General features: G+C 46.7%; 2 protein-coding genes and 1 long non-coding RNA gene across 5 annotated transcripts; 1 reads left to right on the top strand and 2 right to left on the bottom strand.

The window, feature by feature from the left end:
* Positions 1–4,517: 4,517 nt before the first annotated feature.
* On the bottom strand, positions 4,518–5,423 carry LOC306669840 (ret finger protein-like 4B; the record flags this gene model as incomplete). Its single annotated transcript, XM_079153982.1, has 1 exon — positions 4,518–5,423. The coding sequence occupies one exon, from the start codon at positions 5,421–5,423 to the stop codon at positions 4,518–4,520; it is 906 nt and encodes a 301-aa protein (XP_079010108.1).
* Positions 5,424–26,326: 20,903 nt separating this feature from the next.
* On the bottom strand, positions 26,327–124,230 carry SEL1L3 (SEL1L family member 3). The gene is made up of 24 exons (XM_079153795.1): positions 123,528–124,230; positions 110,499–111,069; positions 100,696–100,822; positions 99,012–99,133; positions 98,259–98,374; positions 95,354–95,412; positions 88,282–88,414; positions 86,396–86,528; positions 84,763–84,903; positions 72,845–73,056; positions 70,956–71,135; positions 62,874–62,993; positions 61,007–61,147; positions 56,741–56,803; positions 53,598–53,774; positions 51,238–51,365; positions 48,510–48,593; positions 41,236–41,326; positions 41,021–41,105; positions 39,787–39,896; positions 35,754–35,881; positions 35,052–35,154; positions 34,900–34,972; positions 26,327–27,461 (listed from the first exon to the last, which is right to left on the bottom strand). The coding sequence occupies exons 1-24, from the start codon at positions 123,690–123,692 to the stop codon at positions 27,322–27,324; spliced, it is 3,402 nt and encodes a 1,133-aa protein (XP_079009921.1). The 5' UTR covers positions 123,693–124,230; the 3' UTR covers positions 26,327–27,321.
* Positions 120,271–127,451, top strand: LOC306669683. Of its 3 annotated transcripts, none has more exons than XR_013766199.1 (3): positions 120,271–123,530; positions 125,220–125,263; positions 125,700–127,451. It is a non-coding gene; the product is annotated as an uncharacterized lncRNA (long non-coding RNA). The 3 variants fall into 3 exon arrangements; XR_013766200.1 differs by lacking the exon at positions 120,271–123,530 and adding an exon at positions 124,277–124,622; XR_013766201.1 differs by lacking the exon at positions 120,271–123,530 and adding an exon at positions 124,277–124,940.
* Positions 127,452–144,179: the final 16,728 nt, after the last annotated feature.

Here is a 144,179-nt window from a genome sequence, read left to right as displayed (position 1 = left end):
TTGGAACTCTGTTCCTGCATTTTAAAAGCAGAAAAAAATAATCCCCACTTCACAGGGTTGCTGTGAGCCTTAAGTAGGACTTAAAAGTACACGTTCCTATTTGTGTCACAGATTACATGGTCTTTAGGTGTCTATCCCCCTGCTGACTTCTCTCCAGAGGTCCCCTGGTGGGGGAGTGTGTGGTGTTTCAGGATCTTTTAAAAAACATTCTGCAAAGGCAGACTAATGAGGCTTCCACCCCAGCTCTGATGTCTACCAATTAGATGCCCTTGGGCAAGATCAATATCTTCTCGGTGCCTCCGTTTCTTCATCTATAAAATGGGAATGGTAATAAGACCACTTAGTAGAAGAGTTTTGAGTTAGAACACGCACAATCCTTAGATTAGTGCCTGGCTCTAAAAGTGGTAGCCATTTATACCAGTCTCCTCCTCCATGAAAATGGAATTCAATATCTAAAATAATCAAACTATAAATTCACCTAATTTTAAAATTATTTTGGAAGAACTAGGCAACAAGTAGGATGAATTTGGAGGAGAACAAAGAAGTGCAATTTGCCTTGCCAGACAAATATATCAAAATGCCATCAGAGCAGAGAAGACCTAGGAAAGCAGAGATAGCCCAAGCCACAAAATAAAATACAAGTATGACCATTTAGATGAGAAAAACTACCATGAGCATAGGTAAAAGACCAAGGAACCATCTGGGAAAAAATGAACACTTCACATTACAGACAGATCTAGTTTCATTAATAAACAACTTTTGCAAATTAATGAAGTACCAATAATTGGTGATGTGAACAAGCAGACCTCAGAGAAGTATGCACAAGTGGTCTTAAAAATCTAAGTTAGATTTTTGTGGCTTAAGTTCAGCTTCACTAATAGTAACAGAAACTCAAATTAAAACCACACTGAGATTCCATTTTCCACCTATGAGTTTATAAAAATCCAGAAGTTTGATTGATGGCAGTGTCCATGGTAAAGGAAATAAACTCATGGTCAAAAACAAGGTTACTTAGTTTGTAATAGCATAAGGTGGGAATCTGCAAAATATTTACCAGCAAGGAAGTGGTTAAATATGAATTACAGTACTTTTATATTATGGAGTATTATGGAGCTGTTGAAAAAACACAAAAACTCAAGTTTGATGTGGACTAATCTCCAGGATACATAGTAAAGGAGAAAAAAACCCTCGAGATACGTACAGTGTTTACAGTATGCTAATAGTTTGGTTAGAAAAGTAAAACTATTTATTTATATTTTCCTTCTGTGTGCATAAGAAAATTCTTGAAGGATACTAAGATAGGTACAGTGTTTAGAGCTGACATTTGGGTTTAAAAGTAAAAACGTTTATTTATATTTTGTGTCTTATGATAAAATAATTATCTATGAATAAGATAATTCTGGAAGGATACCAAGGGCACCTGGGTGACTGTTGGGCACTTGGTGTGTGCTCTTTTGTACCTCCTGAATTTTGAGCTATATGCATATATTGTCTTTCAAAGGAAAGGAGTAATATACTTAAACTTAGCAAATTGCATTGAAATTAAAAATTTCAATACCATAAAAGAAGTTATTAAAAAGGTAAGAAGATTAATAACATACTGGGAGAATATATTTCCAACACATATAACTGAGAAAAGATGAGCACCCAGGGTTCCAAATCAATAAGAAAAACAACCTGATATGAAAATGGACAGAAAATACCATGAAAGCACTCTGAGAAGAAGAAACCTGTGTGGCCAATGAACATAAGACACGCTGCTGCTTCTAACAACAGGGAACTGCAGGTTAGAGTGAGCTGCCATTTACTGCCATCAGATTAGAAAATAGTTAAAATTCTGACAATCCCAGGCTGCTGAGGAGGTAGTAGAACACCCGAACGCTGCTGCGGGGAGTGTGAGTGGCTTTCACCACATAAGGTGGAAAATACACATGCCCTCTGACAGTCCCTGAGTGTTTTGGAATATTCTAGGAAACTTCTAGAACATGTGCATGAAGAGACCTACAGAAAATACCCACTGACATATAACGAAAGACAATAGGAGAATGGATAAATCATGGTATTTAATCACACTGAATTAGAAACACTGAATTCAAATAATGGTGACCTCTGGGTAGGGAGGGAGGGTGACAGGATTAGGAAGGAATTATGGGATATTTTTGGTTCACAATTTTTTTTTAAGTACTCATTGGAAAAAAAAAAGAAAAAAAGCCCCCTTTTTTTTCAAAACTGGTTGATAGGAACCCTAGTATTTTCTATACTTTTTAATGTTTGAAGTAGTTTATTAAAATTAAATGATTGCAGTAGGGATTTAACATAGAAAACTGAAGAGCACAGATTATTTTTCCAGGGTTTCCTTCCCAGCTCCGCCATCTGTAAGCGCTGTGACCCAGGCGGGTCACAAAATCTCTTTAAGATGGATTTTCCTCAGATGCAAATGGCAATAATTCTACAGTAGTATCTAGAAGATAAATTAAGATGAAGAACAAAGAATTTACGAATGAATGATCCTGTGTGTAGGAAGTGAGGGGCAAGTATCTCCTAGCATTGGCCTCATCTCTGCCTGACTAGAGGAACTTTCCTGAATTAACTCCCAGATCTTGACTGTCTAGGTGAGATTTGGTCTCTGGTTTGCATGAAGAGTAACTGAAAATAATATAATAATATTAAATAATATTAAAATAATATAATTCATCCTCCTTTCTTTCTTCCCTCCCACCCTCTTTTCTTTTTCTTTTCTTTTCTTTTCTTTTTCTTTTCCTTTCCCTTCCTTCCTTCCTTTTTTCCTTTTCTTTCTTTCTTTCTTTCTTTCTTTCTTTCTTTCTTTCTTTCTTTCTTTCTTTCTTCCTTTCTTCCTTCCTTCCTTCCTTCCTTCCTTCCTTCCTTCCTTCCTTCCTTCCTTCCTTCCTTCCTTCCTTCCTTTCTTTCTTTCTTTCTTTCTCTCTCTCCCTCCTTTCTCTCTCTCTCTCTCTCTCTCTCTCTCTCTCTCTTTCTTTCTTTCCTTCTTTTTCTTTCTTGTCTGCTCTTAATAAACTGGAAAGAAACTGCTAGTCCAGTCTTCAAGGATACAGTGCTGACGAATCTAGCGTACCTGCTGATAGAAGATGCACCAACATAATGGAGAGCTGTCATATTCTCCCAGCACTGTGGGGCCACAGTTACGTACTCAGCTCTTTGGGACTTGTTTTCGTGGAATCTGCCAGGATACCCACAGTGGTGCATACCACAGGTTTTTTGGTAGGAAGATAGGAGAAAATGCACCAACCAGTCCTACAATTATGGGCTGGGGGTAGAGCTCAGTGGTACAGCACATACACTTTGCTTGTGTGAGGTTCTAGTTTTGATTGATCTTCAGGATTGCAAGAAAGAGAGAGAAAAAAAAATACCATTGCCATTACAATTACTCACTGTGCGCCTTCTCTCTGCCAGCACTGTACAGTGCGAGGGTGACCCAGAAGTGCCCTTGCTGAAATAACTCAGAAATTCTACTGAGAACGCACAGCAAACACCAAAGAACTAAGACCTGAATAATGTGGCAAAAGTATGTGACTAATTGCTTCATTGAGCAGTAAAGACAACAAGCCAGAGGAATTCCCAGGAGGGGGGCCTCAGTGGAAGCAACTCTGGCTTTGGTATCAGACAATGGAAGCGTTAAACCAGCCTCTCTCATCTCCACGGGAGGTGTGGCCAGTGACTTGACTTGGCTGCATTCTTGTGCTTTGGCCAAGGGACCTTTAGTGGAAGTGACAGGAACAAAGTCTTCAAATGTGTGACAGAGTTGTGCCTTTGATCCCTTTGGCCATGAGACTGTTTTTTTTTTTTTTTTTTTTTTTTTTTTTTTTTTTTAACACGAATGACCTTTATTCCAAATTCCAATTGAGTTTTCCTTCTCTGAACCCTCTTGAATTCTGTCTTCACTGTCCATGATCCTACTGGCATTCTTTCTGAGTTCCCACCAGGTTTGGCCATTAATCTCTGCTTACAACTGTCTAAAGCATTTTCAGCTTGCACTGCTACACATCTCAATATTCTTCTCATCAATTCCAAAATGCTTCAAAAACTTATGAACCACATGGTCAGGTGAGTTGCAATGACCCCACTTCTCAGTACCAATTTCTGTTTTAGTCAGCTACTTCACCACTGTGACAAAAAGACGCAACCAGAACAATTGTAGAGGAGGAAAAGTTTATTTGAGGGCTCATAGTTTCAGAGGGCTCAGTCCATAGGCAGCTGGCTCCATTCCTTGGGACTCAAGGTGAGGCAGAACATCATGGCAGAAGTGTGTGGTAGAGGGAAGCAGCTTACACGATGATCAAGAAGCAGAGAGAGGGGCTGGAGTTGTGGCATAGTGGTAGACCACTTGCCTGACATGAGTGAGGCCCTGGGTTCAATCCTCAACACTGCATATGAATAAATAATTAAAACAAAAGATCCATTGACAAGTAAAAAATATTTTAAGAAAAGAAAAAGCAGAGAGAGCAACAAAATTATTTTTTAAACTACCAAATCTTGGCACTTTAGTAAATTGTCTCTTCCTTGGTCATTCTGACCTTTCTGAAGTCCAAGGTCTCATTCACCTCAGAAAGCTTCAGGGAAGTGTGAATTTCTTGCGGGCAGATGCTCAAGGGGGCCCCACTATTCCCTTCTTCTGGTGACTCAGGATAAAAGAATGGACGCAAATGCTCCCAAACAGAGAAGATGAAAGAGCCAGGTATACAGATGAGGGCACCATTTTTAACATCAAAAAACTTGATTTCTCCCATCTCCATATCCAGTAAAATTCCCACATGGCAAAGGCCAGGACTTGCAGGAATTCTTTCCTGGGTGGAACTGACATGAATTTCTCCTGCCTTCAAGCTAATGATCCAGAAACCATGCTCAGGCAATAAATCCATGGTCCTCTTTCTTTCCACCAATTCATTGCAGACACCCAGGGTCCACTCCTTCCCTTCTCCCACTTTAACTTCCCAGTAATGGCGACCAGAGGAGAAGCAGGGGGAGCCCAGGACACAAGCCAGGCTAGTGAATCTCCTGGGATCTTCCACCAGGTTATGGCAGATCTTCCCACAATGGACAGTCTTTAGATCACTGGAGAGCACAAGGAGAGAGTGGGCAGTGGCAGAATCGAAGGTCACATCCACCCAGAACCTCAGGATCTCAGTGCTCCAACACAGACTTTGCTCCAGGAATGAGCTATGCTGCTTGAGCAGAAGTGTCAGTGCTCCAACATGCAGTTCTTCCATGACAGGTGTCTTGTTTTCTCTTCGACACAAGGGGCAGGTCAGTACCAAATCTCCCCTAATTGTCAGCCAATCTCGAATGCAGTCAAAGCAGAAAATATGTGAACAGGACAGAAAAATGGGATTGAAGATCAATTCCAGGCAAACTGGACAGATTATCTCAACTTCCAAACTTTCAGCCATGGTCCAAGCGTCATTCTTTAACAGCGAATTCAGTCCAATGACCTTTTATTATCTTCTGGAAGCAACTGGAAGTCTTTTGTACAAAATCTGCTCTTCAGTACTCAGGTTGTGATATGTGTAAACCTTGTCTGGAGACTTCCAGGTGAGGTACTCTCTGTTCTGACCCAGGCTTCATCTTGGCAGAGTGGAGCTGAACTGGGTCCTTGATAGAATCTAGGTAGGAATGCAGTCTCCACTCTAATCAGTATTCTTTTGTGGGTTACCTAGACATGGAGATTTTCAGCAGAGGTCTTGAACATCTCCCTAACCACAGTGCCACTTCTCCTAGCCTAAACACCTCTCTGAAGTCGAGATTGTTGAGAAAGAAAAAACTTCTCTACCTTTTGGGATTCATTCCTGGAGGTCTGCAGATTAAAGGTAACAAAAGAGATGAGTAGAAGAAAAGGCACATAATTTTTATCCACATGTTACATGCATAGGAGTTTATTGGAAAAAAAAAAGTGAAACCTCAGTGCTTAGATTTGGGGCCTTATGTACCCTCTTAACAAAGGAAAGGGGGCTGGGGCTTTGAGGAAGGCTGAATCATGGGGAAGAGACTGGGACCTCAACAGGGTAAGGTTTGTCCAGAGCGACTAGGAGCTGACTTTCCATCTCTGGTCCTAAGAGTCTCCTCTTTCTGGTATGGGAGAGGTTGACCGGTTCTCCAAGGAAATTTATGCCCTGCTTTTAGGCAGAAAAATGGAAGGGAGAGTCCTCTTCTGCACCCGCTGATTCTCAGAAATTCTTACACCAAGGTGGCACATTTTTATCTGACATATTTAAGATAAGCATGCCCCAGTTGCCCATTGATCTCAGAAGAATAAAAGACAGAGCTTGGCTGGACCCCCGGTGGCCTGGAACAGAGCCTCGCAGAGTGGCACCTGGCTCAGCTGAACCACAACCCACCTGCAGGTGCCTGGGTGAGAAACGCAGGCCTCTAGCTACGTGCCTCTGAGATTTGGTGGTTGCTTGTTACTTGGTATTGTTGTACCAAAAGTTCATTCATCTGTAAAATGGGGATGTGTATCTCTCTTAACTTATGGGAAATAAGTAAAATATAAACCTAATAATGTCTCAGATTGCAACACTGTGAGAATACCACCTTGGTTACGATAATACTGCCACATGATTGGCAGAGGTCATGAGGTAGGCTAGAAAGAATAAAAAATACAAAGGAGACATAAAGGACACAACAATAAGATTTTAATTCAGAAGTCCCACCTGATTTTCCAGGTCTGTCACTTCCTACACCAGTCTTTCTCCCAGGCCTCTTACTCCCAAATTCCTGGGAAATCTGTAAATCTACCTGTTCACTGTCAATTAAATAAATAGATTAAGTCAAAAGAGATATGATATCTTGAGATAATTTAGGTGACTTTCCAGTATTATCTATTGATCAGATAATGAAGACCAGGTCAGTCTGAAGATCTGGAGATTGGCCAGCCCACCAGAAACCACCTTGAGATCACCAGACTAGTATAGTTCCCACATACCTTCCCATACCCACCCCTCACCAAGTTCCCTTAGAGGAAGAGCTGGGAACCCCCAAACTGTCTCTTAACTCTTGAAATGGCCCCATCCTCCCTTGAATACATATCCCTTGCTTTATTCAAAAAAGGTGTCTCTCTTGAGATGTTCCCATTCTCCCGTGAATGTGGACCTTCTTTCCTAAATAAACTTCTATCTACACTTCTGACTGGAAATTTCTATACCAAGAATCTGCTGGTCCTGACTCAAGCTCCCTTGTCTTTCTGAGAACTTCTCAGACGCTTCTTTGGAGATACCTCTTCTCCAAGGACAATTCTCCTAGTCATGAGGAAATTCCTTCCCAGAAGGAGGGTCCATAAATAGTTCCAATATTGCTCAGTATTATGGGGTGTCTCCCATTGCCATCACCAGCTGCTGGACCTCACAACTCCTGAGGTAGCTCTCAAAATTTGGGGTCAGTACATTTTGATGGATTTGGGCTGGTCATCTGGGGACACTACCATGAAGAGTTATCAACCAACAGCAGATGACATCAGCTTCATGATGCAGGAGAGCTCCACCCATTTGTTTACTTAATAGCTACCACATACCTATTATTGCCAAGCAGAGGATACAGTGTCAACCAAGCCAGGTCCTGGACTTAAGGATAATTCCTTTAATAAGGAGAATGTGGAATAAAAATATTATCTTCCTTATTTTTACTCAATAGTGAATTCCACAGCCTGGTCAGGCCCCCTAGAATCAGCTGGTTCAGCTCTTTCAGTTTTGAAACATTTCTAGAATGGTGGGTTTAAGGGAAGATCCACTGATAGCAACAATAGTACACTCAGGCCAGTTCCCTACAAGCCCTCAGGGCTGGAGGGCTCAGCTTGGTGCCAGTGCCCTCGGATCCCTTTTCCTCCCCAGCCTCTGCAGGTCCTTCCCCAGAAGTGGCCCTCAAGTCTGTCAGGCCTGTCTGGGAATGTTGAGTCCCAGCCATGAACAGTGGCTGAGATGAGATGTTTTGATGAGATGTTTTCATCTGAGATGTTTTCCCAGAGGATTTTCTAGTCTCAGGGCAAATCCTTTTGCAAATAGCTTCTGGGAAGTGGGGTACCCTGGGTGCTCCCAGTGCACAGATGGGGTCTTGCTAGGACTCCTGCTTACAGAAGTAAGTGTGGGCAGTCCCTGGAGGGTGGAGCGCAGCAGCCCAGCAGTGTCCACTCTCTTCCGCTCCCCGAGGGAAAGAAAACAAGTGTGTATTGGAGCATTTGGATTGAAAAAGGGAAGAGCCAGAAGTCTCTGTGCCCATCTGGAGGGGGCCAAGCCCAGCTCTGGCACTTCAGGCCTCGGAGTGGTGAGCAGGGACAGGAAGTGCGCCGGGTGCTGCCTCGGGAGCTGCACGATCCTGGCACGGGCGATTTCTTCAAATGTTAACTGACTTTCATTTAAAACAGTTATTGATCCCTGTGAGCTTTCCATTGCTGCATTTCCACTTGGGGCTAAAGCAGGACCCTCATATACACTAATCAGGTGGGAAGCCACTTCTGTCACCCAGGCTTGTCCCCACTGAGATTGCCGGTGGTCCTGCCCAGACTGCTGTGTTCCTCTTCAAAGTCTCAAGCCTCGCAGTCCACAGGCTGTTGGTGGCAGATGGAGGTCAGCTGCAGGAGCCGGCTTCCCAAACCAGCCCTCACGTCCACGTCACACTGGCCCGCAGGTGCCAGCAGAGCCTGGTGAGCATCCCACGACAGGCCGTTGGAATCAGAGGTCGGTGCCGAAAGGGACAAGTCAAAATAGCCCCAGAGAGGGCGGGGCCTCGCTGGCCAGCACCCTCCTTGTTCTGTGGCCTCCCAGAAGGATGTTCATCCCTTTTGGTTGAACAGCTTAGCTATGGAGGTGGTGCAAAGTGTGAGCCAGGCCAGTGGCTGAAGATCAATCTACTGCATCTTCATGGAATGAAGAGAAGCTGGAAAGCAGAGCTCTCCAGACAGGGGCCAGCAAGCTCTGGTCTGAGTCCCTGGTTTCCTCATGTCGCCGTACGTGGAGGGGAATGAACTTTGTGTTTCGAGTGCCTCAGACTCAGCCCCTGAAGAATGGTTTTTGGCTTCTCTGGGTGATTTGTTGAGGCTGTCTGAGATTCCAGGTGGCCACGTTCGGCCTCTTGACCCCCAGGGAGACCAACCAACATTCCGGTGGTCACGTTCTCTAGCTTTTCCTTTGCGTTTCCAGAACACAAATCCAGGCCTGTGGAGAGACTGCCTTTTGTGAGCTCATGCATGGCTGAGTTCCAGGTTGTTCTAACCCACTGGGCCACAAGTGGTCCCCTTGTTGACAGGAGTCTTCTGCCCCACTATCTCCCCCATGGTTCCCTGAAATACCATGTGCCCACCCTCACCTCCATGTCCTTGCTCAGACAGCCCTCCCCATCTGACGAGTCCTCTGGCCCAAATCCTGCCATCTGTCAAGACAGCGCCTACCTCTGTTGCTGTCTTGCACTTAAGGACCACCTCTCATGGCCGTTCATTGGCTGCCTTGAAATATGTGTGTGTTATCATGATAGTGGGATTGCAGCTCTATTAGCACGGCACTCAGCTGTGCCTTTGGAATGCATTTTCTTTCTTTCTTTCTTTTTTTTTCTTTGCGGTACTGGGGATTGAACCCAGGGGTGACCTACCACTGAAATATCCCCCCAACCTTTTTTTAAAAATTTTGTTCTTATTAGTTATACATGCCAGTAGAATGTATTTTGACACATTGTACATAACTGGTTCATAACTTCTCATTCTTCTGGTTGTACATGATGTACAATCACACCACTCATGTAGTCACAGTTGCACAAAGGGTAATAATGAATGATTCATTCTACTGTCCTTTCTACCCCCATTACTCCTTCCTGCTTTTCACTCCCCTCTGCCTAATCCAAAGAACCTCTATTCTTCCCTAGCTGCATCCCGCACCCCCTTCTTGTGAATTAGCATCCACATATCAGAGAAAACATTCAGCCTTTGGTTTTTTGAGATTGGCTTATTTTGATGAGCATGATATTCTCCATTTCCATCCATTTACTGGAAAATGACATAATTTCATTCTTCTTTAAGACTGAGTAATATTCCATTGTGTATATATACTGCATTTTCTTTATCTATTCATCTGTTGAGGGGCACCTAGGTTGGTTTCATAATTAAGCTATTTTTGAATTGAGCTGCTATAATATTGATGTGGCTGTGTCACTATATTATGTTGATTTTAAGTCCTCTGGGTATAAATGGAGGAGTGGGATAACTGGGTCAAATGGAGGTTCCATTCCAAGTGTTCTGAGGAATCTCCACACTGCTTTTCATAGTGGATGCACCAGTTTGCGGTCCCACCAGCAATGGATGAATGTGCTTTCTCCCCACATCCTCACTGACACTTATTATCACTAGGATTCTTGATAAGTGCCATTCTGACAGTGACCAACACACAGGCAGGGAGCATGTCACCTGGAGAGGAGGGCGGCCTTGCGTCCACACACACAGGAAGCCAAGGACCACTGGCCACACCCAGAGCCCAGGAGTACAGGCAACAGCCCCTCAAGCCTTGAGAGGGAAGCCACCTGCCACGCGCTGATGTCAGACAAAGGGCCTCCAGAACCCCGGAGGGCAGCGTGTGGTTTCCAGCCTCCCAGTTTGGGACGCCTCATGGACATCCTCCATCAGCAGGGACGCTGCCTGTCTCCTCACCCCAGCCCCTCCCTCTCCGAGGTGCTCCAACACCGCTGGCCCTTGGGCCCCTTCCAGGACTCCACTTGAGTCCCTGCCTTAAGGGCTTCCTGCTCACCCTGCCTTTTCCTGTGGGGACCGCCCCCTGCCTGGCCGCAGGACCCTTCCCTACTGAGATGCTCCTGCGGGATGGGAAGTGTTGAACACATGCACTCTACGGCCGCTCTGTTCTTCTGGCAAATAAGCCATTTCGTCTGCTATAAAAGCAACACCTAAAATCTCAAGAAATACTAGAAAAAGGCAAACCTACTGCAGGCCCATCCCCCAGGAGCACCTGTCCCCCCTACAGCTGCCTGGGCTTGTCCTCGTCACCACACTCTTTCAGATGACCTGTTGCTCTGCTTAAGGTCAGAAGCTGTCTGAAACTGGGAACTTCACCCTGTCAGAAGCATCCTTGGCCTCAGAATTCGTAAGGAGAAGCCCGTGAACATCTGGGCACATCTGGAAAACACAAAACCCTTAAGAAACCGACAGACTCATTGAGGCTGGGGCAGGAGAACGGGACTGAAGACAACGACCAAGTCACGGAGAAGCAAGGTGATTTAGGGAAATGCAGCCGAAACCTCAGTGAGATAGGCTCACGCCCATTAGGGTGGCTGCTATCCAGAATCAAAACAAACAAGCAGAAAACAGCGTGTTGTGAGGTGTGAGAAATGGAGAGCATTGTGCACCGGGGTAGGAACACAGCACGGTGCGACTATTGTGGAAAACGGTGTGGTGACGCCTCAAAAGATGAGCACAGAATCACCGTGTGATCAGGAATCCACTCATGGGCATATTCCGAAAATACTGAAAGCAGGGTCTCAGATATTTGCACCCTCACACTTGAGGTAGCGTCATCCCTAATAGTGGAAAGAAATCCGAGTTTCGTGGATGCTGAATGGATAACCAGAATGTGGTGCACCTGTGCATAAAGGGAGCAGCACACAACCCTTCGTAAGGCAGGCTCTCCCGACACCTGCTAGAACCAGGATGAACCTGAGGACGAAGTGCTACGTGAAATAAGCTACTCACAAAGACAAATTCTGGATGACTCCACTTATGTGAGGCCCCGAGAGGAGCTTAATCCACAGGGGCAGAAGATTCAGGTTGTTTCACGGGTACAAAGTTTTAGACTTGCAAGAGGAAGAGATCTGGAGATCGGGTTACAATCATGTGAATGTACTTCACCACTGAGCTGTACACTTAAAAATGGCTCAGATGGCAAATTGTATGTTATGTATATTTGCCACAATTATATTTTATATTTAAAAAAACCCAAAAAACCGAAGGAACACAGATACGATATAAATCTGGGAAGCACATGGCCACCATGGGGCTGGCGTGGTTAGAGACCACAGCAGCAGTGTCATATGGGACAACCTGGGTTTGTCCCTTATGCACACTCTGGGGGAGGTGTGTCCAGAAGAAGAGAGGTTTAAATGAGGTGGGCCCCCAGCCCCCACCCAGCAAGCCTATCCCTTCACAGTTTAAGACCTGGTCCAGCATAGAGATGTCCTGTTTTAAATCGAGGGATAAATGAATGGCTTTTTGTCAGTTATCACTTTTCCTTTAGCACTGCATCGTTTGAATGGGTAATACATGCATAGTATCCAAAATTCAAAAGGCACAAAGAAGTATATGGTGTAAGTTTCCTTCTTACTTGGTCCCCGCCGCCAGCTTCCTCTCAGGCAGCTCTTGTCCTCTAGAGGAAGGTGGATTTACACACACGCCTTTCTGTGCTCCAAATGGTCTATGCCCCTTGTCCTGGCTCCCGATTCACCTCTGAAGATACAATCACGGGGCGGTACACAGCAGCAGAGGCGATGGCCTCCTCCCTCCTCCACCTCCTGCTCCTCCTTCTGCCTCTCTTCCCCTTTAGAGAAATACACTTATTACTCAAGGAAGGAGCACATAGATTTGGCCTAATTCCTTCCCAATTGCCAGCTTTTAAGTTGCCACCACGTCCCCTCTGCTATGTTGTGACTGTGTCCCCAAAGTCTATGTGTTGGGAACTTCATCTGTGAATTCCTGTGCTGATGTTATTTGGAAGTGAGACTTTCAGGAGGTGGCAATGGCTGGGTGATCAGGAACTGATGAGGTCGTCAGGGCGGGGCCCGTGATGGCTTAGTGGCCTTGTCAGAGGAGGGGGACCTGAGCGGGCAGCTTCCCCGTCTCTCCTCACGTGGTGCCACTCACAGCGAGAAGGCCCTCACCAGGTGCCCCCCCTGCACCTTGGCTTCCCAGTCCCCAGAAGTGTGAGCTAAGGAAATCTGTGTCCTTTATAGGTGACCAAGTCTGTGGCATTCAGTTACAGCAGCAGACAGTAGACTGACACACATTCCCTTGTATAATTAAAAATATTTCAGACAAAACTTAGGACATGAGTATAATCGGGGTCCGTAAACCCACAGCTCAGGTACAATGACAGCAGATTCTGTAGACTTATCTTTATCTACTTAGAACTACCTGGTTTTTGTTCTGGGCTGACCTGTTTTTCCACCCTTTGGAACATCAAGGTTATTATACAGTTGGTGAGAAAGAGCAATTCATCAGGAACCAGCTCTGCCATCCCAGAAGCCCAGGAGGAAGGCCAGGGAGGCGCAGGGCAGGGGGAAGCGTCCCAGGAGCAGAGCCTCTGAATCAGCGGCAGGTAGGTGCCCAGGGGAATCTGGTGGGTGCAGACGCGCTCTTGGCTGGAATCCGCGTGGGGCGGCCGGGCCGTTGACGCACCTCATGGCTGAAGTTCTTTGAGTTCATTCCTGACTGGAGACCACTCCACGAGGTCAGGATGCTCGGAGCTCGGGGACTTCTGACTGTCCGTTGGTCTGTCCATCCCACCAGGGCACGTCCCCTGGAGCCACTCGGTGTGGGAACCTAGGGCGTCTGTGGCCTCCTTGCACAGGTGCCACTCTTCTGGTGGAGGCGGGCAGGCGGACGCAGGGCACACAGCAGCAGAGTTCTCGAAGGCAGGTGGTGATCCTCCTGGTGACCCCCTCCAGCCCCTGCAGCTGTCAGTGGATCGGCCTGAGGAGGGACCCTGGGAGGACGAGCTGGGGCCTTCTGCCACCCCTGCTGAGGATCATGCAGGGGCTGGGCCCGGGGTGCTCGGGCCTGTGGGGCACAGGGTCTCCCCTGGGGCTGGGCTGGGAGGGGCTGTGTCCACATGGCGGAAGCGCCCAAGGGATGGCTGGCACCTGGCCTCCGCAGGCTGTGCTGCTCACAGGGCGCGGGAAGGGCAGGCTCGCTGGCACACTTGCTGGGGCGGATGCCGGGGGCATCCGTGGGGCATACAGGCCTCGCCTGGAGCCCGAAGCCCACCCCTGGGGTCCCTGGTGCTGGAGGACGCGATAGATCGCCATGGCCTCATCGAATTTCCCCTTGCCCAGGGACACCCAGGCATTACAGGGGTCAAAACCCACGTGAACATGATGGTCATGATGGCGGGGTTGGGGTGTTTAAGGTGTGGCCTGCTGCCAGGACCGGGTGGAGGCTGCTGGCCCTGGTCAGCCCCGATGGCCCATCACCTGCTCGAGGGTGGGCCTCTGCGGGGTCCAGCGTCAGCATCTGCTGGATGAGGCTGTGGGTGTCCCGGAGAGCAGCACGGGGAGCTACAGGTGGCCTGCGCGGTCAGCTTCAGCGGGCGCTGTTGGGCGCGGGCCTGGCTGGGCGTCTCCCCGTGAGCAGGACAGAGCGTGCGACACCCAGGCTCTGGACGTGCTGGGGCCCCTCGAATTCTTGCCGCTGCACGATCTCGGGGTGCAGTACAGGAGCGAGCCCGGGAGGTGTAGAGCTTCTGCCCGGGCCTGAGGGTGACGCTCAGAACAAAGTCCCTGAGTCTGAGGCTGCGGCCCGGCATCCAGCACCACGTTGTCATGCTTCAGGTCCAGGTGCGCGATGCCCCTGCCGTGGCTGCGGCGCAGGGCACCCGATCTGCTCCAAGGCCTGCCGCCTTCTCCTCCCTCAGGCCGGGCCCACAGGATGTGACTCCCCAGCTCCCCGCTCTGCGTGCTCCACGACCATGTAGATGTCTGTGGTTCTCCATGACCTGGAAGAGCTGGATCACCTTTGGGTGCTCCAGGGCCACCAACCTGTGTGGCTCCCACTGGATTGGCTCGTTCCCCTCTGTCTTGGGGATGACTTTCACCGCCACCACTGCCCCGGTGAGGAGATGGCGGGCCAGGACCCCCTGGCTGAAGCCCCCCTGCCCAAGCCCCCTCACCACCTGGTAGTGGTTGGTGAGGGCCGGCTGGTAGCAGGAGCTGGGCCCCTGGGGCTCCACACCATGCGCACTCCTCTGACTGCAAAGCATCCTAAAGTCGGAACATCAAGGAAGGAGGCTCGCTAAAATTGAATAACAAACCCAACAAAACACCAAAACCAAGAAACAAAAAAGACAAAGCAAACAAACAAACAAACCAAAGCCCAAATCAAAAAACCAACAGCAAAACACCCCAAACACCATCCACCAACCTCCAACCACCAGCCACCAACCACCAACCACCAACCACCAACCACCAGCCACCAACCACCAGCCACCAACCACCAGCCACCAACCACCAGGCGCTCTAACTATCTGGGAGTCCGACAGGTCACCACCAAGAGCTTCCTGTACTTATGGACAAAGAGCCCAACTGCAGCCACCCGCTTATATGGCTTCCATAATTTAGCTATTGTGAATTGAGCTACCACAAACATTGATGTGGCCGCATCACTGTACTATGCTGATTTTAAGTCCTTTGGGTATAAACGAAGGAGTAGGGTAGTTTGGTGGTCAAATGGAGGTTCCATTCCTAGTTTTCTGAGGAATCTGCATACTGCTTTTCATAGTGGTTGCACCAACTGGCAGTCCCACCAGCAATGTGTGAGTGTGCCTTTTCCCCACATCCTCACCAACATTCATTGTTTGTGTTCTAGATAACTGCCATCTGACTGTAGTTAGATGGAATCTCAGAGTAATTTTGATGTGCATTTCTCTAGTCGCTAGAGATGATGAACATTTTTTCACAAGTTTGTTGATCGAGTGTATTTCTTCTTCTGTGAAGTATCTGTTCAGTTCTTTAGCCCACTTATTGATTGGTTTGTTTTTCGATGTTAAGTGTTTTGAATTCTTTATATATCCTGGATATTAATGCTCTACCTGAGGTGCATGTGGTGAAGATTTTCTCCCAATCTGTAGGCTCTCTCTTCACATGATTGATTTTTTTTTGTTGTTGTGAAGAAGCTTTTTAGTTTGATTCCATCCCATTTATTGATTCTTGATTTTACTTCTTGTGCTTTAGGAATCTTGTTAATGAAGTCAGGTCCTAAACTGACATGATGAGTATTTGAGCCTGTTTTTTCTTTTATTGGGTCTCTGTTCCAGTGGGTAAATCTTTGATCCACTTTGAGTTTAGTGTAGGGTGAGATATAGGGCTTTAATTTCACTTTGCTATATATGGGTTTCCAGTTTTCCTAGCACCATTTGTTGATGAGGCTATGTTTTTCCAATAAATGTTTTTGCACCTTCATTTAGCATGAGACAACTGTATTTAGGTGGGTTTGTCTTTGTGGCTTCTATTCTGCACCATTGGTCTACATGTCTCTTTTGTTACTAAGGCTCTGCAGTACAGTTTAAGGTCTGGTCTTGTGATGCGTCCTGCTTCACTCTTCTTGCTAAGGATTGCTTTGGCTATTCTGAGTCTCTTATTTTTACAAATGAATTTCATGATTGCTTTTTCTAGTTCTATGAAGAATGTCATTGGGATTTTAAGAGGAATGGCATTAAATCTGTATAATGCTTTTGGTAGTAAGGCCATTTTGACAATGTTAATTCCGTCTATTCAAGAGCATGGGAGATTTCCCCATTTTCTAAGGTCTCCTTTAATTTCTTTCTTTAGCATTCTGTAGTTTTCATTGTAGAGCTCTTTCACTTCTTTTGTTAGATTGAATCCCAAGCATTTTATTTTTCTGAGGTTTTTGCAAATGGAGTGGTTTTTCCTAATAACTCTTTCAGTGGATTCATCACTGATATATAGGAATGCCTTTGATTTATTGTGGCTCTTTTTTCACTTTTAAATTTGAGATGGAGTCTTGTTATGTTGCTGAGGCTGGTCTTGAACTTGCCATCCTCCTGCCTCACTTTCTCTAGTGCACCACCAACCTCAGCTAGGCTTCAACTTTTTTAGAAAAAATAAGAAAAAAATATTTTTTTAGAAAAAATAAGAATGCAACTATAAACCCAAAATATCAAGCCGACTGCAACACAGGAACTGGCCAGCTAGCTCCCTGCCTGGCATCTGTGCCATTAGTTCTCCCAGAGTTGAAGCTGGGATTGCAGGTGTGTGCCCGTGTGCTCAGCTGGCCGTGTATTTATTTTGTCTGCAATCCAGCTTTTCTTTTAAGCCTGGGTTCCCTGGGTATCTGTGGGTTGGGTTGGGGGGAGTGCATTTGAGAGTCAGTTTGTTTCAATGCAATAAACCAATTCATTGCTTTTGTGTGATGCTTCTTCCCTATGAAAATGCCTGTTCTCTCAGAATCCTTCACCACACCTCCCAGCTCCAGATACAGCTAATTATGAATTTGGAGATTAAATTTCCAGTACATGGACATGTTTAACCCAGGCCTCTGCAGGAAAATCAGCCAGTCTGGCAACTTCCAATGAAGAGGACAGATATCTTTATGCCCAGGACTTCTCTGCATTTAAGTTCAAGCATCAGTCTTCCTGGGATCTGGGAATGGGGAGAAGGTATCAAGAGGATATTTTAAAATACAAACAGTTGGGCTCAGTGGCCCATGCCTGTAATCCCAGCAACCATGGAGGCTGAGGCAGGAGGATCACAAGTTTAGAGGCCAGCCTCAGCAACTTAACAAGAACTTGTCTCAAAAGGACATACAGGATGTTGGACATACAGGATGTAATAAACAAGCCCTGACATCTACTTTAGTGCTCTAAATTCTTTTTCCATTCTTCCCCTGGCCCATCCTGTAGGCTGGAAGGAGTGGGCTCTTCTGCTTCCCCTATTTTACTCTCTGAGCCACAGTTCCAGCTGTTGGAAATGGATGGTCCCAGCTCTGCCCACTGTAGAGCAGCCTGTGATCTGATCCTCCACTCTGTTCCTTGTTGGAAAGCCACTCCCTCCAGCCGACTGGTGGCAAGCTCTGGATTCTGCTGCTGAAGTCCAGTGTCTGCTCTCTCAGGCTCTCTGGTTATACCTCCAGGGCTTTCCCCCTGAGGGAGAAGGTTGGACAGGGATGTGAATTTGAAGGAAAATCAAAATACACCACTTTCCTGTTTGCAAATCTCACCCCTCATTTTATCTTGTTCAACATTGTGCTTTTGTGTAACTTTCTGTTTGTTGGTCTTGTCAAGTGACTAGAATGTCATTTTATCTGCCATGGAGTTTTATAAACCATTATATTCAGAGTAAACTCACATAAGAATATTAAATTCAAATGACCTGCTATCTTCACTGAGGTACAATCGACCTCTATGAAGTGCGTGTGCTTAAAGAGCACGATTTGATGGGGTTCTGACACATGTGGACACCACTGAGGCCCTGGGTCGCTACTGGAGTCTAAAAGCATCCTCTCCCTGCCTCCCCGCCCCACGTTTAATCCGCCCCAGGCACTCGCCGCCAGCTTTCTGTTGCTGTAGACTGGTTTGCGTTTTCTCTTACTTAAATGGGTTCATTGGACATGTGTTCTTCTCTTGTCTGCATCCTTCACTTGCTGTAATTACGCATCCATGTTATGTGTTGTCTTGGTCCATTTTCTTTCTATACTTTTTCTCCTTCCTTTCCCCTTCCTCCCTCCCTCCCTCCCTTCTTTCTTTCTATATTGGGACTAAAACCTGGAGAGCTGCACATGCCAGACAAGTGCTCTGCCATCGAGCCATATCCCCAGCCATGTATCATTCTGTTTTCTGCTGATGCAACAAAATACCTGAGGCTGGATACTTTACAGAAAAGAGGCTGATTTAGCTCATAGTTCTGGAGCTAAACCAGCATTGGCTTGGCTCTGGTGAGGGCTCATCACAGTGGCAGGAGTGCTTGGGAGAGTAGCTAGCGGGGTGAAAAGATATTCACAAGTGGGGCCAGACTCCCTTAGAACAACCTCTTCTGGCAAAAACTAATCCAGTCTGGCAAGACCTACATGAATCTCCTCTGAAGGCAGAGCCCCATGACCTAATCACCTTCTGTTTACACCAACTAACGCTACCACACTGGAGACCATGCCTTCAGCAAGTGAACCTCTGGGGACAAACTGCATCCAAACCACAGCACACGCGTATCAATAGTTAATTCCTTTTCACTGCTTAGTAGCATTCCATTGCATCATTTGTAATTTATGTGTGCAGCTCTTTGTTAATGAACATTTGCATTGTTTCCAGTTTGAACTTTTTACAAAGAACGCTGCTATGAACATAGGTGTACAGGTGGACGTATATTTTCATTGAAGATCTTTCTTATTTCCTGATATCTTGTAAATATTTTTACTTAACATTTTACATTTTAATAATTTATTGCTAACATATCGATCAAAACATGTTAACTTTGGAAATTGCAACCTTAATAAGCTCGTTTAATTTTTTATGGTATTTAAAAAATATTCCTTAGGATTTAAATTAAAAAAAAAATTTACACAGGACTTCCAGTACAATACAGAGTAAAACTGGTGAAAGTAGACATCCTTGCTTTATTCTGCTATGTTTGAATCCTCAATGTCCCTGTGAAGACCGAGTATTGTAGTCTTGATCACCAGTCTCTGGCTCTTTGGGAAATGGAGGAACCATCAGGAGATGGGGCTCAGTGGAAGGAAGCTAGGTCACTGGGAGCATGCACTTGAAGGGCATAATGGGACACTGGCCCATTTCTCTCTCTCTCCCTCTGCTTTCCAGCCACCATGAGGTAGACAGGCCTTCTCCACCAAGGGTGCCCTCCATGATGAGTGTGCCACCACAGGTCCAACAGCAACAGGGCCACCTGACCATGAACTGAAGCCTTTGAAACTGTGAGCCCAAATGAACTTTTGCTCCATGTAAATTGATTTCCTCAGGTATTTTCTCACAGTAATGTAAAACTGACTAACACATTTCTAAATCCTAGGGGGAAACCATTCGGTCTTTCGTCATCAAGTATAATGTAGCCACAGGTTTAGTTGTAGCCTTTATTAGACTGAGAACATTCTCTTCTCTTCTTTATTGTATGTTTTTATCACAAAAGAATAATGGATTTTGTCAAAGGCTTTTTCTGCACTTATTGAGATGACCACGTTTTATCCTTTTTTGACTGTTAATATGATGATATATATTAACTAACTTCAAATGTTAAATAACTTTACATTCCTGAGGTAAACTCTTCTTGATTACAATGTTTCATCTTTTTAGTTAATTGCTTGTCTCAATTTTCTAATATTTAGTTAAGGATTTTTGTGTCTATGAGGATTATTGATCTAAGTTGAGATTCCTTTTCATGTAATATTTTGTTCAATTTTGATAATTAGGTAGTTCTGGCCTTATAATTCATAAGTATTTTCTTCTATTTTTCTGAAAGTTAGTAATACGTTTTCCTGAAATGTTTGATAGAATTCAATTCTGAAACTATCTGGTCTTATAATTTTCTTTTTAGTAAAGGTTTTTAATTATGAATCCAATTTCCTTAAACCTATAGACTTTTCAGATTATCTGTTCTTAACTTTAGCAATTTCATGTGTTTCAAGGAATTTTCCATTTTATTTAATTTGTCAAAATTATTGGCATCAAGTTTCCATAATGTTCTTTTATTACTCTTTTAATGTCTGTAAGATTTGTAACAATGTCTTCCTTTTATTCCTGCTATTAGTAATTTTGTGTCTTTTCTACTAAGGATTTTATCAATTTTGATTTTTCCCTCCAAAGAACCAATTTTTGGTTTCATTGATTTTCTGTTGTTTTCTGGTTGTAATTTCACTGATTTCTTCTCTTTATTATTTCTTTTCTCTTGCTTTGCTTCAGGTGTAGTTTGACCTTTTTACTTATGGCATGTAAGACCACTGATTAGAGATCTGCCTAATTTTGTTGTAAACATTCATGTTATAAAGTCTGACAAATGTTGATATGTTGTTTTTATTATCATGTAGTTAAAAATATTTTTTCTTTTCCTGTGTGATTTCTTCTTTGTTCAACGGATTATTTAGCCATGAGTTATTTGTTTACTAGCTATTATAGTGGTTTTAGTATTGTTGATTTCTAATTGATTTTCATTGTTGTCAGATAATATATTCTGTAAGATTTCTGTATTTTGAAACATAATGAGATTTGCTTTATGGCTCAGGATATGGTCTACCTTGGTGGACATCCTTGTTCCTCTAAAAAGTGTGTTTATTTTATAATTTTGGGGCACAGTATTTCATAAATGTTAATTTGGTTAAGGGGGTTGATTGTGTCATACAGATTTTCTGTGTACTTACCAATTTTAGTTAGTTCTATTACTGAGAGAAATGTGTTAAAGCCTCCAACTTTCCTGCGGATTTATCTCTTTGTTCTAATTTGTGTCGGGTTTTGCTTCAAGCATTTTTCACACTGTCTATACATTATCTTCCTCACCTACTGATCTTCATGTCTCTTATTGATAAAGTCACTCTAACTTTCTTATTCACTGTGCCTTTTAGTAATCTGTTACTCTTAGACAACTATATTACCTGCTCAGGCTATAAGAGCAAACTTCCAAAGACCTGGTTTCCAAAACAACAGGAATGTCTTTCTCACAGTTGCGGAGGCTGGGAGGTCCCAGGTCAAGGTGCTGGTAAGCGGGTGTTATTCTAAAGTTCCGTCTCTGGGACTGTAGGTGGCTGCCATCTTGTGAGCTTGTGTGGCCTCGGGTGTCTCTTCTTCTAGGGCCACTGACCTCCTCATGAGGCTCCACCCTCCTGACCTCATCTAACCCTAGTTACCTCCCAGAGGCCCTGCTTCTAAGTCACATCGCATTGGAGGTTAGAGTGGCAATAGACGGATGGGGTGGGGAGACCTAAACATCTAGTCCATTGCAAAAATACTATATATCTTTAAAGGCTCATTTTTGGATTTTCCTAATTACCAAATCCAGGTAAGTTTATTGAATCTGATCTTTTCTCACCAGATTGTGCTCTGCTGGTTCATCAGGCACAATCTTCTGACATGAGAGCTTTGCATTCTATAAAGAATGTTTCAGCAGCTCAATGAAGGGAAATGAGGGCTTCCTCACTCTGCTGAAGTCATGGTGGAAGTCCAAAAGCAAGAGAGTCTGCGGTCCACTCTCTGTCCTTGCTTCCGGGGACAATCGGGGTGTCTGATGGTGCCTGATATGGAATGAAAAGACTTGGCTTCTCTGTCTTCCTCGTGTGTCTGTCTCCTTTGGTGCCCTGACCTTTGTGACCACAAGCAGACATGTTGATCATTTTGTCCAAAACTGTAATGTAGGGTAAGTCTGACCTAACTTGCCAGGTCTCTCCCTCTTTACGGCTCAAAGCACCTGCCAGACATCATGACCAGAAACACCGTCCACAACAGGAATGACAAGAGCTGGCCCTTGAGTTCCTGCAAAAGACGTGAATCTTCCTCCCCTTTGTTAGTCTCTCCCTCTCCCACGTTATTCTCGTCCTCTCTCTGTGACCCTTCACACTTCTGGACCTGAGCTGATTTGTGAGCAAAGCTCTCTCTTCTCCACTCTTTAGTCCCCAAAAAACCTTTTTTCTCCCCAACATTCGTCTCTCAGATATTGGATTTTTTATGCAATGAACCTCCAAACCTGGGTTCGGTGACACCCTGATTGCTGACTAACTCTCTCATGTATTTGACGTGCGATTCAGGGCTGGGGTTCTTAACCAGGGCAGTTCCGCTTCCCCCAGCCCCACTCCAGGGGACGTTTGGCAATGCCTGCAGATCTTTCTGGTTGTCACAATTGAAGGGGCACTACTGGTGTTTAGTAGAGAGGGGCCCCGGGTGTTGCTAAAGGTCCCATGATGCTCTACAACTAACCTTGTAGTTCTACCATCACAGTGAAGTTTTAATTCCGTAGGCCTTTATATCTATAAACAGAGATAGAATTTCAATCTTAATTTTCAAAATATAATTGGCCAATTTGCTCACTATCCACTAAATATTCTTTTTTTTTTTTTTTTTTTTTTGTGGTGCTGGGGATTTGAACCCAGGGCCTTGTGCTTGCAAGGCAAGCGCTCAACCAACTGAGCTATATCCCCGGCCCCCTAAATATTCTATTCTTACCCCAATTAACTTGTGATTCCACTTTATTGTGTACCAAATCTCCATCTCCTCCTAGGTTCTCTATTCTTCTCCATTAATCTTTGTCAATTCTTTCATTACCATCCACTGTTTCTGTTACCATGACTTTGTACTATAACAATATGTGGTAGGTCAATTCTTTACTCATTTGCCCTCAAACTTTACATAGCTATCCATGGACTTCTATGGTTTCATACAAATTCAAAAATCACTTTGTCAGTTCCTCAGAACTTTGGTTGGGATATCCCTAAGTTTATGGGTAAATTCTGAGGAAAATGAACAGATTTGTATGTTATTTTTCTATCTATGAACATGGTATACTATTTTATATATATCCTCTATGTACTGTAATAGAATTTTAAGATTTTCTTGCTAAAGCTCTGAGTTCATTGTTTAATTACTAGACACTTTATAATTGTCTATTATAAACAAAGTCTTATTTACATTTAATATTGCATTTTATAATTAAGCTATTGCTGGTGTAGGAAAACACTATTGTTTATTTTATTTATTTATTTATTTATTTATTTTCATTTTGTGGTAGTGGGAACTGCTTTACCACTGAGTACCTCTCTAGTCCTTTTGTACTTTGAGACAGTGTCATGCTAAATTCCTTAAGCAGGCTTCAAACTTATGATCCTCCTGTTTCATTCTCCCAAGTCACTGGAATTTCAGATGTGCACACTGTACCTTGGGATTGATTGTTTTAAACAGATGTTTTTAGTCCTGAAACTTTGTTGAAAACTTTGTCAAGACTCAAAATGACCCACAGTTTGGCATCTTCCTCTACCAAAGAGTAGAAGGGAAGATTACCAGTTCTCTAGCTTGCAGAGGATTGGCAGTGATTAAGCAATAGTTGAATCTGGAGATCTCTCTGAGCTTGCTGAAATGAAGTCATTAAGAATGAAGAGAAGGAAGTCCAAAGCATAGATTGTAAACTTAAATGCTTGCATAAGGGGAAGTGATCTAGGTGGAAAGCAACAGAGAGTGGTGGGGACTGGGGCAAGTCAGAAAGCACAGGCTCCATCCAAAAGGGAAAGATCTGTTCAGCCTCACCCAATTCTTGCAAAAGCCCATGTTTTTCACATATTTACTTTTTTTTTTTTTTGTACCAGGGATTGAACCCAAGGGCACTCAACCACTGAGCCACATCACCAGCCCTATTTTGTATTTTATTTAGAGACAGGGTCTCACTGAGTTGCTTAGTGCCTCACCATTGCTGAGGTTGGCTTTGAACTTGAGATCCTTCTGCCTCAGCCTCCTGAGTTGCCAGGATTACATCTTCACATTTTTAAGGAGAATCTCCTTATGAATTTTAAGATGTTGGCAACTACCTAAAACTTCAAAAAATTTCATTTGGGCCAAAACAATCACATCTATGGGTTAGGTTCACAATAGACTGGCCCTCTGGTTTAAGCGTGTACCGAGTGGAGGGACGATAGGGAAGTCACTGAATGTCACCTGTGTACCTGGCCTTTCCACCCCTCTTTCCTTTCCACCTACTTCATGTTGTGTTTTCTGTGCAGGTTTTTATTCCAGCCAGTTGGCACATCAGCTTTGTGGGAACTGAGTCTAGAACTTTAGGAGAGAGGAGGAGAAGGTATAAGTTAGACACAGGAAATACAATCTTGAGAGGTCCTCAGAGAATGGAAGTGTAAGATGGGGCCTGAATTGAGAATTAGTCCTCCAGCTTCACCTGAGGTGGTTTTGCTCTGGAGCTATGCCAGCATTTCCCAGCCTCGGGTGGAGATGACCAGTGCTTGGTCAGCTGGAGCAGGCCAGCCTGGCTCCCCTGAGTCCTCCCTCTGAACTGGAACCATCCTCTCCTGTTGTTTTAGGCTAATAACAGTCTGCATTGTGTCTCCCTCAAAATGCGCATGTCAGAGGCCTAACCCCCAGTTCCTTAGAATGTGACCATACTGGAGATAGAGTCTTTAAAGAGGTGATTAAGGTAAAATGTTGCTCTAACCCAACAGAACCGCTGTCCTTAGAAGAGATTCAGCCCCAGACACAGAGGGAAGACCACATGAAGACACTGGAAGACCATCTGCAAGCCGGAGAGAGGACTTAGAAAGAACCAATGCTGCCAACACCTGGATCTTGGACTTCTGGCCTCCAGAACTGTGAGAAAACAAATGTCTATTGTTGAAGCCACTCAGGAAGTAGCAGTTTATTCTGGAAGCCCTACCAAACAAATACACTTGGATTTCTTAGACACCGAAGTACAGAGCTGGATTTGAGGTCTATGGGAAAATCCTGTAAGTAAGGAGGGTAGAACTGGGCACAGAGAGAAGCTGGATTCAATAAGGTAGCGCTCTGGAGTTGTTCCCAATTGAGGAAAGGGGACCGTTTTCCTATATGAGTCGTTCTCATGAAGGGAGAGGGTATGATTTTACTCCTAATGTCTGCAGGCATTCTTGGCTGTCACAGCTGGGGAAGGGGGAAGGAGTGAGGGGACTGAGAAGTATGTGCTACTGGCATCCAGTGGGTTAAGGACAGGATGCTGTTGAACACCCTACAAAGCCACTACAACCCAGAGCCACTCATCTCAAATGTCAATAGTGCTGAGACGAAAAACTCCACCTCCATCAGCAGGCCATTGGCCACGGGCTGCTGTGGCAAGGGCCTAACCTTGCCGGGTCCCACAGCTCAAGGAGATGCCCAGTGAGGGGTGTAGCTGTGAGCTGTCAGCAACCTAGGTTCCTGGCTAGGAATGGTGTCTTTGCCTCGAAGAGAGGATCTGAGCAAACCAGAGTCCACTGTCTGGCCCCTAAGATTTCTTTCTCTAACAAATATAATAACCAAACATGTTTGGGGTACTCTCCCTGGGGCTTTACATACATGATCTCTTAAGCCGCAGGAGAAGCCCAAGGACCCAGAGAGTAATCATTGCCCAAGGTTACTGAGCCAGAAAGATTCAGAACCAGAATTTGCACCCAAGACAGCTAGACTCCAAAGTCTAGCTCTTTCGCAAATTGGGCAGGCAACCTTTGTAAAATGAGCAACAAACAGTGCAGAGAGGGCCCACGGCAGGACCTAGCATTAACAAAAAGCCCAGCCTCAGAGCAGCCAGAGGCCCCCAAACAATGTGTGACACTGTGTAAACATCACGGGGCCAGACCCTGAGCTCAGGGTTCCTGGAAAGGCGTTTCCTGCCACCTTTATATCCACAAATGTTAATGGGTTACCAGAAATAATCTCTCTCATGAGGAAGACTTTTTCTTTCTTTCTTTCTTTCCTTCTTTCTTTCTTTCTTTCTTTCTTTCTTTCTTTCTTTCTTTCTTTCTTTCTTTCTTTCTTTCTTTCTTTCTTCTCCTCCTCCTCCTCCTCCTCCTCCTCCTCCTCCTGTTTTTCCTACTTAAGGAAAATGCACTTTGATAACCACAGAAACTATAAAAAAAGGCACTTTCCAGTAGTTGATTGTATAAAAATAATTTTATTTACTACTGTAAATAAAGTAGTGCAAAGAGTAGTTTGAATCCACAATATTGCATTACTGATTTATTTACTACCTTAGCAGCATACAGTACAACGACACTCTGCTCTTCCTTGCCCTCTTACACACACACACACACACACACACACACACACGCACACAACACCCCTATACAGACTCAGGCAGGCATCAGGGTGGGGATGAGACTATGAGCTAAAGGCTTGGTTTCTGCATATTCCATTGCGGCCAGTCTATTCTAATGGGTAATTCATGGAGAAGACTACACTTAAATACTAAGAATCTTCTGGATGTTATTTTATGGATTGCAACTGAAACATAAAAGATATCCAACAGTGTCATCAAATGATTTGGAAGCACTATGACCCTAGAAAAATTCAAGGAGAAAAATGTAAACCAATTTACAAAGCCATTATCTTCTCTGCACTTCCAGCCATAAACTACTTCTTTCAAGCAGCCTTATAACCGCCAGGTTTTGGAAGTCAAAGATTAAATTGGGTTTTGAGGCACAGGCTCTGGCATACATGGGCACTGAAACATTATCTACCTTCGTGGAAGAGTCAGTTTTCTGTTCTCTGATAAAAGGGAATGAACAAAGAACTGAGACTCTTTCTAAAATGCCTCTCTGTGTAAGAATCCAGATGTGTCACCAGCAAGACTGAGACTCCCAAACACACAATCCACGAGAACAGAAGTTTGTGAAGTCCAGTGAACTTCCCCAGATGGCCCTCTGATCAAGATGTTTCTTGGATTTTTGTGAGAATTTTTGGTATAACCACTGTCTGCTCTGGGTACTTCCTTATAATTTGAGTTTTAAGAAATAACACCAAGTGCAAAATCTGCATACAGTGGACAAGATTTTTAAGGTGTTTATCAGGGTAATGCTCTGGCCCTAGCCTCCCAAACCCAGATGTTGAAAGGATCATTGCTCAACTGGAGAGACCTGGAGTGCATGGTTCACCCACGTGGCTCTGGGTTATTAGTGACTGGGGACTGGTCCTGGTCAGAGGTGTCTGCAGCCGAAGTCACAGCTGGAGTTGCAGAGGATGAGGTGGGGCCTGGGGGGGCCCGAGCTGGTGCCGGAGGGGAACCACTGGCTGTAGAGACACATGCACGACAGGGCTGAATATTCAAAACAGAGCTTTTGGGACACCCAACCACACCCAGACTCTAGGCAGCTTGGAGAGATGCTTCTAGCCCCGGGCCCCTGATACCAAGTAGAAGGCAAACTTTGGAGTCATTATCTAGGTTTTTAGGACTTTGGTATCCTCCTCTATAAAATGATAAGTTGGAATGGATGTGCAAAGATCTTTGATAGTTCTGATGGCCTGGGATTCTAAGTAAGGTATTGCATTTATGCCAGAAGTTACAGGCAAAATCCCTTCTGATCTATGTTTCGTGGGCTGTGACCATATCCCCCGCCATGACGCTGATGCAGCACAGGTCATAAACCATAGCAAGCAATTAGAAAGGAGTGTTGTTTTACTCACATTCTTATTCCATGTGGATGGTGTGTCAAACTGAAAGCACTTTATTTAAATACATGAGTATAAAGCTTTGGGTGCATAAGGACTGGGTTTAGTGGCTTAGTAGTCTGCCGATCCTAAGGAGGCTGGGCCTCTACCAGTCCTAGAGAAGCTTATGGTTTTATACTTGATGTCAGCAGTTTCTGAATGGGAGTGATTCTGCCCCCTGAGAACAGCTGACAATGTCTGGAGCCATTTTTGGTTGTCATATCCCTGGGGTGGGGTGATGTGGCTAGCAGATAGTGAATAGAGGCCATCCAACACAAATGTCAATAGTGCTGGGGCCGATAAACCCTGCCTTAGGTAAGTGCTGAGCCTCAGAAGAGCCCCAGTTAAGACTGGGCCCTGGGGCTTGTCTGCTTTGCCCTTTAACGGCTGTGTGATCTTGGACAAGTTACCCATCCTCCACTGCCTCCCCAAAATGGAGAAAATAAGAGTACCCCTACCTCCTGGAGTCCTTATAAGGGTTGAATGAGTCAACGCTGACAGCGTGCTTAGAACAGTGTCTGGCATGTTAGCTACTATGACCAGGATCTGGCTCACTGGGCCAATGTATTAAGATTTAGGGGTTTCAGGTGCATGGCTTCCAGGACTGAGAAGAGTTGGTGCATTTGTTTCTAGGATGCCTACACTTTTTTCTTTGAGACCTCAGTAGCCTGAGATAAGAGCACACAACAGTTTGCCTTTAAGCAGAGACATTAATTAAGTGCAGCAATATTTTTTAGTCTTGTGAAGTTTTTAGTAAGTAGGAACACTTGTAAATGTTCCCAAATGTCCACCCTGAAATGTATAGATTTTAAAAAAGATGCCACCACATACTGACAATCTGACTTCTAGATAAAACCCTTCAAGAATTCCACACCCAAGTAGCTACAGTCATCTCCCGAGGCTATTCCAGGCCCTGGCTCTGTACAGGACTTCTGTAGGGGCTTCTCCCTGGCTCCCCTCCCAATACCTACAGAATCTGTGAATCCAGAGATGTCCTGAAAGAATACGACAGTAGCAGGGGACCCCAGGGTGTTGTAAAATGTGGTGACATTTCTAGTCATTAAAGCCTTCACTCTGGCTGGTGTGTAGTGACTGATCTGGTGATGAGGTACAAAGATCATTTTGCTGCTGTCAGGAGACCTGGTCTGGGCAAGTCTCATTTATCTGCCACTAGCTAATAATAGGTGAACTTAGCATGGATACGGAAGGGTGGGCGTTCCCATTTCAAGTGCTTGAATCTCATGGGCCTTGGTTTCCCCACCTGTGCATCAGGGGCTAGTCCCCAGACCCTAGGATCCACCTGCCTGATGATCTCTGAGGAAGTAAACGCGGCAAGAAAGCAAGTATTTTTAAGTCCAGGGAATGTTTAAATCACCATGGTAACAAGAGAAATTAGCAATCAGTTTTCTGATTAAAACAGGAAATGCCAAGGTATAAATGTAGGAGAAAACCTAATCAACACGGCCACTGTTTGAACCTCCTGGTTAGAGCACAAAGGAAATGCTGTTGCCTCCAGAGTAAGTGTGTTACTGTGGAACTGGGGAGCTCGCTCCCCTACGTGGGGGTTGGCAGTAGCTTCGCAAGCCCCCCACAGCCCATCCTAATTTTAAAGTGGCCCCTTTGTCTCTGCTCACCTGGAATGTGTGCTAATTTTATTACTAGACTGGAATCAAGGTAACCAGGAATATAAGCGTGCTGTTTAAAAAATTACAGAGTATATTCCAGAGCCAAATAGAAGTGATTTGCGGATGACTGGCTGCCTGGGGGACCATTTTTTGCACATTAGGGAGAATAATCAGGCACTGGCCCCGCTGCGGCCCTGGCCAAAGGCAGCCGCTGCCTGCCTTTGAATGGCCCCCCTCTAAGCATGGTTTTTACATTTTTAAACGGGTGAACAAAAATCCAAAGAAAAGTAATATTTCGTAACAGGGGAAAAATATATGAAATGCAAATGTGTCCACGGGAAAGTTTTATCAGAAACCCAGCCGGGGTGGCTTCTTCTGAGCTCTAGCGGCAGAGTTGAGCTGTGATGGGGACACCCCGAAAGCCAAAAATGTTTATTACCTGACCCTTCGTGGAAGATTGCTGACCCCTGGTGTGGAACATGGTCAGAGACACATCTGCGGGCCAGCTGACCAGATGTGGGCATGAAAGAACAAGACAGGGGAAACCAGAGGGTTGACCCAGAGATGGAGAAGGTTCCCGAGGAGGTGCAGGGAGGACCTGGCTGCGTCACCTGGCTGCGCACCCAGCAGGGCCTGGTGCAGGCGTAGGACTCGTCACTGAAACCTTTCTTTCTTCTGAGTGGAGGTGTTGGGGTACCGAGGTGATGCAAACGGGACACGGGACTGAACCTCCCCATGAAGTCTGCCCGACTTAGGCTACTGCTTTTATCCTGAGCACCACGTTGTGATATTTTACTGTACTTTAAGTAGAAATTTTGTTAGCTAGAAATTTAGAAGACAGGAAGAGACTAAGGAAAGGTTTATATCATCTTTTTTTGGGGGGGGGGGTAATGGGGATTGAACCCAGGAGTGCTTAACCACTGAGCCACATCCCCAGCCCTTTTTATTTTTTATTTAGAGACAGAGCCTCGCTAAGTTGCTGAGGCTGACTTTGAACTGGCCAACCTCCTGCCTCGGACTCCCAAGCCACTGGGATTACAGGCGTGTGCACCTGGCTCATCTGAACTCTTTCTAGGAGAACAGCAGGCTACCGACTTGGCCTGAAAGGAGGAGCTGGCTTTCTTGAGGAAGACACTGACTGGGCTGGTCTGGCCTTGGGCTCCTGGTGGTACCTGGAGCTGGAGGATCTGCAGATCCTGCTCTTCGCTGTGTATTTTATTTAGACATAAAGTTTGTGCTGATATTACAGATTGAGTATCCCTTATCAGAAATGCTCAAAAATGGAAGTGTTTCAGATTTAAGGCGTTTTTTGGATTTTGGAATACGTGCATATACATAATGAGATATCTTAGGACGGCACTCAATCTAAGCATGAAGTTCATTTACGTTCATAGACATGTAGCCTAAAGGTCATCGTATGCAGTACTTTCAGGGCGCCTGCGTTTTGACATCACGAGGCAGATGTGGAATTTTCCATGTGTGGTGGTGTGTCAGCACTCAAGAAGTTTCAGATTCCGGAGCCTTTCAGATTCTGGATTTTTGGATGGGACGCTCAATACCCTTATGGAGGCGGGAGTCTGCTTTGAAAGGTGGTTTCTATTTTCTCCCTCTGTCCTTCCCTTCGCCTTCCTTCCAGTGGCCAGCAGGCTGGGCTCCAGGTCTTTTGTTTGAGGGGAGGTTCGGGTGGGCAGAGGTGAACCAGGCTCCAGACACACTTTACTTGGGGATTTTTTTGTTTTTTAAAGCCTGCTCCATTAGGGTAATTATGCTTGGCGTCCTTGATAGGGAAGGAGAGGGAGAGTGCTTTTGAGAGGCAGTGGGCACGGAAAAGAGCTTTCTGGAGTCTGGAAAGGGGCTGGGCCCGTCTGTGGCTGTACCACAGCAATAACAGGAGACTCAGAGCAAAGGCTGATGGCGCCAAACTTCGGCCAGGACTGGAGCTGCCCAGTGACCCAGACGCTGTGTATTTAGGGACCTGGGGGGACAGAGTAGGCCTGGGGCCATGTGTGTTCCTCTCTTAGGCCAGTGACAATCAAGAGCTCCTAGGGCTGTCCAAATCCCAGGGACCTTCACAGTACTCCATGAGGACTTAGCCTCAGGAAGGAGAGCGTTCCTGGGGCATGGCAGCTAGCCACCGGCATGCTCCCGTGCAGGCAAGAGATGTGCAGTGTTTGTGGAGTGCTGTCTCGCTGCTTTTGGTGGATTAGCCAAAGCCCTGGTTTCAATGCTTTGAAAAAAGAACCTTATGTTTTAGAAGGAGTCACCTAGCCCAGAAAAACATGCGACTCTGGTAATGGTCTGCTACTGAGGCAAACCAAGCTACTGAAGTGCAGACACTTCAGCTTCCATCACAGGTAAAATACCCTGGAGGGCATTAACCTCTGGGGGCTACCAGCTGTGTACCATGTTTTCACACTTGGTTCTCTCACCTACGACAGGCGACAGGTGTACTACTACCACGTTGGCTGTTTGACAGAAGAGGACACTGAGGCCCCTAGAGGACCCCTCCCTGTCTCAGAACCTCAGCCTGATCCTCACAGCACCAGCGCTAACTGCTGTCCAGCACTGCAGCCTTCTGAATGTGGGACAGTTCCATGGGACAAAGGCTGTGACGGGTCCCATATCCCAGAGCTGGCACGCTCAGGAGGAAAATGAAGGGAGTCTGAGCAGAACGCAGGTAGAAGGGATGGTCAGCTATGGGGACAGCCTCTCTGATAGATCCTTGATTTTTAAAAACAACTGACTGGAAAAAATGCCAGTTGTGACAAGGACAGCCCCCTCTGGCTGCAGACCTCAGCAGTCCCCAGCCCTCCTCCTGTGGCTGGTGCCCAGGTTCAGCGCTGTGCTTGCTTCCACAGCTGTGGCCAGCCCCCATGCTGCCCTTCCCTTCCCGTGGGGCAGGTCGGGGGCCTTGGGTGCCATCAGCTCCCTGGAGAGACACTGGCAGCGGAAGCTTTGGCCCCGTCAGCCCAGCATTCCTGCTCTGGGCCTCTGTCACCTGCCATCACCCCCAAGGTCAGCTGCTCTGCTGTGCTGATGAAGACTATTTCACAATGACTGACACGTCTGCACTTCGCAGGGGAACTTTGAAAGTCACGCAGTCGCGTACGACGTGCCCTAACTCTTGACATGACTGCTGTCAGGGCCGCAGCTGCCCCTGTGGGGCACATTCTGTAAATGTGAGACTTTTTTCTTTGAATTCTGCCCTTACTGGTCAAAGTCCAGTCTGTGGAACAGCCACGTAGGCATCGCCCGAGAGCTGGTTAGAAACCCCGATTTCAGAGCTGCCCCCAGACCCCTAATCAGAACCGCCTTTAATACAACCCATGTGCAATTCCTGTGCACATGACATTAAGATGCACTGGGTAGAGTTTACTTTTTATCATTTGTTCCTTTTGATTTCTTTATATTCCTGTTATGGCGTTCTATGGGTTTTTAAAAAGTGTGAGTGTCTGTAGGTTGATTATCATGAATTTCACTTCAAGGTAGAAGGTGTTCTAGAATACTCCTTATGTGAGGAGTAAGGGGCTGGAGACAGTTGACAATCTCTGTTTTAAATGAGCCTGATTCTGAAACTTTGTTGGCCGGTCTGCAGCCCTACATTCCTCTCGCCTTTATTTGGTCTTTGGGAAGCTACTTTACCTCTCTGGCCTCAGTTTCCTTGTCTGTAAAATGAAGGGCAAAGAGTGAAATTATTTTCAAGATCTTATCCAGACTTGGCCTTCTCTAGGTTGGTCCAGAGGGAAGGAAGTACGTGCTGGAAGAAGCAAACAAAAAAGTTTGAAAAAACAAGGAACATGTGGGAAAGAAGCAAGAAGACCCGGGAAGGGCCAGGAGTGAGCGACAGGAGACCCGAGCGTGGAGGGACTGGTAATGAAGACGGGAAACGGGGAGAGGAGCCGGCTTCTGGTAACAGCAGTTCCACCCGCCCATGAATTTTCATGGCTACCAGCTGGCACGGAATCATAAAGACGGTCTCAGCTCCTCCAACGGAGCCGCCTTCGTAATCATCAGTACGATATTTCCACGGAGTAAAAATGACAAAGATAATTTGAAAGGGAAAACAGACAAGAGGCAGGATAAATGCGTTCTACCTGGTGACAAAAGCAGGGAGGGGGGATTTGCATGAGGGAGATTTATGAACCAGGCAGCCAACCTGGAAGGGCCTGTGCTGGCTCCCTGTGACCTCCTCAGGGACAGCAGGGAGATGATTCCAGAACAGCAGCCCCCTTCCCACCAAGGAAAGCAGGGGAGGCTGTTCCTTTCGCTTTTCACTGTCTGCCACACGGATCACGGCGCCAGAGTCTCGTCTCACCCTAATCTAGCCATTTGTAAGTGTCGCTCTTGGTCTTGGTGAGTTATGATGTCCTTCTCAGCCATCCAAGATGGCCGGAAGCTGTACTTTCCCACCAAGAGATGTCTGTAGGTCTGCGCAGCTGCTAGGCCTGAGCTGCCCGGAAGGACGGGCTGAGGCCTCCCTTGACTCAGCCTACAGTGTGACAGGGAGCAAAAGAGCAGCCAGTGTATCCAGAGGGGGCCAGAGAAACGTGAGAGCAAGCTTTTAACTACAGTTGTCTTTCTACCAGCCTCGTGCAGTCAGACCCTCCCCACGCCCACGGCATCGGAATCTGCATTTAATATTATTCCTGCAGGATTCCCGCACACATTAACATTCAGAAGCACTAGGCTAGAATTTTACATATGGAAATGGATGACATTTTATTATAATTTTTAAAATTTCTCCTTTTTATTGCCATTAGGGTATTCTGTCACTTCACTCTTCTTCGCCCCCCCCCCCCCATTTTCTATCTCTGGGATGTAGCTAGTATTAGAATCTCATTTGCTGGTTGAAAAATTGGGAGATCAGGAAGGTTAGGTAACTTGCCATAAGTCACACAGCTAATGAGTAGCCAAGTCTGTACTTTAAACCCAAATAGAAGTGACTGTATTAGCACCTTGTATTAGCTCAGAAAAGTAACAGTGATGAGCGGAAACGAAGCTAGATGAACTCCTCCTTGGTCCCTCCCTCTGCGTCCCCGTGGCTGGGGAAGTCTGTTCATTGTGAGCTTTTACCTGTCTCCTATCACCTTTGCTTGTTGCCCTGGGACAAGAGGGAAGGCTTAATGCTGAGGGGGCTTGTGAGCTGGGTTTTCAGAGGTAGAATTTTGCTAGACGATGTATTTTCAACAGGAGAAGATATTTTAGTTCAATTTCTTTAGTTTTTTTTTTTTTTTAAATCCTTAGTTTGGAAAATCAAATAGTCTGTGGCCTCCTGGCAGCCACCTGGGGGGCCGTGCTGTGCCTGCCCAAGCTGAAGAAGGGCCTGGGGAGACGGTGTGCCTCCCTGGGATGTAGTCCCCACCTTTCCATCCACTGTGGCTTTTGCAAGGCTTTACCTGAGACATACTGGAAACGTTGCACCGTCCCCGCGATCAGCACGGACAGCAGGAAGGTTCCCAGAAAGTAGATCTGCAGATACCGGAAGCACGTGTCAGATGACTGACAAAGGCAGGGGCCAGAGGGCAGGGCTGCGGGGGACGGTACCTACCAGGGCAGAGTGCAGGACAGCGCCCCAGATAAGCCGCAGGTGGAGGTACAGCCAGGCCAGGGAGCAGGGGCTGAAGGATTCCTCGTTGCTGTGGCTCCAGCACCTGCCGACAGAGCCAGGCATCCTGTCAGGTCGGCCGCTTGGGTGGCGCAACTATGCCTGGCCTTTCCAGAGCCTCAGACCTACGCTCTTCTGCTTTTGCACAAGTGAGCACACTTGCGGTGAGGGACGTGGAAACAAAGGCTCTTCGAGTGTCCTGCGCCTGACCTGGAGTTCTGAGATCCGAGCAGGACTCTGAGGAGAAGGTCGTTGGCGCCCTTCGTTATTAAGGAGGACCCTGAGCACGGGGCCTATCAGGACAGCATTTCTGTCTGAGTGTCAGTCCAAAGTCCAGATGCCCGAATGCCTCCCTATCTTTTAGAAAAGTGTGGGCTAATCAGATGCTGGTTTTTTTTCCTACTGTCATGGAAAATCTTGGTCAGCACTTGAACTTCAGATCAAGCACATTCTATATCATGAGCCTCAGATACTAGAAAAGGAAGCATGTGTGGCTTTGGCTACATGTTCTCTATTAGAAGCAAATCCTGGACCTGTTCTCGGACAATTGACATCACAAAGTAAGGGCAAAGTAAACTGAGCCAAGAAACAGCTACCAGCTCCTCAGGTCCCCAGTCCCCTGGTATAGAGCATCTCTGAACTCACCGTTCGTACAGTTCCCGGAGAATGGAGATGTTACTAGAATGGATCGATGGGTCAATTTCCAGGAAATCCAAAATATGGTGTGGGATGATAGCACCTTCTTCAATTAGCAGGGCCAGGTTAAAAAATCCCTAAAGATAAGGCAAAACCCAGCTCATCAGTTCCTCCTAATAAAACCCAGACACACGCCCTTCATCAGCGTGTAAACTTTTACAACCTCTACGTATTTTTTTTTTGCAGCCCGATAGCCAGATGGTTTAGTCATCTTCACTGATGAATTGTTTCCCCAAATATATGCATCTCAGAAATTTATTTGCGGGAGAACCGGGAGGCTTTCAAAGGATGCTGCGTTCCATCTGCTCAGCAGCCAGTCAACCGGGAGGTCTGTCCTTTCCTGTTCACGCTGTCAAAACAGAACTCGCTGCAAAATGTGCCCTTGGATCACCAACAAAACCAGAGAACCGCATAGGAGGTGATGTCCATCACGGACCGTGCCCTTGATCACCATCAGCCTGTCAGAAATCTGACAAGTATTTCTTTGGCTTAGCACAACCTGTGACTGACGTTCTAATGTCAAGTGTCTCTCTCAGGCATAAAGTCATAAACGGCACCTTCCTCAGCTCTCCCGGGACAGCGTGGAAAGCCTTTCGTGATTTCTGTCGGCATAGACCTCTCCCACAGACACTTTCCGACCTCTTCCTTCTCTACCTTATTCTTGACCCTCCGAGGCAGGCCCTGCCTTGTTGGACCGTGCAGATCCTGGCTCAGGAGCCAGACGGTGGAGATGCTTCACACAAGACGGGTGTGACAATGCTAGTTGGAGGAAGGTCACTGGCTGTCATGAGCTCAGCGTGTGGCTAGACCACAAAGCCAGCAAAACATGAGCTGGTGCTCACCACTGGGAGCTTTTCAAATGGAGCTGGACTGTCACCCTTCAAAGACTCCATGGTCACATTTTAATGGCTCACATATTCCCTGTGACATGCCCTTCAGCTGCCACTAACCAGAGCTGAATGAAAATCACTATCTGCCAGGTCGTACAACCAGGACTCTTGAGAGCACCCTACACAGTCATCATGGAAAACATAAACTAGCTAACATTTTCTGAGTGCGTACTGTACGGGATGCATCCTTCTCTTCTGTATACGGTCACTTAATCCTCATAACAACAAATCGAGATGGGTCCTACCATCCTCTGTTTTACAGGTTTGGGAACGGAGGCACAGAGAGGTTAAAGAACTTGCCCTTGGTCACACAGCTGGAAAGTGACAGAGCTGAGATTCAAATATAAGCAGATGGGGAGGTCCAGATCCTCTAACCTCTGCCGTGCTGTCAAATAACCTCTAAATGAATTTAAATGTTAAGTATCTTTAAGACGCACACACAGCCGCAGCAAAACATAGAATATTCTATTCTCTTTTAAAAGAAGTGATACTCTTAAAACTTGAGGAATTAGAAGAAAAATGCCTTGGCAACATTTTAAAGGTTCTTCTAATCAGTGGAAAATATTATGAAAATAAGTGGTAAAATAGTCTGGGGAATATTTGTACACAAGGCAATAGCTTTAAGGTTCATTATCTACTAGGCAAATAAATAAAGAACTAATTATGGCCTGAAAAAAAAAAAAGTATGAAAACTCTAGGAGATAAAGAATAAGAATAGAGAATTCCCATAAGATGTGAAGATTAAATGATGCTCAACAAGAATAGGTGAAGGTGCTCGTCCTCACTAGTAATTAAATAAACGCAATTTAAAACGACAATGTCACATGAATTTTCAGTTCTTCCATTTGCAAAACTCAATCGTCCGGTGCTGACAGGATTTCAGTCCCCCTCCTACACATGGCTGGGCCTTGGTGAGGCATCCATCAGAAAACCTCTCCAGAAAGCAGATTGGCCGCGCGCTATCAGGGAGCCTGAAAACCACGGAGACGGTTTGTCTCAGTAACGCGGCCGTCATTCAGAACATAACTCAATTATTCAAGTGAAAAGTCGGAGACAGGAAAGTGCTCACGCAGCACTGGCTGTGGTCGCCGCCCCCTGGCAAGCAGCCCCCACGCCTTCCTGGGTAGACTCTGAGCCCCCTGAAGGCAGGAGGTAGTTTTCACCCCGGGGCCCCACCACTAAGCATCGCCTCAGACGAGGCGGGACTGGATAGACACCCTGAACGAGAGGACAAGTTAGCAATTGAGAGAAGCGGCACCCAACCACAGGGAACACCTAAGAAAGGACCCGCCATCAGCTCAGCGGAATATGCAGCCACTGAGAGCCGCGAGGAAAGAGACCAAGAAACCACAAGGTGCTACAGCTAGTGATAAGCCGATCCAGGGGGTTGGACACACTAGAGGTCACCTTGCGAGTGCATGCGCCAGTGAGCAGGGACCAGAAGCCACACGAAGACATGAAGGAGGAAAAGTAACTAAGGACCTTTGATGTTTTTCCTTTTAACATTTGTATCACTGTCCATCAAAATGAAAACCAAATTATCCAGGCCTGATTTTAAATGACGACAGACGTCCTCCAAGGGAGTTTGCTTCTACATAAATCCCTGTGGCAGAAACTTCTACTTCATTCCAGAAGAAAGAGCAGATCATGCTCAGTGAGTGCTGGGCGTGGGGGCTCAGAGCTGGATGCCAAACACCTCACTTCATCCTCGCATCTCCTTCGGGGGACGCTATGATAGTCCCAGTCGACGGATGAGAACATGGAGACTCAGAGGTTTAGTGACTCGCCATAGACAAGCAGCTGCCAGTGGAGGAATGTGGGATGGTAACCCTGAGGGCCAACCGCTCCGATGTAATATCCCTACTAAGAAACAGAAAGGGTGAGGAGGCTGAGGTAAGGGAGACTTTCCAACTTTTCTCTGCGATCAGATTCCAGAGCGCAGTCAGACTTCAGGAGAAGCAGGTAGCAACGATTCCAGTTTCTACTACAAAAAACCAGCCCTGCTCCTCACGGGAGATTCCAGTTAGCAAATTGAGAGGGAACGAGGGAGGTAGAGAACTACCGTTAATTCTAATAACGGTTGCAGGCACCATCTATTAAAATTCACAGGCAAAATTTTGAGGACAAGTAGGATATCTGCATAGTCTCAAACTATCTCCCCAAGATATTGAAAAATGAGAAATGAAACACTATTAACTTAACATTGAAACCTAACATAAACCACAGACGATTAACCTGACCACGGTGAGACCCACTGATACCAAGCGGCCCCCACGTGATGCGCCAAGGACACACGACGTCTGTACTATTCCTGCCCCAAATACTCAACCTCAGTCTGTTCACAAGAAAACAGGTGACAGACCCAAATCAAGGGACAGATCACAAGATGTCCAACCACCTGATTGAGAAGGAAAGATGAGAAACTGTCACAGAATGGAGAAGACTGGAAAGAGAAGCATCTAGATGCAATGTGGGATCCTGTACTGAATCCCAGAACAGGAAAGGGGATCAGCGCACAAAAGAGAAATCCAAATAAAGTCCGCAGGTGGGAAAGGATGTGGACGTGGCATTGTGGTCATGCAGGATGTCCACCTTGAAAGAAGCGGGGTGGGGCATACGGGAGCTCTCTGGATCTTTTTTGCAACTTTTCTCTAAGTCTAAAGTTATTTTAAAATAAGAAGTTTCAAAAAAGTCATTGAGGAAAAGTCCTGTCAAAATCTTGAGCTCAACCCCACATGCAAACCTTCTTAGCATGGCCATTCTTCCAGATCCCTGAGATTCTAGGCGTGAGCCATTTTGACAGAATTCAGTAGAAAACCCCTCAGGACTGGAGCCAGAGACCCAGGTTTAGGCTCTGGCTGTTTTGTTATTTGACCTGGAACAATTCACTCTGACTATGACATAGTTATGAAATCTCCAGCTCCATAGGATTGCTTGGGGAACACAGCAGGCGCTTAATCAAGGTTCCCTATGTTCTCATGGAGTCGTCTGAAGGATGTGTGAACATGGATGAACAATGAATCGTGCTGCCTAAGTACACAGAGAAGACTGCTGCGTCTCGGGCCTTGAGAGCAAGCTTTGTGGTTGCTTACCTGGGAGTCTCCCTCCAGCGCAGCCTGGGCATACATCTGCACAGACAACTCGAGGTCTCGTGACTGGTTTTGGTGGCCATAGTAGTACAGGTCTCCCATTTTCAAATATGCTGCAGAACACAAAGCACATCCACGTGTCAAGCAGTTTTCTTTTAGGCCAACATTGTCAATCACCGGTCCATTCGCTCAACAGTGTTTCCTATTAAAACTTGCTGAGAGAACATTTTTAGGTTTCCTTGCTGTGTCAGGAGAAAACAATAAGGGTTTTTTCCCTGAGCACCCATCTTTAGACACTTTCCGTTCTCCAGGTAGCTCCCCGGAGCCGGTCTGTTTGAGACTCTGACAGCAAAAGCCCAGCGGCCAAGGTTCTCTTTGGCCCTCTATTCACATCTGAAATTCTGCTGCTGTGTTTGATGTCTCTTGAGCTCTTTGCTTTGCTTCAGCTGGGTGTTTCATGTTTACTTTGAGGAAGCACATTTAAGAATGTAGTCCTCAGTCAATATCCAATCAGAAAATCCAGAATTCACTGTGGGTAGCTCAAAAGAGGGATTTTATCATGGGAAAGTGGATGCCTGGATATTGGAAGGGCTGCTTTCAAGGCAAGTGAGAAACAGCAGGGGGCTACCAGAGGTCAGCTTGGAGGAAGTCCTGTCACCCCCCAGGCGGGGGCCTGGGTGTGGCTGCGAGGTTCCCAGAGTCTCCTAGTCCCCTGGGAGCTGGAGCAGTGAGGGTGGAGTTACCAGGCAGGGGCTGGAACCACGGAACATGTGGCTACTGTAAGAAAACTGGTCCAAAACAGAGAGATGGGAAGAGAGAGTTGGGCTTCTCCCTCCTCCACCCTCCAGGCTTCCTCCGGTGTCTGCCGCTGGCCGTACTCATCAGAAGCCCCTGGGAAAGGAGCCTGTCACTGTGTTCCTGGTGGCCGGCCTCCTCCCACAGACAGAAGAGCAGAGCGCAGGGCTTGGAAATACATCTGAGGGCAAAAAGCAAACGGCAGGCCAGGGCATCCATTTATGGTAGGATCTCTTCCGCATTCTCTTGGTTTGGGAGCTGTGGTGGGTTCTGGTACTGCGCTAAGAGCAGGTGAGCCCGGACCTTAACAACAGAGATTTTTCACTTTCTTTCCTAATTGTTTAGAAATATCACACTTTACACCAAGCTGTTAGATGTTCCCTGTTACTAAAGACTAAAAGCCTCTAATGCTTCAGTTTAGCACCCGTTTTTCTATACATACCAAATGAAGGAGCATCGATTTGAAAAACAGAGAAATTATAGTATCTCCAAACACAATTAACACCCAAGTATCTCCTGGCCAGGTCCTAAAAGGTAAAGGAGAGAGAAAGTTAATTCATTAATATTTTGGCCAAGTGACTAATTTTGCCTTGGTAAAGCTCAATTCATTATCTTTAACCTCAGAGCTTCTGCTTGGAGAAGAATCCATTTACTTACCGGCCTTTCCTCGCAGATGTGTGCTAAATTTGTCTGTGACACTTCAATTCCAGTTTCTGCTGCTAAAACATAATACAGCAAAGCTTCAGGCCTAAAAATAGATGATTAATAATAAATTTTATATAGTGGCTCTTACTAATATTCAGAGAGCTTTATATTCAAACATAAGAGGGCACAAAATAAGCAGTTTTTTAAAACCACAAAATCATGAATTTTTTTTTTTTTTTTTTTTTAATAAATACTGTTGTTAAAAATACTGCATGCACTGATTTATTTCCTATCTTAAAGGCTGAGTTCCCAGATAAGGCCGGGGCACCTAGTTGGTACAACAGCTACCTCTACTGGCTGAGAGGCATGCGCTGGTTGGGGACTTGTCCATTCGTCTTTGGTTCTTGAATTTTTCCTTCCTCGCTTAGAGGAGATAAGTGGTATTAAGAAAAAACCCTGGGCTTTACAGTCCTCTGTTTTGTGAAAGCTTTATAGGGCTTAGGAATCCGAACAAGCTTAATTAAAGCTGCGCTTGTGTCGTGCATTAGAAGTTTGGCAAAGAAGAGACAGTTGACAAGGGTTTGAGGACAGTGGCCAAAACACATGAAAAATAAATGCTTGACACCATTAGCGACTGAACAAGCGCAAAACAATGAGAGGCCACTTTTCATCTGCTGAAAGACGGCACAGGATTCACAGATGGCGCAATGAATGGCAAGGCCCAGGGAAACACACGCCCTCCTGCACCCTTGCTGTGGTCAGTGGATGAGGTGGTTCTGGAAGTCTGAGAATGTGCAGACCATGGTGCCCACAGCTCTCCCTTGGGGGTTCACTCTAAAGGAACCAGATATGTGCAAAGATCCCGGGCTGAGGGATTCGTAATCGAGCTGTTGGTATAAGCCACTGCATCAAAGAAAACCTCAAACAACTGACTGACTGAAAGTCAGTGGCTAGGCCCAATGATCCCTGGTGCGGCCACTTTCAGATGTGGCCAGTAAAAGTGATGTCATGGAAGAATATTGAAAATGTTCATGCAAAACCCTTCTAATTAGTGCAAAAAAAAAAAAAAAGGCAGAATATAGAAGTGCATTCCAATTTTGCAATGCACAAATGGAATTAAACACGCACATGTACATACATGGGTAAATACATGCAGAGAAAAAAATTCTAAAAACCATCTACTGAATGTCAACAATATTTATCTTTACATGGTTAGAGCATAGTCATTTCTATTTTCTTCCTTTTATTGATCTGATTTCCTCAATTTTCTGTTACCCCATTTATGGATAAAACTTAATTTTAATTGTAAGGAGTTGTTTCTAAAGCTTATTTTTCATTTTAAGTGGTTGACACAGATGATGCTTTCTTAATTTGAGCCCCACCCAGAAGCTGGCTTAGGGAAGGGTGGGTGAGGGGAAATGAGGAAACAGATTCTCAAATCATCTTTCTGCAGTGCTCAAAGCAGCTTTTGGCAGATCATCTCGTGGAGACACAGAGAGGTGGTTGGAGATCAAATTAGGACAGGCAGACCTTCCATGAGGCAGTGCAGGTCATGAGCCACATGTCTTCTGAATGAGTCAGTTCCCGGCCTCTGAGATACCTAAGGTGGCTGATCAACTAGCCATGACTCATGCTAAACAGAGACAGGTCAGCTAAGCAGTGTCCCCTGCTCAGGCAGCCAGATCACAAGACCACAATGCAGGTGTAAACACCACCCGAAAGGTGCCTAGGGACTTTGTTACATAGCTGCAAGAATCGTGTTCAGGCACCAGAATCCTCAGAGGCACCAGGGAGGTCCTGTGGCAGGTCCTCGTCCTCTTGTAACAGGGTCTTGTTCCTAAGGTTCAAAATCTCAAGTTTCTTCAGAGACACATGAACGTCTGCTAGTGTCTCGGTGTCTACCAGGATGCCTAAGGGAAGGCGATGGTGCAGACCTGACCCCGAGGTCCAGTACTGGGCCAGAGCTCTCAGCGGCCATGACCAACTAGTATGTGGCTCAGATTTCTTAAGTGTCAGACAGTGAACTCGTGGACAGCAGAAAACTAGCCGACTGGCTGTTAGAACTGAGGGGTCAGGTGCGGGGCTGGTGGTTGACATTGTCAGAAGGCTCCCTGTGGGAAACTTCATAAGACAATTTCCTGCATCTCACGTGACCTTGGCAATGGGCGAGGAATGGGTTCATTGGAAGAATTCTATTCAATTATTACATAGACTGGGAGAAAATACTGCAGAGTTCTCAAGCATTTCCATCAAGGGAGAAACTAAATCCATCAAAAGAAGATGTCTAAAACATTGATGTCAGCACTGGACAGAAACCAACCTCCGTCCTCAATCTGACAGCATCGATCCCCCAGGCCTGCGTGTGCTGATGTCACCAACACCCATGTTCATATAGTGAGCTCTGGAAGTGGGTTTGACGCCTGCCTCTCAGAACAGACTCCCCAGCTTATTAAAACTTCTGAGACACGACACGGATGAGAGGCCCACCCATAGGCAGCCTCCCAGCACTTACTTAACTGCATTTCAACAGAAACCACCTGAAAGTATTAATTACAGGTATTTCTACACTTATATTCTGGAACAAACATTTACTCAGCACTTGCTAATTGCAGGAAGCCCAAGGACAGACCTCAAAACACTCCTATCCTTCCATGAAATTCTTCAAGGTTTAGGAAGATGACCCAAGCTTCCAGTTTTAATTTCAATGCACGTAAGCGAATTGACTTCCAGAGAGACAATTTTGTTGAAGATGGGGAATAAATCCAAGGAAGTAAGAGATTTACAGGAATGAATTTAGGAGCACATTCGCTACTCTCTCACTTTTAGACGGGGCCTGACATTTCTAGCACTTTTATAATGATACATCTTAAAAACCAATTCTTCGACAACTTGCTGTGAATTGTGAATTTGAATACCTCTGAGCAGTTTCGGAAACACTTATAATTTCCTCTGTGCTCTTTTCTTCTAATGCCTCAAGCAGTTCAAATGGGAAAGAGAAAAAAAGCCAAGGAAAGTCCTAGGGTCTCAGTGGAATTCACTGCAAAAAGGTGAATCTCTTTCAACTGGAACTTTGCATGTCTGCTTGTTTCGCCTCAAGCCCACTATAAGCTGGCTAACCTCTGGGGTTAAGTATTTTGGGTATGTTTAAGACAAAGCACAATAAAACAGTAGCTTGTAGATAAAACACACATAAGGCGGAGAGAAATGAAACATGACAGCCGGCCTTTCCCTGCTAACATCCGCTGGTGTCCGAGGACAGCCTCAGGCACGACAGCATTATCTTCCGTCTTATGCCGATCCAGCAAAATGCCCCTCTCTCCATCAGACTCTTCTTTAAGCTCTCCCACATAAATCTTGGAACAACACAGGAAGGCAGAAGCTCATCAAACTGACACATGTAATTTGAAAGCAACGTCCAGAATAAATTCACTCACACAAAAATGAAAAAGGGGGATGGACTGGGGACATTGATGGATGATTTTGTTCTATTATAGCAAAATAGATTGTACCCAAAAAGCCACCTGTGGTGTGAGAAGGCCAGGACACGCACATTTCTTATTTAACCCCTGGGAGGGTTTGGAAGCTGGGGGAGCAGGGAGCCATCAGGAAGCACTTTGCCCCAAATATATTTTGACAATGATCTTCTCATTGTAATGGATACTAGATGTTTCTTCTTGTTGATACTCAGAAGTCTTGAAGCCAGGCTGAGATGGACCTTCAACCATATTTAGCATCAGCATAGTATTGGCAAGGATATGGAGAAACAGAAGTTTATAGATGGTGGGTGACTTGGTAAACTACCTTGGAACTGGCATTGTCTGGTAATGTTGTCCAGGTGCTGTTCATTGCCACCCAGAGACCCCACTCCTGAGTGGACATGCAAGAGCAACTCTTCCCCTGCATGTCCGAGAATAAATTGAGAAATGTTTGTGGCCATGTGAGTCTTAAAAACAGTAGCAGCACACAAGGAAGGGGTGGGAGGAAAAAAATAGAAGTTAATGGGATTAGACAAAAGGGAATAAATGGAAGGGGGGATGGGGATAGGAAGGACAGTGGAATGAATCGGACACAACTTTCCTATGTCCATCTATGAACACACGACCAGGGTAACTCCACATCACGTATAATCACAAGAATGGGAAGCGATATCCCATGTGTGTATAACATGTCAAAAAGCACTCTATTGCCACGTCTATCTAAAAATAATAAATTAAAAAGTGAAAAAAATCAGTAACAACAGCCAAAGGGAAATAACGCAAATACGCATTAACACAAAAATTAATAAATAGCAGCATATTATAGCAGTGACTATGAATGACCTACAGGTACAGGCATCAAAATGCATGAACCTTAGAAATGTAATGTTAAGTCTAAAATCAGTTGAAGAATTATATATGATATAATTTTAATAATATAAAGGTCAGAAATAAGCCAAACTAAATCCATTGCACAGGAATATAGCTATATATAGCAAAACTATAAAGAAGGCAAGAGGTGGACGGGTAGGACTCAGGGCAACAGTTAATCTCGGAGGGACCTGCAGGGGCTTAACTAGTGCTGGGGATGTTCAGGGCTCATCCCCCTAAGTAGGGCGAAAAGTTAATGGGTTCATTTTATTGTTGTGCTTTCGTGTGTCACATTATTACTATCACATATTATCCCATACGTGTAACTATTACGTAAGGAAAAACCTCAACCCGTCCTGCCACATCTTTGGTTCAGGGCTCAGCCCCTTTTCCCTGGAGTCTGAGTCAGCCCCCTTTCAGGGTCTCCTTTCTGTCACTATCACACACAGCTGCTGGGTCTGAGCATCCTAGAAATGGGCTTGGTCATGTGACTACCCTCTCCAAACCTACCAATGGCTCCTGGCTGCTTCCTCAACCAAGTAAAAAGTGTACCACCTGCCATTCAAAGTTCCACGCAGTCGCATTTCTTGGGATTCACTCTACAGCATTCTCAGGTCTTACCCTCATGGCAAACTGAATTAGACTTACTCTGACTTTCCCTATCTCTTTGCTTTTGCTTCTGTAATTCCCTTGGCAGTAGATGCTGTTTCCCCGTGTGGCCAAGTGGAAACTCTATTACATCTCGCGGCCATGCTATCCTGACTGCACCATCAAGCTGTCCCAGGCCTCCCCAGCCAGAGAGCGGCCTTCCTCCTCCAATCCTGGTGCTCCTCCCATCCTGCTCCTGTCCCCTGGGTTACCTTGGTTCTGTCTATTTGCTGCTATTCATTATGTTTTCAGTCATTTCTGAGCACTCCCTGGGGGCTGCCTGTGCAGGCCCCTGGGATACCCAAGTCATGGGACAATTGACAATAAAGAGTGATCGTGATCTCAGGAGGGACAAAAGGGAGTAAAGTCTTGGGCAGGATTCCTGGATAGAGGAAATAGCGGGCACAAAGGGTTCAAGGTTAGAACTAACATGGGCCACGTGGGAAAATACGCGTGGAGGAGAAGGGTGGCAAGTATCCCCAAGCCCGACTTGTGGCATCCCCTGCATGTGAGTGCGCACAGCAGGATCTACTGAAGTGAATCAAAAACTCACACACAGCGCAAAATACACGTGTAATAGGTTTTCCTTCTCCACTACTGAGGGGCAGGTGGGACTCCCGTGCTGCAGCTGAAGTCTAAGGCATGGGACAAGCCACCGGCATTAAACTCAACTAACCCTTTATGGCAAAATTCAGACATCCTGCTTAAGAGCTTTAAATTCCAAAGGAGGCAAGAAAGCTGAGCCATTAACCGGCACAAGCTTTATGTAAAAAAAAAATAAATAAAAGTGTCAGATACGTTTACAGGGCAGGGGGTGGAGGTGTTACTATGTGCCAGTGTGTACAGACCTGCTCCCCTTTGGGAAAACCCCACATAAAAACTGAAGCATTTGGTTCACCCTAGGAAGCTTGTGGGGAGCAGAGAGAGAATGAGTTATGGTCAAGTGCTGGAGTTTTATGAACTGAAGTTCCCTTGGGAAGCAAGACATCACCAAAACTCCATGAGAACGTAAGGTAGAGTTACAGCTAGGAAGAGGTAATTTCCCTCAAAGAAATTTCTTTCTGGTTGTGCAACGTGAGGCCACAGATAATAAACTTTCACAGAGTGATAATAACAAACATTTGTATTTGGTGATTTTTTTCCAATGGGCTCATTTCCCCGCAGTCTCTAATTTAAGATTCTTGCTCACGGAGATGCTATCCAAGGGGTACGTGAGCAGCGATGGACCAAAAGAGAAAATGGCATCTTTGGAGGAATATTTTAATTTTTAATTACAGCTTGGATCAGAGTGTGAGCGATGGTAGGCCTCACCTAATGTCTTTGAGGCAGTGGACCGAGGGGCATCTGCTGATTTGCATGTCCTTTTTAGTTATTACAGAAATACCCGAGTCATTTAGGCAATAAACCAACCAAGAGAATGTGGCACAAGGGAAAAGGAGGATCCAGTACTAGAAGTGACAAGACAGAACTGAGAAAGCCATCAGCTAGCCACTGCACAGGGGGCCACCTACATGTGACATGGGCGAGTCTGTAAGTCCTCACCCTCAGTGCCTCATCCCTACAGGACAGGATGAGACGTCCCAGCTCTCTGAAAAAATTAGGAAGGGGGCGTCTGTTTGGTCGTGACACTGGATACTGGTGAGCAACTTCAGCGTCCCAGGCTTCAGTTTTTAATTGGTGGCCTGGGGAAGTGAACTATCTGTGAAAGGAGGTGGCCTGAGCCTTGGGTTTTTTTTGATACTGGGCATTGAACCCAGGGTCAACTCTACTGCCAGGTGACATCCCAACCCTTTTTATTTTTTATTTTGAGATAGAGTCTTGCCTAGTTGCTCAGTCTGGCCTTACACTTGCTATCCTCCTACCTCAGCCTCTCAGGAGCTGGGACTATAGGTGTGTCCCTCGAACCAGGTAGAAATCCTGAACATTCTGTGGCTTTGTAATTGAGAAGCATAACTTCTCAATTAAGTTCCCCTGGGCTGTCTCCAGACTCTGAAACCACAAGGAACAAACTTGAAGGAAAGAGAAGTCAATATATTTGTGTGTCTTTCAACCTGAGGAATGTGGCCACCCCTCCAGAGAACTAATTTTTGTGTATAATTAAACATGGAAATGCCATGTTTTCCAATCAACAGCCAATCAGTCCGTGATACTCAGAATATCCTTACTGGGAGACTGTGATTTCCCTGCAAATTGCTTTTTGGGTTACATTTTAAGATTCCATCTCCTAAGACTATAATGACAAATTGAAAGTTAACAGCTGAAGGAGTGCACTCCAAGGGGGCCCGCGCTTACCAGGAGCCCTCCAGGTAGGCATTGAGGCCTTTGCGAATGACATGGCCCAAGTAGCCATTTTTCTCAGCTACGTGCTTCGCCCATCTGAAAAGGAAGGGAAAGAAAAAATATGCAAACTGTGGCAAATTAAATAATCACTTTTTTCTTCATATGATCTTGATAAATCCCACTTGGGGAATATTTTGCTTGTTAGAATTTTTATAAAGCAACAAACCAGAACTGAATGTTAAGAAGGTGAAGAAAATGTGTTTTGAGAGCTTTTCATTCCGTGCCCTTTCTTCAGAACGCTTAGTAGCTCTACTTTATGGAAACAAAGACGTGAAATATACATAATGAAAAATGTCTACCAACATGAAAAAATAATCTCTGCCAAGACTTCTAGTATTCTTTCCATTAATATATGTTCACCAATTTATTTTAAGTTTTCCCTGCTCTGTTTCTGTATCATAGAAGGTATGTTAATAATGAACAAGCCTTTTATAATCTTTAGACTAACGCCACTAAAAGTTTAGTATAAGAATGTATAACTAACAAGCTCATAGAAGGGGAAGAGAATAATATTTAAACAGACTTGGTTAACACAGAGAAAGGACAAGAAAAGAGAAAAAAGACACAAAGAAAACTGGATGGGACAAATAGGAGGTAAATAAAAAATGGTAGATTTTAAAACCAAATATGTTCCATAACTACATTACATGTAAATGGACTAAATACACCAAGTAAAAACTGAAATTGTCAAATAATGTACAAAACTCCAATTATGTGCTAATTACAAAAGATATACACTAAAAGTAAAGGACAAAGATTGGAAAGTAGGATGGAGAAAAAGATACACAAAATTCTAGTAATAAAACCTTGTGGAACTGCATGAAAAGAGAGAGAGAGAGAGAGAGAGAGAGAGAGAGAGAGAGAGAGACGAAGGCAAGAAACAGTAACAGAGACAAATTAGACATTATAAAATGAGGAAGGGGTCAACCAGAAAAGCAAAACAATTAGAGTCTGTGTGGCCCAGGAATGTAAATTCACTCCATGTAAGAGCAAATGAGAGAATTGACAAGTCTACACACATCCTGGGGAATTTTAATCCAACCCTTTTTAGTAACTGATATAGGAGAACATAAAAAGTCAGAAAGGACATAGAAGAGCTGATCAATAGAATTAATGAACTTGATGCAATTGATATGTATGTAGACACTGTACTACGTACTAGTTTAGAAATCACTTTTTTTTTTTTTTTTTTTTTTCAAAAGACTGGAAAGTATCTACCCAAATTGACCATATCCTGGTCAGCAAGCAAGCCTAAGCAAATTTCAAAGGCTCGAAGACATCCAGAGTATGTTCTCAGACCACAATGGAATTAAACTGGAAGTTAATAATAAAAGGATAATGAGAAAATTCCTGAAACGTGAGTGTTTCACACCACATATCCTACATGACAATGATGAAGCGCTTTGAGGAGGTCTAAGTCAAGTTCTATCCCTGTGTTTGGGTCAGAACCTATTTGGCTCCAAGACTGTGGAACCAGCCTTTGGAGCCAGGCTATGGGTGTAAAGTGGCCTGAGGAGAGGTTGGCAGTTATTTTTTGTTTTCTGTAAAAGTCAAGATGGTAAATATTTTAAACTTTGTGGACTATAGGTAATCTCTGCTGCATATTCTTCTTTCTTTGTTTTACAACTCTCTCAAACTGTAAAAAACATTCTTAGCTCTTAGAGTCACACAGCATCTGTGGGCCATAGTTTGCCAATCTTTACAGAACCATTTTCAGATATGCAAGACCTCAAAAATGGCCTCCTGCTCACCATCCTGCAGGAAACTACCATAGGATGTAGGAGCAGAGAAAGAAAGAAGAAAGGGGTCCCCCGCCCTCAAACAGAGATGGAAGGCAAGGAAACCCCCACAACAGTGACAAAGGTGCTCTCAGGACAACAACACTGTCCTGGACAAAGACTCCAGGAGAGATGTTGGCAAGAAGATTAGCTTAACAGAATACAGGATGGGTCTGGTCATAGAGAGGAGACTGACAAACTGAAGAGATCAAGTGGAGACCAAGAACCTACAAATAGATGAGAATAAAAAAAAAATACCGTTCCAGAGAAAAGAAAAGTTGTGCAAGGAAAAAAAAAAAGTGATCACAGTAGATGACATGATTCAACCACCAACAGCGTTTGCATGGATGTAATGATGTGAACTCTGATGCTGAGCTAACCACCAACATGTGCTTGTGGGGAAGATTCAAGAGTGGAAGGACGCGTGGGCATGAGGGACAGTGAATGGTGGCAGAGGCAAAGAGGGTTGCATCCTTATCTTTCCCAGGGCCTCGCTAGACAAGGCCCATGACTCCAAGGCACAGAGGCAAACAGAGAAGAAATAAAAGATTGAAAGTGATTTCCTCTAGGGAGCGGGAAACAGAGGCTGGGTGGGCTGGGGCTGGTGAGGAGGATTCCCTGCTTGCTTTTCCGGGTCGAATTATTTCTTATTTCTAATTCAAAGTTTTTAAGTTTTGTCTTATTAATTAATTTGGCTCTTTGACCTAAATGCATGTATAACTGATGAAGTCAAGTCAATTTAAAAATGCAGAAAGAAAGCAAGAAGGGAGAAAGGAAGGGAGAGAGAGGCGAGAAGGAAAAGAAAAAGAAAGAAATGAAGGAAGGAAAAGGAGGTCCATTTTCTCAGACTTGAGTAGAGGACATGGCTCTTCCATCATGGGTGACACTTGACAGATTCTTACACAACCGCTTTCTCGGGATCCCTAGGGAAGGTCTCCAGGTTGCCTGTGATATAGTAGAGAGAACACCACAAGGTCCCTTCGATGTGTCCCCCTTGTGCAGCCTTATGGAAATATTCACCAGCCAAAGTCTGCAGAGAGAGACAAACAGACGTTACTGTCATTAGCGAAGAGTCCCGGGCAGCGCGGTCTCACGGAAAGCCAAGGTGTGGCGATGCCTTAAGTCGGATATTATCACTGGCTTAGAACTTCTGAGACTTGAGAAATCAGGTCAAGCAACAGTTCTTGGGGGAGACAGCTCATCACAGAAGCCAGCCTCCGGGATGCATGACCTCGCCAAAAAGCTCTTCTGTTGATTAAGTTTTGCCCAGTAGGGACAACAACGGATAAACAAGGGTGCCATGGCCGTCTCATTTGGTCCTCACATGACCCCTGCACACTCGACGAAGGCTGTATCAGAAGTCACACAGGTGAAAATTCAAACATTTGCTTTCCTAACCTTGCTTAATACCTTTCTTCAAACTCATGTACAAAAACTGCATTTGCAGTAGGAAGGTGAGAATTTGAATATGACAATAAAAAAATCCTCGCTTGCAGATGTGTGGGAGGCTTACCAGACATTTTCAATGCATAAAAATATCAGCCTTGTGGGCAATCAGACAGAGGCGGAGGGAAAAACGAAAACAAACACTTAGCTGGGGTTCGGACTTCCACTGATTAACATTATTTTTCAGAGGTGGTTAGTTATTATTTTTAAAAGCATGGGCTCAGGAGGCAGGCAGACTTGGGTTCAAATCCCGGCTCTGTCCTGACACGCTCTGGGGCCTCGGGCTCCTCAGTTAATGTCTCCACACATCGTTTTCTGCAACTGTAACACGTGGATTGTCCCTAGCGGGAAAATTTGGAGTGAGAATTAAATAGAATAACACATTCACAAGGCTTAGCCGGGTGCGTCATGGAGGATAATCTTCCAATCCACTCTCCTGCCCCCACCAGTTCTGCTGCCCCCAGTCTTGCCCATTCCCATTAAGGCTTCCTCCCTTCTTCCATCTTAATGAATGTGAACATCTATCTCCTCCCCTCTCATGCCCCACACCCTGTCCCTCAGCAAATCCTACCCCACATCCTTCAAAGTATCAGTAGACTCCTTCCCTGATACCACCCTGTCTTGGCCGCTATCCTCTCTTATCGGGACTCAACTGCTCCTGCCCTGGTCTGTCTTCAGTTAGCATCTGCTAGGATCCAGGAGCTCATCACTGTCCCTCCGAGACCATCCATCAGCAGTTCCCACCTCCCTCCCAGCAAAAGCTGAGTCAGATGACCCGGTCAGCCATGTCCTGCTTTCTACTCCTGGCCTCCCTGCTGTACCTCTGGCACACCAAGCCTACTTCCTTCTCAGGGCCTTTGCCCTAACTATTGCCTCCTTCTGGAATGTTCTCCCAGATAGCCCCAAGACTGCACTTCACCAGAGAGGCCTTCCCTAGTCTCCCTTATAAAACAGCTTCCCTCAGTCTCCTTCCATGCCGACCTCCCTCTCTGCTTTATTCTTTCCTGTAATACTTTCTACAACTGCTCTTATATTAGATATTTTGTTTTCTTTCTCCTGAAAGGTAAGCGTCATCAGAGCCGGGACTGTTTTGCCTGCTCCATGTCCCTTGTGCCCAGAAACGTGCCTGGCACAGGTGGGTGTCCAGTAAACACTGTGCAACACAATGGCACTTGAGGTATTGTTCCCCTGTCATATTATTTTTAACAGAGGGGCTTCCCTTTCCCACAGGGTCCAGGCCCCGACTCCACTACAAGTATGACTCCAAGTCTCTCAACCTCTCAGACATTCAGTTGCCTGCTCCATAAAATGGACAGGATCAGAGTAGACATTTCAGAGGCCCGGGCACACGAGCCCACACAGTACGTGGCGGGTGCAGAGGAGTGCTGGAGAGCACTCAAGACACCGGAGCTCTCGTTCTGGTTAGGCCTGGCTCACACCAGCAACCCCATCTGGACTTGGCACTTCTGCTTCTAGCAGGATCAGTCCCGGCATTTACTCTCGCCCTGCGTCATTCCCCTCCTCTCCTCCTGCTCCAGCCGCCTTCCTCCACGGAGACTTCCTGACCGCTTTGGCCTTCCCTGTGTTTCCTGTCCACGTGCCACACTTGTCACCTGGCTAAACACTTGCCTTTGCTCTTCACCGTCTTATCTTCCTAATGGCACCCTGGGCTCCGTGAGGACAGGGACTGTCTCAGGTGATGTCCTCATGCCTTCCCCTCCAGGTATCTAGTCTGGGCTGGGCCCAGAGGACCTTCCACCCATTCGTTACGGCTAGGTGACTGGCCAGCTGCAGCGTTGGCCTCAAGTCTGCTCACCAGATTCCTCCCAGGAACTCCGGGGAAAATGCCATCCAAATACAGGACTCCGAGGTTATACGACGCGTCTGGGTTCCCCATTTCTTCTGCTTTTAACCAGTACTTTGCAGCTTTGGTGTAATTTTTCTTGAATTTGTGGTAATACCATCCTAGGCCATTGACTGCCTGATGCAATCCCTGAATTTTTAGAAGAAAAAAATTACATTTTTTAAAAAAGTGAAATCTAAAGAGATGCAGAAGCAACTGCTGTGAAACATTCTGCCCAAGCTTTAGCAAAACCTTCTCTTTCTTGTTTTTGGGGCAGATGGCATTAAAGAAAAGCTAAGTGCTAGAAAACATGAGCCCGCCCCAGAGACTTCCCAGGTGGATTCTGCCCGGCTGCTGCTGGGATTTCAGCCTTCCAGCTCAGCAGTGATGCTGCCCCCAAATCATCACTCAGCGCCTGTGGGCCCTTAGACGATGCCCTTGTCTACAGCCTCTGATCGCCCTGCCGGATCAGTGGTGCCCTTGAAATTCATGAGCACTGTGGCTGGAGGCCTGGAACCTGCCCCGGCTGGGACGGTTTCTAGGTGATCCGCCTGCCCATCTGTTGATTCCTCTGCCCTGAGCATCAGCAGCCCCTCCGAGAGAAGCAGCTGCCACAGCCCACGTGCAGAGCACTGGTGTTTTGTGACCGCTTGGCTTCCCCGATTCTGTTGGGGGTTCAAGTGTGACTGGGTTGAAGCAGAAGGGGCGGGTGGAGAAGGGAGGAGGGCTTCAGACCAGTCTGAACCAGAAGCTGGTACTGGGGAGGGGCCAATCTAGCCTGGGGCACGGAGTTCTTACTGAATGCATCCCATCCAGCACAGGCTTCGGCTTGGCTGCCCTCACACTGTGATGGAAGCTCAGGAGCCCCGATAGGACCTCCCGCCCAGCTGGGAGACCGTGTGCACACCCGGCCATGAAAAACATCAGTAAAAAAAGATGCGAGCAGCAAACAGTGACCTTGCAGCTGTGGCCTCGTGAAGTCAGTCTAAGTTGGAACCAAATCTCTTTCAACTCCCCTTTCCCCAGTGAATAATGGGTGTCTCTGAACAGCAGATGACACGGTTCTTGCCTGCAGCCTGGCCAGTCAGCAGTGGCTCCTAGAAAGTCACGCCTCCTGGTCTTTAAGCTGCAATCTGGGGATCAGGAAGACTGGAGAGCCAATTAGCGACTCCCATTGGAGTAGCAGCTCCCTGAGGGCTGGGACTTCAGTTTTTTCCCCCGGCGCAGAGTAGGCACTCAATAAACACTGAATGAAAGAAACCTTCTTAGAATGCCAGCGCAAAACAGGATGGATCCCAAATTCTACACCCTTAGGATGGAGAGTGGGGTTTGCATCCACAGGCCACCAAGATACCCAACCTGAGAGTGCCACTTGGGGAATGTCAGGGCCATTGGCCCACTCAAGGAAGCATTCTTCTTGAGCCTGGGATAGGAAAACTCCCAGTAAATATTGCAGAATGCATTCATGAAGTAATAGACCAGGTCACACTACAAAGTGACCTGGGATGTACCTACAGAAGGGAGACAAACAAATGACTTTTGTGATTCTTAATTCAAGCAGCCTCAGCTGCAATCAGAGATACCCGTCATTGACCAAAAACTTTCTGCACTTACTTCTCTAGAAATTGCTTTGGGACTCAGTAGGTTCTGAACATTTACTGTCTTAGATCAATAGATCTACCTCTAATTCCCAAAATCAAGCTCTATGCAGCCTTCACCACAGTCCCTGACAAAGAGTAGGGGCTTAATATATCTTTGCTGAATGAATGAATGAGAAGCATACAACACTTTTAAGGACACAAATATTCCAGACCACAGAACAATATTTCCCCAATACTTACTTAAGTTCTGCAAAAAAAAAAAAAAAAAAAAATCTACTCAAAACAAAGCAGATTAGACATCAATTCACCACTAGAGGACTGAAGAGATGTAAATTTCACACCTGTCTAGAAAACCCATCACTATCCCACTTTAGAATATTCTGGAACCAGTACTCTCAATGTCCACCATTATACTCCTTTTCTATTTCTGCCCTATTCTTTGAGTTGGGTCAGGAGCAGGTGTGCACACTGACAGGTCCCCCTTCTTGGGCTATGGGCTTGTGGAACAGGGCACTCTGCTCCCCTCCAGGGAAAAGGAAGTGGGGATGGAAAGTGAGCAAGGTTGCTTTAGGACTCTTCATAGATAAGGCCGTCATTCGCAGCCTTGGGAACAGAGGCATATCAGAGAGTCACAAGGGTATAAAGTGTCCTGTCAATGCCCGCTATGGGGGCACATGTCTGAAATCCCAGCGACTCAGAAGGCTAAGGCAGGAGGTCATAAGTTCAACGCCAGCCTCAGCAACTTAGCAAGAGACCCTGACTCAGAAGAAGAAACATAAAAAGGGCTGGGGATGTAGCTCAGTGGCAGAGCTTAGAGCACCCCTGTGTTCAATCCCCTGCACAGAAAAAAAGCTTCCCTTAAGAGGTGTAGAATTATAGAGGTTTCTACAAATCTTTAGTTTGCAAATCTGTATGCAGGCGCAGGTGAGTGTATGCATGTGAGTATGCACACATTGTGTGTTTTGTGGTGTGTGTGTGGGTGGTGTGTGTGTGTGAGTGTGTGTCCCCTCTCAAGAGCTTTCATAACCTCCTTTCTGTAGTGCTACATAAAATCTGGCTGACCTGAAGATACCATTCAAGTGAAAATAGTGACAAAAGCAAAATAATCACTAAACCTGGTAATAACCTTGGTGAACAGTCCCCTTATCAAAGCACAGCAAGCAAATGGGCATTGGACTGCGCGGGGTTAACCTCCTAAGGAATGCGGCTTTGGGTTTTCCTAATTCATTGGCATTTACACCATTCAATCTCAAGGAGCCCCCGCTGCTTGTTATCAGAGCAGCTCATGATTATAATTTTAGCCTTCAAACAAAATCAGCCTGCATTCTATTGACTAGAAGGTGAATTCGGCTTTTGAATTTTCCTGTCCCCATTGTGGCAGGCTTCTGTCTGTGCAGCAACTGAAAAACGTCCACTTGCTGCAATGCGGGGACCCCTCCTGCCCCACTTCCAGGGCTCTGCAGGAAGAGCTGCCTTCCTTTCCTCGTGCGCCCCTCCCACAGGGCGCCCGAGTACCTTGAAAGCGGCTTTCTTCATCAGCTCCAAGGCAAGCCGTCTGTTCTTTTTCACTCCTTGACCCTAAACATGGATAAACGGCAATGATTATCAGGAAAATAACCTCTGTGCACTGCAAGCGTTACACAGATGCATCAGTGTTCCCCATAAAATACTCACAAGTAAACCCCCAGCTGTCCTAATTAAGAACTCCATCTTAAACATTTCTACGCTCATCACTGCCACGTCACCATTGCCACCATCGCCGTCATTGTCATCATTAGGGTTTTGCTCATATTTGTGGAACAGAGGCAGCAAACCTCAACCTTCCAGCTTAGCAGCAGTACAAAATCCCCCTTGATCCCCGTGTGAATCATGTTCCCTACACGCCCCAGGTCCTGTGGAGAGAAGCCAGGAACTGGGTTAAATGTGCTTGGTCTCCTGGATGCCTCCCTCCGGGATTATCTAGTATGCCAGCGAGACAAAGCACTTTATCTGGCTTGGACAGTCAAGAGTTATGGGGCCGTTGCTTGTAGCCTCCTTGGTCCTGGCTCCAGTCCCCAGGGTGTGACATTGTGGCTTCAGAGGCAGCTTGAGAACCTGCTGCGAAGGAGATAGGACCCTGTGAAATCGGTTGCCTCAGAGGCAAGTGACAGAAACTAACAAGGTTCTTCCAGCAAAATCTTGATTTTCCAGAAGAGGTGGTTTATCCTTCTGCAGAGAAATGGGCTCTGGGGCCCACGCCACAAGAAAGGAACTCCATGGAGCACCCCGAGGTGTCTGCAGGACCAGGCGTGAAGTGGCGGGTCTGAGAGGTCTCTGTTGACACAGGTCTGACAGTGAAGATGCCGGGCAAGGGCAGCCAGGTGGCATTGCTGCTGCTCCAAACTCACTGAGAAGTACCAACACCCTTCCTTCTCCAGTGGCCTCTTGGGGTCTGTTACGGTTTGGTCCTGGAATGTCCCCGAAAACCTCACATATTGAAAGCATGGTCCCCAACGCACAAGGTTCAGAGGTGGGGGTTTTTAGGCAATGATTGGCTCATGAGCAATCCAATCAACACAGTGATGGATTAATCCACAGACAGCACAAAGGACTAGTGAGAAAGGGAGAAGTAGGTCTCTGGAGGCATGCCCTGGAAGGGCTTATTTTCTCCCATCCCTTCTTCCCTCCCTCTGTCTCTCTCTGAATCAATCTCCCCCCCCGCTCTCTCTGTCTCTGAATCTCTCATCTCTCTCTCTCTGCTTCCCCGCTTCCCTGAGCTGGGTAGCTTTCCTCCACCATGCCCTTCTGCCATAATATTTCTGCAGTGGAGTCAGCTGACCATGGATTGAGACCTAGGGAACTGTGAGCCAAAATAAATCTTTCCTCCTTTAAGTTATTTTGGTCACAACCATGCAAAACGGACTAACATAGGGTTCTTCTGGACTCAAATGAGGTCAACAGGGTCACATGTGAGGTGAATGTGAGAGGCTTTTGCAGAAATACAGTTATTAGCTCTGTTGAAAGGCTTAGCTCTCTAGTAAATGGAGACAGCACTAAAAAGCTCTCCTGACTTGACTAACACGGGCCACCACAAATCCTATCATGGCAGCCCACCAGAGTCACCCATCCAAGAAACTTCTAAGTCACACACTGTGTGAGGCCCAGAGCCAGGGTTTGGACCCAGGCAAGTGAACTCCTGAGTCCAAGCTTGTAACCATTACTCTTATTTTCTCCTGTATATTTCAGTTCTTTCTTTCTTTCTTTTTTTGGCGGTGCTGGGGATTGAGGATTGAATCCAGGGTCTTGTACTTGCAAGGCAAGCACTCTACCAACTGAGCTATATCCCCAGATCCCCTATTTCAGTTCTATGGTGAGAAAATACAATGATTCATAATCTCCTTCAGGATACAGGAAGCCATAAGGTAGGCTGGACTCTATTTTCCAGGACCCCAAATAACATTATGAATGGAACTAAAGGTTAAATTATAAGTACCAAGTTTCAACTAGACTTTAACTTGACTACTTAATAAAACTGATGGGCTGAAGCAAAGGAGATGATGAAAATATTTTTCAGAAGTGCACCATTACTTCATTTAATTACAGGAGGAGAGGGAAAGGACATAGAAGGACATTTGGAATAACTGGGTAGGGAATGCGATAACCTTTTTGGACTGTTGGAAAGGCGTGAGAAAGACCAGAATCATAGAATGGTTGAACGTGGTCGAGCTCAAAGTTTATCTTCTTCAATTTTCTGTTTTGAAGGAATAAAAATGGGGCCCAGAGAAGTTGGCTTATGCAAAGCCGTACGGATATTTCAGTTTCTCTGATGGGGATGTTTCCAGTTTACTTGCTATTTAATCAGGAATGGGAAGGCTTCGTGCACAAAGCACTGTGCACAAATCTGAGTAGTACTGGAAACTGTTAAATGAGGAAATGTCAAGTCCTGGCACACAACAAGTTCTCAGTAATCATCCACTGAAGGCATCGAAGGAGGACGGTTGCTACAGTCAAGGCAAGGCTTCATCCTCGTGTGGATGGAAATGGGATGCACTTGACTGCCTTGGACACTCTACAGCTACCATCCTGGCGCCATCTTTGCACACAGAAAGTCAGGTACCCCCACACTGCCAAATGTATGTGACTGTCCTACACATTTGGAAAACCCATTTTCTACTGGGGTTCTTTCACATGGAATACACTGGAATAGGCCTCTTAGCTAGAGGTGAATATCTTCTCTGAGATGCTGGTAAAAGGCTTCCTGCATCCCACCCGGAGATAACTTAGCTAGAATGCAAGAAAACACAACAACAACAAAAAAGCCTTCAGGTTTGGGAAATCAGACCCTGAGGAAACATGTCACCAGGAGAATCATTTATTTATGTACGTGCCTTTCCCTCTAGATAGCTCCTAGAGCAGAAATAATGTCTGATTCATGCCTTTATCATTTCACAATTTGCACAGTGACCAGCCCCACCTCTGAGGGCAGGTATCTCTCCTCTGTCCTCTGTGTAGGAGCCCCCTGAGGCCAGGGATGTGACTCATACATCCATATGTCCCTTCATTTAGTGCAGAGTCTGGCATCTTGTCAGCCCTGAGTAGATGCTTGCTGAATAAATACATGGATGCATTGGCATATGGCGAAGATTCAGACAATTTCTATGTTGATTTGATGCCTGGAAAGAGAAGGTCCGGGCTCTCAATTTGGAAACCATAACAACCAATAGCTTTTCAGGCTTTGATGGGGTTTAGAGGGTAGAAATGTAGCAAAAGTCATGGTTGTTAATCAGTAAGTGTCCACAGCTGTGGTTCTGGAGATGCGCCTGGCCATGTGAATACATGTCCTTGTTTGAAGACACTCATTTTGGGGGGCAGCTGCATTCTTTGGGCACGGAAATAAGGACCAAGGGTTTCCTTACCATAGCCAAAGTGTTCTGTTTTTCCAAGATAGGTGAATTTATGACTCTGTGTTTGGGGGTGAAAAAGCACAGATTGTGAAGTCAGTCTGCCTAGATCCCTATCCCAGTTCAAAATGTGCCAGCTGGGCAACCTTGGGTAAGTGACAAAACCTTTCTGTGCCTCTGTTTCCATACATGTAAACAATGATCATAATACACTAAGGCTCCCTCCCGCCTTGTGAACTGGCTGTGAGATTAAAGGCATTAATTCCCTAAGGTCAATCGATGAGTGTGGATGATTATTCTTTTGTAAAAGACACACACACTTTGCAGTTCTCCAAGCCCATTGATCACGTTATCGCATTCAATTCCGTGACCTGACCTCGTCATGTGAGATCAGATGGATCCAAGGACATCCATGCTCGTCAAGTGGGACGTAACATCTCTGCGTGCCTCCTAGATTCTTCCCGGCTCCCTTCTCCTTATTCTTCACCGACTCAAAACCAAGATCTTCGTTTTCTTCAGTGGGACTGGTGAGATGGGGCCCACAGTCACACTTTGTTGAGGGAGCAATTCAATGACAATGCCGGTGGCCAACACGCAGCATCTGCCCTGCTGGCCGCCCTACACCAACCCATAAAACATGGGGCCTTCCTCAGAACGCCACAGCTTCTGAAAAGTACAGAGAATCCAGGTGACAAACCTAAGATTAACAATGAAAAATGCAGCCAGGGAATTGCTCGGACTCTGCCTTTTTGCCAGGATCCCTCTCCATCAAGAGCGACAGAAGCGTGTGCTAAGCTCCTTCGGTCACAGACCTCCTCTTTGTCTGCTCAACCCTGGAAACTGCTCAGAGAGCCTGGGCAGGACAATTGCACAGTTCCAGTACAAATCAGCTGGTTCTTACCTTGAATAACACTATGGCGTAGTCGTATATTAACGCGGGATCCTCGGTCTCCAGAGCTCCCTTGGCGTACCACTCAATGGCGGCTTCGGGATTCTTGGTCACACCTTGCTGACCCCAGAACAGCATCTGGGCCAGTCGTTGCTTAAAGACAATAGCAATTTACGACAGTGCATTTCCTGCATAATTCCTAATACAAGGCTTCTAAAAGTGGAAGGACAAACCTGGCTTTAAATGCTTTATGTTGAGAACCAAGAATCGGATAGACACACTTTGTCTTCCAACGATGGGGTGGAGCGGGGGAGAACCTGCAGGTGGATTTGTAGTAATACAAACCCCGAGGGGTGCCTCCAACGGTGGTGTGTGTGTGTGTGTGTGTGTGTGTGTGTGTGCGCGCACATGCACATTTACTACACCCAGGGCCAGAGCTGGACAGAACTTGGCTGACAATTCACAATTCTCTCCTCTTGTCCAATACCCACTCCCTTTGCGAGGTTCTGCGGTCTTTCTGGACCAGTGATCTGCATGGAGATTCCTACAAATCTCGATTGCTCTGCCATCTCTCTAGAGCACTGAGCACAGCACCCGTCCTATCATTTGCACAGCTGGATCCACCACCAGATTCAAGGCTGGGAGCTGTGGAGTAGTGAGACCGCAAAATCTTTTTAATCTATCCCCCTGTCCCTCAGGTCCACCCAGCAGAGTTCACTAGAAGTTCACTTCTCTGCCAAGACATGCCAAAGCACAGAAGAAAAAGTGTCCCTTGTTAGGGAAGTGACGGCAGTGGAATTTCTGAAACCACACACTGGACTTCTCAGTATCCGAGGGATGCGGTTCAGGGCCAGATGCCAAAGAAGGGGCTGGATCTGTCGGCATCCTGGCCCTGTGGGTCCCTTCTTTCTGCTCTGCCTGTCAACTCCTTCCCTTCCCTTTCCCTCCAAGTACTTTCATCCTCCAGCGAAGTGCCTGCTGACCTGCCGTGGGGATCTTTAGGAGGGCCCACGGCCTGCTCCACATGAACAAATGGCTATGTTAATGTCTTTCATTGTTACCTCTCTTTCCTTTCCTTTCCCCCTTTCTGCTCTACTGCCTGCTTAGCAGCCAGGGAGGCTGGTGGGCTCCCCCCAAACCCAGCAAAGGCTGGATCCCTCTTGTAGGAAGGAGGCTGCCTCCCTATGCAGTCGCTTGGGCAGGCTCCCGATGGGAAGGGTGCTCTGCACAGTGAGATCCCAGCAAGGAAGAGACAGGGGACCCTGTCCCAGTATGCCACCTTTCCTTGCACATCTCAAAAGTCCATTTAAAGACCAAGAGATGCTCAAAAGACAAGGCTGATCATTTGGGCTGAACACACCACACATGGCTTTCTGTCGTTCTCCCAGCTGAATACGTGGGGTTCTTCTCAAAGCCCATCTCATTTCTTCTGAACCCAAGATGCTTCTTGTTTTCTGTCTGGTGTGTCCAAAACATCTGGCAGGATTCTACAGGGCTGCTCACAAATACTGCGGCGCTCTGGGTGACTGGTAGGCCTGCACTCTGTCCCACCTGACGTCAGGCGTGGCCATGTGACTTGCTCTGCCAGTGAAACTTCAGAAGTGACCTGGGCCACTTCTGAGGGGAGGCTGAAGAGCCAGCCTGTGACCCAGCGTGGTGTGGCCCTGCCGCAGTGGTTTTGGAGGCGCCTGTGGAGGAGCCTCTATCAGCCTGGGCTCTGAGGACGAGCAGAACCCCTGCCAGGGCCCTCTGGACCAGAAATCCTACAGTGCGAGCAAGAAAGGTACTCGGCTGTCGCCAGCCCCGGGGTTTGGGAGGTTTGGACAGCCTGCTGTACCGTCAGAGCTGACGGGTCTCTGAGACAAGGGACACGCTTTACCTGGGCTGCTGCGTTGCCTCGTGAGGCTTCGTGCTTCAGCCACATGAAGACGTCCCCATCTTCTTTGGTTTGCACCTTGAGTATTTCATCATCTTTTAGCCTAATGGTCTCAACATATGCCTAGAAAGGAAGGGAGGAGAGAATAAGGAGGGAGGGAAGGAGGGAGGACAGAAGGAAGGAAGAAAGGCAGACCCAAATGCTATGGGCATGCAAAAGACATGAGGTTATTTTTAAACCAGCAGTCAGTTGCTCCAGCACAAACTATGTGAATAATTGAAACAGGAGGCATGCCCGCAATGCCACAAGATCACATTCTTTTAAACAAACGTATTATGTCTCACGTAGCCACACAGGGGTTTGTCCCTATCAAAGTGTTTGCTTTGGGAGGCAGAATCATCCCCACTTCCACTCCTAATATTAAAGTTTGTTTGGAAGTCCATCTGGTACCACAGGTTTCAGAGCCAGAAATTTCACACACACACACACACACACACACACACACACACATACACACACGCACGCACGCACGCACGCACGCACACTCAGCATCAAAAAAGGTAAATCAATAGTTTCTGAAGATGGCCTTAGTTTTTAATCCCAAAGTATTACTATCCTGCATGACTAACCCCTTTTATTTTCAGGCTCAGCTTCGAATATCTTTTGGCTATTTCCAAAAATTTGAAAATCTACCCTGAAAAGAAGAGGGCATGTTAAATTTCAGAATTTGAGAAAGAATGTTCTGGAGGCTCTACGGATGGACCCAGAGGGAACGTTCACAGAGCGTTCTGAATCTGCACACAGCCTTTGAAGAAAATACGATTCATTCTGATGTGTGAACCTTGGCTGTTCATTAGCCGTCTGGTCCCATTGCTTCGGGCTCCCCCCACGCACCGGATGACCCTGTGACGGGCCAGGAGGGGATCCTGAAGAGCAGGCTCTGTGCCCAGCGCTTGCCGCAGGCAGGTGCTGAGGAGTTGGGAAAAGCCTCAGAGCCCAGGGGACCAGGCCTGATTGTCCTTGCTCACGGAGGAAAGTACTCAGAGTCCCTGGCGTTGGTCCACAGCCCAGTCTGTCCGCGTCTCTCAGTGGCTCCCTGCACTGGGCCCGTGAGGCAGGTCCCCAGGGGCATTAGAGCTCTATCGGATTCACTCTTTGCCAAGAGGCCAGTGTGTACAGAGGGTGCGACCTGCGCGCCCTTCAGCTCAAGCTCCAGGGACACTCTGTTCTCTGCCATGAGCTAGGAATCAGGCAAACGCTCAAGCCGCCCTGATAAGGGATTCTCAGTGGGAGGCTTGTTCATCTGGAGAACCTGGGTGTTTTGATTTTTGATTCTCCTTTTCTTCTTGATTGATTCCCTCCTCCTTCTCCTTGACATAGGACTTGGAAGACACGGTTTCTGCCCTACGCGGGGATAATACCCTTTGGTCTTTCTGCCCCTCCCTGGCACTGATGGCATATGTCCTTATGGCCTGCCTGGCACTGTTCCGATTGCTTACCCAGCTGGATGCATCGAAGCTTTGTAACCTGGTAAGACAGTCACTATCAATGTCCCCATTTCACACACGTGGACACTGAGGCCCCGGGAGGGTAACTAACTTGCCCAAGATCATACATTTGGTCCTTCAGATTTAGGAGTCAGATCCAGGTTACCCCTCACCCTTCCCTGGCCTCATTGTTCTGCAAGGAGGAAGCAAGTGGTGGGGTTCCCTGTCTCCCTGGTTCCTAATGAACTGCATCTAACTGTGCAGTGGGAGTCTGGAAGAGACCGTGTTTCCAGGGGTCCCTGACAACCACGCATCACTGTGAAAAGAAACACATTTGTCCTTTGTATACCCGTCCCTTGACCCAGCCCCTTCCACTCCGCTGGGTGGTACCATTGGGCTGTGAAGCAAGGTAGGGCCATTAAGAGCACACTCTTAAATATGTGATGTAGGAGATTTGAATTCTAACCCACCACCAACTAATTAACTGTGGACTTGGGCCAGTTGCTTTATTTATCTGATACTCATTTTCTGCACTCATAAAATGGAGCTTAGCATGGTATCTGCTTTATCAAAAGCACTCAACCAACTAGCCTCTATGTTTTGCAGTGCAAACAGGAAGACCTGGGCTCTGCTACTTATTTGTGGTGTGACCTTGGGCAAGTTCTTTAGCTTCTCTGAGTCTCAGTTGCCTCTTCTATAAAGCGGGAATAATAGCATATCGACCTCACAGGGTTGCATGAGGATTGAATGAGAAAGTTTGTGCATTCAGTAGTTCCCTGGGGCGGTGACTGCTCTTACTAAACAGGAACATCATTTTTAGGGTCTTTGTTTATTCTAAAGTGTCAAGGACCGATAGTAGTTTAGAACATCAGCCCTCCTATTGGAATTTGCAGTTTTGTCCAGCTCAAAGCCTTATTTTGTGGGGATGATGATCTAACTAAGGCAATTTTTGTGCTTAGAAAACAGAAGGAATAGAAATTGGGGAGAGAGTGTGGGGGCCAGAAACAGTTGAGAGAGCTCACACTGTGTGCTGGTCTCTGTTCCCTGCATGGTGTGTGGACTAACTTATTTGTGCTGCAACAACCATGTGAGCTGCAGACCACCGTGGCTCCCATTTTACAGGTGAAAAACTGAGGTAGAGAGGCCAGAGGAATTATCCAAGATTTCTCACCATGAACAGCAGGCCTGGGACATGAACCCAGGGAAACCTGGCCCTGGAGCCACACCATGCCCTGCCATGCCCAGGAAGGGGGCTGCTTCTCCTTAGTCCTGGGGCCACCAAAGCAACGAGTACCTTGTCAGAGCCACATGTCTGGGCCCTGTGTGAAAGCAGATCATGTGCAAGAGCATCTGAAGACAGAATGAGCCTTAAAGGGAGTAGCATGTGGTTGTCCTTTCATCCAGTCAGCATTTGGTGGCCCAGAAAGAAGTTGTGACTTGAAGAAGCAAAGGTGGTGGGCACAGAGCAGGGTGTGTAGAACCAGGGGATGCTGACAGAGACCAAATGTCCCAGACTGGTCAGTTCTGGAATCTTCCACGGTTTCCAGAAGGTTCTTTTGTTGCCATTTATAAAATCAATGTCTCCAGAATGAGTAGCACAGTTCATATCTCATATTGAAACCTGCTGCCAGGTCCCTGGAGGCACAATGTCTGGAAACGCTGCAATCCTCAGACCACCCTGGGCCTTGTGCCGGAGCAGGCGCCAGGCTGCCCCGAGATGCTGATGCTCAGGTTCTGTTGCCTTGCCCTCTGCTCAGCCTGCAGCCTGCGGAGGACCAGTCTCTGTCCTCTGCCATCGCTGATTTCAGGAAAAGCCAGAAAGGGGAGGACAAAGGAAGGGAGGGAAGAAAGGGAGGGAGAAAGGAGAGAGAAAAAGAAAGACAAGAAGGGGAGAGAGAGGAGAAATGAAGCAGGGAAGGAAAGATGGAGAGAAAGGAAGAGAAAGAAAGAGGGAGGAGGGGGAGGGAAGAGGGAGACGGAGGAGGAAGAGGGAAAGACAGGAAGACAGAAGAGGCCAGGAAGATGAAAACCCTCCCGACTTGTAGCTGGAGAGGCTCTCAGCAGCCTCCTGTTTTCCAGAAGCATCTGCCTTCAGCAGACTTGTGAAATATAATGGCTCTGCCAGCACTCCCGGGAACAGAGAGCGGCTGGCGAGAGGAACGGGCGATTTCATAGCCTCCACTTAACCTGCCTGCCTCTGCGCCCTCCCTTCAGGGCCCGATGGAGCTGCCACAAAGAACCTGCCTCTTAAAGTGCTGAAAATCAGCTGTAATGTTGGACTCCCAGTAGGGCGTGTTTTCTTTGTTGAAATTTAACATTTTAGAACTTTAAAGTAAGGTTGGGGAAATATCACTGTAACTGAGAAGAGATAGAGAAGAGAAGCAAGATTCCCCAAATGTGGGATGTCAAGAGAGGCAGGGCTTAAAGCTGTGTGCTCTGGGTACCCGTGGTCTGTGATGAGGCACTTGTCACATCTGAAGGCACGGCGTCAATGAGACACGGTTGTCACTAGCTATTCATCCCTGGATGAGCTCTGCCCTCACACCCCTTCCATCATTCCATCAAGGTAAACACTGAGTGCCAATGGCATGCCAAGCAGCATGTGGCTCTGAGGTCACCAAGGAGAGCAGACAAGGTCCCCACCTCAGAAGATAATGGTCTGAGAGGGCACCATCTCTGTAACCCTAGGCATGGCATCAGGTACAGGAGCCATGAAAGAGATGGGTGCTGTGGTGACCCTAGACAAGGATGATCCAGGGAGGAAGAGGTGGCAGCTGAGCAAGTGTTAAAGGGGCAGTCTCCATGGGAAACAGGGCGTGGAGAGAACAGGACAGAGGAAGAGGCTGGCAAGGCCAGGAGGCAGGAACACCATGGTGTGGACGAAATTTGCTGTTGCCAGAGCTGACGGGCCACGCCAGGGTGGTCAGAGCTGAGGATATAGGAAAGGAGGTCTGATCGGCTCTGTGACCAGCTGGACGCAGTCCTTTGGGGTCAGTCCCTTCTGAACCCTGGCTTCATGCTGCAACCATCTGAGGAGCTCAAAACACAGACACTCACACAATCAGCCCTCAGTAGCCAAAGGGATTGGTTCTGGGACCCTGCAGATGGCGAAGTCCTCCAGTGGCCAAGATCCTCTTGTAAAGTGGTCTGGCGTTTGTGTATGACCTGTGCACCCCCATGTGTTCTGAATCATCTCTCATTACTTGCCACACCTCATGCATCGTAACCATGTGCGTAGCTGTTAGCCCGTCTGGTTTCAGGAATAAGGACCGGGGAGAAGTCTGCACGTGGTCAGCATAGGGCCAGTTTTTTCCAGACATTTTCATCTGTGGTTGGTTGAAGCTTGAGGGTGGGGAAGCTGCAGAGATGGAGGGTGAGGGGACACACGTGTGCCTGGGCCCCGCCCCTGTCGCTGCATTAAGGCCCTGGGGTGGAGCCTGGGCACAGGTGCTCCTTAAACCCCTACTGATTCTGATGCTTGGCGAGGTAGAACATCTCCAATGGTCACTTGTGAGAAGACGGCCAAGATGGCAACCGGAAGACCAGAGAGGAGGCGTGTTCTCTCCTGTGGCTGCCACACACTGGGTGATTTACCAACAAAATCTTATTTTCTCCCAGCTCTATAGCCCAAGATCAAGGTGTTGGCAGGTTTGGTTTCTTTGGAGGACTCTCTGGTTTGCATATGACACAGCTGTCCCTCTGTTCTGTGTCCTAATCTCTTCTTAAAAGGACACCATTTCTATTGGATTAGGGCCCACCATAGTGGCCTCATTTAAAGGTACCACCTCTTTAAATACCTTATCTTTCAGCATAATTCCATTGGAGATACTGGGGATTGGGACCTCAATAAGTGGATTTCTTTTTTTTTTTTTTTTTTTTTTTTGGTGGTTCTGGAGATAGAACCCAGGACCTTGCAAATGCTAGGCAAGCACTCTACCACTGAGCTACGTCCCCAGGCAGCTAGGGATTTTGAGGGGACACAATTCAGTCCATAAGAGGTGGTGGCTGCTGTAGCAGCTCAGTGGAGAGAGGACGAAGGACAAAATCAGGCAGTGGCAGCAGGGATGGAGATGGGAGGAGAGAGAAACTGGCACGTAAGGCTGTTGGGGGTTGTTGACGGACAGGGTGATGGGGGATCAGAGACGATGTCCCAGTTTCAAGTATAGACCATGGTGCCACCAGAGGAGAAGGAGGAGGAGGTGGCCTCCTTTGTGATGTCACATGTAAGAAAAGCCTCAGCTGGAGATGAAGGGCTGAGCGTCATCAGCGCTTGGTTGAAGCCAAGGGTGTGGATGAGCCCCTGCCCCGCCACCCCCAGAAGATGCAGAGGGAACAGAAAGCCACCATCAAACCTTGAGGGAGAGCAGCTTCTAAGGAGTGGGCAGAATGGCAGGAACTCATTTGCAACATAAGCCTCCAAAGCAAACAAACAGAAACACTAGCCATGTTCTTTCTGTTTAATCTGAGTCCCACTAAATCATAAAGAAGTGACGTGAAGTGAGAGACCTAATAAAGAAGATGAAATGATGCGAACCACAAGTTACATAAAAGAGAAAATGAAACAAGAATCAAGAAGGGAGTTATTGACAGATCCTTGGTTTGTTAATTAGAGGTCTGGCTTTCTATAGCTCCTCATTTGCTACATTATGCTGGTGAATTAATAGATGTCTCAACAAAAGGACATTTAAATCAATGTATGACACCTGCTTAAATTCTCAAGAAGCCATTAATTACACATTCTTAAGAAAATGAGCTATGACACAACTCTTCTAAGTGTATAATTCCTATCTGAGATTCTTAATCATAAGACTTTTCAGCTGCAAGATGGATCTTTTCTCTGGTTCTAACCAATTAAACATTTTCTTTCATAATCATAACATTTCATATGCCAAATCTTCAAAAGAAAAGGAGCTTGTTAGCAACATACCATTTCCCGCTGCTAATTTATGCTGAATTAGAATTCTTTAAAGTATAATATAAAAAAAAGTATAACATAAGACATATAGGGCATTATGAACACATTCTGGCTCCATGGAAAGACAAAGGAAATAATATTTTTGGAGCCTGATTTTGTAAAACTGTTTTTTCAGGGTGATTCTTTTAAAATACTTTGTTAATAAGTTAGTTCTTATCAAGCTGAGGTCAAATTTTGCACATAGTTTACAGACACTGAAAGAATATCCAGTACAAATAACACATGAATAATAAGGGTGTGTGAGTTTATTCAGCAGGAATCGTTATTTTCTAAAGAAATTAAAATGTCTCCACAGATGGGCTTGGTGGTTACAGCCTCACTCGTGTTTAATGTTCACTGACAGCACATATCTTTGAGTTGCTTATTTCATAACTGTACAGTGGCCTCTACGGATTTCTTTTACGAAAACCATCCATTCCCAAATATCAAAGCATGCGTTTTCTGCACTGTGGGTTTCTGGTACAATCCAGGAGCACAGCTGGGGAGCAGTGGTCTGGTTCTCAATTACCCACTAAGCCCAAGATTCGACAATCCTGACCCTCAGGCCTGCTCACTAAGCAGGGGGAAATCAAGTTTATGACAGACCACAGCCAAATGCTGCCACACAGTTATGTACTGTCCCTGGCTGCACAGGCCCGGCCACCCATTCCTTCGCTTATTCCTGTGGCAGAGTTGAGAAGCTGCGACAGAGACCATGAAGGCAAAGTCTGAAATATTTACTGTCTGGCCCTTTATAGAAAAAAAACTGCACTTCCCAACTCGATCAGCTCATGTGCTGTGACCATGAAGCCAGCCACCTGTCTGCTCTCCCGTGACGCAGGCTGGCATCATCGAGCCAGCAAGCTCTCCTGTGTCCCTTACTACTTTGAGCCTTTTAAGTTTGGAAACAATCCATCAGTCGGTCTAATCTAACATGTTGCTTTTTTTGGTTTTGGCAGATGTGAGCCACTGATTTCTTCGCCCGATGAGTCAATAAGATTTGGGAGCCTGCAAAATGAGGAGCCGGAGTTGGTGCCTCTCATCTAGTCCTTAATCCATGACAGGACAAAGTCATCAAACATCACCTGCTGTTGACGCTCACTCAGGAGCATGGGGCCAACAAAATTCACGTGATGGGGACAGACATTTCTCAAGTGAGCAGCACTGGGAGCCTTGCTGGGTGTGGAGCTGACTTCTGGGTAATGCTTGCTCAATACATTATTGATAAGAACCCTAGGAGATTATTGCCTCACACGGTTGGACTCGGTCCTTCCTAACAGCTCCAGACCTCGCCATTGCACACGGTTTTGGGAGAAAGACAGAGGCATATGCTTCTGATGCACATTTTTTTGTTTTGTTTTGTTTTGCAAAATCCAAATCTGTCCAGGGTCAAATCTACCCTGCACATACCAGTCTTCCCACTCATGGAAAGTTCTCTGTGTACAGATGCAGGACTGTACAACCTGAGAACAGAGTCAGAAAATAAAAACTAGAGATTGCAAGGAAGCATTTCTCTTCATTTGATTACACTCACTCCACCCTCTGAGAGACAGTGAATAAGCCAGCCACAGGTGCAGACCCTTTATAAATAGCTCAGGAAACCCTGGTAAACAGTCCATCACCATTTCCACCCATTCCAGGTACCTGGTCTCCTTGCAGTGTGTGCTGATCAAGGGGTGTCTTCGTGGCGATGTTGCTGTAGTAGGCATACGACAGTTCCCAGTCCAGGGGGTAGTTGTCAATACCCTGGTAGTGCTTGTACCCAAGATTCATTGCAGACAGTCTCTCGCTCCCCTGGCCTCCTACCAAGCTATACAGCATGCCCTGTTAGGGAAGTTGGTAAAGTGTTTACCAGACTGAGGATAGGCTTATAAAATCCTAACACTGAGAGATCATCCAGCTCAGTCCCTATATATGATCCTGCCACTTCAGAAATGTGAACTTGCCTTTGAAAACAAATCAGTCTTTAGTAAATAAACCAACCCAGATCTCTTATGGCTTACAAATCCCCCATTGTCCATCCTTCCTAAGGGTTAATAGCTTAAAATGAGAAATGGGGACCTTCTCCCAGCCAACTGGTCTAAAGACCCCTGTGCTGCCTCAGCTACATTACTTAAGAACATGATCTGAATATAGGTGCACACCCCAGCTCCCACTCTAGGCTGGCTGGTCCTACAAGTTCATTTCATAGTTGAGGGAATAGAGACTTAGCAAGGTGGGGTCATTTGTCCATGGTCACCCAGTCACTGAGCAGCACAGAGAGGGGCTAGAATTTTCTACACCATTCCACCTTTGAGGGGACTGCTTCAGGGACTCAGGAAAACATCCTATTGATCAGGAGCATCTATAAACCAGATGAGTCACTGGAAAGGAACATGGAGACACCGAGGTGAGTCTAAAGAGGATGGGTTTCCCCAAATCAAGGACAATCATGTGTGCCCATGTAAAGACTAAAGGTGACCAGGGAGCATTTCGTAGTTCTTCTTAATTTCTCGCTCTCTCTCTCTCTCTCTCTCTCTCTCTCTCTCTCTCTCTCTCCTTTTTTGAGATCTCCCTGTATTGCTTTCACAGTATTGCTGAGGCTGACCTCAAAATCTCCATCTTCCCATTTCAGCCTCCTGAGTAACTGGGTCCCAGACACAGTCACATTTTTTGTGATGATGTATTTTATCTGTCAACTTGTCCATGCCATGGGGTCCCAGTTTAGAGGTTATTTCTGGGTGTGTCTGTGCGGGTGTTTCCAGAGGAGATTAGCACTGCAGTGGACTGAGCACAGCAGATGGCCTCCCAGTGTGGGTGGTCCCCATCCAATCCCTTGAGATCCTAAATAAAACCAAAAGGCAGAGGAAGAGGAATTGTCTCTTTTTGCTTCCTGCCTGTCTGCGTGAGCTGGGACATGGGTCTTTTCCTGTTCCTGAACTGGAATTTACACCATCAGCATCCCTAGTCCTCTGGCCTTCAGGCTTGGACTGGAAATATACCACCAGCCAATAAGAGCCAGTTCTTCATAATAAATCTCTTCCTATATATATATATAATCCCATTGGTTCTGTTTCTCTGGAGAACCCTGACTAATACACTTAGGAAAATGTGACTCTAAATGTTAGGCAAGTTGCATAATCAATTTGGATTCAGGACCCAAAACAAAACTGTCTGGTATGACATTTATTTTGATGGTAGAAGGCTGGATGTGACAATACTTTGCTTAGAGACCCAGATGACTTCTCTTAGCTGGGCAGGAATATGGGATAATGGTCTCACCCTCAGAGCAGTCACACTGAGTGGGGAAGAGGATTCTGGAATGGGATTCTGGAAAGCACTGATCATGGCGCCCCCAGTGCTGTGTGCAGAAGTAAACAGGGCTCTCGGAAAGCAAGGTACCTACATTCACGCCATCCCACGACATTTCTCCTGGGCGTACAGATTGTTGAAGGACTCCAAGGAACTGGGCCATGTCTGCCTGCGGTGGGGGTGGCTCTGCAGGCACCACACAGGTGACTGACCGATGTTCCTGGAACCCACGAAACGCTCACCTGCAGCTGGTCCCGGGGTACACTTAATCCAGTTTCATAGAAGACTGCGAGGTAGTAGGATGCTTTATGGTATCCGAGGCAGCTGGAATCCATCAGAAAGGGGGTGACCGAGCTAATTTGGTGAAGACCATCAGAGCCGGAGAGTCTCTTTACAGCCTTCTCGAATATCCTCCCACCGATTTCTAATACAGATTCGCTTTGGCTCCTTGGCCCTGTAAATAACACAATTCACAGCACACGAAATTAATTGCCATGGGATCGACATGGCTTTAGAAAGAAGAGAGAAAAACCAATTAAATCACCTGAGTTATCGATATGTTCTTCTCGCAGTATCTTGAAATATACCACCTTCTGGGGAGGGAAATTAAACCCTTTGGGGATGCCAGGGTGTCATTCTGTAAACAGCTTTTTCTTTGGCACTAAATGACAGCCTAGTATCCTGGGGAAAGGACGTACCTCACAGAGCTGAGCGAGGGCCTCAAGAGGGTAATTTACTGGGTGTAATTCACCACCCAGTCAGTCCACTGCAACTTTCAGGGAGACTTTTTCTTCTAAGACTCTCTGAAGAAGAATGTGTTTTATCTGAGAAATAGTTCTTAGGTACTGCTCTAAAAAATTGGGCAAAAGAACCTTATTTGGACACACTCCCTCGTGTCTTTGGCCTCCGGTTTCTCTTGTGGGCCTCTAAACAGAATCAAAACAGGGGCGACTTTCATGGGGGGGCTTCCAGCTTGCCAGCATAGGGGTGTGTCCCATGCAGATTGTCACTGGATCCCTACGATCTTAGGTGGTCTGTAATATTTTTAGCCTCCTGTTTTTTTCTGGACCCAGGCTCCCAAGGACACTGAGCCGAGAGAAGAGAAATAACTTGTCTAAGGCTACCAAGGGGTCGAGGTCGAGCCCACCTCTGAACCCGGTTTTGTGGGTCACTAAGGCCTGAATTCAGTCAATCTGCTGCATTCACCCCTGACAGACAGGCAGACCCTTGTCACTGTGGATAGAGACGGGTCACTCAACTGCCCTAAGCCACATGATGCATCATTTTATGTAACGCTCCCATAAATCTACAAGCTGATCAACATCTAAGCCCAAACAAGCAAGTTTGCAGGTCCTATAATATTAGAGTCTTCTAAAATCACTCTTCATTATTCAACCAACAAATACCTCCTTTCTGGGACAGGTAAGGCACTCTTCCCAGATGTCACGTTATAAAAGGTAACACAGGATTGCACAGATGTTATTTACGTACAACTCAGGACTTAATTACATGTAAATAATGTCAACCTGAATGTGAAGCGAAATGTCAAGACTAAAATTTCACCTCCCTGAGAACCGTTCCATTCAACATTTTTATTTTCTTCACCCTATCCGAACCAAAAGTGTTATTAAAAAGCAACTTTCGGAAGGCAGCAAGAGACTCCCTCTCCTCAGATCTCCACCAGGGAATGGGCAGAGGTGCCCATATGGGACGGTTTGGCATGGGGTTTATTTCAGGGCAATTCCCTTGCAGAGGTCTGTGCTCAAAACAGAAATCAGGATCAGCAAGATCCAGAGGTGACACTGTGAAAGTCGATACATTGTTTATGAGCTGGTGCTGAGCCTGGTGGGCACAAGGTGGGCTGGCTGTCCCTGAGAGGGGACGCTGTGCCTACACCGGCAGTCCCTGGAGCAGTGGTGATTCCCCTCCACTCTCTGTGCTTTGTCTCTCTTGATCCCAAGCACACAAGACATAAAAGCCTGGAAAAATCACCTTACTGAACAAACAGAGTTGTCCCATTTCCTGTATGTTTTTCTAGCTGCTTGTTGTAAGAAAAATCAAACCATGCAGATTTGTATAAAATAAAAACAGAAGAGCCCTCTTCCCCAGTCTTTCTTTAACAGTGAAGATAAAAGCTTGGTATGCATGCTTTGAGACATTTCCTTTTAGCATATACAATAATTCATACATACACTCATTTACATATATTCACATACATTTTCTTTCCCCAAATGGCATATTATGCTATTATGAATTCCAACTCTCAACTTTTTTTTTTTTTGAAAAACAAACTCTACATTATTATACAGTTGTCAGAAACTCATTCTTTCTAATGTTTCAATAGAACAGTCAATCCGTGGTCTTCACAAGTGACCACTTGCAGGACTTCTGCAGGTATCAAAATTCTTGGATGTCCAAGTCCCATATATAAAATGGTCGAGTGTTTGCCTTTAACCTGCAACATCCTGCTGTATACTTTTAATCATCTCAGGATTACTTATAAAACCTAATACAATGTAAATGCTATGTAAATAGTTGCTATTCTGTGTTGCTTAAGGACTAATGACAAGGAAAAAATGTACATGTTTATTGCAGATGAATTTTCTTTTCTGAGGCTTTTTTTTTCCAAAGCTGGGGATGGGACCCAGGGCCTTGCGCATGCTAGGCAAGTGCTTTACCACTGAGCTACTTCCCCAGCCATCTTTTCTAAATTTTTTTGATGACTGATTCAAGCTGCAGATGCCGATCCCTTAGACACAGAGGAGCGACTGTGCTGCATTTTGGAGCTGTACCATTTCCCAACCGTTCTCTATTTTTAGACTCTGGGCTGCTTCCAGTGGTTTCGCTATAAGCAACAGCATGGCAGTGGACATCCTTGAACACTTCCCTTCGTTCGCCTGTTGGGATGTATCTAAATAACATCCTTTCCCACCAAGAGCCTGGGGATCTTGCTTTGGATTTTCTCCTTGGGTAGGTGAGGTAAGATCCCACCCTTCTTGGCCACTGGCCACCTTCTCCCCTGGATTCCATATGCACTGTAGCATTCAGACAGGGTCGCAACATAAATTCTGCTGCTACTTATTCATATATTTACTTTTAAATATGTGCTCATTTCAGGTGCCCCTCTGTGCACGTTCTCAGCAAAGCAGCATTAACATTTTGTTAACGATTCATTCCTGCCTTACCTGCTTTGCCAAATGCCTACCTAAGAAGATGGGTTTTGCCTGAGTACACACAGATCTGAGCTTTGTGGGCTCAGAGGAGGGTAGAGACTCCAAACAAATGAAGCTCCAAATAAAACACTTGCCCTGCTGACCCCTGGCTTGGAACCCCAGAAATCATTAACAGGACTCTCCAGGTACCTGGGATCGCTGGAAAATAAGGCACAAAATCAAATCCTTCACAAAGCTCAAAGAAAAACCTCAGCACAAAAAAACTCTGCAGACTGAAACGGGCAGATTGTATGGGCTCCATGATTTCTTTGTATATTAGAATTCTTAACTCACCCCAAAATATTGCAATCACTTTTTTTTCTGCATAAGAATCTAAACATCTTTCTGCACCAGTGAATATAATAGAAAATAATAATTCTAAGGTAAAATTGCTCATTTCACACATTTGTTAAAGTTTAAGTTCCAACTGTTGCCTAAAATCGAAGCTGCAATGTCTTTGGTGATATTGTGAAACTGGCGATTTTAAAGTCAGTTTAATGAAACTGTTAATTTCACCCATCTGGTTTAGCATATGCATTTTTTTCTAGTCGATCTGCAACTAAAACATGCCTTGTTTATAGAGATTAATTGGATAACGAAGAAACAAACCAAATAGAAGGAGCCATTTCCCCACGCTCCGACTTCCTGTACCAGAAGCTAAGGCGTGAAAGCCACAGCCACTGTGAATGTCCCTCCACCATTTCCCAAGGGGCACAGCATCATTTATTTTGCCCTTTTTTCTCTTTGACAATAATGGCATAAGGTCCCCATTTGTGTGCTCATCATTCGAAGAAGCAGGACGTAGACTCTGAGAAGGTGGCCACTTGCCGAGGGCCCGGGAGCTGGAGCCAGCATCTGATTGAGAATTCAGAAGGAGAAAGGCGCCCTCGTTCCCTGGGAGAGGGACAGAGACATCAATAGGAAAGTCATTTTTAGTTTCAAGCTTCCGACAGGCGCAGTGCATCCAAAGTAGAAGTTTGCAAGATGGAAAAAAGTAAGAGGAGAAAATGTCACTCAGCCATTGGGAGGAGTGTTCTTCATCAAGTTTTCTGATTTAAAAACATGGCGCATTCCTGGTTTGCATTCTGATCCAGTGAGCCCCAGGAGCTCCCAAAGCTTCAGGAGCTGGTTTATATCTCTCTCAAAAGTAAACTGCTGTACTTTCCAGTACTGTGTGAACTTCCTGATTTCACACAAGGCATTTCCCTCTGTCCCTCTCTCCCTTCCTGCCTGCCTTTCTTCCTCCATCTCTCTTTGTCTCTCCTTTCAGGTTATTTTCTGGGTTGGAAAGTCATAGCTCATTCTTTGTTCTTTTGTTTTTGTTTGTTTGTGTTTTCCCCTCACACCTCTGTGTATTTTTTAAAAACTAAAAAAGGTATGCTTTAAAAAATAATAATAAAGATACTGGTTCTTCAACAAACACCAGTGAAAACCTTTCTTCAAAGACACCGTAATCCTGGTGTTATTCCACGACATCATTGTATTTCTAGAACATCCATGCTCTGCATTTTAGGGTCTCCAAATAAACTCAGTAATCCTTGGCAAACACAAAATGGAAAACAGAGTAGTGTTCTGCTAGTGAAGCCAGTAACTCCGGGACCCATCGTGCGGGGACACCTCTTCCCCTACATCAGCACTCCAAAGCCTGGGGCAGGAGGCAGCAGTGGCCCCGAAGGACCCAGGCAGATGGTGTCCACCCTGGGAGAACAGCCCAGCCTCAGGCCTGGCCTCCTCCCAGAGAACCATTTATTGGCAGTTCTTGGACTTCCTGTGGCCGCAGGCACTAGCTCTGCGGCACCCAGGAATGAGGGCAGATGTCCTGAGAGGCATGCCGTCCAGCTCCCCTGTCTTCTGCCCCCGTCCCTCCCTGCTTCATGTCAACTGCTGAGAACCCTGGGACCCACCTGCCCGCACCTGGGCCTCTGTGTCCTTCCACCCTGCTCCCTGCCATCACCAACGCTAGGCTCTCCAGCCCCCACTCGCCATTGCCATTCCTGTGACCTCCCTCCAGCCTCACTTCCCCGGATGCCAGAGCATCAGCATTGCTGAAAGGGGTTTTGAATTCAAACAGTTCAGTTTTGACAAGGAAGGTGTGACAGGAGAGTAAAAGAAGTAGCCAGCACGACTCTTAAATAATGAAAAAGCACGCGTACTAAAACACTACTGTACCAGCATTAGAACAAACCCAAATGCTAATATAGTGCAAATCCTCGGCCCTGGCAGGAGCCATTTTACTAGAGAATTAGAAGCCCCCCCAGAGAAATGCTAGAGGTTGACTGACCCAAACACCCCTAGGAGTCCTGATGTGGAGGGTGTCTCCTGTTGGATGATGCCCCAGAGCCAGGACAGGGGTGAGTAGAGGGACAGAGCAGCACAGGAGAATTCCCTGTGCCATGTAAGGATATCAGGATGCAGAGCACTGGCTCTGGAACCTCAGAGGCAGAAGGGTCTCAGGACGCATCTACATGCACTGCTGCTGGGTGCCCCAAAGAGCACCGCCATCTTTAATTCAAAGGCTCGCCAATTCTGGGAGGTGAGGAACACATCCTGTTATACATCAGAGTGGGAGACACCAGTGGGAACAGCTGTGTTCTCTACCAGGTTAGTACATCAGCTGTCAACCTGTAACGTCCTCCCCTCTGCACCCCTGGCACTTGGCAGAGAGAGAGAGCTGTGTGTGGGCTGGCTCTGCTGTTCACTGCAGTTGCCCCAGGCCTAACACAGTGCTGGGAGGACCCAAAGCATGGCTCCCAGATTGAGTGCGCATGTCCCACGGGGCTCTTCAAACTGGGCACCTGTCTATCTCAGACATGGATGATAAATAACAGGAAAGCAAGAACCACGAGGGCTACAGGGTCCTGCCAGACCTGGGAAACAGAGCATGTCTACAGACAGGACAGCAGCTCCCCAGAGCGAACAGGGTCAGAGTGGGAGAAATGCGGGAAATGCGGAAGGAAGGAGAATAAGCCCAGCGTGCTCTATAGGATGAACCAGAGCCACAGTGTGGTTGGTGTAAACCTTGAACTTGGGTCTCCTGGAAGGCACATTCTTCACTCCTTCCGTGATTTAACAATCCAACGAAGATGTCTGGACTCAGTACACTGAGATTCCCTACTCATCTTGGAGGCCACTCAGTTACTCAGCAAAAGCTTATTGAGGTGAGGGTCTTCGAGAAAACCTAGAAACGGTTCCTATATTTGAGGACTCTAAGTTCTAGTGTGAAATCAGACACATCAACCATCATGTGGGGAGATGGTCACTTTAAAGGGACACATACAAAATGCCAAAGGGGACAAGGGCGGAGGAGCTGGGGGACTGGGGAAACAGAAGAGATGACGTGAGGGGCAGGACCTGAGTTGGGACAGGAAAGCAGCGTACCAGGTGGACAAGCAGAGCAACAGGAGGGCGAGGTGGTTCTTTGAAGAGGATGGGACACAGATGTGCTGTGCAGGGTCACAGGGAGGAAGAATTGATTGACTGGGCAGCTAACTACACCCAGCCCTTTGCAGGCGGAGAATTAAAGGGATAACCTGGACACCTCCACTCCCTGAGCTGCCCTCCACGGTCTGTCGCTGAGTATGTGACAGAGACACGGACTCCAGCAGTTCTAGTCGAGGCAGATTCTCCTCAACCAGCCTGTCACTCAGGCCCACACAGGACCTTCCTCTCCTCAAAGCTCTTCCACAGACACTGTGTCACCTTATGAAAGCATTACATTCCTAATTCCTACAAAACCCCTGTGTAAACTGCTGCACAAAAATAGAAGTCACCCCACACCTATGGGGATGGATACTATTCAAAACAAAAATGGGAGAAGAACAAGTGTTGACGAGGATGCGGAAAACCTGGAAGCCTGGCGAACCGCCGGCGGGAATAGAAGATGCCGGAATGGCTGCAGAAGCAGTATGGAGGTTTCTGGAAAAATCAAACAGAACTGCCACATGATCCAGCCACTCTGTTATCCCCAAAAGAACTGAGAGCAAAATGCCTTTGAAGAGACCTTTGTACTCTGACGTTCCCGGCAGCGTTATTCGCAAGAGCCAAGAGGTGGAGGCAGACCAAGTGTCCATCCTGGGACAAACGAACCAAAGGCACCAGGTACATAGGATGGAATGTCGTTCAGCGTGGAAAGGGAAAGGCAGCTCTGGTAAGTGCTGCCATGATGAGTACCTCGTGCTGCATGAAACCAGCCAGTCACTGAAACACAAAAACCCTGCGTCCACTTATGTGAGGTAGGTAAAGCTGTTGGACTCCAGGCAACAGAGTGCAACGGTGGTTTTCAGGGGGCGGGGGAAGGAATGGGGAGTTTTTAAATAAGGGTAGAATTCCAGTTTTCCAAGAAACAAAGAAGTAGAGATGTGTTGCATGGCAGTGTGAACACACTTGATGCTACTGCACTCGATTAAAAACGGTAACTTACATACACTTTAGCACAGTTAAAAATTCGACAGTCACAGCCCTCAAAGAGTAAAGGTGTAACTATCTGGCGATTCTCCCCTGCGTTAGGGAGATCCAGGAATTCTGGGAGCATCTGGAAGGCACTCTCCCTGCTGATCTCGCTGGCTGGGGCGTGGAGGCCATTCTCCATGCTTGTTAATGGAGCTGAAGCCTGTCCACTCCACCCCGTCCACTCCTTTGAAGTGTGTTGTTGGCTTAGATGGAGAGCAGATGATCCAACTAAAATCACACGGTGCAGGGGAAAATCACTCTCAAGTCTGACACGTGCATGAGTAGCAGCTTGGAACTGGAGTGTCGGCCATGTATACGAGGAGACACTGCCAAGAAAAGAGATGACTCCCTCCTGAAGAATCAGAAATAACAGACCATCATCTCCTCCCATCCTGTCTGTTAAAAAAATCCAGGAAGAATAATTTCACAAATTAATTCCCCCCGGGAATCAAGGGAGCTGATGTTTTCTTTATATTTGGCCTAAATAACTCTAGCCCAAACCACAGGCTTCTTCGTGCCTTGGCTCATAGGGGGCGCCCAGTCAACACTTCAGTGAATGAATGAATGAAAGGTTGTGAGTGACTTAGGAACACACTTAGTTAGATATTCCTCTTTCTATTCATTTCCTACAGTAAAAATTCCAGGCACTGAACACCTGATGCTCCTGTCTGTTCTCAGAGCCTGTCTTGGATATGAAAAAATGTGATGTGAATACATTAGTCTGTTTGGTGTTACTATAACCAAATACCTAAGAAAGGCTAACTTTATCAGGAAAAGAGCTTCGGTGTCGTTCATAGTTCTGGTGGTTCAAGGGCATGGAACTGGCATCAGCTGGACTCTAGCTGGAATATGTGAGAGAGGATAGCACATGGCCAACAGAAGCCAGAGAACGGGTCAGGAGTTAGACTTACTCTTAACTTACTTTCTCAAGCGCTCAGGGGTCCCATGACAATGACCTTAATATCTTCCAAGGTCAGTACCTGTAATGACATTAGGACTTGCCAGTAGGTCCACCTCTTAGAGATTCCCTCACCTCCACATGGCCATGCTAGAAAGCAAGTTTCTGACACGTGAATCTCAGAGGACAAACTACATTCCAACTATAGCAAAAGGATGTTCTAATATAGTCTATTAATCAACAGGACAGGATGGGTCAGGACAGCAGCAGCAAACAGAACGTAAACACCATTCCTATAAGCTGGAGCGGTCTGAGGCAGGCCAGGGCCAGTCAGACTCTAAAAGCAGGAGGCCCTTGGAAGGAAGGGCCTTTGAGAGACCAGGAGCAGACGGGCATGCCAGCCTTACTACTATTCTTTTCTAAAATATATGCTAGAAACGTAAACTCACTTTTACCCTTAACTTAGAAAATCGACTTTTCTACCTATTTTTCAGTCTCGTTAGGAAGCTGGGTATAATGTATGACACCAATCTCTCCTGGGTTAGCCGGAAGATGCTCTCATAGCCCCAGGCAGGGACAGTGTGCCAGTGAGAGATGAATTGGAAGGAGCGTGTGCCCTACCTCTGTAGGAGGCTCCCTAGTCCTCCCGACATGACCCAGAAAAGCGGGCGCTGAGGGCAGAATGGGGCTCCTTCCACTTCCTTCTCCTGCTCCCCAGCCTCCAGAGGAAGGCCACGTGGCCCAGGGAGGCAGAGGCCTTGCAGGGGATGGGGACATGGCAGGTCCACAGGGTATGTACGCTCTTCCATCCTGTTATAAGGTGGCCCCAGCAGCACCTGACTGGCAGGTTTGGCACACACGGTGGATCCTACAGTGCCCACCCAGCACTAGGCCCCTCTCCCACCATTAGTCGGAGCTGAGAAGCCAAACACAGGTGAGTGGGACTGGCTGAATCTAAAGGTGCGGCCGCACCTGCATCAGGAAGTCTTGCGGTTTTTACCCAGATTCTATTTCCAGGCCTCCATGGAAAATAAAATAGCCCTGAATTCTTATAAACAAAACTTTGAGCTGTAAAAATAAAGTGAAAACATTCTTATGGAGAGTATTGTCTTTAAAAAGAATGTATTGTGAAAATGATTCACTCCCATTCCCAACAAGCAACACTACATTTAAGTATGATCGGAAAGCTCAACAATTTTGAGGTGGGCGAGGTCATAGCCCATTTCGCCTCAACTGGTCAGCATTCAACATTCATCTTCGTCTACTGTGGGTTCGTCCTGGGGAAAGAGGAGGGGCAGCCACACACCTTCCAGGAGACCAGGAAAACCTGGAATTTCCTCTGCCTGTAACCATAGTAATGACACTGACACTGTGGATCCCAGCCAAGGGTGATTTGGTTTTCTTGGATTTGGCAGTGCCTGGAGACACTTTTGGAGATAAGGGGAATCATGGGGGAAACACTAAAGGTATCTGGTGAGTGGAGGCCAGAGCTGCATCTCCTCCAATGCCCAAGAGAAGCCCCCCGAAAAAAGAATCCTCTGGTCCAAAATGTTGGTAGTAATGAGTTTGAGAAGCACTGCTTCTGGGAGGCTTCCTGAGTGCTGGGACTGTCCCCAGCCTTGTATACAGACATCAACTCACCAGACCCAACACCAGGAGAGACAGGCTACTATCACGCCCATTTTTCAGATGATGAAACTGAGATTCAGAGAAAGTAAGTCCCCTGCCCAAGAGCACATGGTTAGTGAGTATTAAGTTAAAATCGAACCAGGCCACCCAGGTTGGGGTCATGGTGTCAGCTGTCACAGGACGTGACACGCCCTCCTGCTCCTTTTCCTCCCTGCCCAAAGCCCTGCAGCCATAGATCCTTCGGGCCCCTCTCTTCACATCCGTTAGCTCTGTCTCCATCACTCTGTCCGCCAAGCCTGCACCCTCTCTTCCTGGGCCATGGGCATCCTCTCTCTGCTTCCGGTCCACACTCCTCTAGCTCCCCCCACTGCTGCCAGAGTGACCTCGGAAAGTCCCATCTGATACTTCTGCCTCTGCGTGAGGCCCTTGAACACCCTCCTAGGAAAAGCCAGGGCTCCTCAGCCTCCCTGACCCCTCCAGCTTCATTCAACTTCGCTCCCCTCTCTGATCTATTCTGCATCCAGCACCCACCCTGCCCCCCTTATCTGGCAAACACCTATGACCTTTCAAGAATCAGTCCCAATGTCACCTTCTCCAGGAAGCCTTGGGAACTGACCACTCCTCTCTCTGCCTCCACATCCACGGCTTTTATTAAAATGTGTTACACTTTCCCTTTGCTTTCAAGTCTGTCCCTCAAGGGCAAAGACCTTGAATCATTTCACTTATCTCTGAAGCCTGGCCAAGTAACCAGGGAGTCGCTCAGTAAGTATTGAAAGAATGAAAGATGAAAAATCCCGTACAGCTCCAATTTTTCCAGGACAGGAGAGTCACTATCTGCACAGAAAAAACGTGCCACTGGACACTGGCATTCGTAGGAGGTTGGTTTCTAGATCACCTTCACTCGAAGTGCTGATTTTATGCCCAGGAACACCTCAGTAGCCCCTTACCACAGCCAGTGACAGTGTACCCTGAGTCTCCCCTTCCCCTTGCTGAGCCTCTCAGGCTTCATCTCCTCTTCTAACAGCCATGGTTTAAAGTTCCCTTGTGACCCCACAGTGTATATTTAATTAACTAAGCAAACCAAAATAGCTATGGGTCCAAAGAGAACCTGGCAGCACTTAGAAAGGATTTGCAAATTCCTGAGATGATCCTTAACATGTACTTCAAATCAGGAGTCTTCAATCCAAATGCCCAAGAGCCCAGGCAGGTCAGATCCCTGAATGTAGGAGGCAGGAGGTGAGAAACAGAGAAGAGGGGCCAAAAATGGCCAGACCACGCCCCGGTCATGCCTCATCACCAGCAAGGGTGAGGATTACGGGATCTTTGAATATTTCAAGAAAAGCTAGAAATGTATATTTTTCTACAAGTTTTTTAGATACTGATAATTATTTTTTTCCATTTTTTAATTAAAAATCATAAATTTACATAGGGCAATGTTGTTTGATTCATTGTTATTTTTTTCCCTTCCCCCACCCCTCCCACCCCTCTTTTCCCTCTATACAGTCCTTCCTTCCTCCATTCTTACCACCCTCCTTATCCCTAACCCTAAACCTAACCCTAACCCTAACACAAACCCCTCCTACCCCCCATTATATGTCCTCATCTGCTTATCAGCGAGATCATTCATCCTTTTGATAATTATTTTTTTAAAAAATACACAGAAAGGTCTTTTGCAAAGGCTTGCAACTCGATGCGGAGGCCAGCTCCAGCTGCAGGCTGCCGTCTGTGGCCTTGGCTTTAAAGGATTGCTTGGGCAATTCCTAAATTTAAGTTTTTGTGTGTGGAGTTGGAAATATGCACAGATATATCGAGAGTTGTGGACATACAAGGGTAGAATTTAAATTTGAAATTAAACTAGAACACTAGGGTTAAAAATAACATCGAGGCATAAATCACCAAAGAGGTTGAGTGAAACAGAAAAACAGGGAGCCTCTCTAGCCAGCAGCCCAAGCCCAGGCAAAAGCTCCATTACCGGCAGACAAATCCATCTCCAGCAAGGCCTGGAACAAGCTGGGGTGCTTGTCTTTCAGCTCCTTCTCCCAGGGGAAGGCTCTGCACGTCGAGGGTCTCCCGTACCTGCGCTTGAGGTCCAGGTAGGCGTTGCGGAGGTCACCTGCAACAGAAGCACAGGGTACCACACTCCTCAGAGAGGCAGAGCCTTCGCCCCCTAAGACTGGGAGCGAGGAACAAGAGGTCACACTTAACATTACTGGATGCTGGCTTGGGTCCTTTAGGGATTTGAAATGGACTACACTGCCTTTGTTGGGGTCAACATTCAGAGCCGAGTCCAAGGGAAATGTGCCAGAGCTGCTGATGGCTCTTGAATAATTCCATGGAATGAGCAGCTGGCCTCTGGCTGGGCCCCAGGAGGCCAATATCTAGGCCATTTTTGTTGGCATATGAGTTGAAGAGCAAAGCCCAAGGACCCCCTGGGAGGTGAGGCAGTTGAAGACGTTAAGACAACCTCCCTAATGCCACTCAACAGACAGGCACACCAGGCTGATTCTCCAACTCAGAGTCTCTCTCCTGATGTCATGGAAGTTGCCCAAATCAGTTTCTCTCCTGTTTGCCACATTGCTATGCCCTGCATCTCACCCCTGTGCTGACTGCATGACATTTTCTAGACAATTGAGTAGTGAACCCAGCTGCTGGGCTAGGACAGTCTCTTCCTGATGGAGCTGCAGTCATACCCCTGCACACTTACCTGTGGGCGTCCCTAACCCCTGTGAACTGATGGAACCGGGTATTGGGCTATGATGGAGACATGTGAGACCTCCCGGGGCCTGCAATGGGACGTTCTGCTCTGAGGATTGTGAGACACGTAGGCAGGACCGAAATACTCAATTCCTGTTTGCTGATGGCAGAGGCCCACAGGAATTTCTCTTCCAGAAGGAACATATGTGACTAACTCTAGTGCCACCATATCGAACAAGAAGATCTACAGCAAGAGAAAAGTGTAAGTTGCCAAATCCAAGCTGGAACACTAGCAGACAGGACTGGACCACATCTTGTAACTGATCAACACCCTGGATGAGTGGAGGGGGTCTGTGCCCATATGACCTCACACGAAAGCTGCCTAGCTCAAATTCATTCCTTCTGTCGAAAGTCACCCATATCTTCCTGGAGTCAATATTAAGGATTTAAAAAAAAATAAAACTGAGCCCCAAACAACAAATGCATTGTTCAACATTTATGGAAGCTATGATTCAGATATTAACAGCCCGAGACAAAAGTGCACTGACGGGAAAACATTTCCAATGATTAATTTACTTTCCAATTCATTCTTATTTTCCCAGTTTGGCGTCATGGCTAGGGATAATCCACCTAAGGCTCAAAACACTCTCTTATATTTGTATTCTTAAATAAGATTAGGTGTGGTGGCAGCTATAAGCCGTGTTTTGGTTCTTCCTGGCTGTAGGGGGTGTTTTTCTGGAATCCAGGTGGAAGGTAGACTTTCACCTCCTCCATCTGTGGAGGATCGATGTGGCACTTGTCCCCATTGGTACTGGAGCCAAGTCATATGTGCTGTATTTTAGCTCCGTCCGGGAGCCGCCAAAAACAAATGCACAAGGTTTAAAGCAGCGCTCCTGAGACTCAGTACTCACATGCCTCTTGTCCGTCACCCCCAGACTGTGCGGCAGATGCATATACAGATACTATTTCTTGAACCTCGGCACATCGTTCATAATATAACTTGATTTGTTCAGCAAGTTGCTTCTCCAGGAGGGGATTGAAGATCTACAAGCAGGTAAGAAAATCAAATGAACCGCAACGGTCATCCAATGCTCATCAACTGCTGTCCATGAGGGTGTGTTCAGGCTGACTTCGTCTCCCCTGACATTACCAGCTAGCTTGTTCATATACGCAACCTCCGCTCTGCATGTGTGAACCAAGGTTGTGAGTATTAGGTCAAGGCCGCGCCAGCTCTGGCTTCTTTGGGGGGCATTTTTCCCTCTGCAGGGCTTTTTAAATGTCAGAGGTTCCCAGAGACCAGGCCCCTGCCCTACTCGTTTCCCCTATAGCGAGCACTCCCTAGAACATCACTTTCATCTCCACCTGCAGTTCTCATGAGGGCTGATGGTCCTACCCATGCTTGCCAGCTGCCTGGGACCGCCCTGCCGTTCATCTCCTGCTTGGCAGGCTCCTGCTCAGCCTTCAGGAGCTGGATGCAAGGCTGTCTTATCAGGACGGGCCTCCCTGCCAGCCAACCCCACCAGGCTCCTGGGCAGGGGCACACCCCCTGCCTCAGGGCGCCCAGAGCTATGCTCACAGCTTCTTTTAGGACTTACCAGTTGAAGCTCCAGAGAGGGAGCTCCTCAGGATCACATGACTTATCTGAACTCAGTGTGTTCTAGAATGCAGGTTTGGACATACGGATCATAAAATGATGTCAGTGATTTATAACCAGTAGTTGGGTGGGGTTTTGTTTTTATAAAATAAAGTGCAAACTATCTGAGTACAATGAACAGAGCAAGAGTATGTACCCTTAGTAAAATTTTTGTTTCAGTTTTGTGTGTGAATATATAGACACTCATATGTATGTCGTATTAGTGATACTAAATAAACTACTTTTGAAAAATTTTAAAGTTACTCTCTTAATCCACCTTGCTCACCTTAGTACCCAGTCCAGAGTCTGCTACATCACAGGCATGCAGTAAGTATTTATTGCACAGTGAATTAAAAAATTTCCCTTTTTCATTGTCATGGAGGACTCTCAATAGCAGCTCTGGGATTGTCACCCATGGGTTTCCCAGTTTCCTAATTATGATTTTGCCTAGTGACTCTTGCTTTTTCCAGAACAAACTCCACAGAGCCAAGGGACCGAGAGAATGTTCCTCTTTTGGGTGTCAGGTGGGGCTCCTGATCTCTTCCATGCTACCAAGAAGATACCTGTTGTGAGGGCTCCCCATAGGAAGCCCTTCGTCCCTACCCCAGCTGGAGCTGGCCCAGAGGCCTGGACAGACCCTTTGTGGTAGGTTTGGACGTGAGAGCCTGGTGCACAAGACTCCATCGGGAAAGCAAAGCCCTCGCCCCTCTGTACAGTAGAGAAAGCACGCCTGAACCCCAACCCCCCGCGAGCCCAAGCCTGGGCTTCTGCAGAGAGTAGCTCATGGCACCAGGATTTTAATTTGCTGGAGCATCTTCTCTTCTGATACTTTAAATAATAGCGTATAAGAGAAGCTTTACCAAATAACTAAGAGTCTCTCCTTTCATTAGCTTAATCACTGGATAGGCAACAGCCTGATAAAAATCTACTCTATAATTAAGCTAGTAGTTATTAAAACAGAGGAAGTAAATGGTTTCCATTTTATGAGTGCTAAATGAACCAAACATTAACAGAAATCTATTATCACATTTGCTGGGGGAAAACCTAATATTACTTATGCTTGATGTCCGGCTGGGATCAATCTTTTGTTGATACTGGGTCTCACGCTCCTGAATGGCACACCTATCCCATGCCCGCTGCAAACTTCTAGGTGCCGGGGCTCACCTGTGCTGGCTGCAGACTGCGGAGGCGATAGTACTTCAGGGGTCCAAAAAACCCTTCAATGCCAGCCACGTACCTGCTCCCTCCAATAATGAAGTACCCAGCTGTGTCATTGTGATGGAAATCCTCTCGGAAGCTGGGGAAGAACACAAAGGATTGAGAGAGCCCTGGACAGGAACCAGGTTATTTAAAGAGACATTCATTGACCTGCCTTAACTTAACCCAAATTGTCTCAAGCTTGTCACTTCATATGTGAGATGAGACCACTCTGGGGTCAGGAAGGCTTGGGCTACATGCCAACTCTGCTACTTACCAGGTATGTGACTGGTTCAGTCACCCAATCTCTCTGAGACTGTTTTCCTTTATAAAATGATAGTGCCTGACCTACTGGATTGTCAAGATTAGGTAAAGCTGTAAAGTACCTACCAGAGTGTCTGACCTACAGTAAATAGTGTGAGCTGACTATTGATATTGGCAATATAGTTTGCAATTGATGAAATTATTTGAAATTGTTGATCTTAATTGGAAATATTTTGTTCTGCAAGAAAAAAAAGAAAAAAACTTGCTGAATAAATAGAACCTGGTTGTGGGAAAAGGTAGAGTGTAGACTATCAATGAGCAGGGAAGCAAAACTGGGTTAGAAGGAGGAGGCCTCAGCAAGGTCAAGGCCTTGGCCAAGGATAAGAAATCAGCAGAGGTGATCAGTACAAGTCTGCCTTGTCCAGAACGGTCTGAAGCATCAGAAGGGAAAGGAGGAAAGATATGGGAGGCCTGTATAAAGTGCTTGCTGAGTTCCTCGCTGAGTACATTCACAAAAGATTGGGAAAAACCCCGGTGTGAATCATTGGCCCATCCAGCCAGGAAGCTTTATTTACAATGTAGCTTACAAAAAATACTGACGGACTTGAGAGAGCTCCAAAATATACTAAGGGGGAAAAATGTGCAGAACAAAGTATAGTTCTTACAAAAGAGGAAATATATACATATATATATATATATATGTATGTATGTATTTTTTTTCGTATTTGCATGAAATCTGTACATATAGACAAGAACCAATAAAAGTGAGGGGGTAAGAAGGGGGAGGGGGTGTGTGGGGGCAAGATGTTTAACTGTGTTTTAATTTAGTTTTTATTTGTCGTTGGTTTGTTTTGATGTCTTTAACCAAGTGCATCTATTACCTATTTAAAGACTAAAACAGGAACAAGGGGCCGAGGTGTGACCAGAGCATATGTGAACAGCGGGGAGGGGCGAGAGGCAAGACAGGAATCAAGTGACAAGCCAGCCAAAGAGGACAAGGCCAAGGAGCACAGAGGGCAGGTGGGGGCACGAGGAAGACAGCAGAATGTCAGGCGGACTGCCAGGAGCTGGGGAGCGAGGGAGCCGAGGAGTGGGCCGCAGAGCCAGCTCCCGACGGTGGATCAAGGAAGCCAGGCAACCCAGGGTTATTCCAGGACAGGGGAGCGACTGCCTGCCTCTCAGCAAAGCAAGGCCTAGCAGGTGCATCTGGCTGGAGAGGAAGCAGGAAGGGGTGAAGCCACCACAGGCTCCCACGGCATCCACTGACAGCAGCAGGAGTGAGCTCGGAAATTAATTAGCTTTATGCAAACACAACCCAAATGGAAAAGAAGAGCTCTGTCTCCGGGTATCTGTCCTTTTGGAATCTCAGCCTTGAAAAACTGTGAGGAGATGAAGGCCTCTTCCCTTTTTCCAGGAGAGAAAACCAAGTTATGAACTCTGAGACTGGGAATTGACTCTGTTTTTCCAGACCTTGGAAAAGACTCGATATTCCAATGGTTCCCGTGAGACTGCACCTTGCACTCAATGGCTGTGAAGCAGTGTTCCTTGGAGTAGAAGTTTTTGAATCGGCCTCTACTTAACCAACTCACCAGCCTACCTGCAGTCCCCACTCCTGTCAAACCTACTGACTGATGCCTACGACCTGCTGGGTGCTCCCTGGAGCAAAGCTCTCTGGAGCCTTCATGTTCCCGTTTTATAAAAAACGGAAATTCTGCCGGGTGTGGTGGCACACGTCTGTAATCCCAGTAGCTAAGGAGGCTGAGGAAGGAGGATCATGAGTTCAAAGCCAGCCTCAGCAATGGCAAGGCACTAAGCAACTTAGTGAGACCCTGTCTCTAAATAAAACACAAAATAGAGCTGGGGATGTGGCTCGGTGGTCAAGTGCCCTTGAGTTCAATCCCTAGTACCCCGCCCCCAAAAATGGGAATAGAAATAATACCTACCTATATGATTGTCGTAAGGGCTAAATGAACTACAGGTTGCAGGTCCCTTATCCAAAATACTTGGGAACAAAAATGTTTCAGATATTGGATTTTTTTGGATTTTGGAATATTTGCATAGACTTTACCAGTTAAGCATCCCTAACCTGAAAATCTAAAATCAAAATGCTCTCAAAAAGGAAACTTTTTGGACATCTAAAATGTTCAAAAATCTGGCATGAGGCTCAAAAATTTTCAGATTTCTTTCAGATCATTTTGGATCTCAGATGTTCAGATTAGGGATGCTCAACTGTGAATACATGAACAAAGCATTTAGAACAGTGTCCGGCACATAGAAGGCACCACACCTACCAGTGACAGTTATCATTGTTCCCTTGTCCTCTGCTGGACTTCTGCTCCTTTTGAGCTCACTCTTAGTAAGAATGTGTACTCTCAAACCAGCCAATGGCAACTACGTGGTCATAATCACTTATCATTTACTTAAATCTGTAATTCAATGATATAGGAGGAAGGAAGAAAGAGTTCTTCCTTTAAAAACTAAGTTGAGTATTTTGGGTAGACTTGTAAACAGATATTACAAAAAGCTCGGGGAAAGAAGTTGAAGAAATTGAAGGGTTAACCGGCTCTCATTATGTCATAGTGTCTTTGTTTTCTTTTCATTTGAAAGAAACAGATATTAGGTATTGTCTATGCCAAAAAGAACATCAGGAAACCCCAATTTGCAGGTCAAGGGAAAATCCCTATTTAGATAAATAAGCAAAGGAACACATACTTATTTAGTATTCCCCGGGTATCTATTCCACCATCCCCAGTAGATGCCTGAAATCACGGACAGTACTGAAACCTAAGTATACTATGTTATGGCCCATACACGCATACCTAGGATAAAGTTTCACTTATAAATTAGACACAATGAAATATTAATAATAAATGATAAAGTAAGTATAGCAACATTTTGTAATAAAAGTCATGTGAATGTGGTCTCCCCCTCTCAAAAAATATCTTACTACTATATTTATGGTACCTACCCTTCTTGTGATGATGTGAAATGATACCTAAAGGAAGCACTTTATGGCTTCTATTTGGCATTTCTGAATTGCCAATATTCCTACTCAACAGTGCTTTGGGGCCATTATTAAGTAAAATATGGGTTACTTGAACACAAGCACTTCAATACCTTGACAGTTGATCTGACAACCAAATACTAAGTGACCACCAGTTGGGTAGCATAGACAACATGGACACATGGACAAAGGAATGACTCACATCCTAAGAGGGACAAAGCAGGGCAGTCAGTGCAAGAGTTCATCATGCAACTCAGAACTTAAATCTTATGAAATGTTTTTTTCTGTAATTTTCCATTTAATATTTTCTGACTTCAGTTGATTATGGGTAAATGAAACCATGGGAAGCAAAATCTTGGATAAGAGGGGACTATAATAATTTTTTTTAACTAAAATGTTTATGGTGAGGATCCTTTTATGGATCTTTGCTTTAACTGAGTTTTTCCACTCATAATAAATTACTTGGTCACTATGGCACTTGACTGTAATTCTTAAATTGTCATTATTATCAACCATCAGGAGCTCTGTCTAGCTTGGTCTCCATCTGCATCTCGACATCGATGTTTCCACATCTTTCTCCTCTGAAATTCTCAGTGTCTGCACAAAGATTGCAAGAGATTTCTCGTACTGTGCATCGTTTGACGCTCATCAATTTCACTGACATAATAGCTGAGCTAGACTGTTCCAAAGCCCACACCAGTCTTTTTCGAAAACCTCAGACATGCTGGCAAACTATCTTTACTCTTATCTGGACACCAAGTGCCCTGGTGTATTACTGCAGAGTGCCAGTGGCCTGAAAGAATCGCCGACGTTGTTAGATGGGCCTCGCCCAGCGGTAGGAAAGAAACAGGCTTGAGGCTTCTTGGGTAGGGGAACCCCGAGCATCGAAGTAGCTGCCCTCACCCCTGAGAGTAATTCTCATCTGAGGTGTTGCTTCCTGAGTACCCTGTCTAAATTCTGACCCCCCTGGTATCCTCTCAGCCAGCCCTATTTGTTTCATTCCTAGAATTCACCATAACTTGTAATTTTGAATTAATTTGTAAACCTATTTATTTAAGCTCTACATTTCCTTTAGTTCCCTGAAGGCAGGGTCTCTGTTCTTTTTGCTTATTGTTGCATTTCCAGAGTTCTAGGTCTGGCACATGGTACATGCTCAGTAAACACAAGTTAAATGAAGGAAACACTCTAGAGGCCCGAGGCTGTCACCTGTCACCCGGTGTCACTATTGGACACCATGTTGTGCTCCTGAGTACTTCATCCATGGTCTTCCTCCAACACCTTCGTGGGACAACAGCCAGCATTGTTTACATCACAAGGACAAACAGGAGGGCTAAAGGCCTTCTGCAGAACACCTGTGAGCAGGAAGCCTGAGATAGCTCATCTTCTGTCCATGGCCTGGCTAACCTTGAAAGCAGGGTACCTAGCGAGGACAAGATTCCCAGTATATAACCTGAGGAACCCCAGGAGAGATGTACACGCCCTGGGGGCCTGCTCCACTCCAGCTGCTCTGGACACCCAGGGTCACAAGTAGGGGTGAAGAGGCGGAGGTACAGCCTGCTCAGGTCTGGGCACTGCCAGTATTACTGGGTAAGGATTCATTCCAGGCTTTAACTGGGATGTTGACTTGGTGTGCACTGCAAACCAGTCCTGATCCCTGAAATCTTTTATGATCAGATTGATCTTTTACTTAAAATTTTGGTATTTGGTTCACTATGGATTCTTTGCTTTCATTTTGACTTTTAAAAATATTGTATTAAAATGTTGTTTTACCATGATTACTGTCAAGTTACCTTGTGACCTTCCTCAAATTCATATGTTGAAGCCTGAAGTCCTGTGCCTTACTAGGAAACAGGGTCACTGCAGATGCAATTAGTTCAGATGAGTTCATGCTGGACTCAGGTGGCCCCCGATTCACAGGACTAGTATCTTTAAGGGGACATCTGGACATAGACATGCATGCAGGGAAAGTACCATGTGGACGCCGGCATCACGCTGCTGCAAGTCGAGGAACTGCCATTAGCTGGGAGAATGGTCTAGAGCAGATGGTTCCTGAGCACCTTTGGAGGGAATATGGCCTTGCTGAGCCTGTGATCTGGGACCTCTAGCCTTTACATCTGACAAGGTGGATTTCTGCTGTTAAAGCCACTCCATCTTGGCACTTGACTCTGCCAGCCCTAGTGCTGAGCATCCAGGGACTCCAGGCTCCTCCCTCACTGGCCTCACCCTGGCCCAGCCCAGAGCACAGCACGATCTGTCTATGACTCACTCAGGTCCACCTCCACGTTTCTAGGATTTGGGAGGAAAGGAAGCTCTCCCGTGGAACATGAAAAGGAGCCTGTAAAATTCAAGCAGTTTACTCAAGTTGGTGTGGGTGACAGGGGAAAGAGATCAGCTGGTATTTTAGACTTCATACTCTGAAACAGAACCCCTGAATCTCTTGAGTCCTCTTCACAGAACATCATGCTAGAAGAGATTTCTCAAGGAATTACAGAAGCTCAGTTTCTCCAGAGAGAACTCTCCGATCCTGTCTATCCTTGCACTCTCATAGAAGACCCAGGGCCACGTACAGTAACAAAACCCCTGGTGTCTGTTGACTGCTTTTTACTGACCCTAAATCGCAGGGGTGTGCTTAAGACTTCTGCCTTGTTCTTCACCTCGCCCTCTGCGCTTCCTGCAGCTACTGAGTCATTCTCAGACCCTCTCTTTGCAGGCAAAGGTGTAACTCTCCTTTCGCTTTTCTATAGAACTCTAATCCTTTAATCCAGCCATGAAAATAAGAATTGTCCTAGGATCCCAGAGTCTAAAGAAACAAGTTTGACTTAAATCTAAACAGGAATGGTTTGAAAAAGAATGTTCCCATCTCTACCTCTCTCTGCTTTCACTGCTTTAATAATCAGTTTCTAAGAGAATTCTGATTGCGTGGGCTCAGGACCAGGAGCCGGTCTGGGAGGTATCATCCGGCGTGCTTCAGAGAAGCAAGTGAGCACTAGAGCCGTACAGATTTCCCCACCCCAGAAGTGCCTGGCAGCCCTGGCACATTTTTCAAAATTATATATTACAAAACTGGTAATTTTTATCTCTGATCTTTACGCTTATTCTTAAACATTGAATTATACATATATTCTGTAGCTTTGATGGGGTATCCCAAATTCCTATTGAGGTCTGCCTTGTTCTGACACTCTGAAACCTACTATTATATGCAGATATAGAGGCAAATTAAAAAATCATGAAACACAAAGCAAAGGACTGAGTTCTCCGTTTCTGTAACTCTTGCAGAGAATGGTTACATAAGGATGAAAAGTTACACCGGTATCAATAGTTGCATGCATTTCAAATCTAGATTATGAACATAAATATGAAGACTGCCTGCTTTTATGTTTTATACTAAGCCAACGTCACCGACCAGGCTCAATAAGCAACAATAATACTTTGATTTATTTTTTTTCAGAATCCTTCGTAAGAGATAATTTTCAAAGAAAATGAATTATGAAGTGCCGTGAAAGGAAGAATTTACAATGAGATCTGGAAGGAGGACTAGTTTCTCTTGCTTTAGAATAAAAAAAAAAAAAGGTTTCATGGAAATGAGGAGAGTTTGTGCCTGGTGAAAGAAAAGAGAAGTACAAAGGCTAAGCTACAAGGCAGAGGAGTCCACACTTGGAAAAGCTGAATGGGATGGGAGGTGGGAATAGCACTACGGTCGAGCCCTAAGGTATAAAGGTTCCTTAATCCTCGGGCAGCCAGATTTTGAATAAAAGGAAAAGTTGCACTTACCTAATTGTCTGATTATGGTAACCTGTCAACTCAGGTCCAACGCTGGTGGTTACTACTATCTGTGTTGGGAGAGAGAGACAAGGATCAGTCGTGCCTCAACACCCCACAGTACCAACACACTCCTTGGCATCCACTACTCAGAGAATGTGCTGGACAGTCTTTGATCTGATTGATTTCTGCAAAAATAAACAGTTTACTAGTCCTGTGCATATTTTAAGACTTGGTAAATTTAGCTTCCCCAAATGACTTGGTGCAGTTAAAAATAACTACAATGCAGTTTCTGCCACTGGATTGTTCACATGCTTCCAGACTCTGAGACAAAGGTTTATCTCATGTGTTTGTGTATATAAGCTTGTGGCATAAAAAGACAAATGCATACGGCAAAACAAGGAGTTTTGGAATTTCATTCTGACTTCGTGAGAGCCTTAGGGGAGAAGCAAGATGGGGGCCGTGTTCTTCCCACCTGGCCCTTCCCTCCTGCCTGTCCCTGGGCACTAGGGATCGATCAGCACTCTGGTTCCAATGGGGACAGGGTTTTGTCACTGATGCTGCTAGCTGCCTCACTCGGTTCTTCTTGTGTGCTGGACTTTGCTGGGAGCCCCTGGACCTAGGGGCCACAAAGTTCCACAGAAAGTGTTTAGCAGACTCGTGCCAGCCTCTCTGGGTTCTCCAGACATGCACACGACACTGTGTCAGATGGAGACAAACTCATACCTTGAAAACCAACCCAACTCCTCCAAACACGGGGTTCAGAAAAGAAAATGACTCAAACCAGTGGCTTCCTTAGACCAACCATTTCCTGGAGGTGACTCGTCCATTTGGTCAAAGCAGTGAGCATGCCGGTCCCAACCCCGAGGGGGACTTTGTTGGGAAATCAAGCACTGTTTGGACCTATATGAATTAGGGAGGCCAGATGGGACAGAAAGACAGAAAAGTGGGCAAAGTCTACAGCCCCTGAAAACAATGTTTTTTATTTTTTTCACCTATCTGACCCCCCTAAGTCTTCTCTCCCATTACACCTTGTGCCATTAAATTCATGTCTTCAAAGAAAGGACAACTTTTATTCTTACGCTGCTTGAAAATCTTCCATGATTGCAAGTCGAAGTCCAAATTCTCTAATGTTCAAGATTCTGCACGCTTTAACCCCAAAGACGTTCCCCCCGCCTGGCTTCTATTAGTTTTCTACAGTCTGCAAATTTCTACTCCAGTGGCTGTGTTTGAATGTGTGCCTCCACAGTTCACGTGTTAGAAACTTAATCCCCAGATTCCTATGATGATGGTTTTGGGGGTGGGGCCTTAGGAAGGGGATTAACCTAAGTGGTCGGGAGGGTGGGTCCCCCACGGTGGAATAAGTGCCCTAAAAGAAGGGGAACAGAGACTCGAGCTAGCTTGCCCTTGCTCTCTGGCCACAGGTTGCCCTTGCCATGTTATGATGCCACAAGAAAGCCCTCACCAGATGCCAATAGCTTGATATTGGAATTGGCGGCATCCAGAACCGTGAGAAACAAACCTCTTTTCTTTCTAGATTACCCCATCTCAGGTAACCTGTCATAGCAACACAAAACAGACTAAGACCCCAAACAAGTTTATCTCTTAGCTTCAACAATATGCTAAAATGCCCCCTCCTCTCTTTTCTGTCTACATTCTGCCCACACATAAAAACTTTCTTCAGGAAGCCTGCCTTGAGCATCCCAGTATGAAACACTGTCTCCCTTCTAGAAATCAATATGAGTCACTTGGCAATTAAGCTTGCCTTCTGACTTCTCCTCACGTGCTTCATGATACTTCCATAAATAGTCCATAAGCAACTGGAGCCTAGGGCCTTACATACAGCAGGTGCAAAATAAGAACTGTGTCTTTGCTCTGACATTTGATGCCTGTCTCAGTGACACATGGCATGGACTGACCTTGTCCTTGGCAGAAAGCAGCAGCCATGCCACAATACCATCATAAGCCTCATGCACAAGGAGCAAAGACGTGGGCCATAGCTATGTCACCTCACATTTCTAAGGAAACAAACAAATATACAAAAGCTCCCAGCTAACGTTTTTCAGAGTCTTCTCAGGGAGGCGGCAAGAACTGACCTGATTTATTTTCTCGTCAGAAAAAGGAAATGTGATAAACCTAAACACCAAGGGAAGACTGTGTATTATCTAATGCGCAAGACAACAAAATGCCTCTTCCAGTTTTGTTACAGGAAAATCACAAATCAATAAGAAAAACTGATGAAAAAATCAAGTAACCAGAAAAAGGTAACACCCCAGCATCATGTATAGGGAGCAGTGGAATTGTCTTCAATTATAACAGATTTGCCATAATCCATAAAAGCTGTATTACGAGAGGGTAAAATGGTTATGTGCAATGTTTTATGTGCAAAGTAGATAAAGACCCTCCATCCCACTAGAATTATCACTTATGTTTGTTGGTTATTATGAGTGTGTTTAATGCCAAACATAAGCAATTGTTTCGACTGCCAAGAACAGTGAAACCATTTCTTAAGCTGAACCAGCCAATAAATTTCCTTTTTTTGAAAAAAAAGTTGCAGATCTGATAACACAGCACGAACATGGCCAGTGCTGTTTTAACATTTATCTCCACAAAGCCCATCTCCCTGGGGGAAAAGGACTGAATTGCTCAGATAATTGTGGCTGTAGAGTTGGCTATATTATTTACTCATTCACAATATAGTCAAAGGAAGTACTTTAAAAGTTAATTAAATGGGATGAGATTCTTATGATTTAAGCTTGCATCTATAAAAGTTTGATTTAACAAGTGCATAGTTGCAAAGAGTCTATCATTTAGCACTAATTTGCTTACAGATTTTGTTGCTCTCTGGCATTATACCAATGCTTGACTTGGAGTGAAAAGGTTGATGTGATTCATGGTGGATCCTGTACTCTCCTACCTGGCCTCCATTAAAAGAGATGTCCAGCCGAAACCACTCCCTCAGAGGTAAGGCGAATTTAGTTTTTATAGCAAGGTCTTCTCCTTTGACAAGATGCATTTGAATATGCAAATGACCTAAGAGGAAAATTAAGGGTAATGAAAATGACCCAAAAAACACCCAGGAGTGAATGACATGGCTGTACCTTTCAACAACTGTCTTGAGAAGCTGTAAGACTAAATCACATTTCTTTTTTCTTTAAAAAAAAACAAAGCAAAACCCAAAACAAACAAACCACACATTTGCAAACGCATTCCTTTATAAATAAGACATTTGCTTTAAGCTTCTAGGAAAAATGAAGTTTAAAGTTCGCCTTTGGTTCCCTGCGGCCTTTCTTGCATAAACAGTGCCCCGTATCTGTTTCTTCCAAATGAAAAGAAAATAAGACGCTTGTGCAAGCTCTCTGAGCCCAACACCCATCCAGATTTCAATTTCTTTTCCCAACCTTTTCTAGCTCTCTTAATTTCCCACCCATTTTTAGTAACCTCTCTTTACCGAGTCCACCCAGAATAATCAACCCGTTTTTGTAGAATCACATATTTAAGTAAATGGCATCATGACAATGCCCACACAATGTCCCACACTATGTCACCGGCTGGTCTGAGAACATGCACTTCTCTCACCTGTTGAGCTACCACTTGGACATATCGTCCTTACCCAACAGGCAGACATTAAACTTAAGATATCACTTGAAAGGTTCTGCTTTATACTCACCATCTTCAGTAAGAAACACAGAAGGTGTGCCGTACATCTCATTAGAATCAACAAAATACAGAATCCCACAGAGATTGGTCTTGCAATAATGGAGTAAATAAAGCCACATTGAAACAGTAAACCTAAAGGAGTGAGGAGGGAAAAAATTGTGCAGATTGATATCATCCACGAACAGGTAATTATAGTTAACAATGACCGAGTAAATTGCTTTCTTTCCGACGAAGGGATGGATTTGCTTTCGTGTTCATCATGGGAGATCAGTTCGCAGAGCCCGAGTTTTGAGACAAAGGAGGTAGTTACAGTAACTGTGGAGACAGGAGTTAAGCCTCATTGTACAAAACCACAGACAGTCTACCTCGCACCGAAACCTGCTTCGGTGCCTCTTAGATGAGAATCTGACATGCCTGCCGCTTGAATTCTTGATTACGGCTTCTAAAGTCAGACATGGAACAAAAATATGGATTTTAATGAGAGGTGATTTGATAAGAAGCTATTCTACTACCTATGATTAAAAGAAAAAAAGCCATAATTGGGGCTTTTTGAGCAATTTTGTTTCTTTCAAAGATAAAAGGCCCGAGGTAGAAAAACATACTAATCTGTAAATGGCATCACCATGGAATAACTGGGACACACACATACTATCTTACTGATCACATTAGGCTGCTCCGAGACCCGGTTCTGGCTGACCAATATGAAGCACCTAATCTAATTATTCCATTCCTGGACTGAGGCTGCTTAGGTGAGAAAATATCGTACAAATATTGTGCATCTGTGATTTGTGGAGTGAGGATAACATAACAGTAGCCAACTTAACTAGGGCACATTCAGCTAAATGTGTGATCCATCAATCATTCAGAAAATATTTGCTGGACACCTGCCTAGGCAACGCATTGAACTGAAGCCCAGTGGTTCCAAGAGGAGGAGCTGGGAGTACGTGCATTTCACACATGAAACCCAACTCAAGGTCACGCAAATGCATCAGGTTCTCTCCACCTGCCCCTCCTAACCAATTTACAGTTTGGGTTAAAGTGGCAGCAGCCCCAGGTTCTTATCCAAACAAGTCCTTCAGAATATTCTGGGCTTTATAATCTGGCCTCAAAATCAGTGGCACGATATGCAAACAGATGGTGTCACGCAGCTCCCTCCTGACCCACCCAGCTAGCAAGCTCATGAAGATAAGTTATTACAAGGAAGCTTAGCAAGAACACACGCTTGGTAAAGCGACTCAAGATCTTTCTACAGCCAGCAGCATGGGAAGAATTAAATCACTCTGCTAAATCCATCTGATCTGGGGAGAACCAGGAACCATTTTCAGCATCTTCAATTCAGCAGAAGGAAAAAATATATATGTGTGGATTTTGCTGAAATCGAAGGAGGAAACCAGAAACTGAGGCTGCAAGCAGCTCACCCAGTCTTCCACGAGAGAACCGGCAAAGCCCAGGCTGCACCTGCGTGGCCTCGCTGGCTGTGGCCGAGGCCTCCCACGCCGTAGGCTCCAACACCTTGCTGCTACTCTCGCCATTCCTGGACCCCTATATAAAGACTAGGGTGAATGGGGGTTTCTAGGTGCAAAGCCTATTTTCAGGCCCAACATCTGTGAATCTAAGGAGCTCTTCCAAGAGCCTGCCCTGCTTTGCAGAGAAAAACCCACCGCCAGACCAGCCCCTGTGTCGCCCACCCTTACACCGGGTAATCCATCCGCTGGCATCGGGTGGCCTCCAGTTCTCGGTTCCGGAACCTCAGGAGCTTCCTCACGATGCCGGTGTTTTCTCCACTGGAGGCGTAGAGAGAGCCAAGGAGGGCCACCACATCTGCAACAGCAAAACAGCCGCATTCCCGTTATCTCCAGGAAAGCAACCCTTCCCAACCACACTCCTCCTGGCACCTCTGCCCGGCTCCAATCAAACATTTAAACGATCGCCTAAAAAATATGAGCAAACATTATGGAACACTGGATACCTGCAGGGCCCCGTAATATGCACCCGACCGAGCCTGTCTCCCTCAGTCTTCAATAACAGCTCTGTAAAGCTGGCTCCATCCTTAGGCCCACTCTGCAGATGGAAAGCCCAAAGCTAAGTTCACAAAGTTCATAAGTGGTAGAGCCAAATGGCAGGTTTTGAACTCAGGCTTCTGTGTTCTTAACCTTTTTATATGCTGCCCTCTTCGTGCAAGGGAAAGCATTTTGAAATTGTTTTTGTGTTACCATGAGAAAGATTCTCTAGTGCTCGTGATGGTGCAGACACTGAAGCATGTTTTCAATCATTAAATCTCATCCCTGTGCCCAGTCTACAGATGGGGAAGTAGAGGCACAGTTAGTTGCCAGAATGGGTAACTAACAGTAGTGGATGCTAGACAGTGTGCTAAGCACACATTGCGGGGATGACCTCACCTAGTTTCACAACTATGAGGTGGGTCCTTTAACTATCCTCATTTGACGTATCACAGACTGAGCCCTAGAGAGGGTTAAATAATAAGAGGTGGAGTTGAGATTCCACTCAAGCAATTTGGTTTCAGAATTTGTGTTCTTTAAACTGCACTTTTTTTTGTTGTTGCTTTGTTTATTTTGTCTTCGACTTTCCACATACACTCAACACATTATCCTACGCAAAAATCACCAACCACTCCCCGTAAAACTGGGTGTGAAAAAAAAACTTTATTTCACAAACGTGGGAGAATTCTTCTCTGTGGTTCTAGAAAATAGGGATGTCCATAACACATCTTGAAGGGGAAAATGAGTTTCAGTTCTATATTTAATATCCACTGCTTTAAAGAGACTAAGTATAAATTTTCTGTTTTCCATACTTCCCCCACCAAAGAAAAGAGAATTCCCTTAACTCAACCTAGGAAGAAGGATACTTTTTCTTAAAATGCTCTTTAGTTGAAACACCCTTGATTAAATGGTGGAAACATTCTGTGTTCCTGGGTTTCTTGGGGAGAGAAGAGTTGGATTATATGATAGACATCAAATATCAACACTGGCACAAATGATGGGGGCCTCAATCTGGAGTGCTGGACATTCAAGCACTTCTTATTGCCCAAAGGGAAACAAAATTTCACTGAGTAGAGAGATACTTTTGGTTTAATATAATTTGGAAGTCTTAAGAGCAGCATTTGGACTCTCAGGCCCTTGTGTACAAATTTAATAGGATGAAATGAGCCAATTTCCCCCAACGTCCATAAATCTACTTAGAGATGCATTTGGAAGCCCAAAATGGTGGACATAGTTCCAACAGAAACAGGGAAGTCTTTTAATTTTCTTTTTTTAAACTTGAACTCAATTCAGTAACATTGAACTGGCTGATCTGTTATGGGGATTAGAAATGGAAATACTGCAAAGGTGTCTTTGAAATCTGAGGAAAACATTCACCAAAGAGGTTGACGTCAGCTCCACCTTGGTTTGTTCTCCACTGTGTTGAGTGGAGCTGAAGAGACCAGATGGCCACCTGAGACCCTAGGAAGCCTTCTGCCGGTGACTGCTGTCATCTAGTACGTAGTAGGAGCATTGATCCAAGCAAGTGAGATTCAATTCTTTCCAACCTCACACTAGTAAAAAGAGACTTGGGGAAGCAGGTTTCCAAAGCGAAAAGGGTTAGAAGCAAATGCTGCTGAGCTCCTCCCTCATCCAAGGACCCGAGACGGGGATCAAACAGGGGCGCTCCAGACAGACTGCGGAGGGAAAAATCTCAAACTCAGAGACCTGAAATAATTTTATCAAAACACATGCTGCTTGTACTCAGCAAAACCAAAGTCATGGTCATTTTCTTTTAAAGTCTGTAACTCTGATGGTTCTGCCATGGGAGCTCAGCCAGGGTACTCCCTCGGTTTAACGCTGTCTTCAGTTACAATCAGAAGCAATGAGCAAGAAGGAAATCTGGGAGCAAGAAGGACTTTAGAGTTCATTTAGCCCAGGAAAACATACAGACTTACTGTCTAATCACTGATGGTAGCTGCTAGAGTGCCAGATCCAGGCTCCTTGACTTACGAGGTCAATGAATATCAAGGGCAAAATGCACTTACTACACCTGACCTACCTACTGCAGGTAGGTTAGCCCAGACTTCGTAAAGCTCAGAACACTTACGGTAGCCTGCTGCTGGGAAAAATCATCTCACACAAAGCTCATTTTTGTAATACAGTGTTGACTTACTGGATACTGTATAGAAAGCGAGAAGCAGAATGGTTGTGTGGGGATGCTTCTGCACAGTGGTGAGTCAAAAATCCCCTAAATGGAACTATCATAAATCAGAGACTATCGGTAATTGATTAATGATGTCTGCATGGCAGAGGAACAGGGAATACCAGCACCGGTGCCACCCACCATTAAAGAATTTACAGGTAGGAAAACTTAAAGAGATTTAATGGCTTTTTTTTTTTTTCCCCCTTTACTTTAGTGTGTTCCATGAGAGCAGGGACCTTACTTTGTTCACTCTTTCGTTCCCAGAGTCCTGAACAGTGCTCAGCAGTTGATAGGGACTCCATAAATATTTGGTGGATGGATGAATAAATGTAACAGTGGCCTAGTCAGGATTCAAACCAGTTTCCCTTTCTCTCACCACTTCCCACGATGCCATAATGTGCACCACACTGCTCAAGTCGTGAAATGGTCCCTCGCCTCTCAAATCCTTCCCCCAAATCCACGTCTTTGACTTTCCTTGCATGCAGAGGTTGGAGGTGGGGGGAGTCGTTAAGACATGAACATAAAAATAAAATGCCAGGAGACAATTCATGTTTGGGACTCTGCCCAAACTGTTGCCCATGACTGTTGGCTTGTCTTATTTACTCAAATTTCAGAGCAGGTACAGTCCCTGGATGTCAGATGGTGCAGACCCGTCACATGGAGATGAAAACAGTGTCCGGGTCTTAACTGAAGGTTGCAAGGGTGACCAGAGGCCTGGTTGTGGCTCGCGCCTGGTCTCCCCACGACCGATCAATGAGACCCTGCACTTGCAGCACCCCAGGGAAGCATGGCTGGCGTCTAGCTGGCCCGCCCCTCCCCGCGTGCCTTCTGGCTGCCACTGAAACGCTTCTCTGCTGCTTCGATAAGGAAGCCTCCACTCCCAGGGCCACCTGCAGGTTAGAGCCCGCTTGTCCCTGCTGCAGCACGGAGGCCAGCGCCCCAGGAGGCAGGCCAGGCGCCCCATACTGGCTGCAAATGCTTTGCAAATCAGCCCGATGGGTGGCCCTGGGGGGATCACGAAGCCCACCCTCTAGTTGGGCAGAGGGAAGGTCCCATCTCCACGGGGCGAAGCCCTTCTCAGGACATCTACGCCACAAGGGCACCGCTGACTCCTTGGCCCGCCAGCCCAGAAGTGAGACGGGGTCCCTCTGCAAGCAATCGCTGAGACTAAGAATGTCAGCAAGGGACCCGGGGAAAGAAAGTACCGTTTTCAGCCTCAGAAGTAAGCAGTGCACAGGTAACTCAATAACACTTTCCAAACACAGGACTGGAGAGAGGCACAGGCGGGCAGGGGTGTTGTTTTCCTTAAGGCCAAAGCCTCAGAATCAAAAAGCTTTTTTTTTTAAACAGAGATGATTTAAGTCAGAACTTTGCCCAAAGAGGCTACTGGGCAGTGAAGTGGGTTACTTTGGAAGTCTGCGGAATATTCATCACCAGGAGTCTGAAAACGAAATAAATTCTGCTTCTGGTAATTCACCCAGACGTGCTTAGAAGGTGCACAAAGCTACATGCACGAAGATGTGCGGGAAGCCTGGCTGCTGAAAGCAGGAGACTAGACACGCCCTGCGAGCCATCAACCAGGACGGGTTAAGTAAGTTGTGCACACTTCGCATCTGTTGAGAAGAACGAGTCCGTGTGACCGTCCGGACAGAAAGCCCTGGGCGTGCACGGCAGAGGCTTAGATCCTCTCACCGTGCACGAAGACGGGCTGAGCTTACTGCATCTGTGTGCAGAGAATATTTCTGGAAGGAGACAAGAAACTCTTGTACTGAGTTTGCTTCTGGGAAAAGCACCAGAAGACGGGGGGATGGGGGTGGAACCTCTTCCCTCTAAACCTTCTCACACCATCTGAATGTTTTACCAGGTACGGGTATTACATTTGCAGCTCAGAAAGTACAGAACAAAAGCTCTGAACGTTTCCGCCCGGGCAGGCAGAAGGCAGCGACCGGTGCTGAGGCCTCCCCACCCTGGGCCTCAGAGGCCCTTCGACACAGCCCCATCCGCTTCAAAGAGACAACGTCCAGTGGGTGAAGGAAACAGGATGATTCACATCGATAAAAATTCAACTTTAAAAAAAGTATTCCTTCTAATTTAGAACCTGGGTTAGGACTGACTGTATTAGCATATTTCAGAGAGGCGGCATAGCAAAGTCGAAAGAATCCAGGAGTTTAGACTCTCGTTAAATAAACTCCTTGGGTCTCGTTTTCCCCTCCATAGACGAGAGGATGAGAATATTACTGTCCTTCCCATGGGACTATCATGAGGAGTCAGTGAGACAATGTGCAAGGGGAGAGTGTTTTGAAAATTGTAAAGGGCAACACAGATGCTAGGCAGTAATTAGTGTTATTACTGAAAAATTCAGACTACCGTGATTAACTGGAGAAAAAAAGAGCTAGGTCTGTGGTGTTTTTTTTTAAACTACCAAATATATAGCTTATAATTAGAAAAAGTATCATCGCATCACTGAGTGGAATAGTCCTGCTGTACAAACTAGTTTCTTTTTTTTCCATGAATCCAAGTCAAATCTGCTTCCAACATTTGATTTGACTTTCATTCATTTTGTTGTAGTGGAATTTCGTTATAAGGAATTATACTTCCAATCTACTGAATCTGAGGATGGGAATGAATTTTAGTGAAAGGAAAAAAAGGGTAGAAAAGAAAGAGAGCAATGTGTTCTCCAAGAGTTTCTTAACTAAGAGGAAAGATCAGAGAAATGTTCGTAAAGGTTGACACTAGGGCAGAATGTTTAATAGCCCTTGGCATGGCCTTTAAGAACATTCCAGGTGTGCTCCTAATCTCAAATCGCCTGTCTGACTTCCTGAACTTACACCTCTGAGTACAAATACATACCCAGCATGCTCTTGGTCCCCATTTCCACCCTGTGACGTACACTGGTAATTGACTGACAGGGCACTCTATCTCACAGACGCAGACTCAGCCTCAGAATCCCTCTCAACACTACACTCTGGGCAGCTACTCCAGTCAGTCCAAGTCGGCTTGCAAGATGAAACCCTTCTGCCTCACACACGTCAAGGGATGGAGCACCTGATAAGCCCCACCCCCGGCTGTGTCTTCTCTGTGTCCTGGGGCTCTCATGCTTTCACCTCTGCCTGGATGCTCCCCACCACATTCCTTTTCTGACTGAAAATTCTGCTCATCATGTTGTCGAGGATGTGGGGAAAAGGTGCACTCATACATTGCTGGTGGGACTACAAACTGGTGCAGCCACTCTGGAAAGCAGTATGGAGATTTCTCAGAAACTGAGAATGAAACCACAATTTGACCCAGCTATCCCATTCCTTGTTTTATATCCAAAGGACTTAATTGACATACTACAGTAACACAGCCACATCAGTGTTTATAGTAGCTCAATTCACAATAGCTAAACTATGGAACCAATTTAGATGCCCTTAAACAGATGAATGGATAAAGAAAATGTGGTATATATACGCAATGGAATATTACTCAGTCATAAAGAAGAATGAAATTATGGCATTTGCTGGTAAATGGATGGAACTGGAGACTATCATGATAAATGAAATAAGCCAGAGCCAAAAAACCAAAGGACAAATGCTCTCTCTGATATGCAGATGCTAACACACAATAAGGGGGGGAATAGAAGCTCACTGGATTAGATAAATGGGAATGAAAGGAAGGGAGGAAGAAATGGAATAGGAAAGACAGCAGAATGAGTCAGACATGACTTTTCCATGTTCATATATGAACACACGACCAGTGAAACTCCACATCATGTACAACCACAAGAACGGGATGGAATACTCCATGTATGTAATGGAGTCAAAATACACTCTAGCATCATGGATAACTAAAAAGAACAAATAAAAAGTTAGCAAAAAGAAAATTCTGCTCATCCTTCAAGTCTCTATTTAAATGTCACCTTTTCCACCAGGAAGCTTAGCGAAGAGCTATTTCAGTAACTTTTTTCCATGCTTAGAACAAACAAATAGCTTCATGCCCCACCCAGCAGCAAAGCTTATTGGTTACATGTGGGATCTGGGATTTGAACTCTCCAGGTTTAAATATCCCTTCCCTCCTTAATAGCTGTGTGATCTTAGAGAAGTTATTCTACCTCTCTGGGTCAGTTTTCTCCTCTGCCATATGACAGTAGAGCATTGAGAAGAGTCAGCGACACAGAGCGCTGCACAGGGTTCAGATGGAGGCTGTGTCTGTGGGAGCTGCTCCCCTCCCACACCACCACCTTAAGGCGAGGGACTTCACCTGCACCCTTGAGCCGCTAGACTCGTGAAGAAACGGGAAGTGGCAGGTGCTCAGTGGGTCTTTGTTTCACTGAGTTGCCCTCGATAGGTATCATGTGAGCGCCACCGACAGAGGGGTCCAGAGGTTAATCCCTCATGGTGGAAATGTATATATATATATTTCTTTTTTTTTCAGGGCAGGGGTGGGGAAAGGCGGAATCCACACGGGTGGTGACGTGGCCACAGCAGTATACATGGGGACACGTGACTGGACATGCTGGACCTGTGACACACATAGGCTGGGGCTGGAGCCAACGCACTGGTGGATTCTCACCTTAGGGCGTGACAGAAAGAGAGTCCTGGGTCTGAGTCACCAGCTGCATGGCTGGGTTTTCTGTCCGTGAGTTTATGCATGAGTCAGGCACCCATGTGACTTGTTGGGACAGCAGATAATGCCCATTCCTCCCCCGAGGACAGGAACCACCTGTGGCCGAATGCCTGGAAGGCAGGGGCAGGACCCTGAAGGGCACCTGGCTCAGCCTCTGCACCCACCTGCCCTGAGGCTGCCGGCTGCTGACCCGGGTCAGATTTACTCAGCAGCGCGGATAAAACTCTGCTCCTCTAAAACCAGGCCAGCAGCCCGGCCACGACCTGGCCCAGGAGAGCAGCGACCGAGGGGTGTGTCTGACCCTCCTGGCCTCCGCCTCGCCTCCGGAGAACAGGCTGAGCCAGTGCAAACTTTCTCCCGGAAACTGAAGTCAAGATGATTCAATTCACAGACAGGACCTTCCTAGGTCACCAAGTGCTGGACACAAGAGTCCACGCCCCACACTCTTTGGTAGTGGGGACTGCGGGGGCACCAGACTCGACAGGTGGCCCTGCGGCTCAGTTCCACTGTCTCACGTTGGCGCTGGACTCTGCTCATGGAGCATGGAATGAAGAAGCCCCTGCTAAGGACAAGCCAGAGGCCAGGCCCCTGCCGTCCCACAGCCTGGGTCCAGGACAAAAGTGGCGGGCACTTTCCAAGAGACCACTGGGCTTTTCAAGAGAGCGGGAGGAAATGCTCACTTTTTTGGAAAAACAAATCACAGCTTAGGGACAGAGCTGGCTTTGGAGGTGCGCGAGCGGCCCCATCCCCACCGCTTTGCGATTGCTAGATTGGTTCCTGCTCCGGAAGTGAAGCTCTGCAGAAGGTGGGAGAGAAGCCCCGCGGTGCCGCCCCTGGGCCCCAGGAACGCGGGAGGGAGCAACAAAGGAAAGAAGAGACATTTCACATCCTAGGGCCCGTTCAGGTGCCCAAAGACCCGAGCCAGGCGTAAATGATTTCGTTTGGAAACTTGCAGCTTGCAATTCAATCATTCCTCAGTGAGAAATATATGATTTGCCAAACACGAAATGGAACCATTAAGCCCTACCAAGTCGCAGGCGAAGAAAAGCCGGGGCCGTGCGTCACCTGCGCCTCCCTCTGCTCCACAAGTTAGGGTCCCTGTGGAAGGCAGGGCGCCGCCCGGGGCGGGGCGCGCTGGCCTCGCCTTGCATGCAGCTCCACGTGCGCGGACGTTTGAGCCCCGCCCACCACATGCCGCGCACACAGGCAGAAAGGGAGTCTGGCCCCGCTGGGTGCGTCTGTGCGCAGAGCACCGCACAACAGCAGGAGCCACTGCGTCCAGCAACACGGTGCAGAACCACGCGCACACGCCAGGCGGAATCTGAACGCAGGCTGTGGTCTGGGTGCCTTCCTCCCTGATTTGGATATTGGGCTGTCGTCACAGAAGATGGTACCAAAGGGCGAAGCGGGAGGACGGCCCCCAGGCTGTCTACCATGTCGGCAAGTTCCTGTGACCAACAGTTCATATAAAGAGCTTTTAAAATGTCCAGTGGGCTGGTGTCACGGCAAACAACCAGGCCCCGTGGACTCACGCGCCCACATGTCCTTTGCCTTTCCGCTAGATGCCCGCTTTGGCATAGCTCCCAGAAATCACCATGGCCGTTGTTTCACGAAATTATGCCCCAGAGGTGACAAGAAGTTGATCGCTAGAGAAGAATGTAGAGCGCATGTCCTGAAGTCACCTTGTCCCAGACCAGGCCTGGCAAAGACACAGAGGAGTCCATGTCCAGGGCAGGGGCCTGCTGCCCACAACACGGGCTTCCTCCATGGCCAGGCCGGCCTGGGATCCAGCCAGGGTAAGAGTGGGATCAAAATCCCACCGGCCTTGCTCCGGGCCACAGGGTCAAGTTTTGAGGTGTGGCAGGATGGGACCCTGAGAGAGGAAGGATGGAGCCGGGAACTGCATTTACAACAAGAGTCCACTACGGCGGGCCTGGGCGGCACTTCAGGACTCCGTGCAGAGCCTGGTGGGTCTGGGAGCATGGCTGGCCTGGCTTCCCCATGCAGGGCAGGGAGAAGAGCCGAGGGTGCTCAGCATCCCAGACCCAGGAAGAACTTCCGACCCCAGAGATGTGCGGGGACTGTCCCTGGGGGCGTTCGTGATGAAACACGGAACCTGGCGTCTGTCCCTGTCTGCTCTGGGTACTGCAGAGGACGAGGAGCCTGTGGAATCCCGCCTCAGTCAATCCGCCCCCCTCTGCGCCTGGGGAGTGGCTATCCCACTGAGCAGTAAGAACACAGGCTGAGCAGGCCCCAGCCACACGGGCAGAGGGAACCGAGGCAGGAGTCCCCCTCCTGAGAGGCAGCCCCGCTGTCTGACCCCAGCACCCTTCAGAGCGCATCTCCTCAGGGACAAACGTTCTGCTCAGAAGAGACAGAAACTCAGGGCTCATGGGGGGCAGCGGGGAGGGGGAAGGCCACCCAGTCCTTGCTAGGCAGCATGAATGCTCCTTCCAAAAGCAGATCTGAACCTCTCACAGACTCCCTCCACGGTGCCTTTAGCCCTCCCAGACTCTCTAGGAATTTCCCTCCTCTCTTGTCCTGTTTTTTACTTATCTCCTTTCGTCTCCAAAGTTCAAAACCACAGACTCAACACACCCTCCACTTTCCTCGCCCGCCAGACTGCTGGTGAACTCTCCCCAGTCACCCTACGGCCCGCGCTGCCCGAAGAACGGAGCACCGGTTCCCAGCCAGGCCAACGACCTACCGTCTTCCAGAGGACACTGCGGGATCCTGTTTGCCCAGAGGTTCCAAATGTAGTCCACGTTCCACTCGAGGCACACCTGGTGGTCTTTGAACGGGCGTTCGAAGGGCGGGACCGTCTGCAGCAGGGTGTAATTCTTTGCCACGGCATGCAGCAAGTTCTCCTCCCACGTGACGTTCAAGTCCCCGCCGGCGTGCTGGTGAGAAATCCAGGCTCGTAGGACCACCGTGGACACGGCGATGGAGTGTCTGATGAAGTAGTCGTCTCTGTAAACCATGATGCTGGGGAATCTCACGGGCACGATCTGCGTCCTGCTGGTGTGCAGATGCTTCTCGTTCTTCCACCTCTTTTTGTACACGGGGATGCTACTCCGGAACTCGGAGGAGACCACGGCTTCCAGGCTGACGACACAAGGCCGAGAGCACAAGTACTCGACGGAGACTTCGGACACGTTCCGCACATTCCCTTCCAAGACCGTGAAGTAGATGAAGTCTTTGTAGGTCGCACTCTGCTCTGCTTGGGGGATCACGGACGTCGTCAGGGAAGTCTGCCTGCCCAGCGACGGCACGAAATTCTATAAAGGAGGAAAAGACATAAGGGATACAGGAGGTTGGACAGGATTGTGTTAACATGCACGCACGTGCGCGCGCACACACACTCGCACACATGCACACACACATCACTATTTTCCTGGGGATGTAAAATATCAATCTGTATAACATAAGAGATGTTGCAAGCACCATTAAGGATTGGAGAAAAAACACCCGCGCTCACGAACACACATTAAACCCTCTCCCGGGCTCAGTAGCATCTGCTGGTCAAAATGTGACTTTCAAAGCTACGTGGCAGTAATTCCAAAGCTGGTTTCCAAATGGAAGAGTGAGTCCACAGCAAATCCAGTAGCAAACTGAAGCTGCCTTTGAGGGAAATAGAGACAGCCCGCTTCAGACACCTCCGAACAACTGTCCTGACTTCAAATGGCAGTCGAAGGTTGCCAGATCAAAGGGTGGGGGAAGGGTTCAGAGTGCACCCACCAGAGAACAGAGCGGGGATGCCTGCCTGCCCCTGGTTCTCCCGGAGGTGCAGACAGGACAGTCTGCATGAGTGATGGACCCACAGTTTCCAGAGCTCCCTTGCCTGTCACACCCAGGCAAGCCGGGGCCAGACCTGTGGTGACCAAGTCTCTCGCCTCTCACTGTGGACATGCTTCCAGCAGACAGTGGGAAGCTTGGTTATGGAATCAAGGCAATGTTTTCAGCGTGAGGTACTGAAACATGGGTGCTGAGATCCCTTCTAGAAATGACGCTGTGATTCACTATCCAAACCACAAGAGTCCAAAGGTCACTTTGGATCACTTCACACCCATCAGAAGGGCTAGCACAGGAGCAGAAGGAGGAGGGGGAGGAGGAGGAAAGAAAATTAGGAAATAACAAATGTTGGTGGGAGTACAAGCACTCAGAAGCCCTGTGCACTACTGGTAGGTGCACCTGCTATGGGAAAAGTATAGCAGTTTCTTTTAAAAGTGGCCCATCCGGGCGGGCAAGGTGGTACACTCTAATCTCAGCCATTCGAAGCCTGAGGCAGGAGCATCACAAGTTCAAGACCAGCACCAGCAACTAAGCAAGACCCTGTCTCAAAAAAAAAAAAAAAAAAAAAAAAAGTTTAAAAAGGGGCTGCAGATAAAGCCAAGTGGTAGAACCCCCACAATGAAAAAAAAAAAAAAAAATGGACATATAAGTACCATAGGAGCTGATTCAGCAATTCCACCTCTGGGTGTATACCCAAGAGCGATGAAAGGAGTGTAATGCTGTCTACTTGGTACTGGTGACGACTAAGAGCAACTCATGTCCATGGCTGGGTAAACAAAAGGGGTTACACAGCAGGACAGGATGAAATTCCCAAACACATTGTAACACGCATGAACCTTGAGAACATGCTAAGAGAAAGGAGCCAGACCAGGAGAGCAAGCGTTGTGTGATCCACCCACGTGAGTACCAGTCAAATTCACAGAGACAGGAAGGAGAACGGGGTTGCCAGGGCCTGGCGGGGCTGGAGCGGGTGTCTGGGCCCCCGTGTCTCAGTGTGGGATGACGCAGGTGTGCTGGAGTTGGGACATGCTGGTGGCCCCACAGCAGTGGAAATCCACCAGAGATCACTGAACTAGACGCTGAGACGTGGCTGAAATGGCAAGTTTTGTGTTATGAAAAAGGTCACTTTGGTCTCCTCCAAAAAAAGAAGAAGCAGGGCTCCTTCCTTCAATTCTGGCTGGGAGCCATGGAGAGGCATGAAGTCTGCCATCAGGGTGTCTGGAAATAACAGTGGTGAAGAGGAGCCTGGCCAGGGTTCAGGTCAGATGCCAGACGAGCCAGGGGAGAGGACACCAGGAGAGAGCCACCTGAAGGCTTTGCAGCGGAAACGGCATTTCGGTGGCGCTTTGGGGGAGAAAGAGAAGTTCTTCAGGAGAGGATGCAGAGGAAAGAGACTGGGAGTGTGTGAAGGCACCCGAGGGGAGGCAGGAAAGGGGCTCAGGGAAGGGCCAGCAGCTGGTTCGGCCAGAGAAAATAACCGGGGAGGTAGAAATGCACAGGGGAGACAGGACAGAAAGAAAGGCGCTTCTGGCTCGGGAGATCCATGTCCCTCCCTGCCCAGGAAGGTGGACTTCCCGCTATAGACGGCAAAGGCCCAAGGAAGGTTTCTGTGAAAGAGGATGGTATGGCCCTTTAAAGCAACTGACAGCCAATCAAAACCAAAACCAGGGCTGGGGTTGTGGCTCAGTGGCACAGCGCTTGCCTAGCATGTGTGAGGCACTGGGTTCAATTCTCAGCACCGCATTTCATTTGACAACGAAAAAAAAAAAAAGCAAACAGACCCAACGATCCACAGAAAAATGAGCAAACAGTGGAGCTCATTGATATAAATTCTCACTCCAGTAAGAAAAAGGCAAATAGAAACTACACCAAGAAAACCAAGATACCAATTTTAACCTAAATCAAAACATCAGGTTACATATTACTGGCTGGAGTTAGGAAGTATGCTCTCAGGAATTTCTGGTGACAGTAGTCACTGAGGCCAGACACTAATTCCATTCCAGGAGTTTATCCTAAAAATATATTCAAACCTGTGTGAAATGATGTATACATACAGCTTTCCTCACACTAGCACTGTTTAAACAGCAGAAAATGGGAAACTTCATCGAGAGGGTCTGATTATAGTACATCCACCAGACAGCCTGGAGAAGCTAAGGCAGAAGGATCACAAGTTCAAAGCCATCCTCAGCGACTGGGCAAGACCCTGAACAACTCAGCAAAACAAACAAACAAACAAACAAACAAAAGGACTGGGAATGTGTCTTAGTGGTTCAGCATCCCTGGGTTCAATCTCCAGTACTGAAAAAAAAAAAAAAAAAAAAAAAAGTACATCCACTCCTGGAATACTACACAGCTGTGAAGAGGAAGCTGTTCATGTACAGACCATGGAAAGATCTCCAAAGGATAGAGATCACTGGTTTGAAGTTTTTTTTCTTTGGTTTTGAAGCACATCCAGAAAGAAATACAATATTGTGTTACACACACACATGCATATCCATGTTTATGGTTAAGAAAATATATTCCTTGAATATACATAGCATTAATTGTTCATGTGAAACAAGGACAGGGACAAGGTGACCAGGAGACAGGGTAAGAGGGGCCTGTGCCTCGAGCTCTATTCTTTGTCTTTTGAATCCTGTACCACATGAATATTCAAACAGTAGGGAGAGCTAAGGTCCTAAAAGGTGAACATGGAAAATGCAGTTTCTGCCAATGGCAGGGAAGACTCCATGGGTGGGCTGTTTCCTGATGAGTCACGGAAACCTGCGGGAAGAAGTACGTAGAGCGGGTACAGTCCCAACCGTCGGCCCCCAGAGGGAGAGATGTAATTGTTTTATGTGATCATTTATGCTGCCAAATTACAGGGAGAAAACAAATATGAAAACAATCTCATAATTAGAAGTGGAGAGCGGCAGGACGGGCCAGCCTGGTGACGCGCCTGCCCACGCCCGTCCTCAACCTGCAAACCTGGACGCGACAATGCGGAGCCTCTCCCGCCTGGCCCAGCTGGCGGGTCTGCAGACTCGAGCCCAGACGCGGGGCCCCTTTCCCGCACTGCCGGGCACTGCCCACCGCAGGGTGGCCCCCGAGGACCCGCTGCACCTGGGTGTCCCGGGCAGTGCAGGCTGAACTGCGCTTCCGCAGGAACAGGCACGTGCCCCACGTTCCTGCCCAAGCAGCGGTTCCTTCGTTCAGCCCCCAGACGTGCCAGGACCGCGCCTCCGCCTCAAGCTGTTAAGCGCGGGCAGAGCTGCGCCCAAAGCCCTCGCTGGCGCCCAGGGAAGCCGTGCCCGGGAAGCTGGCCCAGAAGAGCAGCCTAGGGCGGCCAGCGCACCTCCATCCGCAGCGATGGTCCAGATGCTTCCTGGCTAAATCTGGCGCAAGGAGACCTTTGCTTATTTAGTGAGACCACCGGGAGTGCCGGGTCCAGGACATGCTACGGTATACTAAATATCATATCGTGTTCTTTTCCAAAGAACGATCTCAACCCCTTCCTCGTTCTTTTCATTTGTACTTTAAAAACTCACCCAGGCCCAATTCTACTTCGCTTTGTTTTCCCGCTCGTAATGGTTTTAATGCGGATTCCACTAACTCCAGTGAAAACCTCTTTTAAACAGAATGCTGGCGAAAGGCCATTTGATTTCGCGAGATTTCATTGCAAAGTGCAGTTAATAATGATCCAGTTCATTATTTTACATCTGATTGCTAAAAATGCACCAGCCACACTTCCGCATTCATACGCAGCAGCACTGCCAGGGTTCCAGGCTGCTTGATGTGTCATGCCTAACGCTGGATGAGGGGGTAGCCACAAAGCTCGCCCTGGACCTCTGCGCCTTCTCTGCAGATTGCTTCAAAGAAAATCTCCATAACCTATGAAGATTATTTTATTTTCACCTGGCTCAAAGTCTCAGGCACGGTAAAAGTACACCCCAGGGACAGGAGTTCCGACACATGCTACTCAACATGGTCCTCACCAGGCAGATCAGGCACTTGCCACGTGGCTGGTCCTGGCTGAGATGTGCTACAGGTGTAAGAGATTTCAAAGCCTCTGGATTTAAAGAAAGGCTTTGGAACATCTCGTTAATAATCTTATATTCATTGCATGTTGAAGTGATGATATTTGGGTACATCCAGTTTAAGAAAATATTAAAATTAATTGCACCTGTGCTTGCTGACTTTTTTAAGGTGGCAACTACTGAATACAAAATTATATTACGTGGCTTGAACTTTCTACTGGATGGCGCTATTGGAGATTTGGAGCCAGCAGATTTTTGCTGTAAAAAGTGGCCAGATGGTAGATGCAATCATCCCTCAGTAACCATGGGGGATTGGTTCCAGGACCCCCAAGGGCATCAAAATCTGTGGATGCTCAAATCCCTTATATAATGCATTCTATTTGCATATAACCGAGGCACATCCTTCTGTATACTTTAAGTCATCTCTGGGTTACTTATAGTACCTAATAAGACATAAATGCTACATAGTTGTGTTTCTGTATTGTTTAGAGGATAATGACGAGAGAAATGGTTTTTGGGGGGGAAGTATTTTTTAGGCTTGGTTGAATCTGAGGGTATGGGGGACTGACTTATTTAGAGTGTTTGGGCCACTCAGTGTCCTCAGCTCTGCTGCAGTGTGAACGCAGCCACAAGGGACAATATACACTCTACAATGTCATCCCACACAACTTGATTTACAAAAACAGGCAGCTGGCTGGACTGGCCTATGAGCCAGAGTTTGCCAACCCCTGTTCTAGATTACCGACTTTTATTGTAGATGGGATTTGGAAGCACACAGAGTGAGAGCAGACATGCTTCGAAAGGGGTCATCACCTGAGAAAAGGATGAAAAACTCAACCAGGCACATTCCTACCCAGGTAGGAATGGGGCTCGAAGCTGGGGCTTTCTAAGGTGTCCAGGTGGTGGCTGCTGACATCTTGCTAGGGATTATTTCAGGAAAGCTCTAAATCAGGTGAGAACCTGAAGCCAGGCTGGGGACAGAGGTCTAATTTCACAGACTGAGAGGCATATTTGAGAAGCAGGGTGACCGATGAAGCACAAGAGAAGAGCATCAGGACCAGGAGGTGACTGAGTGGTAGGGTGCTTCAGTATCACCTGTGCGGCGTGGGCCCAGCCTGGTCTCTGGTCCTCCAGAAGGCCTCAGTCTTCAGGCTTGGGGCACCTCTGGAATGCAGGAAGCTGGCACCTTGTGGGTTGAGCCGACCATGAGTTGTGGCTACTTCTGTTATGTACCAAACCAACACGGGTTAGCAACACCTCACACTCCAAATATTGATTAAGCTGAATCTGATTTCCTGGCTCAAGTCCTGTGTGTGGTTATCAGCTGCTTCCTGCCAGGAAAATAAAGCAATGAGCTTGAAGAGTTCCGGCTACAGGCATGACACGTGTCCAAACTTCATAGGTATTTTCACATGCCAGGTTGCATTAACATAAGCTCAAGGATAATCCCACACGGTCCTTGGTCTGGAAACTAGGAAGTCAGATCAGTGTCATTGCTCTGTCTCCAGCTTCTAGGATACAGCTTGGTCCGCAGGAGGAACTCAGTGCTTCTGGCTGAAATAAGGGGCTGGGCATGCCTATTCCTGCCTGGTGCCTCAGTGAGCCAGCCTGGACCACTGCTGCACAGTCCTGGCGGCACCTGCATATAAACTGAAAGACTGGATCCAATCTGGTGTACCCACTGTCCTTCTCTAACCATGGGGGCTGGGGGGCGGGGTGTTCTACAAATCCAGTCTCATCAACTCCTTCCAACAAAAGTCCTTACCTTTTGGCATCTCACCAGGCCCCTGGGGTCAGAGTGGACCTAGGGACTGTGAGGATTAGAGAGGCGGCACTCTGATACCCCTCCACTCATTTGGGGCGTATTTCTGTCAGCTATTTATTTCCTCCAGACCTTTCAGACAACCACAATCCGTTGTAGAATGTTTCCATTTCTCCACACCAAAAATACAAATTAAATTTTAAACATTTCCCATCCCTCTAACCCTCTGCTGGATTCCTGTTCATCTGGCAAGATCACCCATGTTAATGTGATAATGAAAAACACTGAGGTAATGTCACCTGTCTGCATTCCGATGCCAGCTTTGTGAAATAATGCCTTAAAAGCACAGCCCAAATGCACTGCAGCTCCAAGCAAGATAGGCGGGGTGAAAGGGGGACTCCCGCACCCCTCAGATTGTGCCATTTAGGCAGCCGGGTGGAGATCCTAGCTCAGCACTGCTGATCTGCTCAGCACACACGGAGCTGGGGGCTCAAGGAAGCCTGGACCCTCAGCTACCCATTGAGCAGAAGTGAGCCCTGACCAAAGTCACATCCCACATCACGCAGTCACAAAACAGACTTCTTTACCTTTATGTATGTAGTGTAATTAAAAAAAAAAGAAAGAAATGTGCCAGTTAATTTGTGTTCATAATAGAAGACCCAAATTTGGAGACCTAAATGCATTAATTCAGCTTGGGAATCAAAAAACAGATGAATTTATGTATCTGGTGGATGGAAAAAAACAAAATTCTCAGCGCAGCCTAAACTTCTTCTAGGATGACTGCATTTGGTTCCTTTAAACAAAATCAATAAGGAGAGACTCAATTCAAATAACCCTGTTTCAAAGAGCTAGGAAACTTGGCTCTTTATATGGCCCATGAGCTATTTAAAGAAGAAACAGAGATGGGAAAATCTTAAGTCATTCACATCTTGCTATGGGAAGTTCATTTACACTTATACGTGTACGTGGGTAGGTTTGATATGCAAACAATAATCGAGTGTCTATCTTCCTCATTTCTACCCATTTTTCCCCATCCATCACCTAAGAAAACTCTGGCTCATGCGCACTTTCTCTCCAAACTGGCCGGATCAAACTTCCACAGGTCAAAAAGGTAATTGTATTGGCTAAAAAAGGCCTATTTTTCCAATTTCTGCTGACTAGACATCAGCAGAAATTCTGTTTATGTCAACAAAGCATGCAATTAAGCAGAATGGGTGATGATGTCAATATGGACTTTAAAACCAAGATGCGCCTTGGGAAACATTTCCCAGTCAAGTGCCACTCCTTCCCAAGCCTGAGAGCTGGCCAGAGAAACACCATCACAAGAATGATCAATATTCCAGTTGGGTAAGGTCCATCACCCCCTCATGCTATTTAATGTGCTGATTCTTTTCATCTCATACCATCTGAAGGGAACTGAGGTCGGTTTGGTTTTGCTTCATTGAGGCCCTACTGTGTGCTGGGCATTGGGACAGGTGTATTGCATCTTTCTTCTCATCCACTTATAGCCCTATCATCTCACATACACCTTCCTAACCTTCACAGAAGTTCTCGATTCTAACCTAATCCCCACAACAGCCCCGTGAGGGAGATGGCATTCCTGTTTAACAGCTGAGGGCATGGAATGGATTCAGAGTAGGTGAGCAACTTGCCCAGCGTCCACCAGCTACTAAAAATCAGATCCAAAATGCCAATCCTTGTTGGCTGACTCTGAAGTCGGAGGTGATGTGCTGCTTTCTTTCCAGAAGCACGCCAGATAATGCTCCCACTCACCCCCTCGCCTCTACCCGTCACCACTTTCTGGCTTCAGGTGAGGGGCTCACACTCCCATCTTGAAAGGATGGGGGAAGGGGACTAAAGTCCCATCTTGTCAACATACCTCTCGTCTGGGGAGCACAGACCTTGCCTTACACACAGGATGGAGCCAACCAGTCAGCTCGACTGGGCCCTTCCCTGGATAAGGCCAGAACACAAGCTGCAGGAGCAGGAGCTCAGCCCGCCCGCCCCCAGCTCCTCTCCCAGAAGGATGGAACCCACCAAGAAAGAGCATCACTAAGTTCACTTCAGGATGTTTTTGGTCTGCTCGGGTCCATCCATCTTCTCCGTGACTTGCCTGGGTTCTTCATCTCTTCCCTCTGCCTTTCCTCTGGATCTTTCCTCCAGCTCCCACACTGCTGCCAACAGGCAGCCAGAAGACGTGGAAGCAGAAGCAAGCGCCGCGATGGCGATTTTAGAAGCCCCAGGCGGGATGAACGCGGCACTCTTGGAGTTCCAAGATCATCTCTGTATTTCAAGTGTCCACCATCACTCTCTGGAGCCTCATGTTCGCAGGCCCTTTCCTTGATTGGGTCTCCCTCTGCCATGCGTTGCACACACGGGCTAATGATACTCGGGATGGACAACTGACAGAGTGTGGTCACTTAGAGGGGCTCCTGTACAAGTGACCGTCTGGTAACGATCCTTACATACACCTGCGCTGCTGGTGTCCTCATTTCTTTGTCCCCTGCTTGTCTAACAAGCGCAAATGTCCACTCTGAATATTTCAGCTGTACCGCTGACATCAATATTGGCCGCTGTGAGATTTATTTTCTTACTTAAGAAAAAAATTATACATTGGAGACTAGAGCTCGGAATGGACAGAACTGCCTTCTAGAAGCTCTGTAATCACAGGAGGGGCTGGGGCAACCTCGGGCTGGTCAGCGTTAATGGTGCAAGAAAACAGCAAGGGGTCTGTGGGACAGGGTGGGCAGCACCAGGGACCTCAGGGGAAGCAACTGCGGAACCCTTTGCCTTCCAGGCCCTCGCCCTCTCTGAGGAGGCTCCCTGCTTCTTGACCTCTGGTGACCTCAGAATTTTCTGGCAGTTGCTGGAACCGGGGATCATCTTTTCGTCGTTCGGTGACTTCTTTCAGGCCTCATCACAATTATTCGTGCTTTGGCAGTATCCTAGCTACAGTCACAGCACTCATGGTGGTCACCGAAGGTCGCTCTGTCCCAGCTGGTAGAGAAGGCAGGCACCCCTGTCCTCAATACCCTGGCTCTGGGGGCACGTTCCCCAAGGGGACAGGACTCAAGGCCTTCTATGGAGAAAGCCACTCTCAACCTCTAGCCCTTGTGAACAGGCTGACACAAAACAGGGCCTGGTCCCCAAATCAGTGACAATTTGGCTCTAAATGCATCCCAGTGTATACTTGCTGGACACCAGGACACACATCCACACAAACTCAAATGCTAACCCTCCAGCTCCTGCAGGAGTACATAAAGACCCACCCTTCGCCTCTCCATCACTAATGGCAAACATTTTCTGGTTTGTCTATTTTTTTTTTTTTTTTTTTTCTCTTTAACATCCTGCTTCGATTCTGTGGCCTGTGCTTCCTGCTTTGTGTACTTTAGTTTACTTTGGAAATGACCTCACATCCTGGCCAACCACACAGTAGCTCCTAATTGCTCGAGCTTTGCTAATGGACCACACATTATGCAGGAAGGAATGGGTTACGTGCAGCAAAATCCAGAAGGCAGTAAACTATCGTGGGTTAAAGCCAGGGCCCTAGAGGTTAGATAGATTTGGGTTTAATCTCAGACTGTGTGACTTGAGGCATATGACTTTACCTCTCTGAGCCTCCCTTATCTCATCTGAATGGAGATGATAGTAACTCCTACTTCACCAGTTGTTGCTAAGATTCATAGTGGATAAGTCTATAAATGACTCAGTACAATGCACAGGCTATTGTCACTACTATTTAGGTTTCCAGATTTCAGAAGTGCTTTCTCTGTCCACTGTCTACATGCACGTGAGATCCTGCCTGGCTTCTCTGCTCCATTTCTACCCTCCACCTGCCCTCTATCCCCCTGACCAAACCACCTCCTCCAAGAAGCCTTCCTTGGTTAAGCAGAACATACACAATGATAGGTTCACATTGCTTCTCAGTCTATGCACATTACTCATCACACAGTAATGCTGGTGTTTTCTCCAGTTCACGCACCAAGCCTGCCTGGGATCAGGAGGCCTTGACTTTCAGAAGTACCTCTGTTAGGACACACCTGGAGAACAAAATCGAGAGCACCGTGGCCAGAGGCTGGAACAAACCAAGACTGCCTTCTAAGTCAAGCTTTTTGCTTCCCAGGGTGTGCAAAACCTGCTCATTCCATTGTACTATGGCCCTCCTTGCCTATCAAAGTCTCTCTTTGATATCAGAAGCCCATCAGAAGGAAACACACAGGCAGGAAGCACTGACAGATCCCCCTCCATGGAGTTCCAAAGCCCATTCCTCCCCTGGCTGCAAGACATTCATCCGTGCTCCAGTTATTTTCCACATTGCAGAATTTCTATAATCTCTTTCCAGAGCTCTACCTCACCGCTTCCCGATCTCCCCAGGCTACCATGTCATCATTTTTCCCTCGTTGTGATCCTTCTCTCCAATCCCCTTGGCCCATACAGAACTTCTGAACTGGCTCCAGCCTCTGCCTCTGTTCCCACAATCACACGGGCCTTCGGGTTTTGCACTTGTATCTCTTGATTTCTTAAACTCTCAAGAAGTGGTCCCTCCTGGCCAGCTCTAGAAACTTCCAGGTGGAACTTTCCAGACCACCTGTACGTGAATGTCTCATACTCAGCTCTCCTACATCAATTCTGCTTCTGTGGATAACCAGCAGTGCCTTGTGTACAGGGATCATCTGTTTAAACTGAAACCCTGTCATTTGTTATGGCAGTTTTATTTATGAGCCTGTGTGCTGTAACCCTGTGGCAGAAATATTAAATAATAATATCCCCTGGGCGAAAAAAAAAAATCATTCATGTTAAATGACAACTTCTTGTGAAAACATGAACTAAATCCAACCACGAAATTTGGCATTGGCTAATTTTGAACTACGAGCAAAAGCACTGGTTGCTCAACAGGTAGATAGAGAAGTAGAATTGCGATTTGCATTCTAACACTCCGGCTTCAAGAAACGAAGCCTCCAAGAAGTGGAATGGTAAAAAAGAAAAATCTTCAGCTGGGTGGCAAATTTCTTCAGAATCAAATTCTAATTCCTTCCAGTACCTCCCCGGTAGTTTTGAGCTGCTAAAAAGGAAGATTCTGGATAACAACAATGATACATAAGTGAAAAGAATTCCGAACAATGACACTGCTCAATTTTTTAAAAAACATTCTGTGAATTTCCTATTACATCAGTTTCATGATTCAGCAGTTTCCATTTCATTTATTTACAGAAATATATGGCGAGATAACCCAAGGCTTCTGCAGGATCCTGGAACAGTAAGGTAGACTGGGCAGCAAGGGTGTCGCCTTTTGTAAATCTACTATTGTTTAGGAGAATTCAAAAACAGGAGAAAGCAAGCCATCATAAAAGAACTGAGAAATATTCCTCCACCGTGCTCTGAGGGTCTCAATTACTCTGATATTTCAAATGATATTTCAAATGAGTTGCTTCTGAAAAATAGGCTACTGCCATTTAGTTGATGAGTAAAACAAGCCAAGAAGTGTGCAAATTGCAAACTGACACATACGAGCCAAGCATATTCTCTGAAATGACAATGTTCGAAACGCAGCTAAAGTCACTACTTGGGCGGTAAGCGTGTTACAAAGAACTAGATTTCTCTCTGGCATCTGCAACTTGGCTGGAGTGACCAAGGAGGAGTTAAGGAGCGCTGGAAACCGCGAGGTGCGTTGGCACAAAACCGTCCGGGCCATGAGGGCCCGGTGGAAACTAAAAGGGTCGAAGCGGTCGGCAGGTGTGGAGAGAAAGAGACGAACTTGGGCACCGGAGGGCAAGGAGCCTGGAGAAAATGGGAGGGAAGCCCAGGAGGGGTGGGGAGAAGGCTGGGGAGCAGTGCGTGGCGGGGCGGGAAGCGATCTCGGGGTAGCGAGGTTTTCGTATTGAGTGGGGCACAACAAGGGATCCCGAGGGGGTCCTGACCCGGGTCTACAGCGAGTCTGAGAAAGGGAGCAACCGACACAGCGGACAGAGGCAAGTCCGATGCACGCGCCCCTCTCTGCGCCCCGGTACCCATCCCAGGTGCCCGGAGCGCCCAGGGCGCAGCGGCAAGGAAGAGAGAAAACTAGCAGCGCCGTCCCCTCCCGGTAGGCTGGGGTCCCTGGCCGCCCCCACCCACGTCCCGGGAGCCCCGCGCAGAAGGGAGGACCCGAACGGGGTCCGGCGCTCACCAGGTAGCAGAGCAAGAGCAGCGCGCAGGCAGGGCGGCCGCCGAGGCCCGGGGGGACACCGCCGCTCGGGGGAGCCATGGCTGCGGCCCGGGGGCCGACCGCGGGCGGCGGGGGTTGCTGCTGCTGCTGCCGCGGCCACCAGAGCCCCGCGCCGCGCCGTTGCATGGCGAGGCCGCCCGGATCCCGGCCGGAACAGGTCACCTGGTGCAGGGACCGGCCCCCGCCCGAGGCGCCACCTTCCAGCCCGCCCCCGGCCGGGCCGGCCGCCGCGCGCGGGGCCACCTGCCGCCACCGCCGGACCCGCCGCCGCCGCCACTGCCGCTCCCGCCGTCGCCGCCCCCGCAGCCCCAGCCGAGCGCCGGCTCCTCCCCGCCTCCCAGTCCCCGTCCCCCTCCCTCCCCTCTGCCTTCCTGCCCAGCCCGCCTCCCGGCCGCTCCCTCCGGCCCCGGGGCTCCCACCGCTCCCGGCGGCGGGCGCCCACGCAGGTGGGGACCGACCCGGGTCCCGCCCCCGGCCGCCGCCGCCCCCCGCGCTGGGCGCCCGGCCGCCAGCCGGCCCCTTTCCCTTTCTTGCTTTTCCTCCTCCGCCCCGCTCCCGCGCCCCGGCTCTCCGCGACCCCCTCCTCTCCCTGCCTTCCCCGCTTCCTCTCCCTCTCTTCTCTTCCTAACCCCGTCCCCCCACTTTCTCCCTTTTCTCCTTGTCCTTTCTCCCCAACTCCCCTCCCCTCTTCTCTTCCTCCCACCCACCCCTCTGGCGGCCGCACAGCCCAGTTCCCGCCCGTGCAATGGGTTTTGTTTGGTGGCTTTTGGGCTGGGGCGCCATTCCCGCAGGGCGAGCGTGCCCCCTGGAGTTGTGCCACGCAGCGGCCCAGCTTCAAGTCCTCAAGTGTGTATTCTGACCCCTGCCAACCTCCACCTGTCCACCTGCAGGGCTGGGCCGCCCTCCTGCTCGCACGCTTTCCGCCCGGGCTGTGCCCCACCCTGCCGGCTGATTGGTGCCACGTTCTGGATGTTTCCCGAGGGTTTTGTGCGGTGCTGCCGCCGCTGCCGCCGCGCTCTTTGTTTTAATTGTCCAGAGTATTGGCGCCCGGAGCGGGTTTGTATTTGATTTGCATCCCTGTGCTCCTGCTTCCACTTTAGACTGAAAAGAAAATGAATTAATTAGGCCAGTACAATCGGACTCATACCCCAAATGAAAGGGGTGAGGCCCTTGAAGTGCGCGAACAGCTTTTAGAAAATCAGGACACATCCTCGGCCTCGGGGACGCAGGTCGGGACTGGCTGCTCGCTGGCCCGGGTTCCGCTGCCAAGCCGAGAGGAGCGGCGGGATGAAGGGACCTGGGCGCCCGGGAGCCCGGGAAGCGCTTGGCCGCTCGGACAGCTGCTTGAGGGCCCAGGGCTGCTGCTCCGAAACAGTTAAGCTGCTTTCGAAAGTTCGCAGAAGCTTCCCTTTGGCACTGGTGGATTTGTGCCGATTGGAACTAATAATAGACTGGGAGTCTGTAGAGGTGCCATTCCTGTGGGTCAAGTCACCACAGGACTAGGGCCTAGACTGGTGGTGAAGGTGTGGTGCCCAGAGTTGAATAGAAGGTCCCCAGTGCGGGCACGTGCCCTCAGCCACCTCACCCCAGGCCTGGCCACACTGGTGAGGTCCTGGCAGCTGAGTCATCCCTTACCTCGCTTTTTATTTTTAGGTCATCTATGAGCTGTGGCCCTTCGTAAAGTCCCTGGCCTCCAGGTACAGGTTCCGAGTTATTTATACCAGTGTTCCTCAAACTTCGGCCCTGGCCAAACAGCTGGAAGGATCCTTTGAATGGGTGACTGGAGTTCACCCATAGAATTTCAGGTTCAGTGGGTCCTGGGTGGGGCTGGAGAACTGGCTGTCTGCAAAGTCCCCAGGTAGCACCCATGCTGCTGGTCCAGAGACCCAACTTCCAGAACCAGTGGCTTGTAGGAAAGGGGACTCCTGCCCTCTTCTCAGCCAGCTGCCACCACATAAAACATTGGAGGGGGCTGTTGACAGATGTTCCCACTATCTCTGTCCCACTTCTGCAGAAACAAAGCATTTAAAATTCTCCCATGTAATGGAGAAAACTATTTATTCTGTTCAGTGTCCAAGGGAACAAAAGAGTGAGTGGCTTTGTCCCAGATCCTCTCTATATTTTTTCCAACAGGCCACAATACAGACTATATACTTCATGCATGTGCAATGAAGATTGTCAGCGGGTTCAGGAGAAGGGGCCTTGGCACCACAGTATTGCTCAAGTTTCCACCCGTTTTCCTGGGTCTTTTTCCCGAGTTTTTCTGCTCCCTCATTGCACCCAGACTCCCTTGGTCTTCAGAGAACTGAATAGTTCCCTCCGGTTGTTTGTAATCAGGATTCATGGAATTGCAGTTGTCAAAGCTTTTGTGGGCTTTAAGCCTTTGCATTTACTCAAGCTTAGTCCACGCAGAGGAGCCCTACAGGGGGCTGGCTATATTTAACCGGGTACTGTATTCCCAGTCGCTCACTTATTTATCTTCGATTGCTCCCCTGCTGCACTTTGGGCACCACCCAGCACCCGGAGAATTCAGAAGTAGGCAGGACCATCCTCTCTGCCAAGAGCAACAGGCATGCAGAAAACTGGCCCCAAGGCACTGGAGTCCTCTAAAAGGGACATTGGGGTTTGCTGTGCTGCCCAGGGAGCAGGGGCTGGGGTTGTCTGACAAATCTTGTATTAGAGAGGGCAGAGGGAAGGTCAGGACTTCTTTTCACAGTGGAGCGTGACATTTAGCTCTGTAAGACAAAGACGCTTATTACCCTTGCCTCCTTTCTGATGGTTTGTTAGTCATTTGAAGTGTGTGGTTTGATTCCAGAAGATCGTGTATTTCAAAATAAATATGTTTCTCCCATCGCCCTGTGGAAGGGCTTGATATTCCACCATTACAATTCATTGGTTTGAATTAAGTTTTAATACTGCACTAAAACTCAAAGGCCCCGGGGAGAGTGAATGAATCTGGCCTCCTTCGTGCTGTGAGCCACTTTGTCACGCCCCCTCTAAGGGGACAGGGAGAGAACAGTCCCACAACCCAATAGAGAAGGGGACCATGGTGACTGAGTCTGGAGGGAGGTTGGGGGCCTGAGTCTGTGAAGCCCAGGAGGGGGAGCAGCCAGAGGCCTAGGCCTAGAGCAGAAGAGGGAAAGTGGCCACGCTGAGTCTGCTTGCCTCACTGGGCACAGCATGGCACCTGGGCCCGTTGTTCTCAGACTCTGAAATGGCTTAAGATGAGTCAAATCTCAGGGAGCGATGCAGTCGGCCAACTATTAACTTGTCAAGTTAAAAATATTTTTTTAAAACAAACTAAAATATATTCTCTTCTATCAACATCATTTTATTAGTCGGGAAAGGGATTTTTATTATCAAAAATAGAAAGAAACCAACATCATAGTAAAAGATAGTCTTTAACCAGAATATAATTGGCATGTGAAAAACTCCTGACTTCTTCTTATCCTTTTGCTCCAGGTTAGTAGAAATGTGCCCTTGGACTGGCACTGTCTACATGGGCACTTGGAAACCACGTTAATAGGTGCTGTGGAAGTTTAGGGTAAAGAGATCTGTCCCCACAGAGACAGCTGACCTCTGAGCTGGAAGAGGTGTGGGGGAGGCGCTTTGTGGGAGTAAAGAATATCCCTTTTACGCACTCTTCTCCTACATAAATGGCTAGGACCCAGGCACATGCCACCAGCTCTATAAAGCAGTCCCTTCTCACCTCAGGGCAGGGCACAGTTGGTCAGTTCTCCCTGTGGCCAGTGGCTAATTCTGCCATGTATTGTGGTTGGTTGGTCTGTTCTCAAGTCGACTGTAAGTGCCTCGAAAGCGGGGCTTTTTTCTTACTCTCTCTGTGTATCTGCCCCATGGCTTGTAAATAGAAAGTTCTCAGACATACTCACTGGCTAAAATTGAATCCAACATCCTTCTCATTTCTCTATTACTACCCCCTTCCCCTTTTTAAAAATTCACTGTTATCCCCTGATTGATTTCTACAGGAAGGGTTCTCTGGAATTCTGGAGTCTTTCTTTTTGCCTCCTCCATCCCCCTCCTCCTTTCTGTAATTCCAGTTATTCAAAATGAAGATGAATGAAGGGCGACATTTGCCTTTTATATCCAAATAGAAGAGAAGAAAGCAAAAATAGAAGAGAAGCTTGCTTTCCGGCTACACACTCACTAACCCAATAAGTCACTGTAGCCTTGTTTTCCCCCTCTGTAGATGACCTCTGGGATCTGGCTGAATCCTGCATGCCACTTCTTCATGTCTTGCATTTCCATTTTTTTCATGACCCCTGGACTTTACCTTCCCTAGATCTATTTCCTGTCTCTGTTCTTTGTTTCATATCCTCTGTATTTACCAGCTACCTCTTGTTCCTTCCTCAGAACATTCCACTAGGTTCCATCCTTTTCTCCTCAGCCTCAGCCCCATCATCTAAGCCCCTAACCTGCGGGCTGGGCTCTGAGAAGCTGCAGGCAAGGAGGCTGGGAAGCGCCTGTATCACCGGAGAGCTTTCCCTGGGTTTTTATGGGAATGTTGAAGGTCTCCGGATTCCCTGGGTCGGCAGCCCTGGCATGCTCCGAAATGAGTTCTATTTCTGGGCCTGTCAGATGAAATGCTGTTGCTCCTCGTTATTTTTGGCTCTTTGCCCTTCTGAATAGGTGCATATTCAGCTCAATTTGGGCCCCACCCTGAGCGGGAAAAGGCAGGCAGCTTCCCTTAGCTGAGCACTAACCAGGAGCTCTCGGGCTGTGCATGGGTTCTCAGTGCAGTGTCCAGGTGGACAGCAGGAGAATCCATTCTCTGGCCCTCTTGGACCACTGATGAAAAGCTTTGCAGACTGAGCATCCCTGGGCAAGCACAGCCAGGTGTCCAGAGCCTTCTTGCTCGCTCATCCACAGTCATAGTCTGTTTCTTGCTCTTCTGGGCGTAGTTGCAGAAACTCTGACCATCCTTAGGGGATTTGGGATTTGATGGGGGCAATTTCAGGCTCAGCCAACACAGAAATACCTGAGAATCTGAGGATGGAAGGTACGTGGGATGCAGAAGATCAAGGGCGCATGTCTGAAGGGGTAAGAGCATCTTGGGGTGAGAGTATTCAGAGCACAGAAAAAGGAGTGCGGAGGAAACCCACAGATTCTCTTGGGACAGAGAGTGAGAGGAGAGAGTGACTGGGAACACGGAGGTTGGGGGCGTGTCATTGAAAAGGTGGCAAGGGTGTGTGAGAAAAGCAGGTTGTGTCTACACTCATGACAATATATTATAACTGCATCTTTGGTTGAACTGGTGACAACTTGTGGAGGCATTAATATCGATTTAGGACTTTGAGTCCACCTGGTAATATTCAATATCAAGCAGAACAAAACATCACAAGCAACTGGGATGCTTAGTAAGATCCACATAAAATCAAGAAAAGCATAGAGAAGGGCAGATGGATCAGGGACCTATTAACAGCTACAGCTCTTCACTGAGAGAGTTCCTTTCCAGGTTCTTATCAAGTGTTGCTTTGATGTATTAAATCACTTAATCCTAAGGACAATCCTGAGGGGCAGGCACTCTCAGTCTCGTCAACCTCATTTTATAGATGAAGAAACAGAGTCATATGGAAAATCTCAGGTCCACGGTCAGGAAACAACAACCAGCTTAGATTTTGGCAAATGTCTGTATTCATTTACTTATTTAGGATTGAACCCGGGGTTATACTCATGCCAGGTAGGTACGCTACCACTGAGCTACTCGCCAGCCCCAGCTTTGGCAATTGTGCTCAAGGGCTTCACACTGAAGTCCTGCTGAAGAGGCAACACGTGCCGAGTGTCACAGGTGGGTTCTGGACTTAGATCTCTGCCAGTGCTTCCCCAGGTGTTTGAGAGCACGGGTAGCCATGTCAGACACATCTGTCCAGGGACGAGCCCACCCCTTCCTTGGACAAGTCACTAATCACTTTTAAATTTCCATCTCTATGTCTGTCAAAATAGGAATGAAGTTACTGATCTGCCCATTTGCACAGAGTTGTAAGGCCAGGTAGTGAGGGCGTGGTGCTGGTAAGTTGGCAAGCCCTAGACAAGAGGAGAGCATTGCTTGTAATTACTCACTCTTGTCAACTTCCAAAAGAGGCTCACAAGGAAAGATCATCTCCTCTACATACTGGAAAATAGAAAAAGATGTATAAATACCAGTGGCAGCATGTCTGCAAAGATGATCCACCCGTGAATCACGTCCCCCACTGAAATCCTAAGAGAAGTATTCCCCTGTATTTCCCCTGGGAGAAGCCAGCCACTGTTCGTGAGCTGCGACTGCCGTCGTGGTGGAAGAAAGCCTGAGCGCCATATGGTAGGAGTGAGAGATGCTTTGCCAGCCTCCAGTCTCCAGCCTCCAGCATCATGGCAAACCATCATAATGCTGGAGAGTCCCCAAGCCAGAACTGCTCAGCTGAGTCCTACTAACTCCACGAACCATGAAAGATAATAATATATTGTTGTTTTGAACCACTAAGTTTGGGGGTGGTTTGTTCACAGCAACAGGTAATTGAAACAGTGCCTTGCCTAATGTCAGTATTTTAACTGAATAGTGTCGTTAGCTCTGAGCTTCCAAGCATTCAAAGCAAAAAGGGGAACAGGATGGACTGTATGCACCTGAGGTCCCATGATTTACTTGAATGGAGAGTTCATCTGTCTCCTTGCAGTCAGATCAGAATGAGAAGTAAACTATCTTCGTTACATGAAAATCTCTCCTATCTTTATCAAAATTATGGTCATACAAATTCTATAATTTGTCCTACTAAAGCAAACCAAAGAACTACAGTTATCACAAGGAAAATGTCCCTCGTTTCTGGTCCAAATCTTTCACGCCCATTTGTTCCTGCTTGATTCTCAGCCCTTCCTGTGTCTATTCTCAGCCCAAATTAAGTCGCAAACAGGCTTGTTGACTTCGGGGTCCTAAGCAGACAGAATTAATGATTAAAATAGAAATGATGAAAATAGTGGAAACTGAAGTAGATTGGATGATTTATTCAAACCTTCAGGAAAATTACTATTCAGCCCAGAATTGAAATTTAGACCTGAGGTTCCTAATCAACTAGAACGCAACTCTTCCCTGGTGCTAACCCCCAAAAGCAAAAGGAAAGAATACATAACATGCAGGGCTGTCCTCGCATCCTCCGCGTCTGTGCTCTGGGAGGTCAGCAACCATGTCCGGTGGGCCTCTGAGCCGCTCAGTGGTTGCTTATTAAAGCTTTTCTTCATTAAGTGACCTTCAAAGTCACAATAAATGACTTTGAAGTCATTTATGCAATAAAAGGCATAAAGATGAAGGAGAACTTGTGAATCCCATTCTCCTTAGTATGACTTGGGTGAGTGCATTTCTTTTCTGCTGGCCCCATTCTTAGAAGTCCAGTTGCCACCTGCTGCATTTGGTGTCACCGCTTTCCCTTGGGACCCAAACTAGGCCCAGGCGCCCTTTGAAGGTAAAGGTCATGAAATTTGCCTTTTGTGCCTTGATCTCTTTTTTTTCTAAATCTGCCCCCCTTATTAGTCTTTACCTTCCTAAGTTGACTGAAAATCCTCGTGGGTGGTCAAATCCCAGCTGCATTCCTTACCCTGTGTTCCCATCATCCGGCTCCTTCACATCCCTGTTTCATCGCATTCTCTCAAAAAGTCTATGCAGTAGGTAGCTATGGGTTGAACTTTCACCCTGAAAATGATATGCTGGAGTCCTGACTCTCACTACCTGTGCACGTGAATTTATTTGGAAATAGATAAAACCAGGTCAAGTTGAGGTCACAGGTGGGCCCTAATCCAGGATGACTGGTGCCCTTATAGGCAAAGGGACACCTGGACACAGACATGCACAGTGTGTGACAGTGTGCGGTCACAGGAGAACGCGGTGGGAAGATAGAGGCAAAATTGGAGTTTTGAGACTGGAGGCCAAGGAATGCCAGGAGGCACTGGCAGAGACAAGGAAGGTCTCCCTCTGGAGGTGTCACGGGGAGTGTGACTTGGCCAGTGGCTTGGTTTTGGATTTCCACCTTCTAGAACTGTGAGAATATAAATTTCTGTGGTTTCAAGGCACCCACACGTGGTCCTTTCCTCCAGCAGATGTAGAAAACTAATTCATAGCTGAGTGTTAATTTCCCACTTTTATCCACCGTGTTTGGGCACCTACTGTGTACCAGCTCTATGCTGAGGTATGGAACCCAGACACAAGTCTACACCACAGTAGAAAGCAAGCCTAAGTTCCCGAGCCCTCTGGTGAATGTCCACCTCACTGGCTGTGCCTCAGGCTCCCCACGGTGTCCGCGTGCCTAGGCACCCCCACCCAGATGGTTTGTGCCCATACCCACGGCTGCCTTGGAGATGCCTAATGCTGGGACTGGGAGTGACTTTGGAGATCTGGTCATCCCCTGGTTTCCCAGGTGGGCAAGCTGGTTCAGAGGGTAGGGCTCCAGCAGAGAGACAGCGCCGGACATCTTCCCCCGCCCCGACTCTGTTAATTCCTATTGTAAATAAACTCAACAAATAATAAATGTTTGCCGAACACGTACTAAATTATTAATGACTGACAAAGACAATGTGTTCCACCTTCCAGAGGTCTTTGCATGGAGAACGATGCCTTGATTCAGAGAAGGGCAATTCTAACCGTGGAATGTGGTCCTGGAGTGGAGTGCAGGGGCCAGACCTGGGAGTGAGGGCAGGGTCTGTAACTCGCCCTGCATCCGCAGCTTCTCAGCAGCCTCTGTGCCTGCTCAGTCTATGGCTGGGTACCTTGGAGAATTCTGGAAGGGGGCCGAGGAGGAGCTGCTGTCCTACGTACTTTGCGAGGCCAGTGCAGGCTGTGACCAATGCCCTCCTGGATGCAGGAGGAAGCGCCAGCCTCATTATATGCATGCACCACGGCTGCTGTTTTAAACTCCAATACTGCTGAACAATTCAGAAATAGATCCATTATAGGTCTGCTTTAGCCCCAGGGCTTTAACACAGGTCACTAGAAAATCCAAGATTTCACAGTAATTCAAACTCTTAAGAGAGGGAGAAAAAAATTCTCTCCAGCACTTCCGCCCCTCTCTCCTCCCCCACCCCGCCTCCCAGGGAGCGCCTCTTCATTTCTGTAGTGCTTTGGAATAAATAGCTCTTATGTTGAACTTGAAGTCTAAATTTTTCTCCAGCTATTAATTGATAAGAGCATCTCATTTTACCTCTCATGCTCTGAAGTAAGATTATAGTGTAAATAAACTGGGTCAGGTTTAGCAGGACGGACGTGAACTGTTCTCTAATTCTTCTTAATCTCCAGTAAAGGAATAACTAGGATTTGGACATCAACATTCAATAAGCAATTATGTCGCTCCTTCAAACTCCATCTAAATGAGTCCACTGTTTCCTCAAAGAAAATCCAACGGAGCCCCAAGTCTCACTCTTAAATTGCAATCTCCTCATATTGTTCTGGATGATGAGAGAAGAGTCGAGGTGGCGGGGACAGGGTTTGATTGGATTTATAACAATTTTTAGATGATCAGGGTTCTCTTGTTTGATTTGATACACATCAGGGAAAAGGGGTCACTAAACCAGAGTTTCCTGATAAGACTACTGATAACCACGCTGTGCTCAGCATTTCCTGAGTCTGGCTTCTCATTTTCACAGCACATTAGAATCATTATCTAATTATTAATCTCACCCCAGAGTTCTTAGGAGCTCATGACACCGGCAGAAGTTAATGAAGGCTTTTACCTATAGATCTGGTGCTAAGTCACTGTGATTGACAGGGTGCCCATGACAAGGGAGGCGCAGATAGACTTGATAGAAGGGAGGAAGAATTGAGCGGGAGGAAACCAAGGACAGGAAGAGGGAAGGTTTGGGAAAGGAGGAGGGCAGAAACCAAAACGAGACTGTAACTTCCAAACACCTCATTAGGAAAATGGGGTAGTTAAGGCAGGACTCTCCATGTAATCTGTTTAAGCTTTAATTAATTATTCATTTATATATATTTATGTGGCACACTTTCTCTGGGGAACCCAATGTGCTTTGCAAACATATTAAATAATTAACTTGCTCAAATGCGAGCGAAGTGGAGAGATGGCAAAACACTCCTTCACTGGCCGAGAGGGTCAGAGAGTGGCAGCGAACATCTCCTGGGCCACTCTTCAGGGGCCATGCCGCACAGGACCTCTCCAAATGCTGCCGGGGTCTGTCCTGGCACCACCTATATGGACAGATGATGTAGATGGACAGATGCACAGTTAGGTATGTGTTACTATAGAAACCATGTATATTTGGAGGGGGTTGTTATTAAAAAAGATTCCAATGGGGCACTATCTTTTTTTCCCCCAAACTGCCTTCAAGACAAAGACAAAAGTTAGGAAGTTTTCAAATCAAGAATGTTAATTACAGCATTACATAAAATGAAATTGCAAAGGCCAAAGGCCGAATGATGAGCAATAATATTCATTAAGTTGTGTTTAAACACATTTTGAGTCCCTAAAATTGTTATCTTCTATGTACCTTCCAGGTGCCCACAGACTGGACATGATTGAAAAAAAAATCTTTAAACATGTTTCTGGAAAATACAAATATATCTAAACTCAGTAAGGGGCAAAACCACACCACAATGAAACAAAAATTAGGAAATTAAAAGAACAAAAACAACAAATAAAATAAAAAATGAGTGGTACAAGCCAGTACTCCCAGCTGCTCTGGAGGCTGAAGTAGGAGGATGCAAGTTCATAGTCAGCCTCAGCAATTTAGCAAGACACTGTCTCAAAACAAAACAAAAAAAATTTAAAAGACTGGGGATGTGGCTCAGTGCCCCAGTTTAATCCCAAATACAAAAACAAAGCAAAACAGCAAAACAAGAAGCCAGGTGGCAGCAGCTGAGATGCAGGGAGTGGGGAGCAAGCAGCCAGACTCAGCAGGAACACCATGCCTCCCAGGCTAAGTCCTCCTGGTCGACCACATGGACACACTTCTATTCACTATTTCTTGAAACTTAGAAAATCAGAACCCACTTGCACAGGAGGACCAAGTCCCTGGGGAGATCATGGTGATTAAAACTCCCACTTGGACTTGTTCAAGTCAGCGCTGCTGGAAGACGTGCACCCCACAGCTCACGTGAAGACTTTCACTGTGGGACAGACATGGTGACCAAGAGGGAGGAGATTTCGTCTCTTCAAAATGAGTGATGACCTAGCTCCAAGATCGAAGACCGCTGTCAGGAAATTAAAATGAGAAGAGGAAATCCTGTGAGTCTGAAGGGAAGGATCTTTTTTTTTTTTTTTTTTTTTTTTTTTAAAAAAAAGCAAATCAAACGAGATGGTCACAGTGACTCACCCCTACGATCCCAGCCTCCTGTACTTGGGAGGCTGAGGTAGGAAGATCACAAGATTGAGGTCAATCTGGGCATCTAAGGGAGACCCTGTCCCCAAATAAAATGATAAAAAGTACAGGGGATATAGCTCAGAGGTTGAGCATCAGTGGGTTAAACTCCCCAATGGCCAAAAATAAGTAAATAAATAGATAAAAGCGAACCACTCTATTGATTCCTAATTCCACCTAGAATCCTGATGGCTTTTAATTTTTATTTTACTTCACCATTTTTTTAATGAAAAATTTCTTCCCTTCTTTCCCTCCCTCTTTCCTTTCTTTCTTGTAGTAACTTGGTATGCAGGATGGATCGGGTCTAGTCTGGACCATACCAATTATTAATCAAAGGCCTTTGAGCAAGCCCCTTGACCTTCTGAGCCACTCCGTCCACTGTAAGTGGACGGCCACTGTCAGGATTGCCTGGAGGACGGTGTAAAATGGTGGCAAAGTGCTGGCCAAACGGCTCCAATGTGTCGACTTATTAGTATCGTTTCTGGAAAGAGGACAGTCTTCCGGGTCAGGGTACACACTTTTCCATGAGACAGACATCCAACGAGGCTGCCACTGGAATGTTCTGGAATCATGCTCCAGTCCAAAAAGATGTTGGTCTTATTTTATTACTTGATTTACACTTTGGACTAATGCAAGTTTAGGGGGCTAATTTTAACATTAGTCAGGGATCAGTCTTTAGCCTCAGTATAAACCAACAAATATTTTCCTGCCTAATCTTCTTATTTCTAGCAGCACAGAACCACAAAATACAACAAAAGAAGTTTTCTCTCTCCATATCCCTTTAGGGGCTGTAGATAAATCCTCCTTCCCTAAGAAATGCATGCAGGATGCCTGAGGGATTTTTCTAGAACTTTGTCATATTCAGATCAACTAAGGTTTTCTAACTCCATTCAAGATTTTATAGTTGTGTAGGTCTGAATGTGTATTCTCTCCCCTGCCCTCAAATTCTTATGCTGAATCTGAGTCCCCATGGACATGGTAGTCGGAGATGAGGTCTTTGGAAGGTGATCAGATTGGATTAGTGCCATTTTAAGGGGGACCCCGGAGAACTCCTTTGCTCCTTCTGCTCTGCAAGGACACAGCAAGAAGGCACCATCTATGAACCAGAAAGTGGACCCACTAGACACCAAATCTGCTGGCACCTTGATCTTGCGCCTCCCAGCCTCTAGAACTGATAAAAGAATTCTGTTGTTTATAAACTTTCCAGTCTATGGCATTTTGTTACAACAGCTTGAGCTGATCCAAAATACCAAAAGCTCTTTTATAATTTCGGGTAGTATTTCATTATGACTCTGTTTAAGGATATTTGTTGTAACAGTTATATATATAAATGTGTGTGAATACATATATATACAGATATATATAATTTATCTGTATCTATTAACTATCTATCATCTATCTATCTGGTTCAAGTTCACCTATACCTAATGACAACTCACCAAATTTAAGTTTGTGGTGGTTAACCGTGTTTCTGTGGCACTTCTAAATCCTGCAACCCATTATGTAAATACCTAACCAATTTAGCAGGAAGAATGAGGAAAAGCCCCAGTAGAGACCGGGTGGCCTCTAGCTGGAAAGCCGTCCTGCTGCAGTCGCAATAGATCTCACGTGCACTGTGCGCCACTCACCCCTGCTTCTCCATCTTATGTTCAGGAAGAGGACAGTGGAGAGTCAAAAAGATTCAGCCATGTTTCAAGGTCACACATGGGTAGCATGGTAGAAAGGCAGAGGGCTGATCATCCTCCGGTGGCGTGGCTGGGCAGTGATTTCTGTCCTAGCAGAGGACTCTGGGCAGCCCGACCTCTGTCAGAGAACTCAACTCTCTTGGGAAATTTGACACTGCTTCCCAATCGCTCCAGACTCCAGTTACGCATCCAAATGATTCTATTATGGCTTTTAATACCCTCCCATCTCCCGCCAAAATGGAGGCTGCAGAAATATTCAAAGTCTCAAGAGCACCAAGAGCAAACAACCATTTCCTTTCTTATTTCTCTGAGATAGAAGAAATACCAAAGCCACTTTTGCATCTCGAAATTTAAATTAAAAAGCTGACCTGCCGAATCCGAGGTCAACTTTCCTCCATGGCTAGAGCAGAGCTGCCTTGGGTGGGAGTTTAGCATGAGGCTCACGTGGGGTCGCTTCCAACCACGTGCTGTGTGTCTAAGTGGTTTGAAAACTAAAGATGATGTTAATCTAAAAACCCTCTAAACACATTTGGTGGACGATTTCTTATTTAAAAATAATCCTCAAATTATTGGCAATACTTGTTTTTATTCCACACAACCTTGCACACCGGTGTGTCAACCGTGAATCTTCTCTTACAATGATTCAGAAAAGGAGGGACTTAGCCCCCCAAAAGACATTTGGCAATACCTGGAGAAAATCTGGGTTGTTACCACTGGGGAGGGGTGGCATGCTGGTGTCATCTAGTGGGTGGGGACCAGAGATGTCGTTAAACATCATAGGATACAGAGCGACCCCACAGGAAGGATGACCAGACCCAAATCCTCACTGGAGCTGGGGTGGCGTCCTGCCCTGGGGCAGTCACAGTGAGCCTGTGAGCTGACACTCAGGTCCCTTCTCCCTCTTCTGCCCTGTCCCCGACTCCCACCCCGCCAAGGCTTGTGGCTGTTAGCAGGCCATGCATCGTAATAGCTTCTACCAAAGAGAAATTTTTCAGATCTTTTAAATCTCCAAATGTTGAATACCTGGAGTATGGAAATGCTATTATGGTGCATTTTATTATTAGCATTATAAAGTCCACAGTGCTTGGGTTTTGAATTTGTCTGTATTCCGTCTCATTGTGAGTGGAAGCCCAGCATAGGAAGGCCACACGTCACCTTTCCAGGGAGAGGTTATGCCAGTTGGTTGGGTGCCCCCTGTTCTATTAAGGTTGAAACCAGGCTTCTCTGTCAGACTGTTGCGGTGAAACATGTTTGGATCTGTGAGCAGGGAGCCCAGCTTCCGTCCCAAATGGCTCATTGTGAGCAGAGGAGAGAGCGGATCTGGACCACTGGAGTATGTCCCTCTGCCGACCCTGAGCACGCTCCCTATTATCCACTCAGACCTGGGGAATCTGCCTACCTGACAGTTAACAGCTGCTGGGGGACACCTGCAATTGAGTCAGGATGCTGTCTAGGGACTGTACAGAGACAAGAAGAAGACGTTCTAAAACCCTCTTCCTCGTATGCTTCCGAGTCCCACAGCCCTGCTGTGACATGGGAGCTCCCTGTCCTCCCTGCCCCTATCTTCCATGTGTTGCCAACTCTGCCCTTGGGATAAGGACAAAGCTCGTTGAGGGTTAGCAGTCCTGCCATGCCCTTTGCTTGCTCCACTCCTGACACGCTGACCTTGGTGTCCTCCTGTTAGTCACACTCTTTCACCACAGGGCCTTTGCACAAGCTGTTCTTATTTCTTGGTGCTTCCTCCTCCTAGCCCTTTACCTAGTTAACTTACCTGCTCACTTAACAGAGCTCAGCCCAGTTATCACTTCCTCAAAGACACTTCCTAAGCTTCCCTAAGTGAAATCCTTCTAACACACATTTTCATGCACCACGCTCTTCCTTCAGAGTGCTCACACTGGTGCAGCTTTACAACTACATGCATAGTCACTGAAATAACATCTGGGTTAGGACACATCTTTGTATCCTAAATGCCAACCCCAACTCTCAGCATAGAGTTGTTACTAGGAGACTATTTCTTGCCTAACTGCTTAATTTTAAAAATGAGCAAATGAGTGAAAAAACACACAAATGAAAGAAAAAAAAAAAAAAAAAACATCCTAAGTCCTCAAATCAGAGCAGAGTCATAGCTATGAAGCTGTGTGCACACTTACGTCAGGGCACCAACTGGATTGTCAGTGTTTGGTAGACAATTGCAGGGAGAAGAGAATTGCCTACAAGCCACAGAACTCAGAAGAACCTGTACACCCCTCTTAGAGCGTCATTAAGTTAGAACAACTACACACTCTGCTCTTGAAACCACCTCCAGATTCTTGTTGCAAACTTGGCTTCCCGAGAATCCCCTGTTCTTCCTTCTCCTGTCCCCACTGCTTCCTCGACTTGAAGAACCACAGCCGTACCATCGCTTTACATTTTTGTCGGTGGAGGTTAACCTTCCTTCTTCGGTTGAGTGTTGTGTAATACCCACAGGCCAGCGCTACGGTGTGAGATATTTAAATATGACTTTGAGAAATGAGTCTGTCTTAGATATAAAACTACAGTCACCATGATGAACATGACTGCAATGTTTAAAATCCCTAAATAAAGAGATGCAGCACTTTCTGCATATTCATTGCTGAAATGAACATTACATAGGATGCTTGATTTTGTAAGCATTCAAATACAGCAGAAGGAGAGAATGTAGATTTACTTATTTTTATCAATGAAAACAACTCTACTTGACCAAAGGAAAAATTGTTTCCTCGAATACAAAGAGCAATATGGACACAGAAGACAGTTCTGTGTGTTAGTCTCCGAGCAAAACTTTATTTTCATATTATTGTGTCATTTTATGCACAGTCCCCAAGTGCCTTGTCAGTGGCAGCCACTCATTAAATCATTTAAACTATCATATAAAAATAAAGATGGATTTTAAGCTACACTGAGCCAGTCAGTCAGTTAGCAAATACCGATTGCTCCCCATGGGATCCCAAGTATTCTTTCAGGTAAAGGAAGTACATATGAGAAAGTACATGGTCCGTTACCTGGAAAGGGCTTGGGGACTAATCGAAGTGACAAATAGATGAACCTGCAATCACAATAAAATTACTCAGATAAATGCTGTCTTTGCAAAAGGGATTGAAGGTCGAAGGTAGATCAGCATTCAGACCCAACCCAAATGGCAGCAGTTGCTCTGCCAAGCAGGCAGAAGTTGCTCCATGAGTTTGCAACAGATTGGTGGAAGTTTTGGAAGCCAGGAAGCTGAATGAAGAACCTCCAGGAGGTCAACTTGCTTAGTAAATGGTTGAGCTTCTCCAAACTGGGACAGGTGATACCACGGGATAAACTTGGTAATACCTTCCTCAAGAATGATCTCCTTATCTGGTCAAAACTTGATAAATTTTCAACATGGAAATAAGTGTGTGTGTGACTCTCAAAGAGAAGAATAAAACTCCTGAAAATGTGGAGCAACAGTAGTTTTTATAAACTGGAAGAGAGAAGTGAATTTGGTTCAATCCCTTTGGAAAACTGGTAATGTTGACTAGCTTGAAATATGCAAAACTTATCACCTCACAATCCACTTCTAGGCGTATACGGTCCAATTCATATTCATGTGTACCAACCAATATTTACAAGAATGCTTACAGCAGTGTTATTGATAAATAACCAACAACGGAGGACAACATCATCATCAATGATATGCATACATAAACTTTGATGCATTCCTATAATGGAATACTACATAGCATTGAAAATTAGTGACCTAGAACCTCACACAGTGTCACAGATGAATCTTATAAACATATTGAGTGAAAGAAGCCATGCATAAAGGAATTTATAGTCTTTGGCTCTGTTTACATTAAATTCAAATCCCAGCAAAACGAGACAATAGTAACTGTGGCCAGAATAGTGGTTGGTTCCCTGTGGGGAGAAGATAGCAAGGTACAAGGCAGGAGTCAGAAGAACTTGTTTACCTGATGTTCATATGTTTCATAACAATTCACAAAGCTGTATGTTTATTTTTAATGCATTTTTGAAGTTCATGTTATACATAAATCATATTTCAATAATCAAAACCTTTTCCTTTAAAGCATGTGGAACTTTCTAAATAAAACCACTAGAACTCAAAGAAATGTATTGCTAGTGGGTGAGATTACCTCCTACTCCAGCTGCCCCAAATGTGCAGAAGTAGGTTTTGATTGGCTATGATTGAGGTCAAGAGTAAAGAAATGGTGAGGGTAGTCGGGGGTGAGGTGGTGATTACCATATAAGACCCAGGAGCTGGAAAACAGGGACACCTTGACCAGGTTCTCTTCTCATCCCATGGGAGAATGCATCAGGCACACTAATCCCTGAGGACTGTACCAAAAATAAGCACTAGACCAGTGTTTGCCTGAAGAATCTGAGGAATTGGAGAGAAGCTGGAGAAATGGCATTGAAGGCAGACGTAACTGGTGAGGCAGGAAAGACAGAGCAACTGGGGATATGCTGCCCAAAAGTCCAGGAGCAGGTTACAAAGCGGAAAGATGGGTTGGACACTGGGGTCAGGGGCTCCTGGCTGGCTCGCCCCTGTTGCCCTGTTGTTGCATTAAGACTCAAGGAGTCTTAGGAGTTATGAATTTGAATCTGGGCTTGTGGAGAAGGTATATTTCTCAAGGCAGGAGGATAGGACATAATTTTTGAAGCTGTTTGGTAGCTTGATTTATGACTTCTATGTACTTGAACCTGTGCCTGGCTGATCTCCATTTGTACTTTTACCCCAGGGCCTGAGGCTATTGAGGGCGTCTCTGCCAGAGCCAGAGTTCCTCTTTTAGGAGAGACTGCTTCTCTGGCAGATGTATATTTTGACCATGGCTCTAGCTTACCAAGAGTCTTTCAGAACAAATTTTGACATATTAATGCCAGTTATTTGCTGTCCCTGGGCCTCACTGTGAGCAAGGTCCACATTGATAAGCATGGCTTCTAATTTGCTGTTGTTGGAATGTCCCCCCCATCCACCTGTTGGAGAGTTCCCAAATTGATATGTTAATGATATTTAGAGGTGGAGCCTTCGGAAGGTAGTTAGGATCAGATGAGGTCATGAGTGTGGGGAAAGAAAGGGGAAGAAAGGCCCCATCTTGTACGCATGCTTCCCCACTGCATGATGCCCTCCACCCTGTGATGAGGCAGCAGGAAGGCCTTTGCCAGGTGCTGAGTAGATGCCAGCTCCAGGCTCTTGAGCTTCCCAGTTTCCAGAACTGTGAGCCAAATAATCCTCAGATCTTCATAAACTACCCAGTGGGTGCTACTCAGTTACCACAACAGCAAGACGTCTGAGATCGGATTCACTCAAGCTAACAAAAATGTTGAACAGGGCAGGAGAAAGTCCACAGTCTTGTGGGAGCATGTTAGAGATTTCCCTAAGATTGACATCCACTCACTCATCCATCCGCATACTTTGGAGGTGGTCATGTGACCGACACAACCACCTCCTCAGTTCTGTCCTATCCAGGAGGATGTGGTGAAAAGTTTTTGAATTCTGCTGAAATCAATACGCTCGGTGTCTGACAGGCTGCTGTCCTTATCCTCAGGGCTCCTGCAGAGAAGAGAGAGTGACTTCACCAGACTCACCTGGTTTCTGGTGCTCACCATCTCTGTTCGTTTCATAGTGGATCCTCCTGAGATAGGGATTCAGGATAAAGGGAGAAATACTGAATCTGAAAGGAAACTCCCACACGCCACTGAGATGCAGAAAGCACATTTGAAACCTTGAGCATCAGCCCTTGTTAAATGAAGGAAACACACAAGTCCTGGAAAAACTGGCATGACTTGTGCAGCTCCACCCTGGATCCACCCCCAGTCCAGCCCCTAACCACATCCAGTTTATAAATATTGGACCCCCAGCCCAAGGTGGGGCCCTCACTCCTGAGATAGCCCACTTTCTCCCTTGGATGTATATCAACCTTCCTAAATAAACCTCTGCGTGTGCCTGCCTTTTACTGGCTTATGTTGAAATTCTTTTCTGTCACAGATGCCAAGAACCACTCTCTTCTGGGAACTACTTGGACACTTCTCCAAAGACATCTCTCCTCTGACAGTCCTGCCATGTTCTCCACTACTAGGTTAATGACAGCAGTTGAATTTGACCACCTAATAAAGGTGGAGGTACACCAGATAATGAGGAAAGCTTCAGGGTGATCTCTGAAGTTCCTGGGGCCATGGACAGGATGGTGATGACCATGGAGAATTCAAGGGCAGAGGTCAGCAAGCTTTTTCCGTAAAACATCAAATCACAGGTGTTTCAGGTTTTGACCAACAGTCTCTGTTGCAGCCACTCAGCTTGACTGCAAAATCAGTCACAGTACTGTTACCAGCTATCAACAGGATTGGATCTAACGGACATAGTTGTGTTCCAATAAAACTTTATTTACAAAAATAAGGAACAGGCCAATTTTGGCATACTGACCATAGTTTGCAGATCCCTGTTCTAAGTACAATAAATCCTTGAAAATAAGCAAGGAACATTAGGAAACAGATTACTTTTCTGAGCCTGAAAGAGAAACAACCATGATAATACCACATATCACGTCTCAGGTGGAGCTCAGTGAGCCCTGCAACTTGGTGGTTATCCAAAGAACCCACGGAAAGCACCAACCTTCCTGTACCTTTCCCAGACAGAAGCTTCTGGGCTCCCATTCGCAGAGTTCATCCAATCACCTGCCTTCTCTTCCAGCCCCTTCCCTTGCCAATGTCCATGCTCTGGGCTGTCCAGTCACATGGCTCTTCCCTGTACCCCACTAGCTGTGTAGATCCAGACCTCCAAACCTGTGCTGCTCCCCTCCTGAAAAGACTCCCCCTGTTGCTTACCAACCCTTACTCATCCTTCAAGACCAGGCGAGTGCCTTTGCCTTGGATTTCCCCAGGCACCAAGCTGGGCTCATTTCCCCTCTTCCCTGTTCACAGAGTGCTTTGTACAGTGCTGTAGTTCATCAGTTCAACTTCAGAGTGACCTCTTCTAATCTACCTCTCATGGCTTAACCTTACCTTTCATAATGTTCTTTGTAATCTGTTCATCCTTCACTGGGTTGTGAACGCTTTTCAAACCTGAGCTACGCCTTATTAGTCTGTGTTTACTCCAGGGTTAGCACAGAATCGGGCCCAGAAAGGATGTGGAGTGCACGTGTGGACTCCACATGTTATATCTTTTAGAAAGATTTATGTTATATCTTTTAGAAAGATTTCTGAGAACTAGCAATTTGATCTCCAGTTCTGGCTAGAACCCAGAAGGCATAATTTATTCTGTGGAACCCCAGTGGCCTCGAAGTGTGCCCGCGGCCTTCCAAAGCCCTTCCCAGATGGTCCCTCGGAGAGTTAAATCCAGGCAAAAATCAGGCCCCTGACATGACAGATATCCTCAGGCCTGCTCCTGCCTTGGTTCTCCAGGGAAAAGGACAAACTGGTGTTTGAGAGGTACACACAGGAGGTTGTTACTTGAACCCTGCCACGTCATCAGGTTTTCTGCAGCCTTTGCTTTCTGGGTACTGTTCTTTCTGCAAACAAGTGAAAAGGACAAACGGCAAAGCAGGCTTGGGGTGGGTCAGTCCTGCACTGCCCAAGCCTCACCCCA

Source organism: Sciurus vulgaris, assembly GCF_902686455.1.
Source record: "Sciurus vulgaris genome assembly, chromosome: 9".
NCBI classification, from domain to species: Eukaryota; Metazoa; Chordata; class Mammalia; order Rodentia; family Sciuridae; genus Sciurus; species Sciurus vulgaris.
This window is presented reverse-complemented; position numbering and strand designations above follow the sequence as displayed.

Bases quoted from the DNA above. Each gene is read 5' to 3' on its own strand.
- SEL1L3 (XM_079153795.1), bottom strand. From the start codon at position 123,692: ATGCAACGGCGCGGCGCGGGGCTCTGGTGGCCGCGGCAGCAGCAGCAG. The intron at 99,134-100,695 runs GTAAGGGTGGGC...TCACTCCTTTAG, and splicing joins CAGCGGATGGATTACCCGGT to GTTTACTGTTTCAATGTGGC. The intron at 35,155-35,753 runs GTGAGTTCAGAG...CTCTGTCGGCAG, and splicing joins CTCCGGGAACTGTACGAACG to GTGCTGGAGCCACAGCAACG.